This window comes from Podarcis filfolensis, assembly GCF_964270895.1.
Source record: "Podarcis filfolensis genome assembly, chromosome: 10".
NCBI lineage: Eukaryota > Metazoa > Chordata > Lepidosauria > Squamata > Lacertidae > Podarcis > Podarcis filfolensis.
Genome location: NC_139612.1, coordinates 46,033,447 through 46,165,480, shown reverse-complemented (window position 1 = coordinate 46,165,480; position 132,034 = coordinate 46,033,447). Strand labels below are relative to the sequence as shown.

At 45.9% G+C, this 132,034-nt stretch overlaps 1 protein-coding gene across 4 annotated transcripts; it reads right to left on the bottom strand.

The window, feature by feature from the left end:
• Positions 1-34,986: 34,986 nt before the first annotated feature.
• On the bottom strand, positions 34,987-80,408 carry PDGFB (platelet derived growth factor subunit B). 4 transcript variants are annotated; one of them, XM_083573906.1, is made up of 8 exons: positions 80,017-80,408; positions 67,135-68,160; positions 52,035-52,131; positions 43,913-44,002; positions 42,360-42,565; positions 39,785-39,920; positions 39,472-39,604; positions 34,987-37,970 (listed from the first exon to the last, which is right to left on the bottom strand). In XM_083573906.1, exons 2-7 carry the CDS (start codon positions 67,222-67,224, stop codon positions 39,504-39,506), a joined length of 720 nt encoding a protein of 239 aa, XP_083430032.1. In that variant the 5' UTR covers positions 67,225-68,160; positions 80,017-80,408; the 3' UTR covers positions 34,987-37,970; positions 39,472-39,503. The 4 variants fall into 4 exon arrangements, with proteins under 4 accessions (XP_083430032.1, XP_083430030.1, XP_083430031.1 ...); XM_083573904.1 differs by having other exon boundaries at positions 39,472-39,643; positions 80,017-80,401; XM_083573905.1 differs by having other exon boundaries at positions 39,472-39,640; positions 80,017-80,396.
• Between the last annotated feature and the right edge of the window lie 51,626 nt (positions 80,409-132,034).

Genomic DNA, 132,034 nt, shown 5'->3' with positions numbered 1-132,034 from the left:
ATGGGAAGTTGAAGGCATCTTGTACTATTGTGCTGGTGCATTTGGATAGAACGAGATTCAGATTGTTGCAAAGCCACTGTGCAAGCAGATCAGCCAACTCAAGCAATGTGGCACTGTGCCATGGCAGGTAGGCTGAGGCAAAGGAACCAAAGCCCAAGAAAAGGCAAGGCTATGGTCTCATATAAAGGCAAGCATGATGCATACGGTCGATGAAAACTTCAGCTTTAGGTCCCCTTTATATGTGTGTGTAAAATCTTTTTCTTTTGTTTTTGAGAAGCAAACTCTACACATGCTCAGGAGAACTCAGCCTGAGCTGCCAGAATTTTTGTAACACATGGCAATTCCAGCCATGACATCTACTCAGCAGATCAATTTGAGCGCAATGCAACATAGGATGCAGACGGTGCCCACCTCCGCTCAGGTGTCCAGTTGCAGCCACATTCAGAATAGAAAACAGCTCCTGGAGAACGCAGCGAGTCTTTGTGAAGACCTGTAGCTTTGCAGAGCCCCAAGAAATGGCCTTGCTATGTTGTTGTTGTTGTTTAGTCATTTAGTTGTGTCCGACTCTTCGTGACCCCATGGACCAGAGCACGCCGGGCACTCCTGCCTCCTGCAGTTTGGTCAAACTCATGCTGGTAGCTTCGAGAACACTGTCCAACCATCTCGTCCTCTGTCGTCCCCTTCTCCTTGTGCCCTCTATCTTTCCCAACATCAGGGTCTTTTCCAGGGAGTCTTCTCTTCTCATGAGGTGGCCAAAGTATTGGAGTCTCAGCTTCACGACCTGTCCTTCCAGTGAGCACTCATAGGTTTGATCTTCTTGCAGTCCATGGGACTCTCAAGAGTCTCCTCCAGCACCATAATTCAAAAGCATCAAATCTTCGGCGATCTGCCTTCTTTATGGTCCAGCTCTCACTTCCGTACATCACTACTGGGAAAAGCATAGCTTTTACTATACGGACCTTTGTTGGCAAGGTGATGTCTCTGCTGTTTAAGGTGCTGTCTAGGTTTGTCATTGCTTTTCTCCCAAGAAGCAGGCATCTTTTAATTTCGTGGCTGCTGTCACCATCTGCAGTGATCATGGAGCCCAAGAAAGTAAAATCTCTCACACAAAAGCTGCCATTATTTCCTTAATGTCGCAAGAGCTGGCATCTGTTCAGGGCTGATCTCCAGAAGCCATTAGCAGCGAACAACTGCAACGTCCTTGACTGTCCAAGCTTCTGAGCAAAGCCTGTGGATTCCCGAGCTGGCAGCAGATGGCACCCTCTACACTCACAATGAATGTGTGCTTGTCTTGGGAGGGAACATGATTCCCTCTCCACATAAGCGGCTGCACCACTTCGGAGCCGTGATGACTTCATGCATGGCCGCCCATAATGATATAAATTGCTTCCCATCATGTGGAGAATTTATATACTTGTGCTACTTGCTGCTAGGGGAGGCTCAGCAGGTTTCAAAGTACATGCTTTTGCCTGCTGAAGATCCTAGGTTCAATTCCTGTTTACTGTTAAAAGGATCGGGTAGCAAAGCCTTCATCAACTTGGTGCCTTCCAGCAGTTTTGCACCACAACTCCCATCAGCCATTGACAGCACTGCGCCTCAGTCAAAATACTGGTTTTTTGTTTGTTTGTTTTTAATCCCTCTACAGGCATCAATTCATTTACCAGTGTCAGGATGTTTGTTTTATCATTAACACACAGTCAGTGAAATTACCTTTACATTTAATGTAATTATCATAGTCTGTATTCCTTGCGTTTCATATCCCTCTGACTTCATGGCTAACATTTCCCCATCCTTCCCATGTGTATTTCATGACATTAATCCCCAAACTACAGGAATATAATTTTAAAATAGACAAACATTTGCACAGCATGTATCTCTGATGTTTTCACTGAGACTGTACGTTACAGTGTTCAGCTCTGCATTATTGCTGTTTGACTTTAATTTTGCATCATTAATGACACAGACGTGAGACAGTTCCTGCCCAGAGGGTTTAGTTAGTATTTAAATTGGATTGACAGCTTTTACCAAAGATAGTCCTTGCTTTACAAAAACCTCTGGCAGGCTGCATCCTGTCCTCTGCTTGTTACCCTTTAAAGTGTCGTTTGCACAGGATCATCAGGGAGAGGGGTTTTTGCAGTCGGGTTTCCTTCCTCATTGTAAAGGGTAGGCCCAGTTAACCTCCTTCAGAATGATTCTCATCCATCAACTCATTGAGCCTGCTGAGGGAGGCCTTCAAAGAAGGAGCCCACAGCACACCTGCCTGCCGCAGGGGGCCTCACACTTCCTGGGCTGGTCACTGTCGGAGACACATTACAGGGTCAAATGAAGCATAGAGCTGATGGGGATTGGCAGGCCCTGGTGCTCCCGAAATTCCATTGCGAGGAGGAGTTGCTCCCAGCTGCTGCTCAGGTTCGACAGGATGGGCACAGGAGGGCATAGCAAGTGGCTCCCATCAGGCATGGCCAGGAAAGAGGATACTTGGAGGAATAAACAACCAAGAGTTTTGCAGCACCTTGAAAACTAAAAAAAAAAAAGACAGTTGTGAAAAAACATCTATTGACTTGTGTCTCCGTCATCAGATGCATTCTCAGAGGAGGTTACATGGGAGGCTGTATTCCTTCTTTTTCTTTCTTTAGAGGAAGCAGTTAGAAACAGGCTGAACCCTGGTGTTGACCCCTGATGGGGAACATTCCTAGCCTCACCTGCAGATTGCCAAGGATTGAACCTAGCCAAAGGAGATGTTCAACCATTGTGCTATGGCCTTTTCACCTATTCAGGTAGCTCCTATAGCTTTAATAGTTTAGAAAGTGGCATTTTGAAATGTGCTGCTTTTGCAGGTTGGCATCTGTCTGCCTACAGAGACAATGGAGTGCGCCTCTGGGGATGAAGTCAACCTGCTATGTTATCAGCATTGAAGTGACCACCCCCGGCCAGTGGGTATTGAGTTCTTGGGCTGCCCAGATGACAAGACCCTCCGCCCTCAGTCCTGCTAATGTGGTCAAAAGGAAAGGAGAGCAATACATTTAGTACCAACGTGGCTGCAGGAGTTGCCGGAAGGAGGCGTACCAGGCGCCATCCAACAGTCTTAGGGACTCCACCTTTGTGTAAGGTTTACTCCTTAGCCTTTTCTTCTCCCCAAGATATGCTGCAAGGCAGAAGAAGTTTTCCTTCTCCTAGATAGACTAACTTCCCAGGTTGACGAGCCCCATCTGCCCCTTACTTTCCTCTACAGCTCATGCAGAAACCACCTTATTGGTCACTGGACCCACTATTAGTCTGGTTTGCTCAATCCAACGGATATTGTCTTCACATGCAGAGGCAATCCCTAAATCACAGAGAGTTTGAGACCGACTGGCTACCTCACCTGGTTTAGCCAGCCAGTTGAAGTCATTTCCTGGGCTGTGGATGCTGTCACATGCTGACAGCTTCTAGGAGCTGCAAGTGAGTGCTGAGTGCATGGTGAGGACAGAAAGTAGACAAACTACCCCAGAAGGTGCACAACCTGTCCCCTACCAGAGGTACTCCTCCTCCCCACATACCCCATACACCCAAGTACTGTGTCAAGAAAAGCTCCATTTGCTGAAGTTTCTCTAACCTATGGGATGTACAGTAAGGTACAGGATAACTGAAATGCTGATCCATCTCCACTATAAGAAAGGAAGAAGTGCCCCAGTGAATCAGGCCAAAGGCTCAGAAAATTCAGCATCCTGTTCTTACAGTGGCTAACCAGGTGCTTGAGGGATGCCTGCAAACAGGACCTGAGTTCAATTTGAGATTGATTTTTTTTCTGTATCTATCTCAACACTCCCAAAATCTGAGAGCCACAGATGTGATGGTGTGGTGATCTGTTTTGAAACAACCCCATTGAAGAAGGTAACGGTGGTTACTCAAACCTCACTGCCGATTGCAAAGGGACTCCCATGACGGTTCGAGCTTCAGGGTCCCCAAAATGTAGTTTCACTACTGCTTGTTCCTGTTTCTGTACCTTCATTTCTCATATGCTGGTTTCTAGGCACTGAACAACATGTAGGTAGAAAAGGTGTGTTCATGGCTCAGCATGCACCCACATGGTTACCCAAGTGCCATTTTAGGAGGCCACTCAACAGTTTCAAAAGTGAGTTGGCAGTGGCGTGATAAATAAGGTTGGACTATCTATATAAATACTTCCACACACAGTCAGCTGCAACATGGGACCATTCCTACCATATCACTGGCTATAGAAACCAGCACTCATGGGCTTATTCTTGACTTGAACATGCAGAGTTTTGTTTTTCCCCCTTTCCCACTAGATGGCACTTTGGACCTCTGGTTGCCGGGGAAATGCACAGTTTATTATGTTTAGTAGTAGTTGCTTCAGACAATATTCCAGAGGGGGCACCATTTCTCTCTATCCCTGCATGATATTAAAAAATGAGAAGAGGGTCATTAGAAAATAAGCAAGGGAAGCATGTCATTTTGACTTTACACATCAGGTGTGAAAAAGTCTGTGAGTGGAAGTGTTGGCAGCTCTGAAAAGGTGTGAATTTGTTTGTGATGGAAGACACTTGGCGCTTACCCAGACACTGAGCAACTGCATGTCCCAGTTCCTAGCAAACCTTTGCATTATCTTTCCATACTAGACCAAGGATGGAGACCCTGGTTGTCCTTCAAATGTTGTTGGAGTCCAGTTCTCGTCATCCCTGGCCATTGTTCATTCTGGCTGGGGCTGATGGAAGATGGAAACCAACAACATCTGGAGAACCCCATCTCTGGGCTATAGTGTGATTATTATACTCCTTGATATTGCACCATATTATATAGTCTCCATGTAACAGAGGGATAGTTTTGCTGTAAGCCATCCTACTATTGTGCCTGGCCCCTTTGAAAACCCACAAAAATGACATTGAGAAAGATGAGTGTGAAACTTAAAAAAACCAAAACCCTAACGGAATAAAAACACAAAGAAATTCTCATATTCATTGCTAGGGGTAGGTTAAGTTTGTCTGAGTTTGCCATTGTTTTAAAGGCTAGCTAAGTGCTCCTGAGATAGAACGGTGTAGCTAGGGATCACTCAGCTACAAAAGGATTTTAAAAATAAAGCAAGACTTTTAAAAGTTGTAAAACAGGACAGGATTTGCACAGGAATTGTGTCATTGCTTCCCTAACTGGTGCCGATGACAGTCATGTTATACACAACACTTGGAATAACAATGGAGGCCAAAATAATAACATCTCCCCAGCAAAATAAATTTTAAAAATTGCTGCTTGATAGCAAGGGAAAAGCAATTTCCCTGCATCACAGCCCAACTGTACAATATATCTGCAACAAATGAATAATAAACATGCGTTTCGTGAGCTGAGCAGTGATTGGGTGGGAAAGCTTCTGATTACGCTGGAGAACAAATTCTTGTCTTTTGTCATGAGACAAAACGCTGCAATGAGCTGTTTTGCTTATACCACAGTTTTGCAAAGCTTGTGCGACAAGTTCCCCTTTAGAGATCATCTTCTTATGATTTTATCTATCAGACGTTTTACTCTGTTCTTCCAGAGCAGTTTCCATGCAATTTTGCATCCAAGTGCTGACCGGGCCAGGCTGCCTTAGCTTCCGCAGTAGAACTGACCCATGTGGATTCTCTATAACATCCTCACTTCCAGCATCTTCCCTTGCATTGTGTTGTAAACTGGACATTCCATCTTGTAGTACATGCTACAGTGTGGCCAAGATTTATGTTCCCCACCCTGGCCACATGTACTGCACATTCAACAGCTTCATAACCGTCAGAAATGTAGCTAGTGGTGGTTTTCCTTTCATGTAGATAACTGTTTTGAGCTGGGAGGGAACTTTTATTGCCAAATTTCTGTTAATGAAGTCGATTTTTTTTTAAAAAAATGGTTTTTTATTAAAGATTTTATTGTTACGAAACAAATAAGTGGATAAAAGTACAATTGGGGGACGGAGAGGGGAGGGAGAGATATGGGGGGCTGTTGTTCTTTCATTTTATTGCCTAGAATAAGTGTAGGGGTTGAGACAGAATCGTGTTTATATAGGTTGACATTGTGACAGGTTCGGGGGTCCAGAACTAATGAAGCCCTACTGGGAAAATGCTGGCAACTTCAGACAGATACTCCCCCTTCCTTACTGGGTTCTGGGGGGAAACCAGATGCAGGTTACAAACAGTGGGTAGGGATGTGTTGATGTGGAATAGCTCCCACTTGGTTGGTTTCAGGCTGTGGGAACCCGCCCCCCTTTTTTTAAAAAAGAAAAGAAAATCATGGCTCATAATGTGGGATTGTTCCCATGTCTTTTGCCTTTAGAAGTAGTGAAACCACAGTGACTGTTTCTAATATGTCTTGTGGTAGATAATAATAGTCACATACCAAATGTTCTAGTTTTCATGAAATATTCTCACATTCCTCTTTCTCTTTCCCCGTCAAACTCAACGTTGCATGATATTATCCCAAGGGGCTCTTTCTGTTTGGCTTCCAGTTGAAGCCATACTGCAGACAGGACTCTTGTGAGAAGGAATCTCTCTTGGGAAGCAGTATGATGTCCGGTGGAAGTCAATTCTCCAAATGTGGAACCTGCTCAGTCTACATTTAGCACTCCCCCACAGGAATAGAAAGATTCTGAGAAGGAACTTAATCCACAGGCTGGCATCCTCTTTCTACATCCAGGGTATATAGGAGTTGGAGTCCAACAGCATCTGAAAGACACCATGTTGGCTAAGCCTGTTCTACATGGTTTCCTGTATGGCAGAGCCCACAATACATTTACCTGAACTACCCAGCACCCTACCCATCTTGGTCCCCATATCTTCGTTAAATTGCCTAAAGCATGATGTTTCAGGCTAGGAAAGAGTCATATGGCAGCTTCCCCTTCTCTCTGGGGGGAATATGTGCCCCAGTCTTCTCCACACTCATGAGATGTAGGAGGACTCATTATGGGGTAGCCAGCTGGGGATTACAATGCGCTTAGTTTCAGACCGTGGTTGTCTTCATATGTTTGCAGAAGAGGATGTTGTGGGAGGCTGTATGGAGAAGATGCACACGTGTGTCAGTGTGTGGCTAGGAAGGGTGAATACACAAAGAGGCTAGGTGGGTGGACCAGAAGCCTGACTTAGCAGAAGTCCCCACTACCCCCACTAGTCCTTTCATCTGACCCTGTTCTGTCTCAGAGTCATTAGCCCTGGCTCACACCTCATAAATATGCACATGACTCTTCAAACCCTACATCTGATCTTTCTTCTTTGGCAGCCCTCCCTACTGATCTTGATCTGGCTTCCATTTGCTCCTGTTTATTGGATCAGGTTTTCTCCTATTAACCCCATTCTGAGTCACTTGACCTCAAGTCCTCTGAACGCATAGAAAGATGGCTTGAGCTATACCCAAGTAAAACAAAGATTGCTTACCGTGGAATTTGATCCCACTTCTCCTTGCCTAATGAATGGTGGTGTCAGAATATTCCCTTTTCATGCATGGCACATGGGGTGTTTGTTTGTTTGTTTGTTTGTGTGTGTGTATAGGAAGCAGCTGGTCTGGAGACTTCGCCAAATTCTTAAGTTATGTGTGTATGTGTGCTAGGTATAAAACTGGATCCCCCACCCCCATATTTTATCGCAATTTGACAGGTTAAATCCATCTCTTTTCACTCCCCTCCATGTCTTGACATGTCTTAGCCGGGAGATGCCTGACTGCATCCCATAGCCTTCAAACAAAACTGCAGGTGTCTATTGAAGAAGAGATGGGATGGGGTGAAATTGAGTGGGGAAGACAAGGAAGAGTCAGGGTTGGGAAGCACAAGGAGGGGAGGGGAGTCTCTCATCATAAAGAAACATGGGGTTGAGTGCCAAATAGATCTGTGGATAGACATTCATATCAGGCAAGAGATTAGGAAGCTTCATGACCTCTTTGTAACATGGCAACACTCTTATTAAGGGGGCTGAGGTTTCAGTCTAGTTAGCTTTGGCATGGGGTTGCTGAAGAAGCCGTTTGAGCTTCCAGAAAGACTAGGGAAAGGAAAATGTAATAAATAAACACAAAAAAATCAGCCCAATAAATACCTTCAGGATTCCGGCAGGGCCACAATCCATCAACAGTAACTGAGAATGTGGGGGCAGTGTAAGCCCTTCTAGTTGGCAACCCTAACCACATCCTCATGTAGAGAAGGGATGGGGATCCTGTGGCTCTCCAGTTGTTGCTGATCTATGGGCTGTTACTCCAAATATTGTTCAACTATGGGCTCTTCCACATCACAGTTTATTGTACACTTAGCGCTGCTCATGCATGCAAGTGTTGTGCCTCACAACATCATTCTCATGAAAATGCAGCCCTACATTGTTTTTCCTTTTTATCTGAATTCATCATTTATGTGGAAAATCTGATGAGCAGAAAAAAAGAAAAGAAATGGTAAATGTGGATTCAATAGGGGTGATGAGATGGCATTTTGATGGCGGCATCAAATGGGCACTGTGCAAAACTTAAACAGATGAGCAGCTTCAAGCCCACAATAAATTGCCATGTGGAAGCGCTGGGCAACACCTACCTATCCCTGTCCATTGGCCATGCTGGCTGGGGCTGATGGGAGCTGGAGTCCAATAACATCTGGAGGACCACATATATCATCATGCAATAGGTACAGTTGCAGTGGCTGAATTTGGAGCTGTTGTAGATTTATCAGGAGACTTACTAGGTTTCACTAGAACTGAAATCTGAGTATAAACTGGATGGATGTGTGTGTGTGTGGTGGGGGTGGGGATGATACAATCTGGATTTGCCCAGGTCAAATCTTGACATCTGGAAAGTATTACTCTACAAGGCGAGTCAAATGGCACACTCATTCCTAGTTTTCTCCACATGTAGGTGGCCTCCATAGTCTAAAATTTCCCACAGAGTTTTTACACAGAGTCTGATATTTAGATCTCACTTTTTCCTTTGTATTCTTGCCACAAATTTTAAATAGTAGATTTAATGCTTCTTTTCTCCTCCCATACAGCATTCCAAAATAGCCCACCTACAGAACAATCTTTCAGCCCTCTGAACTTGTTCTTGTTTTAACCCTTTTGTTCAGAGGCTTCATTTTTGTAAACCCAGCTGCAATTTCCCAGCCCAGGAATTGCCAAAGGATTGCCATCTCTTTGGTTCTGATTTCCCTTTTGTTGTTATTGTTGTTGTTGTTAATATTATGACTATCATCATCATCAAAATCATCATCATCCTAAGATTTATATACCAGTTAAAATACAAAATCCCTAACTGGTTTACATAAAATATAATCTAATCATTTTAAAAAAGAGAGAAAATCCATATACTGTACAACATTATAATAAAAAATACAGAGAAGTGTGTCAGTACACCCTCCACCCACCTCAGCCCCAGCGTCTCATCCCCAGTCTAGAGACAGGTCACAACTGGAGGTCCATTTCTGTCAAAGGAAGAACATATTAGTGAAACTCTTATGGTTGCTTCACTTACTAAAACAAACAAAATTTACCCAAGCAATCTTAGTTCAAATTCCTACATTTCTAATTTGGATACAAACCAGCTGAAGGTTGAAATCTCAACATTTAAGCTTGAAATTTAGATTTGGAAATCTATTTTCAGTATAGTACTGTATATCTTCAGCTTTTGGTGTGTGTATACATTTTAGTTTATTGCATTAGTCAATGGACACACCATTTTACAACCAAGCAAAAATATAACATGCAGCCTAATACCTTACTCAGGATGAATAATACAGCAATCCTAATATGCTCAGGGGGGACGCGGGAGGCGCTGTGGGTAAAACCTCAGCGCCTAGGACTTGCCGATCGCATGGTCGGCGGTTCGAATCCCTGCGGCAGGGTGCGCTCCCGTCGTTCGGTCCCAGCGCCTGCCAACCTAGCAGTTCGAAAGCACCTCCAGGTGCAAGTAGGGACCGCTTACCAGCAGGAAGGTAAACGGCGTTCAATGTGCTGTGCTGGCTCGCCAGATGCAGCTTGTCACGCTGGCCACGTGACCCGGAAGTGTCTGCGGACAGCGCTGGCTCCCGGCCTATAGAGTGAGATAAGCGCGCAACCCTAGAGTCTGGCAAGACTGGCCCAAACGGGCAGGGGTACCTTTACCTTTAATATGCTCAGGATAAAGGAAGCAACACCCCCTGAATAAATTCAGCTCTAGCTCTTGCAGTGGCAGCAACCTTTATAGAATTTTTTACATTCTTATCTTCAAGAGTAAAATAAAATGTCTATATCACAGTTAAACCTCCTTTCCTATCTAATCTACAATTCTGCTAAAGGACAATTAAGCACCTAGTGCACCTGGGACAATATATAGAGTCACGTAGTTCACAACTAGTTTGTTTGCATAATATTTATATGGTGGCTGTATGGGTGCATTGCAAAAAAAAAAAAAAATCCCGTTGTGAACTATGTGACTATATGCTGTATCACATTAGCTGAACCCTCAGTGACACAAATACTTTCCTCTGCTGGAAATTAGTCAAATTATTCAGAATAGTTTTGTAGCACGAAGCAGCTGTTGGGTCAATGAGTTTTTTTTCTTTAAAAAAATTAATCATGTGAGAATCTAGTGTTGCTAATCTTACTAGGTTGCCATATTTTTATCTTCTGCTTCCCTGCAACTATCATTTCGAACTACCATGGCCAAGTTGCAAATGTACAATAGTAACAGCATTTATTCAAGACCCCCATGATGACTAACTCATATATTGTCACGTTTAGGAGAGGTTCAGAAGAGGGGAAATCTATCACAAAGTCAGTAACGTCTCCTTGCCATTACTGACCTGGAAGCTTGTGTTGAAGTTAAGCAGTACTGTACAGTTGTTGCTGTTATACATTAAGTATTAATAAATAAATATTATAATTGATAAATAACATATGTATTGTTAATAATAAAAGTGTAATAGCAGATGTAGTGGTATGAAACTCTTCATATTATTGTTATTAAGAGACTTTGTTGCTTCTTTATAGTCTCTTCTTTTGGCTAGAGTTGGTGGTCCCCTTCAGTTTTTCTGCTCTTGTTCACCCACACTGATGTTCAGCCATCTCCCTAGTTATGTTTTCAGAAAATTGAGTAAATAGTTGACAAACACATCTATGTCTTCTTCTGAATGGACTGTATCCCATCTCTGCCTTCAACGATGTTGTATGTGTGGGTCTGTGAATGCAGATGGCCAGATATTTGATGACAGTGTTCAAAACTGAGCTCAAAAAAAAGTTCTTTTAAATTCAAATGTTAGGTTTTTGCCAAGCAGTGTAAGAGCTTTGGTTTAAACCACCTGTTTGGCATTCCATTTGTCAGTTTGTAATGTAATAACTCCACTGAAAATCGAGGCATCGGAAATGAAATTTGACACATGTGTTCAGGGCACAATCTAATGCTTCAAGTTTGTTGAACAGCCGCTCATTCGTCACATCCATTTTCAAAGTGGGGAGGAAAATGAAAAATAGAGTGCAAATAGAGTGATTTCTCCCTTGAAACGTGAGGCATCACAATGAATGCAGGTACATTTCACTTCCACCCTGCTTTTTAAGGGGATGGAAGTAAGATGCATGGTAGATTGGCATAATACAGTATCTGAAGACTTTCTACACTATGTTTTACTAGTTAATTTTGTACCTGTCAATTTTTAAGTTTAAACAAGATTTCATTGAGAGACAAAGAGAGAGATTCTGGAGAGATTCATTACAAGAAGGGGGAGGGAGATAGAATATGCAACCCCCTTGGCTTCTCTCTGTTTGAAGGAAATACTCGTTAATATTCATTGTGCTAACAAACGAAAACAGAAGGTCCTTGGCCTTTCTCCAGTCATTTGACTCTCTCCCCCCCTCCCCGCTTTTGTTTTCTGCAATTGTCCTTCTAAGCCTTTGTGTGTGTGTGTTTTGAAAGAATTGACAATGGTCAGGAGTAAGGTCTCAACACACTTCCTGTGTTTTGGCGTACAGAAAGCCTGGTCACTAGGCCTCACTTCCTGTTGCAGAGACAATTGCCAAGGCAATAGAAGAAAGAGCTGTCTCTGTTTGGAGTGATGAAGCATCAGTTACATCACCAGAATGCCAGGAGGTTCTTGTTTAACCTTGACTGTTTTCTGGATGGGGGGGGGGAGCCGGGGGGGGGAGCTGGTATTAGGGGGAGTATAACAGGAGTGACTCAGTATCAAAAGAGCAGCACATTTCTGAGCTCTGACTCACCCGCTCTTAGGAAAAAATTCCAATCACATTTTTTCCCAGGGAGGTAAACAAGGTCACTATGTCCAGCAAGATCCTGTTTACCTGAGAATGGACATGTTTTTAGAAGTGATAGTGGTACTCACATATGCTGTTGTGAGTCAGTGCTGTGGGCGTACAGATGCTGTTATTTCACCAGGGGCAGAAACTTCAAATATCAGCCAAGAAGATATTCACCTTTACATAGATACTGTCTAGATTTAGGCATAAGGTGTCTCTCCCTCCCACCCACAGGGATCTTTTTTTTAAAGTCTGATTCAAAATGTAAATGTGTCCAGAGTGCTCATTTTCATTACAACCATCTCTCCTCCCCACAAACACACCAAGGGTGGGTGGGACTTGAATTTAAATGCCATCAGAGACAGTAAGCCTCACTTGTGAAAATGCCCTGGCTATGCAAATTAGAACTTACTCCTTAGGGCCAAACTAGACAAAACTATAGGAAGCTGGGATTATTATTATTTATTAAATTTATATACCGCTCTTCATCAAAAGATCTCAGGGCGGTTCACAGGATCTTCTTCTTTGGCAATCACTTGTAGCCGAGTGAGATTGTCTTCCATAAACACTGTCTTAACAGTAAATCCGTAAGTGACTGTGGAGGCCAATTCTGGATCCACACGTCCTTCCGCAGTGGGGACATAGGTTTCCCGGTGGGAGCTGATCATGGTGAGGGTTTGCTGAATGTGACTTCCTCTTAGCACGTTTCTCCCTTTTGTACTGTGTTCAAGTGTCTTCAAAGTCCATGACACCTTTGGTAAAGGCTGTTCTCCAATTGGAACACTCGCAGGCCAGTGTTTCCCAATTATTGGTGTTCATACTACATTTTTTTAGATTTGCCTTGAGAGAGTCTTTAAACCTCTTTTGTTGACCACAAGCATCACACTTTCCATTTTTAAATTCAGAATAGAGTAGTTGCTTTGGAAGATGATAATCAGGTATCCAAACATTGATGTTGAAGAATCATTGCTTCAACACTGGTGGTTTTTGTGTAGGATCATGGCAATGAAAATAATAGAGTTGGGGTGATAACACACCCCTCTTTAACACCTGATCCCACTGTGAATGGTTCACTTTGATAACCTTTACCTTCTATTCTATTCTATTCTATTCTATTCATTAAATGCCTATACCACCCTTCATTAGAGGATCACAGGGCAGTTTACAATATAAAAACACAAAAATACATAACGTAGCAACAAACAAAATAACCCCCCGCTGGAACCAACTTTGCTCTGCTCACCCACCCAGGTCTCAGCAATACAAACCAGATCTGTATATTCTAGATAATGTTCTGGATATTGCCAACCTGTTTTAAAAAGGAATGATGACTATCTTGACTTTCTGGTAAAACAACTTTTTCAGGGATTAACTTATTAAGAGTTTCTATGCTGCCCAAAAGTACCTGACCGTTTTGCCGATGTGGTTGTGGTTTAAAAAACAATCCCCTAGGCTCACCCACTAATGACAAGCTCCACTGTTACATTCCCCTGCATAAGTATTGCATGACTCCCATTCATTTGTGTCCTATGATTGTTTTCTTGTTGGCATTGTAGTTTGGGTGGCAGCATGTTATTCTCACATTGTTTTTATACTCTAGCTCAGAACTTTCCAAACTTTTCATGTTGGTGACACCCTTTTAAACATGCATCATTTCACAACACAGTAATTCAATTTTAGTAGCAAACCGGTTAAACTAACCCCTTTCCAGCCCCGGGGGGAGCACAGGGAGAATTTGCATGACATACGTACTCACTGCAGTTGACACATCAGTGTGTTGTGACACACAGTTTAGAAAGCTCTGCTCTAGCTTTTATGGCAAGAGGCAATTGCCCAGTCCATACCAGATGCCCTTCCAAAATATTCTAATAACTAAGTCTAGATTGCCACGTGATTCATCAGCACCTATTCCAGACGCTGACTATGTGTTTTTTCCTGATAACAAGATGTGTCTCTCTCATGACCCCAGCCACCACCACCCACCTCTTGGTGTGTATCCTGTTCTTGCCCTTCGGCTGTAGCAGGAGCGGGAAAGCACGGAATGACTTCACATTCCTGGAATTCTTGGCAGGCAGGCAGGGACCTTGCTGCAGCTAAGTGGCTTTGTGGGGGACAGCTTGGCGCATTGCAAAGCTAACTAGATGTACCTGGAAATACCCACTTGCCCTTTCACTTGATCTGCAGAACAGACATAGTGTCCATTTGTTGGCTTATCAGAAATGCGTCAGCCAAAGAAGCAAGAACTCTGGCCCTATCTGAATGTGCCCTGTAGAGTTGTCAGTGCTGCATAAAAATTACATACTGTTATTCCTAACTGTTTATATAGCACTTTCAACATGCAAAGCACTCAACAGTGTACAACTTACGATTACAATTGGAATCATTTTGAGCAGGAAGGTTGTTGCAATTCTCATTTTGCAGAGGAGATGCATGTCCATGTTCAGCTAGTGGGTTTCCAGCTTGATACTTCAAACCTCCTCATGTATCACAGATCCTACACCCAACTGATTCTGTGTCACGCTGAATAAGTACCCCTTATCTCAGGAGTCCTCAGCTCCATATTTGTTACTTTATACCAGGCATGGCCAAACTTGGCCGTCCAGATGTTTTGGGACTACAATTCCCATCATCCCTGACCACTGGTCCTGTAGTCCCAAAACATCTGGAGGGTCAAGTCTGGGGATGCCTGCTCTATACTGTATAGATTCAGCATCTATAGAACCAAATCAAGTATTCTAGAGAAAATGTTCTAAGACCATAAAAAGCAATTCAGCAACTAATAATAATAATAATAATAATAATAATAATAATAATAATAATAATTTATATCCCATCCATCTGGGGGGACATATAAAAACAATTATTCTTAATTCACTTTAGTGGTGCTTTCTGGAATTGAGGTGCATGGAACTGGGAGCCTGTTCCAAGTCTAGCAATGTCTAGTTCTAAAACTACGTCTTTCCAATAAAAGCGAGGGGTACAGAGCTTGTTAAGCAAGCCATGCTCAAGAATGCATTTGATCACAACTGCTCCTCCTACAGAGGGGGATCCATCAGGGATTTGGCTAATGGTCTAATTAAGTACCCAATATAATAAAGATGGTATGCAGATGTGCAAGTGACTATTTGTGGGGCTCTAAATTGCATGTGTTCATAGTGTTCTGTCTTGAAAGAAATCTTTTGGATGTGGCCGGGGAAATGGCTGTCTCAACAATTGAACACAGATGGCACAGTGATGACAAGGCAGGTGAAATAAGTAATGGCTCTGCTTAGTTTTGAGGATGCTGAATAATGCAGAATAATTATTTCTATAATTCGTTCATTAATTGTTAAGACTTTTGAGTACTGTACTTTCCTTTGCCTTTGTATGTTTATGTGCTGTGTTCAGTCTTAATATAATTCCAGTTACAGATAGGTAGCCGTGTTGGTCTGCCATAGTCAAAACAAAAAAAATTTTTTCCTTCCAGTAGCACCTTAAAGACCAACTAAGTTGGTCTTTAAGGTGCTACTGGAAGGAAAAAATTTTTTTTGTCTTAATATAATTGTTTAAGATTGCATTAAAGTCTGAACTGTGAAAATTCTTGTGAAAAGTCTTTTCAACATGCTTGGTAAGAGGCTTAATATTGGTATTTTCAATACAGGTTATAGTCAAGAAATCTATATATAGCAACACTTATGGATACAGACTATCCATTGATTTATAGATCCATATTGTCCAATTGAGGCAATGGATTCAATGGATTCATATTTACTGTAAGAAAAGCATGCTTGTACCTATAGTCCAGGTTCACAAAAAAACCCAGTGATTCGTTCCTAGTCCATGAAGTATCCAGTGGATTTGGATGACAATTACAAAGCCTTGAATTTTTGTAATATTTCTGTAATACTGCATTGCGACATAAGATAAACTGGTGTAAGAGGACGTCAGAAGGTTAAACACTCTCTGTAGTTGCTAGGTAACAATGTTTTGCCCTCAGGCTCACAGATTGGCCAATAAGATTGGTTATGATGATGCAATGCTGAGGATTTGGGTATTGGTTGAGTATGTGGTCATTCAGTTTTCTTGCATGGGTACGTTTGCTTTTAAACAGAATTGTCCAGAATAGCAGTGTTTGCTTTTATTATGACTTTTTTCTCTGGCTGGGTATGTCTGTGGCAGAACATTTTCACACACGACACAAACTGGCCTTTGATCGCTGTCCCATCCTGCAGCTTGAGGAGTGCAAGGATATTGCATTTGGATTTGGCTGTTAAAAGTCCTGCTGTTTCTTTTTTTATATTTTTTTAAATTAATTTTCAGAAAAAACAAAATCATTACGTTAAAGAAAAATAAAAAAGATATAAAAGATAAAATAAAACATTCAAAGCAACTGTATACATGCTTAATATTAAATCCATATTATGGGATTACTTGAATCCCCCGACTTTCCTCTACTCCTCCCCTGGTTCCTTTGTATTATCTTCCTTTATGCATGTCAATACAATCTTTTTCTCTAATTACCTCCAAATTTAAACATTATCCACAACATTACAAGTGTTTTTAAAATCCTGCTAATGTATTCATTTCGGTTTGTAAATATGCAATAAACATTTCCCTTTTTTTTTAATATTTGTTATCGTCTTGATTTCTGAGTCTCGCAGTTAGTTCAGCCATTTCTGCATATTCCATTAACTTAATTTGCCAATCTTCCTTAGTGAGGACTTTTTCCCTCTTTGCAGTGTTGGGCTAGCAATATTCCAGCAGCCGTTGCTGCATACATAAACGAGTTCTTGTATTCTTTAGGTAGATCAGTTCCTGTAATTTCTAACAGAAAAGCTTCTGGTTTTTTAACAATGGCTATTTTAAACATTTTTTCACTTCGTTTTACAGTGGTACCTCAGGTTAAGAACTTAATTCGTTCTGGAGGTCCGTTCTTAACCTGAAACTGTTCTTAACCTGAGGTACCACTTTAGCTAATGGGGCCTCCCGCTGCCACCGGAGCATGATTTCTTTTCTCATCCTGAAGAAAGTTCTTAACCCAAGGTAATATTTCTGGGTTAGCGGAGTCTGTAACCTGAAGCATCTGTAACCTGAAGCGCCTGTAACCTGAGGTACCACTGTATATATATGTGTGTGTGTGTGTGTGTGTGTGTGTGTGTGTGTGTGTGTGTGAGAGAGAGAGAGAGAGAGAGAGAGAGAGAGAGAGAATGATATACAGTGGTACCTCGGGTTAAGTACTTAATTCGTTCCGGAGGTCCGTTCTCAACCTGAAACTGTTCTTAACCTGAAGCACCACTTTAGCTAATGGGGCCTCCTGCTGCCGCCACACCACCAGAGCACGATTTCTGTTCTCATCCTGAAGCAAAGTTCTTAACCTGGAGCACTATTTCTGGGTTAGCAGAGTCTGTAACCTGAAGCGTCTGTAACCCGAGGTACCACTGTATAAAAGTCCTGCTGTTTCAACCATGGCAATTCGGACACTGCTACTACCTCTTGTGCTGAGATAGCAGCAAGATGTTGACAGGCAAGTATGGCAAAGCAGCCCAGCAGCATTATAACTAAAAAAAGGAAGAAAATGCAAGCAACAGCGATCCTAATGAAATCATCTTAAGCAGTGCTCTTGGAATGGGTAATGGACATGATCTGTAAAGGAAAATAAATCTTCCTCTTTCAGATAGGCCTGCTTCCTCTCTCTCCCATCTGTGGTTTCAGTAACATTTTGAATGAAACCCACACGCCTGAAACCTTACTATTTTTAAGGCAAGCAAACAAACAAATAAAATAAACACCCCCCAAAGCAGACAGTCTTTAATCACCAGCTGCAAGCGTGTGTGCTTGGGAAGAGGAAGAAACATGGCAGAAAAGGAGCGGGATGTCGTACAGTCATGTGGGAAACGTGATTAATGAGGAACTGAAAGTGTGTTTGTTTTTGTTAGACCTTCAGCTCACAAAATGTTTTGAAAAGGAGCCATAAGTGTGCAGAGCCTTGGGATTGACTTCATTGTTAGGCCTTTTGTCTCCCCAAGAGAAACACTTTTAAATGCAAATCAGATGACCTTGGTGCACCAAAACCCCATGTAAACCCATTAGATTTAAGTGCTTAGTTAAAATGTTCAAGCACCATTGATATCTATGGGGTGTAGGGGTGCTTAACTTTTTCTGAACTCAGCCTTTAATTTTTACATTATATAATTTAAAAGGTACACAAACTGGTGAAGACATGGGGTTGTGGTGATGACTTTGGCACTATCCAATAGATGCCTGTAACATGTGAAACCGTAGGATTCCTAGCACTCAGGAATGACTATATGGAGGTGGTAGCTGCAGGGTATTATCAATCGTTAGTATATACTGTATGTGTGTGTGTGTGTGTGTGTGTGTGTGTTTTAAACCAACCTCAAATGCAAAACCAAGGAGCTCAGGACAGCCCCCCTATTTTCTCCTCACAACAACCCTGGAAGGTAGATTAGGAGGGGAGATGGTGACTGGCCCAAAGCTCCCAGTGAAGCATAAATCATGATGCCCACAGAGTCACTGGACTGAACTGTTTCCTTTTATGGTATAAATATAGTCCTATTACAGCAGGTTTCCTCTTTCCTCTGAACTGTGTTTTTCTTTCTTCTAAATCACTAATCCCTCTCATGCTGCTAAAATTAAATATTACAAAGCACACATATGCCACGGCAATGTTGCAATCTCTGTAGATTTACTTATTTGTCTTTCGGCGGTGCAAAGACAATAGAGAATGGAAATCGCTTGGGTTGAAATTTCCCCTTTCAGTTGTGCAATTGTTTCTTTTGCTGGTTCAGGCCTGAACCAAACAGAAGCAATACTTCTACAAGCTGGTGGGTTTTAATAATAATAATAATAATAATAATAATAATAATAATAATAATAATAATTGTAGTAGTAGGAATAGTAGTTGTTGTTGTTGTTAATTTATACCCCACCCATTTGGCTGGGTTTCTCTAACCACAAGTGCTTTCATCTTCTTGTTTTTTACAAGCAGAAGGGTATCCTGCTTTTGTAGGAAGACAGAGAAGCAATAAAGGCATGCAGGAATGCATGTGATATGTGTACCACTGGAAGTTGAGCCAGAGATGAGAAGCTATGGTTCCAAGCACCCCTAACAAACTATAGTTTGTTATTCCCCCGCAGCTAAGATCCACTTGCATTGCCCATTCCTTCGTGACTGGGAAATGTGCTTCTGCTTCAAACTGCGTATGAGGTTAATGACATATCATTCGACTTCTCTGCAGCTGTTAGTCAATTGGGAGGCAGAAATTAGCACAGATTTCCCACACATTCGTTGATTTCCCGTGAGTGACTGCAGCTCAAGGAGCTGCTCCAAACAGAAAAATGAAACATGGGTGTGGGAGAACCACTCATGATTAACATAATGCACAGTTTGAGGTTGCATGTACACCATTTAAAACATTTAAGGGAGCTGGGATTGTAGTTCTGTGAGGGGTAAACCAGAGTTCCCAGGATTCTGTGGGCGCAGGTGGGGTGTGTGTGGATATGCTTGAAATGCGCTTTTAAATGTATGCTGTGTATGCAACCTGAGCCTATGCCACCTGGTAATGGGGCCAAATCATTCCTCTCCCAGCCTTGGCCGCAGGGCCAGATCTGCACGATTAATATATGCAAATAAATTCACCAGCATGAGAGGTGATAACTTTGTCTGAAGGGAAAGGCAGTATTGTGCTCACCTCTTCTCCTAACGATGTATTTACCATTTCTTGGAAAAAATGAATGTATGCACACAGTGGTTATATGTACAGCAATCCCCAATGGAAATAACAGTGGGGAGGAGGGGAAATAAGAGAAACGGGTTGTCAAGGGGGAAATGGCTAAATCTCTTCAGCTGCTCCTTTCTGTTTCTTGAAGGACAATGGAAAGCACATAATTAGGCTACTGTACAGTTCCCACCCATTGTAGTTGAGCCAAAGGAGGGGTGGGGAATCTGTGCCAAAATTGAGGAGGGCCAATTCCCATTCCAACCTCTGAGAAAATACTCGGTCCATCATATAGATGCGATGCCTCCAAATTATTTCTTTAGACAATCAGTTAAAATTAATTCTTGAAAACAGAAAACATAGTTGAAATGTGTTCAGAAACTGAAGGGTCTTTGCCAAGTGCCTGAAGTTAAATAGGCACAATTGTCATACTGCTAAATATTTTTTCACAGGATGGCTTTTACGGAGGTAATGTGCAAGTAGTCCCTTTGAATGCTCTACAATGCTGTAGTGTATAAATATTATTGTTAAAATTACATAACATAATAACATTATTATTATTATTATTATTATTAAAAAGGAAATTTATAAACCACTTGCACTCTCTTTCTCGATCTAGAAAACATCTCAAAATACACAAAACAATTAAATAATATGCATAAAATCATGGTTTTAACAAAAAGATGAAATCAGTAACATTTTAAAAACCCACAAATGTTACTAAAATCAGGCATCTGCATAGACTTGGTGAAACAGAAGTGTTTTCAGAAGGCATCTCAAAACAGTTAGTGAAGGCATTCCTAAGCATAGGTGCTGCCACACTCAGGGAAGGATTCCTCGCAAACACAGAACAACCTTGGTGTGGCATTTGTAGAAGTGTACACATTTGGCATAAGGAAATCATAGAATTGGACGGGACCCTGAGGATCATCTAGTCCAACCCCCTCCAATGCAGGAATATGCAGCTGCCCCATTCAGGGATCAAACCTGTGACCTTGGCATCGTCAGTGCCACACACTAACCAACTGAGCCATCCAGGCTGCATCTGTTAAGCAAACTGGTTCCAAGCTGTTAAGGGCTTTATATACCAACAGTAACACTTTGACCTTGGGCCCGTATTTATTCATTTTTATTTCACTGCATTTGTGTCCCATCTTTTTATCCAAGGTGCTCAAAGGTGATGTACGTGGTTCCCCAGCTCCTCATTTAATCCCATAACAACCCTGTGATGTATGTTAGGCTGAGAAGCAAGGTCACCCAGTGGGCTTTGTGGCTCAGTGGGGATTTGAACCCTGGCCTCCCAGGTCTTAGCCTGGCACTGTAACCACTGCACCACCCTGGCTGGATCGGCAGCTAGTGCAGATCTCTTGAGCAGAGGTGTAATATGCTGACAGACTCTTGATCTCCTGTCAGTGTAATAAATGGAAATCTGCCATTATTCCCTTATGGGGTACATGGAAATCTGTTCTTATTCCCTTATGGGGTACACAAGAGCCCTTGTAGAGTCCTTTGCAGGTTCTCCATTGGTCGGAGAAAAATAACAGAGGCCAACCAGAGAATATTGAGAAGCAAAGCAGCTAGTAAGCCTGATCTTTATTGAACTGTTGCAACAGGGTGCCCCTTTCATACGCAGGAGAAGGAGGAGGACCTCGAACAATGGTGCGCAAGGCCTTACATAGACATTTAAAATTCCCTGCCCTGGAGTTCAAGACCACCCCTCCATACATCATACATACATCACAGAAGGGGTGTAACCCAAGACCACCCCCCACAAACGTCATACCTACATCACAGAAAAGGTGTTGTTTTTCCTGTCTGTCAGGGTATCTGATAATGCCTTATCTGATTGCCTTTCTTGGTAGTCTGTCACCCTTTGAGATGGTGATTTCCCAATTCCTGAGACAATGGGAAGGTTCCCTGACCCCCTCCCTCCTTGCAGAGAAAACATTTGGTCAGTTTGGGAATCAAAAATGGTTTCAGGTCGGTCTTCCTGTGCTGATCTATGTACGTGCTTGGTTGGTACATTTATGAACATTTCTTATATATCTAAGACTCTAAAATTCTTATCACATCAGCAATCGTGCCGCAGCATCCCGCAGTTTCAAGATTGCTCTGTGCTGCTCCGGAGGGCAGGGTCCAAACTAGTGGGTTAAAGTTACAAGAAAGGGGATTCCTGCACATCAGGAAGAGCTGTTTAACAGTGGAACAGACTCCCTCAGAAGATGGTGGACACTCCTTCACCAGGGGTTTTAAAACAGAGGCTGGATTGCCATCTGTCAGGGATTCTTCAGCTGCAATTTATGCATTGCAAGGGGCTGGGAAGGCTCTGTGGCTGTCCTGCGTTGAGCAGGTGGTTGAAGCAGAAATCCTGCAGGACTCTCGTCCAACTCCGTGACTCTTTGAAATTTGGTGTGTTTTTTTATGGCCCCTTAGATCACAGTTATCTTTGATGGCTCCACCCCTCTGTCTCCACAAGTCTGAGAATCAATCAATCTTAGCCTGGGAGCAGCGATGATGAGAACTATGCCAAAATATTCATTACTGTGGGAGGCATTGCATAGAAGTTATAATTCACTATTGTTGCTAACGATGCCTCAGGCTTTCCAGTCCAGCATTTGCTTAGGTTAAAATGTTTTTGCCTACGGGCATCGGGTTAATGGGGCACTAGGGATTCCTCACTTTTCCTCTCCTCCCCCTCACTACACAGAGGTCTTTTTTGTTTTATTTTGTTTTTTCTTCTTGATTAATGGGAAAAAATTATGGATATGTAAGAGGGAAGGAAGGTCTTCTATCTCTCTCCCACTCTCCTAAATCAATTAGAAAAACAAACACCTTCCATTATAACAAGGAAGCACACTCTTTCCATGTAAACCATGCTTCCCCCAACTTTAAAGGGACAGCACACACATACATATATTTTGGAGTGTCACTACACTCTCCCCATCTCTGCCTCTGAACTTGCCTACCCTGTGGCCAACAGCAGTGCTCACCCACATTCTCACAGTTCATTAGATTTCCTTCTGCTGTGGGTGTGTTGGCCATTGAACACATCTGCCGGTGGAGGCTGGTCCATATGGACCAATGGTTTGACTCAGTAAAAGGCAACTTCCTATGATCACAGAGTATAGCCTTCTTCACTCTGAAGAGCCTAACGTCACATGTCAGCAATCCTCATGGGAATCTCCTTAGGTGGATCTCAGTGAGGAAGCAGCAGTGTGTATGTGTATGTCCCCTCCACTCCACTTCACTCAGCAGATTTATTTATTATGTTGCCACTCCACAATATTAAGATGATTTATTATGAAATATTGTTGTGTTTAATTTATACAGCAGGAAGGAGGAGTGTGTACCCAAAACACCTGGAGCAAAATACAGTAATTATGACCTACCATTTTATCCAGTCTTATTAGAGCCAAGGCATATATCTTGTTAATTCTAGTTCCATGGGACTTTTACCTTGCTAACGGGCAGATACCTTGATGTCTCAATTTTCACTGGCACCCTGTGCCAATCCAAAATCTGGCTTCCCTTGGACATAATGGTGGTACCTGCTGCAGCATCCCAGAAGCTCCTTGCCTAGTGCAACCACACCAGTTGCACTCCCCTAGAGCCACTTCTGTTGCTAACAAATAAGATTGCAGCCTCAGACCAAGGATCTTATCAACTCCAGTACTCTCTCTTTCAACTAGCGGTGCCTTTTCAGGGTCTTCTACAGAGGCCTTTCCAGCTTAGCTATTTTAACTGGAGAGCCAAGGGATTGAACCTGAGACCTTATACACACCAGGCACATGGCCTTGGTAGGAACATCCTTTGAGCCCAAGACAATGCTCTGGTGATGGCTCCTGAACATAGGGAGGGAACTCAGATATATTCCTCTCCATTCTAGCACAGTTCCCTCCATAATAATTGTTTTGGCTCCTGGTAATGATGCTTTGAGGCTCATTCACATGAGGTAGAGGTAAAGGTAAAGGACCCCTGATAGTTATGTCCAGTTGCGAACGACTCTGGGGTTGCGGCGCTCATCTTGCTTTACTGGCCGAAGGAGCCGATGTTTGTCCGCAGACAGTTTTTCTGAGTTATGTGGCCAGCATGACTAAGCCACTTCTGGCGAAACCAGAGCAGTGCACGGAAACGCTGTTTACCTTCCCATTGGAGCGGTACCTATTTATCTACTTGCACTTTGACGTGCTTTCGAACTGCTAAGTTGGCATCACCGACCTTCTGATCGGCAAGCCCTAGGCTCAGTGGTTTAGACCACAGCGCCGCCGGCCACTCACATGAAAGAGCCTGTAAATACAGTTTTACCTGAGGATGGGTGATCATATATAACAAAAGGGCTTTAATGGTTTCTAATGGCCTGTAAATCTCTCTACTTTTTGGAATGTGACACCATTAGAATAGGGGGAAGGGCAGAGAGACAGCTGGAAGCCTTTGCAGTCTGAACTTGGGCGCTGATGAGCCAGAGAAGGGAGAGCTTTTAGCTGGAGTTAGCAAAAACCAAACTATCCTTGGGGTGCGGATACTCAATTTTGGAATCCAAGGCAGCATTAGTGGTTGTTTATTTGGTCCCAAAGCACACTGCTTGTATACTTGTAAATAAACAAATATGGCAAATTCCAGAGGGATGCCAACCGTGTAAGTCTGTTGCATGAAAGATTAACTGATACATGATTGCATAAACTTTTATGGACTGGAGTCCACTGCATCAGAAGTCTTGAAGCTTGAAGTAACATGAGAAACAGCCCTGAGGTTCTCAGGCATTCACATTCTCGGTCAGGCCCCAGATTCCATATAGTGTTTGAACAGATGGACTACGCTGGATGGAATTTACTCTACTGTATCGTATTGACAGTATTGGATGGAATGTTGTCTGGCCAAAGTAGCATGTCTAATCTAATGTATAGAAAGATGTGTGGATTCATTTAGCACAATGTCTTGAGGATGGCTGGTGCTGAATTGGAAGGTGCAAAGTTGTAAAAAGCTTTTTATACATTGCATTGCCCAAGTGAGAGTTCGATTCGCCCTTTTGAAACTGAACAGTAGCCAGGTGTAGAAAGAAGAAAACATATGCAGTAGTGTTCATTGTGAATGTCGCAAAAGCATTTAAATAAATACATAGGAAGCTATGCTATATGGTTCAACTAGTTCAGTGCTGTCTATACTGCTGCTCTTCAAATGGTAGATTGTGGCTCACTACTGTTGGGTTGCAGACAGACCTAACATCAGTCAGAATGGCAACACTGCCACCATTTAAGTATGTTTAAAAATTTAAGAAGTAAGTCTTCTAATTATTATTATTGTTATTTCATTATTTACAGTCAAACCTCGGTCCCCGAACGCCTCTGTTTTGGAATGTTTTGGCTCCCAAACGCCAAAAACTCGGAAATAAATGCTCTGGTTTTTGAAAGTTTTTTTGGAAGCTGAACGTCCAATGCAGTTTCCGCTTGAGTGCAAGAAGCTCCTGCAGCCAATCGGAAGTTGCGCCTCGGTTGTCAAACATTTTGGAAGCCGAACGGGCTTCTGGAACAGATTACGTTCGACAACCGAGGTTTGACTGTATATGCTACCCATCTGGCTGGGTTGCCCCAGCCACTCTGAATGGCTTCTAACAATATATATGTATGCGTGTGCATATGTATGGGTTATAGGTAGGTCCTGGGTGGGGAAAAGTTTGAAGATCACTCATCTTCACTGATGGCAGCAGCTCTCCAGGGTTTCAGACAGGAGTCTTTTTCAGAGGTGTGCCTAGGCTCCATTGTGCATCAGTGTCAGGAGAGACAATGGACCAGAAGCTCGGAAAGTCTGCTTTTTGTCACCTTTTGTGCTCCACTAGTGACTTCCTCCACAGTCTTTGGGGCTGGATGTGCTCTGCTCCACCTCCCTTCCTCCTCCTACATCAGTCTGTTTCCCCAAACGGACTAGTTTTTCTGCCCAGAAGTGTTGATTAGGAACAGGCTAGGCTCCAATGTCCCCTCTGCTTATTGTGTCCCCCATCCAATCCATGGCTTTACATCAGTCCAGCTGAGTTCAATGGGGTTTACTCCCAAGAGTATGCATAGGACTGCAGCCTTAAATGAGAATATAAGAAGAGCCTTCTGGATCAGGCCAATAGCCCATCTAGTCCAGCATCCTGTTCTCACAGTGGCCAATCAGATGCCAATAAGAAGCCCACAAGCAGGATCTAAGCACTAGAGCTCTCTCTCTCTCTGCAGTTTCCACAACTGGTATCCACAAGCATTACTGCCTCCAACCATTGTGTCTTCTAGCCATTGATAGCCTTTTCCTCCATGAATTTGTTTTATCCTCTTTTAAAGCCATCCACATGCCACACTATCCACAACAGACAGCACTGTGAGAATAATTTTGTTGTTTAATTAAACTGATTATAAACTTTTGCATGCTTTCCAAAGCTAAAGTGTTCCTCAGCCTTTGCATGAGACGTACAGTGCACGGAATCTACTCACGCAGATTTATGTGTGACATTAATCTCAATCTGGCTGTTTCTGTTTATTGCATTTGTTATTTCCAAAAACCAAGTAAACATAATGCTAAAGAAATGCATAAAAGTCTCTACATAAGGAATCCCAGAAGAATGGCGTGACTTAAAGGAGGCCATTTGGCAAAGCCAGAGGAAGAATCTACAGAAAGGTTTTTCACATGTGTTTGTTTGCTTGTGATGCTACCAGGGTAAATTGGCCACATCCCAGTTTTTTGGAGCAGCGCAGCCTGGTCAAACATTGGTGTCATTCTGAATTGTCTTTTTTTTTAATGCAGCTGCAGCTGTAAAAATGGATTAGGAATACTCCTGCATAGTCCAAATTTCAGCACTGGGTGCTGCAGATGCTTCTGCCAGTCAGGGTGGAGTTGCAAGGGTGGAATTAACAGGCTGGGCGGGATATCAGGCATGGTTTGCAACAGCTCAAAGTGACTGGTGAATTTTCCCTAGGAAGGTCTGCATCTTTCCACTCACCTCCAGAAGCCTTGAGTCTGTTTGCCTTTCGTTCTCACAAGCGTTCCCAAAACCACAGCAGGCACTTGAAATTAAATAGCTGACTGTCAAAGCCATAAAACTTTGTGCTGCCAGCTACCTGCGTTTAATTGCTTCCAAACTGTTTGTTTAACTGTCTTGAGTTCTTTCCCAGAGGGATGTTTACAGGAGGGCAGGCTGCTCCCTCTAGGGTTGCCAGACACCCACATATGGCCTGCTCCAGGTTACCTAGAGCCCAGCATAAGCTTTGTCTTGGACCTGCAGTGCCCAGAATTAAATCACTGTACAATGCCATGTAGGGACACAGGTGGTGCTGTGGTCTAAACCACTGAGCCTAGGGCTTGCCGATCAGAAGGTCGGCGGTTCGAATCCCCGCGACTGGGTGAGCTCCTGTTGCTCAGTCCCTGCTCCTGCCAACCTAGCAGTTCGAAAGCACCAAAGCACAAGCAGATAAATAGGTACCGCTCCTGCAGGAAGGTAAACGGTGTTTCCGTGCACTGCTCTGGTTTCGCCAGAAGCGGCTTAGTCATGCTGGCCACGTGACCTGGAAAAACTGTCTGTGGACAAACGCCGGCTCCCTCGGCCAGTAAAGTGAGATGAGCGCCACAACCCCAGAGTTGTTCATGACTGGACCTAACGAACAGGGGTCCCTTTACCTTCAGAGTTGAAAAGGACCACAAGGGTCTTCTAGTCTAGCCCCTAGCAATGCAGGAATCTTTTGCCCAATGTGGGGCTCATACCCTGTCTCTATTCCTTGGGAGGAGAACAGTACCCTTGCTAGGAGATGGAAAGGGCTGTTCCGCTGCCGCCACTGCAGCTCCTTCTGCACCTCTGCAGCTTGCCTCTCTCCACCTCCTCTCAGGCCAACAGGAAGAGGCGGGAGAAGGAGCTGCATCAGTGCAGTGGTCAGGTCAGAGCACACCTGCACACCTTGGGCTCATGTGCAGCACCTGTAATGTTGGTGGCAGCACATGCATGGCCAGATGCTATATATCGGCTGTCTGCATTGCCAGTGCCCAGGATCACCTGAACTGTACAGGTAGAGTAGGCAGCTGCCTTTGGTGGAAGAATTAAAGGGACGCACTGTCCTGCCAGCCCGGGAGTCATACTTGAGTCCCTGCTGTTGAACTGCTTCTAAGATGGTCAGCTCAGCTCTGCACACAAACCAAACTTGTGAGAACTTGGAGACCTGGATTTTGAACCTCCCTGGTCCTCGTCTGATGTTCTCTGACCACTACATCCAGGGTTCCCAAGCTGTGGTCCGCAGACCCCCAGCACTCCACGAGATTCATTTGGGTAGTCTGTGGTATGCCCGCAGTAAATATTCAGATTGTATTTTTTATTGCTTCTTTTAGTTCTTCTATTGCATTTTACTGTATCCTAATTTGAATTCTGTGAAATGCAATAGAAGAAATAAAAGAAGCAATATAAATACAAATTTTAAAAAATCTGGCATCAAGCACAGCACATTACAGTGGCTCCAATGGGCAGGAAAATCATTAAGTAGTCCTCCACAATTTTCAAGGGGTCCATGAAGAAAGAGGTTTCGGAACTGCTGCATTATTATAGTTTTTTTTGGGGGGGGGAGTGATGGGGAGAGGAAGCACAGGTGAGGGAGAAGAGATGAGCTCCTTTCCCCCCAACATGCAATGCTTTGAAAGTCCCCCCTCCCACCCCAGCCCCTGTTTTGCAGTGGTCCAAGGGATGTCCCGATCCATTCCTAGCACAGAGCTCTGCTGCTCTCTCAGCTCGCTTGGCCCCAAGACGCGATTTAAAAACCAGGACATATTTGCAGCTGTTCGCTCCTTATCCTCACACAACCCACAGGCAAATTTGATTGCTTTCTTGAGCACTGCCCCTAATCTTCCCATGACTAAGTGGACATAGCTTATGGCCTCAACGTTTCCCTTCTTTTAAAGGACTGTCTATGGTCATCAGCAATCTTCAGATTTCACATTTCAGGGTAGAAACTAATCCATCCTCTAGACTAGAATGTGGAGTGGGGTGAAACCCACTCACTCAGTGAAAAGTGAAGCTCCGGCAGCTGGCCTGTACTTTATTGCCAAACAGCTGGCAAACTACTTTAACACATCTAGGGTAGCATAGCAGCTGAGCTATGAACCCCAGAGCCCTTGTTCAAGTCTCACCTCTGCCTTGAATTGATCTACGTTGAAGGGTTGTTTGATTCCAGATAGATAGACAGACAGACAGACAGACAGACAGACAGACAGACAGATAGATAGATAGATAGATAGATATGGATAGTATTTTTATATTGTGAACCCCCCTGAGATCTTTTGATGAAGAGCGGTATATAAATCTAATACAGTGGTACCTCGGGTTAAGTACTTAATTTGTTCCGGAGGTCCATTCTTAACCTGAAACTGTTCTTAACCTGAAGCACCACTTTAGCTAATGGGGCCTCCTGCTGCTGCTGCGCTGCCGGAGCACGATTTCTGTTCTCACCCTGAAGCAAAGTTCTTAACCTGAGGTAATATTTCTGGGTTAGCGGAGTCTGTAACCTGAAGCGTATGTAACCTGAAGCGTATGTAACCCGAGGTACCACTGTAAACAGAATAATAATAACAGAATAATAAAGAGTGTGTGTGCGTGTGTGTGTATAGGCCTCTTTCCCACTCAAAGACCTTCAAAAGTGGTTTATGAAGTAAAAGATGACCACAACATTAAAACATGAAATATAAATTAATACCACACAAAGCAGCCACAGCAGAAGAGAACAGATGATGCCCTCGTTATAGTTCTTCAACACGGGCAGTGAGATTGTGTCCTTCACTGCATTTTAGGGCAGCAGACTAGCTTTAGGTCGCATGGCATGGCATGGCAGGCCTTGTGGCGCACAGAGCTCTGTCCTCCAACAGCTCACTGCTACTCCCAGCATTCTTCACCAGAGTGGACTGCCTCACTCTGCCTAGCAAGAGGGGCAGCAGCCACCCTAGTGCTGCAGAGGTGGGAAATTCTGCATGTGGTGAAATTCCAAAATCTCCTACCCAACTGTTCAGGCATCTGAGCTCTCTCCTCCATTACATCTGGTCATCCAAAGAGATACATTATGCTTTGCTCTGCAGTGAGTTTGGGTTATTTTCCTGGTTGCAAATAAGACAGCGGTGGGCCATTAGCACTGGTAAAGTCCATTGCCTTCACCTATTTGCTTCTGAGAGACTCTCAAAGACAGGATGGTTAAGGAAAACAATGCAGTGCAGCTCCAGACAACATTACAAGCTCACTGACAAAGTACTTCATTCAGATGTATATTCATTATGATTTTAAACAGTTATTCCTGATGTTCTGTGGGTTATTTTGCCAAGGGTGACTTTAGCAACTGGGCTCCTCCCTACCAGGAATGCATGAAAGGTCAGGATATTAAATTCCTTTGATATGAGGGGCAGAAGCAAAAATAGCAGCGATTGTGGCCTGATGATCCCATTAGCTCCAAAGGCTACTGGCAGATTTCATCTGTGTTCTCTCCGTCACAGAGACTGTTGATATGACTGATTGGGAAAACAAAATATTGGTAGACTTTGCAGAATGGAAAACCCAGCCCTGGGTATTCCCTTGCTAGCTAGCTGGAATTAAGCTGTAATAAGAATAACATAGCAGGTATGTGTATTTGTGCTTCTTCCACATGCTCAAAGTGTTTCTAACATTCACCCTCCCTCCCCAATAATCTTTACAACAACCCTCTAAAATATGCCCAATGAAGATAATGGTTGCCTAAGGCAGGGAACCTGGTTTTGTTGTTGTTGAGGCCACATGGACAGACAAAGCTCTCGCACACTGCAGGGCTGTCCAGCTCCAACGGCCTGAGATCCTCCCATTCCTCCTCTGGATCTGCCCATCCATCCCATGACATCTCCACAGGACTCATGGCAGCTAGGAGACGTGTTCAATGGAAGACAGGACATTGCGCAAGAATAGCACACTCGCCTTTAACAATTGTTTATGACAAGATTGTTTTACAAAATGTGGATTTAGGCAATGATCTATGTCATCCATGCACCATTTCCTAGAACTCTCTTGCTGGGCATTCAAATTGCTGGTAGATGCGCAGAGTTACATAGTTGTTGTTTTTAATTTAACTTCATTTTTAGTTTGATGGGTATACATCTTTTAAAAAGAAAGAAAGAAAGAAAAATACACAACAGATCCCACAGCAGCTCTTGGTATTTGGCCAGGTGTGGGGAAAACTTTGGCCCTCAAAATGTTTCTGAACCACAGTTCGCATCAGCCCCAGCAACATCTGAAGAGCCAAACATTCCCTAGATGGTGGCAGGTGAATGAACTACTTGTAAATTATGCTTAAAGTTACCGGGGATTGGCAGGGGAACTGTGAGCGCAACCAGTGCTATTTTTCCTAGAAAAGGAGGAGCCAGAACTCACCGTGAACACCTCCCTCGTACTCTTAGAATGGCACCCACCTGAGAGATGCCAGAACTGAGTTCTGGTGAGTTCCAGCTGGGGAAAAAAACCCTGGGTGCAACTTACATTTATTTCATTTGTTTAGTCATTAATAATGTTTTTATGTGGAATTTTTATTGCATTTCTATATCTGATTTTTATTTGTACTGTTTTCTCTTTTTTAATGTTTAAGAGTACATTTGGTTTTCCTGTTAATTATGCTGCTTTATACGTGGTTCATTATTGTCTCTGATTCTTATTTGTAAAGTTTTAGTTTGATATTCTGTAATCTTCTCTTTGCTTATTGGAAATGCAAAGGGGTATAGAAATGATTTAAATTGCATTACAATAAATGGATAGTTAGTCCTTTTATAGGGAGAAAAGGAGATTCCGGCAACTACTGGTTAAATAGGCAAGTTGCAGAAGACATTGTTTATACCCATCCATGCCCTAACTGCATTGTGGCATTGGCTGGCATGCAGGTGCCAGTGTGTGCAACCACTTCCCTTACTCATAGGAAGGAAAACAATGTGCCCTTCTGAACTCTGAGCTGCAGCTGTCTAGACAATGACTAAGGGAGGAATACGTTCACTTTTGCAAAGCTTTGAAGGGTGTAAAGAGCGAAGGGGGAGAGGAATTTTCGGAACAGTACGAAGTGCATTAAAATTAAGGGCAAGATGAAAAAGTTGTCCTCTGGGAATGCTAGACTGAGATCTGAGATGAGAAAGAATTTGCCAGCAGTGACATTTTGATTAGACTGAGAAATCCCCATGATTTATTCACAGTGCGTTCCAGGTAATCTTGTGGTTCCTTGCAAATTTATCGGGGTTCCTAGATTAAATGTTTAGGGACAGGAGACAGATTTCCCTAAAATACAACATGCACATCAGTGACTGGTGTTCCTCTTTGACACACAGTTGGTGTGTTTTAGGGCAGACACAGTTTGTGAAGGCTTGTAGTGAAGCTCCTAGCGGCCGTGCCCTGGTGAATGGAATTTGATCCCCAGAGGATGACCCAGAATCCTTTGCAATGTGCAAGTGTTCCATAGCATACAGTTGTCATTTAAGTCACAATCACTTAAGTCAAGGTTGGAAAGAGGGCAAATTGGGATTTACTGGCAAGTCTTTTGGGTGATTTGCATTAGATTTAGGAAGGGTTCCCAACTCCCACTTGTTTAATAACAACAACATGGCTTTCCTCACATATATTAGGCTGTTGAAATGAGGAAAACTAACCAGGTGTGGACTTCTGTGAGACTCAGTTCACTTCTACAACTGAAAACATATTCCTAGGCTCAGACTAACCTTGATGGTTATGTTCTTTCTACCTCTGCTGTTGAAGGCAGTGTGTTTCTGAATAACAGTTGCTAGAAATTGTAAGAGAGGAGAGTGCTGTTGCACTCATGATCATAGAATTGGTCATAGAATTATAGAGTTGGAAGGGACAGTAAGAGTCATCTAGTCCAACCCCTTCAATGTAGGAATCTTTTGCCCAGTGTGGGGCTTGAAGCTACAGCTGAGATGCTTTACCGATTGAGCTTCCCACAGTCATGTTTGGCCACTGTGAGCACTGGATGCTTGGACCATATGGGCCACTGGCCTGATCCAGCAGGCTCTTCTTATGCATATGATTGTGCTCAGAGGCGTCTTGTTCTTTTCCATTCCATATCTGTAATTTGCCATTTGCATCTGCCTCTGGTTTGTTGGGTCTTGAGGTTCTAATAAAGAAATTGAATTGGACCTGAGAAGTCTGCCCACCTGTGATTTAAGTCTTAATCAGCAGCTTTCGCCTTGTTCCCGGGACTGTGAATTGCAGTTCTGAGGATTTCACCTTCCTCCACTGAAGTTATTTATAGACAAAAGGTTTGCAGAGCCACTGGTCTAGATTGCAGTAAGCCTAGGAATACCCATTGTTTGCTGGCTTTCATCACCTTGTGAGCAGTGGTTGGTACAAAGTGAGGATATTTTTCTCTGGAGTAACGAAGGCTATACATTCCCTGAGAGGGAGCTGCATTAGTCTGTTACAGCAAAAACTAAAAGACACAGGACTGTTTGAAAAACTATAAATGTATGATCTCAATTTATGTTAGGGTAAATACCTTGGATAATAAAGCAGTTTGCTGCCTACAGTAAGCACAATCTCAGTGCCACATCCATAAAACAGAACAATGATCCTACTTCCTAGAGACACTGCAATTTTAACAGTGACTGCAAAGCACATAAAGGTCCAGTTCATGGGTAACTCCAAACCAAACCATGGCTAAGTGTGAATGTGCAAGCTTTAGGGTACTCACAGAAAATATTGTGGCCACTTCACTTCTCCCCAGTCATCCTGCCACTGTGCTATTTGGAACTAAGTAATGGTTTGCCTTAGCATTAGGTTTATCTGCTTCAAACAAACCACAAGCGGTTAGGCAAGAACAAACCACATGCTGCAGCAATGGTTTGTTCTTAGCTTACTTCTTTTGGTTTGTCTGGGGGAGACCATTCATGAGCCCAGGTATGGATGTAACATGAAACTCAACCATAGTCTAGCTCTGGGTAGGGTGGCAATAGGACAAGCACAGGGGAGCGAAGATAAGTGGCTGTGATCTTTATTGTGAGTACCCACACACTACTCACACTTAGCCATGGTTTGGCTTGTTGTGAACTGAGCTTCTACATGCTTCGAAACCACTATTAACACTATGTAGTCCTTACAAAGTAGGAAGATCATTGTTATTACTTCCGTTTTATGGATGTGGCACTGAGAGTGTGCGTTTAACAACAGAGTTTGAGATTTACCTTTCCTGCCTACTAATAACAAGGCTGAGACGCTGCCCGCTGGGCTGTACCAGTTTTAACAAGATGCCAGGCCCTGAACACTCGAGAGCAAATTGCCATTCCACCCACCACGATAGGATGTTGTTGCCTTTGCTCATGAAACCTTTGGGGCACACAGCAAACAGTGAGTCATCCCAGTTACAAGCGGAGTGACTCATCTTGTCTGAGCAAAGCTTGTCTACATTCAGCTGTGCGATGTACCTGTTTAAAATAGGGCAATGCTTAAGTTCTCATAATGCATCTAGAATTTGAGTTTTATATAACATTACTAGCCATAACCATGTCTTACATGAGATCACTAACCATATCTGTCTGGTACAATATTATCTGGCATTTCTGCTCTCGGAATGTTGTTGGGCAATCCCTGCATTTTGAACATGTGATTACTTTGGGGGAATGGGTGAGAATAAATACAGGCAAATTTATTACGTCTGGATTTATGACTTCTAAAAAGTGTTTCTTTCTTCCAGGTTGTAGAGTCGGCCTTTTGGAAACTCCTCTCCCCACCCCTGTCAAATTCACGCCACCCTGCTTTTAGCTGCTTTAAAACAAGAGACACAAAACCGCAGAATTTTTGAATTTAAGGTTTTTTTAAAACAACTTTAAATACAGTACTGAGTATAAATTAATTTTTACATAAAATGGGTGTGGAGAGAGAGACCTTGCCCTCCTTACAAATGAAAAAGATGCAGGAAAACAAATGGTCTTTTAAAGACAACGAGAAGTAAGATTGAATAGCAAGAAGTGTTCTTTAATGTCAGAGAGCAAGCTTTGGGTGTAAGGCGGGTAGACAGGCAGGAAATCTCTGTTGTTTCCATCAGCCTTAAAAAAAAAAAAAAAAATTCCTGCTACTGGCCTCCTCCATGAAACTAGATTGAGAGACCACAGCCGTTGCTGTAAGCTTACTTCTTTTATTCGCCAGTAGTGCCTGACCATAGTGCCAACTGATCGTTTTGCAAGGTTTGATCGGCCCATAGTCTTGGTTTGCAAGGAGAAAAGTGGACCTACCCAATACAGCAGATCAGGGAGGGGAAAACCCATGGCCCTCCAGATGGTTTTGTCCTACAACTCCTATGTTCCCTAACCATTGGCCATGTTGGCAGAACTGGTGGGAACTGGAGTGTTTCTCATTCCAGCATTAGGCAGTACAGGAACCTGCCTCTAGCACCTGACTCCAAGTACTCCATACAAATGCAATTCAAGGGGGAAACAGTCCCCCACCCCCTTGGACCCTTTGGATAACAGGATCTGAGGTATGGGGGCAATTGTGTGAGCCACAAGTTTTCTCTCTCCTCCCCCCCCCACCTCCTACAACTGAAGAGAGTGGAAGTACCAGACCCAGTTTGTCCCACGAGTTTGCAGTCAGTGTGCCTACCTTCCTACCAGCGTCCCAGTTTGTAGCCTTTTCCTCTTGTTCCATACAAATGAATGGAGCAAAACAGCTTAAGCCAGCCTTGCAGGAAAAGGAGGAAAACCTGGATTTTCAATCCAACCTGGTCATCAGGCAAATGTTGCGTTTCACATGCTTCCTATAAAAGTGACTCCAGGGGCAGGTTATTCCTTCTCTTTCCTTGTGCCAAACATTTGCACAGATATGTACATCTTTTAGGTAGAGTTGTGTGATGTGTCTGTCTCTTTCTAACAAACGCACATGACTGCCATGCTTCAACTCTTCATCTGGTCTACCTGAGACATGGCAGGAAATCTTTCCAAGCATTAAGGTCTATCCAAGGTGCCTTTTGCTGGGCTTAATCCAGCACAAAGACCAGAGAAATGGCAGAGGCAGAGAGCAGGGGAGAAGGAGGGACTTACCTTGCAAAATTTTATTCACACTCTATCCCAGCCTTTGCCAACCTGATGCCCTCCAGATGGGGCTGATGGGAGTTGTAGTCCAAAACATCTGGAGGGCACCAGGTTGGCAAAGGCAGCTCTACCCATTTCCCCACTCATTATGTGTTTTTTTGCCCTTCTTTTGCAAGAGAATACAGAGAGGTAGGTGGAAAGTAGAAGTTATGAAGTCTTGTCTGTGCAATCCTTCTTTACTCTTTCCTCCAACACTTTAAAGATAAACAGCTGAGTGATCCTTTCTCTGACTCGGGAAAAGTGAACGTCTTTCCTTCTTATTTTACCTCCCCACAGGCCCCTGCAATCGTTCCTGAAGATAGGCCACTGTTTCTCACACACACAAAACCTTCAGAGGTTATTATTCTTTGGTGATCTGGAATGGCTTGTGAACCTTTAAAGAGATAACCGTTCCCAGCTTTGAAGAGACAAAATATAGGACAGCTGAGAAAAACAGAGAAGATTAAAAATAGCCAGTGGTTAAAGAGAGCCAGTTATCTCTGCTCAGCTTCTTTGCCTCCCCCACATACATCGGATGCTACTGACTGGCTCCTTGTCCAGGGACTCTGGTTGAACAGCACTGGAAACAGAGGATGAGGTGCAAAGCACCACTTGGCACACAGGCGCGACTACGCAATGCATCGTGCGATCTTTTATGGCTGTTGCAAGGCTTGGCACAGCTCCGTTTTCGTCCGATCAGATGATGTTCACCTGAGGTTATTAAGACGAGTTAGCATCTGCATATTCGTTGCTGTATCATAGGAGGGATGGTAATAACACAGCCTTGGAAATAAAGTCGCCCACAAGGGACCTGTGATATGGGCTGGGCTGGTGGTAATCACAGAGTCATACCCATGATCTGCGCAACCCGTTGCTGTTTGACCCCTGATGAGCAGCAGCTCTCCAAAATACCAAGCAAAGGTCTCTTTCTCGGTCTACACTGCTACTTGAGATCGCTTAAACAGAGGTGGCATTGATTGTCATTCGAAGAACATGCTCTAATACGGCTATTATGACTAACCCACCCACCCCGTCCCATTAAATTATAAAGCCTCTCTCATGGAAACGGGGACTGCAAGTTGGGTTGGGGCTCCAGTTTATCCAGTGGTGGTAATCCTCACTTGATGCAAATCCATTAAGAAAACCTCATAGCGAGTCATTCAAAAAAAGGGGGGGTTCAAATTCCAGCTGCAATAGGAGAGTAGCAACAGGATAAGTCAAGCCCTCCATAATCATGTGCAAAGAAGGCCTCTTTAACCCAAGCAGCTCCCTGGATGGATGTGGGGAGGACCAGCAGTTCCCTATAGCACAGCTGCTCCATTCCTGTTCACTGTCCCCACCCCCAGCTGGCAGCAGAAAGCGCCGTTGGACAAATGAATTTTGCTTTCATTGTTTCCATTCCCAGAGCATGGCATGTTTTAGTGGTTTTAAAAAATAAAACATATATGTATATATATAGATATATACACACACACATACACACACACATTAAAGATATCTAGTCAGACATCACAATAGAAGTCCTTAGTGCATTTGCTGTCACTGGTTGCCACTCTGACTGCCTTGACTTGCATCTGTTGCGCTGTAAGCTGCCTGAGCCCAGCTAACAGTCTGGGTGGGAGCAAGGAGGAAGAAAGAGGGTGGTGGTGGGGAAATCAAGCCTCCTCCTTCAAAAGGAGATCGGGGCCACAAGTCTTTGCCCGTTTCCAGTGCGTTTGCTCCAGCAGGCAGTATATTGTCCATCCAAATGGCTGTGTTTTCTTTCTTCCATTTATTTCCCACCCCAGTTTCTTCCTTTCGGGACAATGCTGAAATGCAATTAGGTGAGAAGTCGAAGGGTAAACTTTGGTGGGAGAACGTCCAGCGAGCAAGGGATCAGGAAGCACCATTGGCCGTCCAAAAGTAGCATTGAGGCGGATGGACGGAGAGAAACTCTGAGGACCCCATGGGGGCAATACAGCAAATATATTAAATAATAAACCTGGAAGATAAGCAAACAGAAAAAGAAGGTTAAGAGTCCACCATGTGCTCAGTTCATCCTAGTTATTCTTTATGATGATGTGCTATTCCCTGCCTACAAGAAGGGTCATAGCTGACAGGCTGCTACTCTATACAAATATACTTATCATCCAGTTTGCTTACTTTAGTCTCAATCTAAAGTTTTGGTTTCAATAGAATTTGGGGGTTTTGCTTTTTGGAGGGGAAAACTGTGGTGGTAGGAAGAGTAGCTAGGGGCGGTGGATGGAGTGCCATAGAATCATATAACTGTAGAACTGGAATGGACCCAAGGGTCATCTAGTCCAACCCCCTGCAATGCAGGAATCTCAGTTAAAGCATCCATGACAGATGGCCATCCAACCTCTGCTTAAAAACCTCCAAGGAAAAGAGTCCACAACCTCCCTAGGGAGACTGTTCTAGGGCACAAAGGGGCATGCTTTTATTACACTCTGTTTAATCTTAGAAAAGCCATTTTTGCTACACTTAAAGCCATTTTTCTGTTCAGTCTTTCTCAACCTGGTGTCCTCCAGATAATTTGCACAACAACTCTCTCATCAGTCTCAGTCGGCATGGCCAATGGAAACATCTGGAGGGCAGCCGATTCAGGAAGTGGTCTATCCCATCTCAAGAAGCAAGCTGCCAGCCTGACAGACCAGTCCGTTTGTTCCTTGCCTTTGCTTAGGTCTTCCCAATCAGCAGAACTATGCGTCTGCTACACCTATTACACCTTCCTTCCTGGACAGGTGACAGACCACTAAGCCTAATCAAAGCTGTGCACAGTCACAGTGCTCCTTGATAAGACAAATCCCAGTGGAGGAAATATTTATTCCTTGTCTCTTCCTCTCATTCTTTGGCTTCCTAACATGAATGGCAAATTAAGTTTGATTTCCATGTGACTCACAATGGAACGTTTTTAATGATTCTGAGCTACATGGGCTTGATGAGCCCAACCGTCTCCAACTGCTTGACAACGTTTGTTGTAAGAGGCAGATTTGCAAAGCTACTTGGGCACCTTCCATTGGTAAACATGCTGCCTGCTGGATAGTCTCACACTGAGACTACCACACTGTGCGCCTGAATGAAACTTACGCAGCAAAGTGGGTGGGTGAGTAAGCAGCGACAGGCATGGAAGCTGCAAGGAGGAAACTTCCAATGGGTACATTAGCTGAAGTAGGCTTCCTCATGAGTAAACATTGTAGAAGGAGCTTTGCTACGGGACACGCAGGAAGTTGCCTTATACTAAGTCAGACCATTGACTCAGTTGTCAACACTGTCTATTGGCTCTTCAGGATCTTTGGCCTACAAAGATGCGCTCTGTTGCTGTGCCATGGCCTCCCCTTGTGACAGAGCACAACTAATTTCTGTGTGAAACTGTCATTTTAATTCTGCTTCCAGGCGATTGCCTGTGCAAAAGCACAAGTGGTGTTCTTGCGATAGAGGTTCCTGTGCATTCACAACATGGCAGCTGTGTTTGTCGCAGTTACCTGACATTTGCACTTTTGCCGGCCGGCATCTTCTATGCTGGGAAGATTTCTTTCAGGGCCTTCTTATCGTGCACATGCTTGAACTTCCGATGCTTCCTCTTTTGTGGTGGCAACCGGTGCGCTCGTGCCCTTGCTGGAAGAGAAGCCCGAGTGCTCAGTGGCGGCCCACCTGCTAGGAAAGGAAGGCGCATGAAATACACACTGGCAGGCAGCAGCTCATGGAGATTGCTAATCAAATTCTTCTCTTCCCAAACGCCTTCCCTGACGTTACTTCTGACTCTTACCCACCCATCCAACCCTCTGCAATGCTCACCTCTATGCTCTCGTGAGTTTGGCCGGCTGAACGCTCTGGGTGATACTGCTTCACATCGACATTCCAGGTGGTCTTCCAAGGCCACAATGGCTTTATTAAAGACTGGTTTCTTTCGGACAATTTCAATCTTATTTACCTATTGGAAGAAATTAAAAACAACACAAATCTGTTGTTTGTGTATATATAAAACATTAACTTCAGATCAACCAGCACCATTGATGTTATATATTTATATACATTTTGAAGCCCTTTGCAGCTTTTAGGTCAAATGTGGATACGGCAAAGTTCTTAATAAGTACCAAAATCACTTGCTTGGGCCTTCAGGATCATTTTTCTGAAACTAACCCAGTAATCATGAAAGTGCATTGTGAGATGCACCATGATCTAGGAATTGTCAAGCTTGCCATGTTGGATCCTATAATCGGGATAAGTTGGGTCCATAGGAATGGAAGAGACGGAGAGTGCATTCAGCCCAACAACGGTCTCCCATCCATCTCTGAAACAACGGTCACCCATCCATCTGTGCCTGCCCACCTGCCACATTGTGTTTCACAAGTGCAGAGCAGGTGCATTTCAAAATGATATCTGCACAGCGAATAGGTCCATGTCACTCCAGATAGCTGTAGCATTGCTGCTGCTTGCTAGGAGCAGAATGGGGCAGGGCGGCAGCAGTGTGCACAAGTGCAGGGGCATTTACACCTGCAGCCGGCAACATGATACTTCCCTGCCCTTGCTGCCCCTCTGCAGTACTCCATCACAGTCCTGGTGCATGGCAGCACCACTGCAGACAGGAAGGTGGCACAGTGGTGGTACTCGTACTTTTTTCCTAGAAAAATAGGTGCCGGTACTCACCATGAAGTTGTTATAGTAAGTGCCAAACTTTTTAACAACAACAACAACAAAAGAGGTGCCGGTACTGCGTGCCCTTGAGTGCCCCCTAAAAAACACCCAAGCACTGGTGGCACTCAATTCATGTGCCACAACTGATTATAGGACCAGGAAGTCCATGTAATAACTGCTGCTTACATCTGGAAGAGATGGTAACTCTGCTGAAAGCAATTGGAAGTTACCACTGAGCATAGAGCTGTTTCCTGCCCAAAGGCTTCACCACGACCATTTTTTCTCTTAATGCATCGCTCTGCACACGTCAGGACACATGCTTCTGGCTAGACAAACATTTCCAACCAAACAATGCAGGCACCTCTATTTTCAGAGGAAGCATTTCCAGGTCACATTTTCTTGGCGGCCCTTTGACCTCTTGTTTGCTTTTTTTCCCACGAAAACAACTCCCTCTGCTGCTCTCTTCTCCCTCCCACGGCCCCATTTCATTCTCTCTATTCAGTGTGACTTTCTAGGGAAAGGAATTTCCTGGCAAATGGATGGTGTAATATCTTCCCACCCCTGTGCCTTCTTACTTTGGAAGACCCCTGGAGTCCTCCCTCGTTCATGGGTCAACCAAGGGGATTTGCATTGTATTTTTAAATGATTTTTAAAGTCATTTGTCTGGGAGGAAGTGCAGAGATCACTTATTGGCTGGATATTTAGCAGGATCAGAATGAGAGGTCAGCTGGCAGGTATCCGCTTACAGCACATCTAGACAAGAGAATGAGGAGAAGCTGCTGGCTTAATGGAGTATTTGCTGGGAGAGCAAGTGCACTGGCATGGTAAAGAAGAACAAGTCAGCATCTTCAGATCTCCCAGTGCTACCCTTAAAGGGTAAAGGTAAAGGGACCCCTGACCATTAGGTCCAGTCGTGACCGACTCTGGGGTTGCGGCGCTCATCTCGCTTTACTGGCCGAGGGAGTCGGCGTACAGCTTCTGGGTCATGTGGCCAGCATGACTAAGCCGCTTCTGGCAAACCAGAGCAGCGCATGGAAACGCTGTTTACCTTCCCGCCAGAGTGGTACCTATTTATCTACTTGCACTTTGATGTGCTTTCGAACTGCTAGGTGGGCAGGAGCAGGGACCAAGCAACGGGAGCTCACCCCATCGCGGGGATTCGAACCGCCAACCTTCTGATCGGCAAGTCCTAGGCTCTGTGGTTTAACCCACAGCACCACCCACGTTCCAGTGCTACCCTTAGCTGTGAGTTTAAAGGTTTTTTTCCAATAGTCCTATTAAGTCGTTCCCCCTCACGTGTATCAAATGATTAAAAACAAAAGCATGCAGTGCAATTCTACATGTGCTGCTTACTCGGTAGGTAAGTTCCACTTACTAACTCACAAAGTAAGTTCCATTGTGTCAAATGGTACCTTCTCCCTAGTAAGTGTGCTCTAAGGTGGCAGCCTTAAAATCTACACTTCTGCCTTGATATAAAGGCCGTAGGAAGGAGCCTTTTGCAGTATTACAAAGATGCATCATGTTACACATTTTCCCTCTTCGTGGGATGAAAAGTTCGAGGGCCAGTGCTACTGGATTTAGTTTCCTTTAGCACTGGAGACTCACTTTAGTAAGAAATATGCAAGCAGAGCATAATGAAAGTACGGAGACAACACTTTCAGCAGGCTGTTGCTTCCCCATATAAATTTCACTCCCCCGCCCCCGACTCCCAAAGCAGGCCTTTGTCTTTGTCTACCTGGATGTGGCGCTCACGGACCCGCGTGGCGCGGCACTGCATGTTTCGGGTATTGCAGCAGCCTGTGCACCGCTGCACTTCCACGCATGGCGGCCACACCAGGAAGTTGGCGTTGGTGGGATCCACCATGGTCCGGGAGATTTCAAAGACTTCTGTCCGTGTCTTGCACTCTGCAATTACTGCTGGCTCCACAGGTTCTCCTCCAACTGGAAAGATCCAAGAAGAAAAGCCATTGGCTTAATCAACAAGGACTATATTCTTCCCTATTCCATTCAACTGCCTGCCCAGTTTTAATGGGTATCTCATATTACCCACATCATCATCTGCGGAATCAAGAGCACTGTTGCATTGACATATTGGCCTTGTGTGAGATGGCAGGGCTATAGACAGATGAAAATCCAAATTCATGTTTATGGAGAAAAGTGTGGGGAAACTGGGGGTAATTTCTCACACATCCTTAGAAGCTACTAGGAGCCTTGGTAAGTCTCTTGCAATTGTCAAAGAGTGGGGGTTATTTCAGGCAACACAGAACTGTGTCGTTCTTCAAGCCCCTGATATTTGCCCCTCTGCACTGAACACCTGGATTGCTCAGTTGGTTAGAGCATGGTGCTAATAACACCAAGGTTGCAAGTTCAGTCCCCATATGGGACAGCTGCATATTCCTGCATTGCAGGGGGTTAGACTAGATGATCCTCGGGGCCCTTTCCAACTCTACAATTCTATGAAAACTCCTTAAAAACACAATCACCAATACCCTGTTTCATTCCAACTGCAGAACTTAAGGTTTTTCCATTGCAGAATCTGAGTGTTGAGCTTTCTTTTATGGAATTAGAATCTCGAGGGTTGTATCCAACTCAGTTGCACTCAGAGCAGACCCACTGAAATTACAGGACTTAAGTTCATAATGCCCATTATTTATTATATTTCTTTCCTGCACTGCCTCCCAAAGCAGTTCAGAGCAACAAACAGTGTGTCTGCTCTGAGTGTGATGAATGCTGGACACCACCCCATATCTCTCAGCTAAATTCCCAAGGTCAGAGAAACAGAGTGGTAGTCAGCTAAGTTTTACTCAGAGTAGACACATGGAAATGAATGGGCCTAACCCGGCCATGTCCATCAATTTCAATGGGTCTACTCTGAGTAAAGCTTTGTTGGCCCTCACCCACAACTTTAGGAGTTGAACTCAAGCATGTAGCCTTATGTCTCTGGAAATGCAACACCAAATGAATACTATCCCGTGTAAAAGGTATCTGTTTTATCTAACCACATTTGTAACCCTGTCCTTCTTCACAACAACCCTGTGAAGTAGGTGAGGCAGAAACAGACTGAGAAGGGACTGGGACTCAACTTTTCCAGCTCCTAGTGCAACATAATCTACTACACCAAGCTGGCTTTGATGGGATGGCACCTAAAGTTATAAGAAAGCTCACAAAGCTGTCATATTACCTGAAGAGAAAGACACAGTGATACACATCTGGTTCATGGTCTCTACAGGGCCAGCCTTGTGCTTAAATTCCCTCACATAGATTAGATATGTCATGCCTGCAACTTACCTAGACTCCGTCTCCCTCGGAGAAAAGAAACAGGATTTTGACCAGGATGTATTCTGGTAGTATTCAGGTATGAAGTGGAGTTATCTTCTTCTGCAAAAGAAAACACACACACATAAACTGTAATTGACAGTAATGCAGTGGAAAGGTTATATTATCAAAGTATGTACATGGAGATAAACATAATTTAAAAGGAGGAGACAGGAGAGACGCTAGTTCAGATAAATTACTACTGTGTCTCCTTAGGGTAATCATTAGGAAGGTCAATGAGGGTTAATTGCAATGAGTGTAGTTCTGGGAGTGTGTAGGATAGTTCATACGCTTTCCAGTAAAACCTCCATAAACTGCAGCCTCTCTCCCAACCAACCAAATGGATATAAATTGGTTTATTTTCCAGGGACTTGCTCAGTCTCCATGCTTTATTCTGTATATTTGCCAATCACACACAGAGAGAAAGAGCGTGAAAGTGCAAGGAGCAACGATAAATCTTAGAAAGGCAATAGAAATGTAAAGGAGCTTGATCAGGGGCCACAAGGAAGATGCACAGTCATGCCAAGCAAGGAATCTCTACGTCTTCCATAATGAGATCCTTTTATAAACATAACCCTGCAAATGTACCTCACAATTGTCAGAAAGACAAGAAACATAGCTTTAAAAAATAAATAAAAGTAAAGGCAAAACTAGCTGTTGGATAGCTCATTTGGGAGAGCACTAGACTCTTAATCTCAGAGTTGTGGGGTTCAGAGTTGTGGGCAAAAGATTGCAGGGGGTTGGGCTGGATCATCATCATAGTGCCTTCCAACTCTACTATTCTATGATTTTGTTATTCTATTAGGAATCCACATTCTGTACCAGATGCCAACTTTCACAAAATTGGGATTGTGGCAAATAAACAGCTTTAAGCGTATGCATATCTCAGCAGCATACCCTTGAATGGTTGAAATGGAAAATGCTACTCATTTCATGTGAACATGGTGTAATTCACAGAGCAGCAGTGAGCAAGCCCCGAACCACTTCCATGGAATTAAGTAACAAGCAGTGTGCCAAAGACGTTAACTTTAAAATATATTTCTCTACATTCCAGGAAACATGTTTTTAAAATATTTGGAGATGTTATCGGCTAGCAGAATTTTAATGTTACACCATATCTACCTCCCAAATTACTAAGATTTTTTCCTCCAGCATTCCAAAATACCATGCATGTTACTTGTTTTGTAAATTGTTCTACAGCAATTCCCCCAGTCTTTCTCTGCCTGGGAAAAAAAGGCTTTTGCGCAAAATGGAGAGTGGAGAGTAGCTGGAGAGCAACCTGCAGACTGAATCGCAACAAAGACCAGTCAAATATTGCAGCCTCTAAATAAGGAAGCACCTATTGTGCCATCTGAAAGAGCAACACAAAAACTTCAACAAACCTGTAACATATAGTGGAAAAACCATATTCTGTACCTACTGTACAGGTGCAGCTGGGACTATGCAAAGTACAGCACAACCCAGAATGGGTTGACTGGCAGCAACTCTCAGACTCTTAGGCACTGGTGCAGATCTTTTACATCATCTGCTATTTTATTCTTTTGAGTGGAGGGGCTAGGGTCTGAACCTGGGATCCTTTGCATGCTAAGCATGTGCTCCACAAATGAGGTATGCAGTTCCTCCCATCTCACTGGCTCACAGAGTAACAAAACCATATGTTAGTTTTTTAAAAAAAATATCACAAAATATAGAACTGAAGAATAAAAGAAAAAAGGAAAGAAACAGAAGAATAAAAGGGGGGAGGATAGATACATTACATCGATCCATAATTCTATTCCATCTATTTCCTGTCCATCCTTCCATGACTCCCTAAAGTTTCCCATTCCTGCTGCATATTTTTCCTAACTATTTAAACATTCAAATTCTTCTCATTATAAACTATAACTGCTGAGTTTACTCCAAACTGACTAAAGTTCTAACATTTTCACAATGTTTTTAAGGTAGTCTACAAATGGCTTCCATTCCTCTTTAAAACTTTTCTCTTCTTGCTCTCTAATTTTGGTGGTTAAGCTTGCTAATTCTGGATATTCCATTCATTTCATCTGCTGCTCCTTCTTTGTAGGTACTAATCTCTTTGTGCGTATAGGATTCTCGCTGCTGTAGTGGTATACATGAATAAACTTACTAGTTTACTTGGTACCTCGAACCTCATTATTCCTAACACAAGCATATATTAAATTTTAGGCACTGAGGGTAGCCTGCAAGAGATGGAAAGGCCTCCCAGCTTTCAATTCAGTTCCCTATGAGCACACCCATGTGTTTTCCCACAGGAAATGCTGGATAGAGCAATTCCCGTCACACCTCCTAGACTTTCCCTGGAGCTACCAGTCCCTCTAGAGTCTAGAACAATGGCAATTTTTGATGATAGATCCTGCTCAGCTGCAGGTCTTTCCTTGTTTGAACTACTCACTTTGTAAGGGGAATCAGGACAGGTGCCAATATTATGGGATTCATGCGGATTGTGAGGCTCAGGGAACTGATGGCCTGTGTTTGTCTATGGAACACAGAATGAAAACAAGCTTTCCACACACACACACACACCAGCAGCAGACATCTTTATGGCCAAACGAACCACAGCCACAAATTTTCTACATGGGATTCAACATCAGTATCCCAGGGGATGGCGTGAAGGGGCGTGAGATTAACCACCTTGCGGAAGCTAAGCAGGTCAGGGTCTGGTGAGTGCTTGAATGAGAAATCTCCTGGGAACTACATGCATACGGCTTTGGGTTATGTGACGTAAGAAAGGCAGGGGATATAAATAAAACAAATATTTCTCTCCCTCTCTCGCAACACTAGAGGACAGCCAATGAAATTAAATGTTGGGAGATGCAGGACAGACAAAAGAAAGTACTTTCACACAGCACATCCTTAAACTATGGAACTCGCTCCCTCAAGAAATTTGGATGACTTTAAAAGAGGGTTATAGGGACGCGGGTGGCGCTGTGGGTTAAACCACAGAGCCTAGGACTTGCCGGTCAGAAGGACGGCGGTTCGAATCCCCGTGACGGGGTGAGCTCCTGTTGCTCAGTCCCTGCTCCTGCCAACCTAGCAGTTTGAAAGCACGTCAAAGTGCAAGTAGATAAATAGGTACCACTCCGTCAGGAAGGTAAACGGCATTTCCGTGCGCTGCTCTGGTTCGCCAGAAGCGGCTTAGTCATGCTGGCCACATGACCCGGAAGCTCTACGCCTGCTCCCTTGGCCAATAAAGCGAGATGAGCGCCGCAACAGCAGAGTCGGCCACGACTAGACCTAATGGTCAGGGGTCCCTTTACCTTTACCTAAAAGAGGGTTGGACAAATGCATGAAGGAGACAAATGCATAGGTTCTACTGCACTGTCAGAGGCAGTGCGAATCACAAGTGGGGCAAGTGCTGATGTGCTTTCGGGCTTCCCACAGGCAACACCCCACGTCCCAAGGGAATGTGAAAGATTAGTCACTGGAACAAAACTGTATCTCTTATTCATGCGTTAGGGCCTGCTAGGCTCTTCCCTGACCCTCTTTCATCCCCCGTTCTCTGGAATTTTATCAGGCTAGGGTGGGGGTTGCATTTTCGCAAAGGTTAAACAGACAAGGAAAAAATAGCCGCGCTGTTGACTTGAAACAAATCTTCTATTGAAAAACAGAGTTCTCCCCTCGACCCCACCCCCCTTTCCCCCAAGGGTACCCTTCGCCTCAATGTATGGGCAGTGCAGCTACTACTGATGGGGAGAGCACGCCCAGCCTTGGAAAAGCCACTGCTGCTAATTTTGGAAGCCATGCTATTGTACGGCTTTGTGGAATCCAAGGGGGGGGAGAGACTAGCCGCTTTTCTCTAAGGGAAACAATAGCAGAGCACAGCTGGTGCCCTCCCTCTGCCTTTCCCTCCTCCACTCTCGGGCATTTTTGAAAGGGAGCGGGAATGCTTTTGAGAGCGCGCCAGTGGTCCGACTGGCATAGGAAACAAAAGCAGGAAATTCTGTTCCCCCGTAGATAGTGTCTCGGCAAAGATTACAAAGCTACAAACAGTCAAACACAAGAGAGAAGGCCGGGGGCTGGGAGGGGGGCAGGTGGCGGGCAGGGAGGACAGGCGGGAGCAAAAAGGCTATAGTAGAATGGAATTCACTCTGAAGAAAACGTTTATAAATACATTCCTGGGCCAACCCGGTGGCCATGACGTGTGCTCACATTCCTGCACGTGCCAAAAACCTCCTCGGTCCAGCCGCTGCTGGGTGACCTCAGTCATGTGGGCAGGTATCCCCAGAGCCCCACCACAAAGCCAGAAAAAAAATCCATTATCCAAGCACCAGGATAAAGCAGCAAATCTGCTCCCCTCCAGCAGCCTTACGTTGCTCATTTCTTCCTTTCCACAGGGGAGAAAAGAGCAGGATTCTATAAACGAGACAGGGCAGCTCTAACTGCACTATGAATCATGGAAGGCTATAGGTTTTTCTAGTGCAGAAACTGATGCAGTTCCCAGACTCCTGGAGACCTTTGCCCTAATCTAAAAGAAATACAGTGTGGGGTTTGTTTGTGTGTGTGTTGTTATTTTTAAGTGCTAATAATAATTCTGGAGGGAAAGGAGAAATCTTGTTAAAAATAAAAACAGAGCTATTCATTAGCTAGTTGAGCCTTGAGGGTATTTCTTAATGTTCCTTTGCACCTCCTGTATCCACTTCACGCCTGCCACACCCTTGCAGTCACATCCCAGCTTGCGTGTGAGTCCAGGTTTAAACTACGGTAGCCTTAAATGCATTTTGACCTAAGAGCGGTGCCTACTTATGCAGAATTGAAAGTAATCATAATGCATGTGGAGCTATACTAACCACGTCTACTCAGACTTAACAGAATTCAATGAGACTTGCTCCCAAATAAGTGAGGTTAAGACAACAAACTTATTCAGAAGTGAATGCCTCCGAGTTCAGTAGGGCTCTCCCCTCCACATCAGAGTGCTTAGAACTGCAGCCTTCTCTGCCTGTATGCCAGATAGCACTTCATTAATCCTAGCAGTTACCTTTTGTGGAAGCCCAGCTTTATAATTCACAGATTACTGATTAGAAAAGTGAGGCAGGTCACATCCGCACCATGCATATAAAACACATGGCTTCCCCCAAAGAATCATGGGAACTGTAGTTTGTTGGGGTGCTGGGAATTGCAGCTGTGCGAGGGGCACACTACAGGTCCCGGGGTTCTTTGGGGGAAGCCACTTGCTTTAAATGTGTGGTATGGATATGATCGTGATCAGGAGCAGTTGCTGGAAACTGAAGGAGTGGGTGAGGGCTCTTGCACTTGGCTCTTGTTTGTGGGCTTCTCATAGGTTGGCCACTGTGAGAACAGGCTGCTAGACTAGATGGGTCAGTGACCTGATCCAGTAGGCTCTTCTTACATTCTGCTAAATACTTGGGTTTCCTAAGGCCCTTCTAGCAAGTCCACAGCTGAGGCTAATTTTAAATTTAAGGTTTCTTGGCTCACAGCTCATGCTCTTGGCTGCTCTCCTACAGCAGCTATGAAGGCATGGAAGAGGAAGAGACAGGCAATGAAAAGAAAGAAAGAAAGAAAGAAAGAAAGAAAGAAAGAAAGAAAGAAAGAGGGAGCATGCCGGGTGGAGGTGGCATCTGTGCGGCATTTGTTCAAAGGAGCCATATAGCAACAGCTATATTTGTTAAGTCTGCATGAGCCATATTTTATTCAATAGGTTACATGTTAAGCTGTGTTTCAAAATGTTTATCTCTAAGAGAGGTATGTTTTATTACACTTGCCGCCCTATTAAACGTTTCCTTCATCTAGATTTGCCTTTGGCAATTCCTAGTGAATACTGTTGAGCTAAAGTTTCTCAGAAAACAGAAGGAGGGGGGAGGGAGAGAAGAGTTCAGCAGCTAGGAGCCAGGACTCCTCTGCTGTTACATGCCACAATATTTCCATGTATACAGTCATCATGCAAAGTAAGTTCCCAGAGGATTTTTCTTTCTTTCTTTCCTTTTTTATTTTTTGCAACTGTGCTAATCCTTTAGCAAAGGGCAGCTTCAAACATTACATAATTTACAGGTACGCTGCATTGGCACCATACATATGTGAGAGCTTCATGCATTTTTACTGCCAAGCGCACATGTGGGAGGGAGCTGTGATGGGTCCCCACTCCCCACCTCTCATACACTGGGAGTACCTTGGGCAGGTAGCCATCTCACATGATACATTGTACATGAGGTATAATGGGCTGAAAAGGGCATATATCCCATAGCGCCCTGGGTCCGGTTCCACCTCCTGCTCAGACTTGTCTGCCAGCAGTGGAGCTGTCTCCTCTTCTGCTTTCCATATAGATTGTGCTGTAACTAGCATAATCTTCCTAGAGTTCCCAGGCTTCTTGCAGGACTTCCAGCTGGCAGAATTACATTCCTGCCACTATGGCAAGGGGGCTGCAGCTCATCCTCACTTGTGGCTCTGGACTGGAGGAATGCATGGCTCTATGAAAGGGCCACACATGTATTCCTGTTTGATTTCTTTCACCGCTTGAGATGATGGACAAGCAGGATGAGGAAGCAGTGTCTGGATCAGTTGCATGGAAGGTAAGACTATGATTCCAGACATTTATTTGCCCATACACTCAACCTTTCCATTTTTTGGCCCATACACCCAACCTTAGGGGAAGGGCTGTAGCTCAGTGGTAGAGAACATGCCTTGCATGCAGAAGTTCCCAAATTCAATCACCAAGCATCTCCAAATAGGGCTGGGAGATCTTCCTGCCTGAAACCCTGGGAGCCACTGCCAATCAGTGTATACAATGCTGAGCTAGATGAACTAACGACCTGAGTCATAAGCCAGCTTCCTATGTCCCCCATTTTTGTTATTTCCATCATGCACATTTCCTAGGAGATCCACTGGGCATAGATCAGATGCCCAGGACAGAGATGTAAGCAGGGTACCCGACTGTCCTGTGGATACCGTATTTTTCGCTCTATAGGACGCACTTTTTCCCCTCCAAAAATGAAGGGGAAATGTTTGTGCGTCCTATGGAGGGAATGCAGGCTCCTTGGCTTCGCCACAACGCGCCTGTCCTGAAAGCCGGAGGAGGAACAGAAGGGTCTCCTGTTCCTTCTCCAGCTTCGTTGAAGGGCGCTGCGCCTTCTCCCTCTCTGCGCAGCGCCTCTCCTGTGAAGGAGAGGCGCTGCGCAGAGAGAGAGAAGGCGCAGCGCCCCTTGAGCAATGCGCCTATCCAGCGAAGCCGGAGGAGGAACAGAAGGGTCTCCTGTTCCTCCTCCTGCTTCGCAGCGACGCGCCTGTCCAGCGAAGCCCGAGGAGGAACAGAAGGGTCTTCTTCTGTTCCTTCTCCAGCTTTGCTAAAGGGCACTGCCCCTTCTCCCTCTCTGCGCAGCACCTCTCCTGTGAAGGAGGGGCGTTGCGCAGAGAGAGAGAAGGCGCAGTACCCCTTCAGCGACGCGTCTGTCCTGGCTTCTGCTTTAGCCCTGCGCAGCCTCTTTGGGCAGGGGGAGCCTTCATCCCGCTGCCCTGAAGAGGCTTGGCACGGTTACCCCAGAAGCCAGAACAGCCACACGGTATCCCAGAAGCCAAATCCCTCTTGCTGTTCTGGCTTCTGGGGTTCAGAATAATTTTTTCTTGTTTTCCGCCTCCCAAAACTAGGTGCGCCCTATGGTCCGGTGCGCCCTATGGTGCGAAAAATACGGTAAGTTGTCACATGCTCACTTTGTGAGCTGTGTGAAAAGGGATTCAACAACCCAGATGGAGTTAGCAGTCTTATATTAAGGTAGTGTAAATGATCCACAGACACACTGGAAAAAAAATGTGAGCAGGAATTGGAAAGATGCATGGGATAGTCTTGTCCTCCCGTACACCGACACATTTTGCAGTCCATTCACCCTCATACATTTGGTGGGCATGGGAAGGGGCTCAGACTGTGGCCACAACAGATGTGAGCAGGATGGCTTGATCTGAATGCCCTTCTTTGTATACAAAACAATATTCTACAACACAACGTATTTCTTATCTGGAGTGAGTACCCGCAGTGGCATCTTGTTGGGTGATATATACATTTGTTCTTGTCTTACTGTTGCTTTTGACTGGGGTTTAAGGAAAAGAAGCATTCAGTGTTGAGGAGATTTACCTACGGAGTCTATCCGAAGAACCTGCTGAAGGTCTCTGATGGAGCGCAATGAGCTGTCACTCAGCAATTCATATATCTCTTCAGGGATGGGGTCTCCCTGCCAAAGAATAAAGAGAAAGAGAAAGAATAGCTGTTAGGGTACTATAGGTGCCATGTGCCAGTTTTGTACCAGCTACTTCACATGTATCACATGTATCACATGTATCACAGAGAGAGGGACGGTGAGACAAAATGTGCACAAGATTGTTCTAAATGGTGGAATCAGAAACCTCAGAGGGTCCAGCATCCATGAAAAAAATCCCTCTCTTTCTACAGTGTGACACTTGATGACTTGTACAATCACATGCCAATGAATTCTGAGCAGTCTGTTAACAGGCAAATCATCTGGAAAAGCTTTTTGCAGTGCCATCCTATGCATGTAACATGAAAGTCCACATGTGTTCAGGGGAGCTTACTCTCTTGTCAGTAAGTTCCATTTTCCAGCCTTAATGTACACCTTTCTAGTGTCTTTCAAAGGAAAAACCTTATTATACGCCCCCTTGCTATCAAGTTAACTGTTTGAAAATGTTCTCCAGGTGCTTTTTTTCAACCCTTGCTGATTTTATAGTGTTGACCCAGTATATGGAGGCTATGAGAACTGTTAAAACTTAAAGCGCAGAAACGGATGTTGACTTTTCTTTGACAGCTTGATTTCTTCTTTTTGCTTCAAACAAACCATGAGTTTATAACCAAGGTTTGCTCTTGGTTTGCCACTCATTGTTTGCCTGGGAGGAACAAAACAGATGCCCAGGTTTGTAACACCAAATGAAACCATAGCTCAATGTAGCACGGGAGGAGTGCAGTCGCCACAATCTTTGACCTTGAAACTTGCATTTTGTTTGTTCATGCTAAGCCATAGTTTGGTTTAGCATTAGATATGAACTGGGCAATTATTCTCACGTGCAACAGCCTGTAGGTGTTTCTATATATTGGATCTCCATATAGAACAGATATGTTCTGTAGAACAAATGTTATGTGTGGGGCAGACACCAAAAGCATATGGGTCACATTCACAACTTGAGATAGTTCACATAGCACAAAACGGAAATCCGCATGAGGCCAACATGAGATATGCTAATTCTGTACTTTGTGTATTCAGTAACTTTGCAGCAGGGATTAGGCAAGAAGGAGATTAAGCAGGGGATGGACACGGGTAATTGATCTAGGTTTTCAAGGAGAGATTACCTACATCGATCCAGTATTCAGTTACAATTGTGCCAAGTGTTTGCCAAGATGTTGTTACACACACATAAGCACACAAAAATCTCCAGGGCAGACTTTTGGAACCCGTGAGTTGAAACACAAGTAAAGTTATGATGAATGGGGGGCAAGTCAGTCCCTCCCCCAACATCTGTGTGCACATGTAGCCTCTTCAAATACACTGGACACAATTCACCATGCGGTTCTCCTGCACAAGCTCAAACTGAAATGAACAGGAGTTATGCAAGAACATGGAAGTGCTTTTCACTGGGTCCCATTAATTTCAGTTAGGGCTTGTACTGGTGGATTGTGGCCATTGTGAAATAAAACGCTCTGGGTTGTATCTGATTTAAGCCATATTCAGAGTGGACCCATTGAAATGAATAGATTTTTGTTATGACTAGCTTATCCCAGTGTTTCTACGCTATCATTCAGTCAGATATAACACTCTGTATCCATAGAAACTTTCCTTATGTAGAGCCAGACCATTAATTGCTCAGGTCTGTACATTGACTGGCAGCAGCTATCCAAAGTTTCAGACAGGTGTCTTTTTGGGACTTGATCCCAAGACCTTTTGCACGAGATGCCTGTGCTTTTCCATTGAACTGCACTCTTTTCTTTTTGCTATCAAAGTAACAGTTTTTCATTAAAATATGCAGAAAATTAATTGCAACCTTTTATTAAATGATAGGGTCATCCATGCGTCGCCCCCCCCGCTTTTCAATATATAATCCCCCTAAAGTTAAAAGCCCAACCCTGGCTGCCTAATATTGCATCAGCTCTAGTTAAAGCCTAACTGCAGAAACAATAAGGAAAAATACTGCTCCATAAATGTTTCTTCATGGCTCATTGTGCTCCCTATTGTCTTTTGTGACGGGGGGGGGGGGGGATCGTGCTACAACTGTTGAACTGGGATGTGAATTGCAAGGATTTGTTGCTGCAGCCTGGAGGGACATACCATGTGGATTAAACAGATTTTGCACAGTACTTTGCGGTTCAAAATTGAACTCCACAGAATCATGAAATACAACAATTGTATGGTGTTTATTTGGATACAACCATATTCCCAGCCCAAGACTACTTTCCCATGGCTTGCCTGTATGATCAGGGATACATATAACATCAGGTCTGGAAGAGAACAGAAATCAGGTATATCAGGCATGATCCTTCACAGACCTGTTCCAACTTCACAGAGACCAGAAGTATTCCAAATAACAAGCCTGGATCAACAAACACTTGTTTGCATGTGCAAAATACCTCAGGGTCTTTCACAAACATAGAACTTTACACTTTTCTATGCTACACAAGCGTGCACACGCGTGCGCACACACACAACTTATGACTACATTCAAGTCAAGGTTGGATTGCCAAGCATTTGAGACTGCATATTCTTTTATGTACCAGAGTTATGCAGACTGCACTATTTTGCAGCTTTAAGGTGCAACAGAAGTATGTTAAGGGCTTCACATTAGCTGGAAGGGGGTGGGGTTCCCTCTTTTCAGTGGGATCAGGGGTCGTTTGGTCAACAGTGACAGCAGACTCTCCAGAAAAGGGAACTTTTTAAAAAAGCAATGAGTACTATTGAGATACTATCAAGACCAGTGTGGTGTAGCAGTTCGAAAGCAGACTAGTGCAAGTAGATAAATAGGTACTGTTGCAGCGGGAAGGTAAACAACGCTTCCATGTGCTCTGGTTTCTGCTGCAGTGTCCCATTGCACCAGAAGCGGTTTAGTCATGCTGGCCACATGACACAGAAAGCTGCCTGTGGACAAACACCGGCTCCCTCGGCCTGAAAAGCGAGATGAGCATCGCACCCCATAGTCGCCTTTGACTGGACTTAACCGTCCAAGGGTCATTTACCTTTTATTTACCTAGCAGAGTGTTGAACTAGGGCCTGGGAGATCAGGGATCAAATCCCCACACAACCATGAAAAATGACACCACACACACACAACAACAACAACAAGTATATGGCAGGCTGACAAACAAGGTTATGGCGGACGACCATCGCCTGAACAACTTAGGAGATATTTTGACCCTAGGATTAGGAAGCTTTGTAATGATGAGGAGATAATGAACATGTATATATTTTTTGGATTATGCTAGTAAGTCAGACAATTTGCAGCAGATTTGTGGGTTTGTTTGTGTTATCTATATCTGCAAGTGGGTCATGGCAATGAAGAGCCAGCCCTCACTTACGAGCAAGTTAAACCATCCTGGCATCCCACAAAAGAACCCAGGGAGTAAGGTACTGAGAATTTTCTGTAGGAAATCTCTGGTCCTGCAGAAAAGCCCACAGTTCCTAAGATTCCCCAGGGAAAAGAGAATAACTGTTAAGCCAGTTGGCAGTGGGGCAGATATGTCCAGAGAACACACATCTCCCTCCGGAATCAGTAGCTGGGGGAAATAGCATGAGTGATATCATGGTGAAATACTGCATATCCTGCTCTCAATACCCCAAGAACTGTATTGGTGTGCTTAACCAGGGAAAACAGATAAACAGAAACATATAGAAAGTGTTGCACCTGCCAGGAAAAGCAGTTGTGACTTAATAGAGCAATTACTTGGATGACTCTGGCGCTTCCTGATACTTAATACATGGAATATAGAACTTTATTTTAAACTCAGGAACCTCCGAGACATGAGCAAATGCTGAAGGGCTACTGAGAAGTGCAATACGCTCCTGTGAGAACAGGGGAGGAAGGAAAATTGGATGGATGTTTATGGATCAAAGCTCTACTGGAGGAATTGCAAAAGAAGATCATGAGAGGCCAACATGCAAAAGAACTGATTACATGAATTAGAGCTCCACTCCCTGTTCAGAGAGGTGGGTTTAGGTGCCAAGTTTTTCTTGTCAGAGATGTTATCAGTAGGACCAAAGCATGTCAACACACCCAGCTTGTAAAGTACATTATCCTCTGTCTCACAGAGGGGCTTGGGCCACAAAGACTCTTTATTCTCTCTTTGGATCAGTTCTGAAGGCTGAAGCTCTATGAACACTTGTTTAGCAAAAAGTACCATTGAGCTCAGGTGTACTCTCCCAGTAAACATGATTCGGATTGGGCTGCAAGAGTGTGCGTCTGCACAGAAGGGCTCCACGTGTGAATTAAGGTGCTTCTTTTACTGCTTTCTACACTTACCAACAGGAAACTGGTTTATTTCAAACTGTCCCAGTAAGCTGATGACACAGAGCCCAGTTTAGAAGAGGCACTGTGGGCAGGCAATTATACATACAGACAAGCAGACATTCATAAGCCTGATAAGGAAAGGTGCCCAGTGCAAACAATGAACAATCCACTCATGCACATGAGTCTGTGAATTAGCTGGGAGAAAGGTGGAATGGCAACAAGGAGGCAGAGCCTGTCCATGGGCCAATCAGGATAGCTGGAGTTACTTTCTTCTCTGCTTTTGGAAAGGTATATGCCCAGAACAGGTTAATGATCTCCTTTTAACTGCTCTGTGGATCAAAGAAGACTCTTGCCTGGCTGGCTATCAAGTGCCTCAGGGCTGGCCTTGCATTGCTGCAAGGCTGCAAATTCCCAGCCCAGCGATTTTTATATCTCTTTGTCTGCCTTGCCTTCCCTTCTTACGGTTTCCCCAGTGGACAGTATGTACTGGCAGGCACAGCCTTATTATGGTCGCTAGTCACAAGGCAGCAGCCACACAGCCAGTACAAGAGCACACACGCACACACACTTTTTCAACAGCGGCTCATGGACTTTGCTTGTGAGGGCTGGGCTGGGTGGAAGACAATGCCAGGAACCAGATGCGGAGCGTGTGTTCTACAACCCAAGGTAGTTCCTGCAGTAAACTTCTTGATCTGAGCATTTGAGCCAGGGATGAAGTCTTGAAAGAGGGTTTCTGTTCTGCTGCCCTGGTTAGAGCATCAGGCAGTGCTGGTCCAAGCCATTCTGCTGTCTGAAGCAAAGCCCACATGCCCCCAAGCCATGCTGAAGGCAACACTTTGAAAAGTCTTACTGCACCATTTGGACACCAGTTCCCGCCTTCATCTATCTCTCCTTTCTCCCTCTCCCTTCCACGTCAGTGCTTGGCCTCCCTAAGCCACCCCCTAACAACATTCCAAATTCAGACTTTAAAATATTATAAAGTCTGCATTGGGGGTGTTGTCAGCGGGTGGCTCAGGGAGGCTGAGCACTGGGTCTTTTGGATCTGGACCCCAGCTCTTCTGCCTCTACCCTTCCCTTAAAAAACAACCACCATGGGCCTGCCTAGGATTATGCTGCCTATACTTTCACCAACCCACATCTTCTATCCACTGCCCCCTCCCAAAGCATATCTGTTTCCCTTGAAGCCTGCCAGAGACACTTGCCTGTCCTGATGCCTGCCATTCTGCTTTCCCATTGCAAGCACCATTCATCAGCCTGCTTAAATTCAGCGACCGTGTGGCTGCTGCTGCCTGCATCACCTCACCTAGCACAAGAGAACAGTGGCACAGGAAGTTTTAGGAGTGCATCTCAAGTGTTTTTCCTGGTCTTACCTGGAGCTGTTTGGGATTGAACCTTAGACCTTCTGCATGCAAAACAAATGCTGTACCACTGAGCTGTTGCCTTGCCTCTGCAACCCTTGACAATGGTGCTTACCAGAAGTAGATCACTTCACGCTCCTTCATGGCAAGACCAGCCCTTACAGCAGGCCAGACTCTTAGTATTGATCCTTATCCAGGTCAATCCAAAAGTTTGCAATGACTGCCAATCACAGGGGACACATTGCATATTCCCCTCTGTTTCTCAAGAGGACTCTGGAGCCATGCGCTTTTGGACTGCTTAGCAGCTAAGTTCCAAATTTGGACTATTTTCCTTCCCTCTTTGTTGCCAACTAAACTGTGCAATTCAGTCCTATCTAAAATCATAATCAGAGATTATCTTGGTTTCCCAAGTTCTAAAAAAGTCACATAGCTTTGGATTATTTCAACCACTTCTGTTCTACAACATCTACTGGCCTTTTAGCCTTAAGAGTAGTCCCCCCCCCCCAAGGTAACTAGTACCCAAGGCCACCCAAAATATTTTGGCACTCAAGGCAGAAAATCTTCCAAGCATCTCCCTTCCTGGCAGTAAAATACAGCAATAATACATTAAATTTGCTGCCTTTTCATGACATCCGAAATCAGCTGCCCAAGGCAGCTGCTTCATTCTGTCAAACAGTAGGGCCAGCACAGAATCATTCCCCCCCCCCTGACATTTTTAGTGTCATGGACCATATATAATGAAGTCTGTGAAGGTAGGAATGGAACAGGCAGCCAGTTTAGTACCCTGCAGGCATGATATAATAGACTGTGATCAAGGGAAGGCTTAGGAGCCACACCTTTTTGCCAAATCCATATGAATGTGGGAGTGCTGCAAAGTCCTGGGAAGTTCCCATGAAAAAAGGCAGGCATGAGCTATGCAACTCTACAACGTTCCCCATAGCAGCCCCATTACAGCTCAGTAGTTCCTCGTGGTTATTCTGAGGTTCCGGCCGGAAATATATTTCATCCTGACATCATGGCCCCAAGGAAACAAAGATTGTGAAACTGGAGTCTGGGGGTGGTAGCAGAAGGAAGAACTTCTCAAGGCTCAGAGAGGAACACCAAGTGCATATCTGCGTTCCGTTTTATTTGAAAAGTCATTCTGAGTATCTAGAGTGTCAGGCCAGTCTCATGGAAGATGAGATTGAAAAGGACGCCTTCTGGTTTGCAAACTGCAGGGAAAAGCTCTAACACTTTCCCTTGCTCCCAGTTTGTTTCTTTTGTTCCATGAAATAAGAGCAATTCAAGGAACTCCTCCTGGCCCACCTCATTAAGGAACTGAAAGAGAGACAAAAGCCATACATGCCCTCTTGGCATGGGCTCCTCTCCTCCCTTAAGGCAGTTTAGTTCACCTCTAAACAGATCCAAGCTCCCAGCTTTGTAGTTCAACCTGTCCCTTGAGCTACTATATCTTCCTGCTATATTTTGGAAAGGAGTGGATTCTGTTTAAGCCAAAACATTTCCTTTCCTCATAGGAAACAAAATGATAGCGTGAAGTGAGTGGGAGGGGGAACCCTAAACTGACAATCTGGAAAATGTGATCCAGGCAATGCCAGGTTGATACCCTCACTTTTGCCAACCTGACAGCCCACCCACAAGGTCCCAGCCGAGCTTTTGGAAACCTGTGCCTTACAAGTGATTAACTGCTGCAGCTCTGTGCTATACCAGGGTGGGGTGCATTCTGCACACCTGGAGGACTGGAAGAGCAAAGCAGCTTTTTAACTTTTTTTGAAGATGTTATTTCTCAAAATTGTGCTTGGGGTGGTGGTGGGGAAGCACCGTGACATTCCTCAGCATGGAGCAACATCAACGAGTCCCAGCAGAACCTAGCAAGAGATACACAAGATGACTTAACCCCCAAAGGCCACGGCTTCCGCATTTGGGGAAAATGCCTTTTAACCCTTCTGTTGCCACGCCCAGCAATGGGTGGTCACCTCTGCGAACCTGGCAAACTATCTCCCTTTCATATGTCAGTGAAATCCTCTCTCTGAAGAAGTCTGTTCTTCATGAAGAGAGAAATGCCATTTTAACGATGGCCTTGTAAAATAAGAATTCTTCCCTTTGGATTTTCTTTCTCTCTTGGTTCACCTTTGACATTTTAACCCTCGGTCCTCACCAACCAAGATGACCAGAGGACCTTTACTCCCAGCTATCCTTCATACAATGGCAGGTCTCCAGATAAATGCAAACTGGAGGGATTTCCCCCATCAGCATGATGCACTTTTGGTGAGTCTTGGAAACGTCATTCTCTCCTAGTCCCACACATCAGCTGATGGAGAGGAAGACAGAGGAAGACACACGTACACTCTGCTTTGCTGTTTCGGGTGCCGCCTCATCTGAGCAACCTTCTCACACTCTTAATTGCTCTGGTACTTTGTCTGCTCCTCTAGCATACAGGGATTTCCTAGCAGGCAGGTGCTGTCCTCTGCAAGGGGATACATGTCTTGTCAGGGGATGGAATTTCTGCAACCTAATCCCAGATCCAAGTGACAATGCGTATGTGCGAGCATGTGCCTGTACGTGCCGAGGGATGAGTACGCCAAGTAGGATTGGGCCAAATGGCACGGGGACACGTTTCCTTTCAATCCTAGATTACATGATCCATCAAGGAAAGACAAATGTTTACTGCTTTGGGAAGAAATACAACATATACAACCGCAGTGCAGCCCACATCTCCAACCGCTTCCCTTTATGGCCCGGATAACAATGGGACAGCTAGGGAAAGGAAGGCTTCACACCCACTCACTCCCTTTCCATCACATGGAGGCTGACTCTAATGAAGAAGGAGGATTTGTATCAGTTTGGTGGGAGTTTTAAAGAGATGGGCTTTCCCACATCCACTACCTCACTTGAATCTATCCCACCAGACTCCTACTGAGGAGTCACTGGGTAAATTCTAAAGATTTTTGCATCCCCTCCTATCTTTGCAGGATTGTCAGTTGCTGTTTGTGCCATAGATGCAAAAACAGGGTGTGTTCTTAGGATTTATTGAGCCCAGTGCAAGGGAGTGGAGGAAAGCATCCAAAACTGAACACTGAGCTGGCACAGACCTAGTCCCAGCACACCAGGAGTGGGGAACCTCAGGCCTGGGGTCAACTGCAGCCCTCCAGGCCTTGCTATTTGACCACACCTTTCACTAGCCTTTCACTGCATCTTCCTCCAGTTCTTTTGCTTGGCTGGAATGTGTCTTTGAACTGTAATCATGCCCCTTGCTTGCCTGGATGAGGAGTTATACATGCAGATACCTCTGACTTTTGCATGACTGGATTGTAGCCTACTGTACAGAGCTAAGAGTCACAGGAAACTAGGCAGAGGGCCTTCTCAGTAGTGGCACCCAACCCGGGCAATGCCCTCACATCAAATGCAAACAGATAAACAACTACACAACTCTCCAAAGTCATTTCTATATGGGGAAGTTTTTAATGTTCAACATTTTACTGTTTTTATTATGTTCGAAGCTGCCGAGAGTGGCTGGGGCAGCCCAGGCAGATGGGCAGGCTAATAATAAAAATAATAATTTGTTGCCACAGCCACCACTGACATGCACCTCCGAGAAGGTTGCCCATGAGAAAATGTGGCCTTCAGGCTGAAAAATGTTCTCTACCCCACTATTCCCTGCAGAGCACTGAGTCAAATAAAAAAGTAGGGAATGTGGGTGGCTAAGGTGTCACAGAAATAATTGGCTGGTAAGTGAATGGATGGGAATTGGGCTACATTGGGAAAGGAGAGGTGCCGTGTTGGGGCTCTACAACCAATGTGCTGCCCCAGGATAGCTTGCAAAAGAAGTGTGGTAGATTGCAGGACATGCAGAGAAGCTGAAATAATGTAAAGTTGTTCTGTGATAGTAACGCTCCAGATGAGGACAGCAAGGGAATGGGGCCTGCAGCATGCACTTGGTTCTGTGCAAGTTCACTTCATGGACTTCTCCAAGTAAGTCTATGACGCAGCAACCCAACTTTACCTTGTAGATGGAGCTAACCTGGTGCCCTACATATTTTGTTGGACTCCTGTTCTCATAATCCCTAGAGAGCATGGCAAAGGTCAGGGATAATGGGAGTCATTGTCCAATAACTTAGAGGACACCAAGTTGCGGAAGGCTGCCATTTGTTTAATTTAGAGGACAGCTTTTGAGTCATTCAGATATGGTGGTGGTCAAACCAATCCTAGATCATGTATATATAAATTGTCCATTTGGAAATAATGTGAAACAGATCTGAACATATTTGAGCTCTTGTCACATGATTGAAGCAACTGTGGCTATCTCTGCTCCAAGAAGCTGACTTGTGTACAAATTGTTTTATTAAATTTATATCCCACATCTTCCTCTAAAGGAGACCACAATTTGTGTGTCTGAGCAAATGTGTTCTCCCTGAAGATTACCTGCAGGCATGTCTATGGGTTGCTCAGAGATCCATGTCTCGCCTTAATTTAGGTGAACCCTTGAAGTGAGTGTGCATCACACTATGCAAGCTTACAGTGTCAATGGTGTACTGATGATGTATCAAAGACTTATTCTGCTCCATAGCAGACCCCATTCTGTTGGTGTATTCATTGCTATACCATGTTTCAATGACAACTGTATGCTCCTCAGGGGCAGAGACTGTGCCTTTACTTGCCTTCATTAACCATCCTGCATACTTTTGGATGCTTAAAGACAATATATTCATGGTGTTCGCTTGCAGGTGTTTTGTCAGTTCATACATGTTTGCTTGAATAGGACGGGAATAGCCATGAAGCTTAATGAATGGTTCACACAGTGATTGTAAACAATAGTAGTATATGTATTGGCATAAAAAGGGAAGGCAACATTTGAAAGGTTTATTCTTCCCATTACTCTTTAGCCACAGTGGGACAAATTATCTCTTGCCATTAACTAACCTGGACATTTTACTTAGATACCAACCTATAAAGCAAATAAATGAATAGCACTTATTATGTTTGTATTCAGATACAGAACTCTTTGGAATATATGCAATAGGAACTGGCCTCAGCTCACATTTTTTAAAGGAGAATTTATATCCACCATAGTTCACTGATAATGCAACATGTACATGTCATGCACTTTGATATCTATAACCTGAGATGAAAGTAGACTGCAAGAAGTAGCCTGGTTTACAGCAGACTATCCCCAAGCCAGAGAAGCAGATCTCTGCATGGTTTGAGAAAAAAAGTATAAAGGCAACTCTCCATTTATGCAGGAGTTACGTTCCAAGGCACCGCACGTTTAAGTGAAATTGGTATATTTGAAACACCATGGGGGGAAACTTGCAAGCACCCTCTAAACTTCTAGAAACCCTTGAAAACCCCTTTAAAAAACCAATAGCACTTATCAGACACCAAATTTCACCACAATCGCTCCCTCCAAACCTCCTTGCTGAAACACCAACTCTCCCCAGGTCTCAACAATTGGTGCAAGGGCTTCTGGGGTGGGATTGCTATGTGCTGTTTTTGTGCCCTTTGGGGACTCTTTTAGGGCCATTTTTAAAGTCACTTCCAGGTTCGGGTGCATAAATTGGTTGTTGCCTGTACTATAGAACTGTCTAAATTACATCGTCTCTTCATCGGTAGGATACAAAGGAAAGCTAACATTCTAACGAAGAAAATAAGGTAGCTTAAAACCCAATCCTATTCCATGGAACCCAATGGAGCTCCTCCTTTCTAAGTGTGGTCAGAATTGCAATTTTGGTGTAGTATATTATATCATTTTAAAAAATGTAATTACAACAAAATAAAATATACTGCACTAAACAAATGTTTATGATGGGTGTACAAAAAGATGCTGTAGGTTGGGGCTGTAAACTTGAAGCCACTCTTATTGCAGGGATACTTCCCTGGAGTTACAGGTATAACTATACCAGTGCAATAATGCTGAAGCACTGTGTAGGTGTGTGAAGATTGACTTATTAATATACCATCCTTCCTCACTGGAGTTCAAGCCAGGATACATGGAGTTCACCCTTGCTGCTACTTTGTGACGAGGATAAATACTGACTAGCCCAAGGTCACTTAAAAGAACATCATGGCTCAACGGGAACTTAACTTAGACCTTCTCAAATTTGAGCTCAAACCTTCTCAAATCCAAACCCAACTCTCTCCAGTACTGGCCTCCATTTATTTTTGCAGGTGCACCAAAGGCAAAACCATCTTGCCAGGTAGAACCTTTTCCTACCCCTGCACTTTCAAGCTGAGAAAAGCTACACCAGTTGAATTTCTTCCATGACACTGTTGGAGTGCTGGAGCTTCTTTGGTGGGGTAGGGAAAGAACTAAAAACCACCCAGATGGGCCTGCAAAGAAAAAATGAAAACACCCACAAGCAGCAGGAGAGCAAGGAGAGGCAGGCTCACCCCTACCATTGCACAGAGGACTCTACCTGTTCCCTGTCATGAAAAGGCAGCAAATTCTTAGTTATTATTGCTTGCTTGCTTGCTTGCTTTCTCCTAAGAAATGCTGTTGGGGCATTTCCCCTTCTTGAGTATAATTTGGGTGCCTATTTATGTCACTATTTGCTGTGCCACCTTAGGCAATTGCCAGCGCCAATTTTGCACCCTGGGCAAGTCTTACCACTTCCACACGTAAACACCCCCGAAAATGCTAATTGCAATGTCACAGGGAGATGTCGAAATAGAAAACCAAAATGTATAAAACTCTGCACCTCCAAAGGTCAGCACTGCGCTCCTGTGAGGTCTGTGCAAAAAAAGGCCTAGCTGGACTCAGGATAGCACCAGCCCCATTGGCCTCAGGCAACAAAACGCCTTCGAGCCGAGGACAGCGGGAGAGCAAGGAGCGTGCAGGACACACGGGCCGCCCCGGCTACCGTTGCCTTGCGAAGACCTCCCCGTGCAGGGAAAGCCCTTCCCCTCCCGCCGGCGTGTTGCTTTGGGTCGGGAAAGCGAGAAGGAGCCTGGCGTAGCAGGAGCGGGGCGCGCGCCGCCCTCCTCAGACAAAGGTGAGCTGCCGGCGGGCGCTGCGCCCGGGGAGGGGGGGCGGGCGCGCTCCTGATCCCCCTGCTTCTCGCCACCCCCTCGGGGCGGGATTGGCAGGCCCGGACGGCGGGGGGGGGGAGCGCGTGACGCGCCTCCTCCTCCTCCTCCTCCCTCCCTCCCTCGCGCGCTCTCCCAGAGAGAACAAAAGGAGAATTCTTCGCGCAGGTTTGTGGGCACAACAACCTGAGGCTTGGCTGCTTCCCAAGCCTTGGCTCCCAAACGCCACACTCCTCCCCCCCCCACCTCCAGAGGAGCAGGCACTTAATGTTATTTACTTAAAATATAAAATGAGCGGCGCTGATAAGCCAAGCCCATCTGGGGTGGGAAGTCGAGGCTGCAGCCCTGAAACGAAGAGGCGCGCCGGGGTGGCTTAGGGGGGAAGGCAACTCTGCCCATGCTCAGAGCTGCTTTTGTTTTCTGGTGTGTGTGTTTCTTTTGGAAGCTCTCAGGCGCTGCCTTCCTCGGCTGGTGAGCCGTGGCACAAATTAATCCCTGGTATGACCCCCTAACCCCTTGGACAACACCCCCCCCCCCCACTTTCCTGCTTCCTATTTGGAAAGGGCGGCGTGGAACCGCGTCGAGTTTGCTGATGCTTGCCTGTGCCATGCTCCGGCTACCTCTGCAAATAACATGACTGCAGGATTAGGACGCCCCCTGCTCCGAGTTCCTGCTGTTTCCTTCTCTGGCTCCAGATCGAAGCAGTCCTGCCTCCCGGCAAGCGATGCATTCCCCTAACAACCTGCTGCGTGTTTCCAGACCCCTCTGGATATATTACTCTGCACATGCTCGCTTAAACAAGGACCTTAAGTTACCTCGGTAGGTTGACTAACGAGCGCAACAGCCTTGTGCCCTGCATTAATTAACCTGGAATATTTTACCGCGCCGGATTCTTTCGTATTCACAACCGGAAACCTCACTTTGCCATTTATCCCGGAGTGTGAAACTGTTGAGAAAATCGAAGCCCTTTTCTCTCTTGAGCTGTCCGGGTTGTGAGAGATAACTAACCAGTGCTAAATGAGCCATACACCACCTCCAGGTGGTGGCCCTCAAAACAAAGGACTTGGGGTCCCACCTGGTGTAAAGCTGGTGTTTGTTCTGCAGTGTCCAATGCATGGAATGTAGATCTGGTAGGCGTCTCTTCAAAGTGAAAATGAACTAAAGCAGCACTGGCCCTTTAAGAACCGCTCCCTAGCTCAAGTCTCTGCATTCCCTCTCTTTCCTCTTGGGCATTTCTTTGGAACTGATACAGGATCCCTCCTGAGGCAGTTTCCAACTTGGAACAGCTGGAAAACTGTGCCCTCCGCTAGTAAACCCCAGTTGGAATTCAGCTGCCAGCCAAAACTGCAATATCCAACTCCCTTTGGTCTGACCTCTTATCCTGGGAGAGAAATTCTCTGCGCTTTCCAATAAAGTCTGACTCCCCCAGGCAGTATGATAATATTCTGCAGACTCCTATAAACTACCAGAGACTTTCCCACCCTCACTGCAGCAGCAGGTACCTGGGCAGAATTCCCAGGTAGAAATGCCTAATTTCATCAAAGGCCTATCTCACTGATCCTCTGGGGCAATCTGATATGGTTTCTTTGTGGAAGAGCTGCTTTACCTTTGAGGAGCCTGTAAAAATCCCTAAGATGCCAATTCATGAGCCACCAAGGCAGAGGGGCTGGTACAGTGCACTGCAAATAAGAGCTCTTACTCCCTAAAACTATTGGAGGGACTATCAAAACATTGGAACGATGATAAGTATTTATAGATGTGTGTTATCTTACATGGTAATATCAGTGTTGGGACATAGAATGAACGGGATAATCTGAAGATTTGGTCTGCATAATCAGGGCTCTACAATACCTAAACACCAGAGGGAAGGCAGTGAAGAGCAAGTTAGCTTTTCAAGCAGGTTGCTCAAGTAATTAAAAGTTTGCATGGAATGAAACCCACAAGCCTCCTTCAATAATACACTTTCTGTTTGTCTACTGATTAGATTAAGGCTGCAATTTAATTCACATCTGCTGAGGCATATATCAAACTGAATTTGTGGGAACTTTCAGGTAAACAGGCATAGGATTGTGCTGCAATGCTGTAATCCTAAACATTGCTTTCAACAATGTATTTCTTAGCAAATAGGATTTCTTCCAATGAGGCTTTCTTTCAAGTAAAAGGAAGTTAGTTTCCTTGATTTGGAGGGGGGGGGAACCCCTCCATGCGTTAAACACTTTTGTACACATACATTGCTGATAATCACCTATGCAGAGTGTTCTCCCTCATTTGCTTTCACACACTTATCACAAGTCTGAAGTTCACCAGGTAGGTGTTCCTTTCTCATTTCTTAAGGAAATACAATAAATTACTCACCTCGCTGCTGACGAGTGGCAGGTAGCAGAAACACACGAAGAGCACTCCGAAATTCATGCCGACTCCAATTCCCAGAAGTTCCAGACACATTGAAGGAGAGGTGGGTTATTTTTTAAGAAAAGAAAAGAAATAAGGTTCCTAGAGTTCAGGCACAGAGGTGAGAAAGGGATACAGTCTGTGGTATCATACACAGGGGGTCTTGCGCTTTCTCATTTCTCCTGTGCAAACGTTTGTTCTCCAAAAAAATAACATGCACTCTTACTTAGGTAAGATATCTCTGAAAGCCTCTGAGGAAAAAAATAATTACTGGTTACCTTTCTGCCTCCTCCTTAGGGGAGAGAAAGCATAGGTATGAACGTAGAAGGAATAAAATGGGGGGAAATGTCCCCATCAAAACTTGCGCTTCCAGAGTTGGTCTCTTGCATACCCCGTAATTTTTCTACAAGAAGTCTCTCAACATTTCCCTTGATTTAGCAGTCCGCATGAAATCAGGGTCTTCTTTTAAGGACAAAAGTGTCTGCTGGCAAAAGCAAAATTATTTGCAGTATTCCTTCAAAATCTTTTAAGCTTCGAAAGGTTAAAAACTTCCCTCATTCTTTCTTGTTTGACTTCTTGAAACAGTTCCCGCTCCCTTCGGTTTGAATCTCCTCTTCGCTGTTAAATTTCTGCTGGAGGCTTCTTTCCAAAGAGCATTGGTAGCTTTGGTCTGGTGAGAGTTTGAGGCTTGAGTTGTTATGTTTGCAGACAGGTGAAGAAATAGCTCTGGAGAAGCAGCCTCTGTGTGTGTTAAGTCTTGCTAAGTCTCCAGACTGGAATTGCTGCTGCTGATCTCTTGTATTCTTGTTGCAGCAAGAAAGAAAAAGGTAAGCTCTGGTGGGAGGAGAGACAGCACCAGGGAGAGAGCTAGCATGAATCTGGATTTTAGCCTGTGAGAAAATAAGGTGCTAGCAGTTCAGTTGTTCCTTCTTTTATAAGAGAAGAGCAAGAAAGGGGTGGAGACGGGTCTTGCAGGAACTCCTCTCTTGGCTGTGAATCAAAGAGAGAGGGGTGTGGAAATTCAGCACTCCAGATTTTTAAAAGATCTTCAATAACAAACACAGCAAATGTAGAACACCGTTGTTTTCAAAGAGGTGAATCTGACCTGGGAAAATTGTGATTAAGAGAGGGTGGGTAGCTCTCATCAGAACATGGTTGTGTTAAATGCTCTTGGCACCTAGTATTCTCTCTTGAAGCTCCTACTTTTAAAAAAAAGACAAGATTAATTTGTGTTCTTTCAGCCCTGCCACCTCAGTGGTTCTGAAGGAAGAGAGAATTTTTAATATCTTTGATCTGCATACTAATGGAGAAGAGAGCCAAAGAAATCTTTAAAAGTTGTTACAACAAGATCTCTGCAAAGGTTGGCACTTGGCATTACTTTCAGTGCTGGAAGGCAGTTTGTTGCATAGTAATTTCCACAATGTAATAAACATCCAAGCTTTGGAAAGTTGAGCCAGCAGATATTTGCTGAGGGAAGTAGGGGCAATTAGTTAATAGGTGAGAGCAAGACAGAGTCATCATTTTCTTTTGAAATAATAACACCATTTCCCCCACTTAAACCAGGGCATGTTTATCGTTATATTTTCTCTACTCCAGTTGTGCATCCATGTATAGAAAAGTCGTACCAGTCACATCTCTTTAAATCTATACCCCATTTGGCAAAGCTTCAAGACCCTGCTCTGCTAATCCTGCGTCTCAGGCAAATGAAGTTTCCTTTTTACTGAGTCAGACCATTGGTCCATCTAGCTGAGCATTCTGTGCTCTGATTGGCAGTTGCTTCTCAAGCAAAGGTCTTTCCTAGCCCTACTGTTTAGAATCCTTGCCCACAGGAAAGGCTGAAGTGATGGTATTTGTGAGCACACAAGAACGAGATTATGGGGCAGGTCTGGTTCTTTCCACCAAGAGATGACCCCACAAGGAAATGCAGCCCCCAACAGGTTGCCTAAAGTGCTCGTCTAGATTTTTCCACCCAGACGTGCGCATGCGAGACCTAGAGTGGTGATGGCTATTTTATGACACCTGTTTGAAACCAACTGTTTTCAGAGCAGACCTCATCTACACATAACTTTGATGATTACAGTATAATGACTACTGTATATTAGATGGTCAAGGTAGGAATTCAGAGTGGGAAAGTCAAAGGCTGATTAAGGTCAAGGAGAGTAAGGACATTGGAGAGACAGAAGAGGAATATACGGTGGCGAAATCAGATGTAGATCACCCACAGTCAGATGCACTAGTCTGAACACTTTCTGCATGTTCAGCCACCCCCAACTCAGCACACTTGAGCAAATGCAATCACATAGCTTCTGACTGAGCCAGGGGTTTCCTGCAGGTTATTGCCATTTCAGGGGTGGTCTAGTGCACGTCCCATATGTGGAATATGCACTATGTTGTGCATGCATAGACACAAAGACACAAAGCATCTCGCAGCTGGGGAGGGGCACAATGTCAGTGCTGCAGGGGATCAGTTGGAAGCCGCATGCATCTGTGGTGGTTGCTGCCAGCCACTTCATTTCTCTTTTAAAGCAGAATCATTCCTTGCCCTGCCATTCCCCCCCTTCTAAGGACCACCTCTTGAGTCTTTAACATGCCTTGCCTTGCAGAAGTTTTCTAGGCTTTGCACAAATGGCCCATGAGACTGAGTGATGGGGAACCTGTGGTGCTCCAGATGTTTGACCACAACACCCCTCACTCCTGGCCACAAGTTCTCCATTCCTGATGTAAAGCCACCTTGTGGCTCTTTGGGGTGATCCTTTGCCCTGGTGTTGAGTTGTGTACACATTACTGGCTCAAAACACAGTGAAGTCATTACCCCTGCCCTCCGTGCTTCAAATCACATTTCCACATCATCATATGGAACAGTACGACTGGATGAGTTTCCAAGTCGCTGTCTGTGCACACCAGTGAGTAGAGGGGGTGTGTGGATGTCTACAAATGGCTTATGTTTTCAAACTGAATCAAAGCTGGGGGGGGTGTGCATCAGAAAGCAGTATTTCTCAAGACACTACAGGATTGATGTGGATTGGGGCTCAAGTCTGTGCACATGGCTTCAGAAACCAGCAACTGGAGCGCACTGGGTGCAGAGTAATCAGGAGTGTGTGCACAGCCTTAGTGTTTGAGTGCTTTTTTGCAGAAAAAGTTGGGTAAGATGCTATCTTGACACAGGTGCAGGAGACAAGGGGTCATGATTACAGCTGCCCTTGCTTTGAGGAAACCTCACTGTAAGCGTAGGGGTTGCTCCCACACTTCCCTTTGTCCCTTGAGTCATTTCACTGTTATCATTTCTTCACCCCTGTTGGGGTTGATGTAATCAAGGATTCAACAAGGAAGTATTTTTTGCTGGGAGGAAATGGGTTATGTGGTGGTTGCAGGGAGGGTTGTGGGGGGGGGGGTTAGTCCAAGAGTGCCTCCTCAGTTCTGTTTTAAATAAAAGCACCATAAAGCTATATAGATGTACCAACATCCTCTTAGCCAGAAAAGCCCACACGTACCCTATCCAGACAGCTCACACATGTTATAGAATGACACAGCTACCTCATTCTCTTTTTCTGTCACAGAGATATAGTCAGACACATGTTGGATTATAGAGCATGGTCTAATTTCAGCTTTATACCTCTGGGATTTAGAAATACTTTACAGTGCAAAAATTAAGCAGAGCACAGACATCTCATGCTAAAGCTGACAGCCTGCCTCTGTATCAGCTGTGACAGGCACTCAACCACCAAGACCAGAATTTCATTACAGTCAGAACATTGAGTCTGCTATCTGTGTGGTGCCCCAAGACCCATCAAGGCATCCCCTGAGGCTCTGCCATTGTCTGGCAGACTGGCTTAGCCATTCATTTCCTTAAAGGCTCCATTGTGATTCCACGTAATCCAGTACAGCCTCAGGATTCAAAGATTTACATTACCATGCGTAGCTGAACTGGATACATGCATCCCCAGGCCCTCTTTTATATGGATTATCTAACAGAGCCATGGCTCAGCAGTGCAGCACTTGCTGTTGCATGAAGAAGGTCCCAGGTTCAATACCCAGGGAGACCTAGAGAGACTCCTGCCTGAAACCCTGGAGAACTACTGCCAGCCGATGTAGAGAAATGCTCGGCTCAATGGTCCAATGATGTGACTCAGTGCAAGGTCGCTTCCTGTGTTCCTAGTCGTGCTGGAGAACTATGTCACAAGAAAATGCAGAAGTGACAGGAGACAGTGATGGCCACTACCCTAGATGGACTTAAAAGAGGGTTGGCCAAATTCATGGAGGAGAGGGCTATTTATGGCTACTAGCCTTCAAGGCTATGTTCTGCCTCCACAGTTGGAGGCAGCAATGCTACTGAATACCAGTTGTGGGAAACCACAGGCAGGAAGAGGGCTCTTGAGCCTAAATCTTGCTTGCTGGTTCCCCACTGGACTAGATGGGCCATTGCCCTGATCAGCAGGCTCTTCTTGTGTTCTTAGATGCTTGGGAAAGGCTAGAGGGGTAAGGGTTAATGAGTGCTTTTTCCTTGAACACATGAAGCCAACTTTCATGGAGTCAGACCATTGGTTTGTCCAGCCCATTGCTGCCTATTCTGACTAGCTGTGGCTCTCCAAGGCCTTGATAAGTCTTAACCCTGCTGTCATTAAGATCCCCCAGCTGGGTTCTTGAAGAGGTACCTAATCCACCAAGTCCTCTTGTGGGATAAAACCATCCAGCTCTTGATTCTATCATTCTGTCCTGCTCATTGTCACCTTCTGACAAGTTAACCCAACTTGGGAGAGGAGGATTGCTAGGGAATCATTAGCTGCAGTCCTTAGCATACTTCCCTAACAAGTTCTGAAGGCCAAATTACACAGACTGCAGCCCTCCAGGCCCCTCTAGACGGCCTGTTTGTTCAGCATTCATCCCAATATGCTTGCAGAAGGCTTATGTGCAAGTTAGGTTATGTCTGGTCTATGTTTTTTTAAGATCATCATTATATTTTATTTTCCAAATAAATCATAATCCATAGAATTTACATAAATAATTAATTGCCAAAATAAATGTCTCTGAAGCCGGTTATATCCCAAATTCATGTGGCAATGATTTACAAAACATGTATATCTCTCACCAAATTTTGCATTATAGCCAGTTATATTATATCCAGTCTTCACTGAGCATTTGTTCTGATTTGTTTGTAAACCAGGTTTACGACAATGAGCATTCTTCTGTAAGAACACAAGAAGAGCCTGCTGGGTCAGGCCACTGGCCCCTCTAGTCCAGCATCCTGTTCTCACAGTGGCCAACCAAATGCCTGTGGGCAGTCTGCAAGCTGGGCATGAGTACAACAGTACTCTACCCATCAGATATTGCCTCTGACATAGGTATCCTGATCTGCTTGTCACTTACCATTGCAGTGGTACCTTGGTTCTCGAATTTAATCCGTTCTGGGAGTCTGTTCGACTCCCGAAACCATTCAAAAACCAAGGCACGACTTCCGATTGGCCGCAGGAGCTTCCTGCACTCAATCTGAAGCCGTGTTAGACATTCGGCTTCTGAAAAACTTTCGCAAACCGGAACACTTGCTTCTGGGTTTGCGGAATTTGGGAGCCGATTTATTCGACAACTAAGCCCTTCGGGAACCAGGGTACCACTGTATTCATTCACCCCACACTTTTCAATTCATTTCCCCATTATTTTCCAAAACTCAAAAAGCCTGTGGTTTGTTTGTTTTTTTTAAAGTGGTTTTGTTTCACTAGGGAAATGGAGCACCTTAATCCACTTTAAATGTGGAAACTTAAATTTTGAATACATGCTTGAATCCCTCCAGCAAAATACTGATAGTTTGAAGAAGCTTTTATGTATCTTTTAACACTAGTATAACAGGGTCTCTGGATCTGAAACATACTTTACATATTAGAGATGAGAAGAAACATTAAATTTGAACGCCTGTGCGAGCAACTATGGTAGGTGTTTTCTTTTTGGAGATTTTAGTAATGCTGTTTGTATTGTACTGTTTTATTACATGTTTACTGGCTGGTTTTCTGTAAGCAGTGTTCATTATATATTTTACAGAAAAGGGATGATAAAATTAAATTACAGTTTTGAGGAATGTAAAAATGAGTGTACATGCCAATTCTTTTTATATGGACTTTGAAAAATAAACCTGTGGACTTGGGTGTTTTTATTATAGATTATTTATTTATTATTATTATTATACTGCTTTGAGCATTCTGAAGGAAAAGTAGTATATTGTGCAGTGCTTTTCCCCCCCTAAAAAAATGTTTAGGGGTACTCTCATTTTGACTCAAATCACCATTTTATAGTTCAAAATGGGAAAAATAAATACAGTAAATGGACAAAAGTACAAAGATTCACCAATTGTTTAGGGGTATGAGTACCCCTGCGTACCCCCCGAAAAATAGCACTGATATTGTGTATATTTTAATAATCCACTGTGTGATTGCTTGGACGTTCCATTGAAATCAGTGGGAGCACTGCCTAAAGAGCCTAACCCTTATTAATATGTGCTAATGACGCATGTAGCTGAAAGTCAAGGCAATATGCCTTTCACATGTATGTACAATTGGTATATTTTGTTCATTTGGTAAGTTTCTGGGCCAAATCAATTATCATAGTGGCTACATTACTTGTACTGTAACAGGTGCTAATAACCCTACCATTTTAGACTAGGGCCCCTTTGACTGGACCTAACCATCTAGGGGTCATTTACCTATACCTTTACTGTTCCTTTAGGCTGCAGCTCCATGTGCACTTGCCACTGAGTAAACCCTGTTGAATTTAGTGGGACTTACTAGGTATGCATAGCTTTGTGCTGTTGGATCATCAACTGTTGGCATCCGTCTGTCTTGAGAGACAATGGAGTGCGCTTCTGAGAGTGAAACCAAACCACTGTGTTAGCAGCACTGAAGTGACCTCTCTGGGTCGCAAGCCTGGGCAGTGTGTGGTATAGAGGTCCTGGGCTGCTCAGACGACAAGACCCCCTTTCGGCCTCACTGATGTGGTCCAAAAGAAAGCAGAGCAATACATTTGGCACCAGCTTGGCTTGTAGCAGTTGCTGGAAGGAGGCGTACAAGGCGCCATCCAACAGTCTTAGGGACTCCACTCTGGATTTGTGTAAGGTTTACTCCTTAGTCTTTTCTTCTCCCAAAGATATCCTGCAAGGCAGCTGAGGTTAAGGACCAGAGTCTTCCTTCTTCTAGAAGGAGACTGCCCCATCTGCCCCTCACTTCCCTCTACAGCTTGTGCAGAAACCTCCTAACCCCCAATCCTGTTTTTGCACATGGGGGAAGTCCCTAACTCACCGAGGGGTTGAGACCCATCCACTACCATCACCTCATTTAGCTGGCCAGACGAAGCCGTTTCTAAGAGCCACAGGTGAGAACTGAGTGCATGCTGGGGACCAAAGGTGGACAAACTACCCCAAAAGAATAATGATGTATGTCCCCCACCAGATGTACTACCCCTCCCCAACACCCATACACCCTTGGATCATCTAGGCATGTTTTTTCAACTATCATTAGTTCACAATTGGCCATCTCCTTATCCTGGGGTTAGGGAACTTGTATCCCTCCATACTTGGTTGAACTACAACTCCTATCATCCCTGGCCAATGATCATGCTAACTAGAGCTGTTGGGGGCTGAAGTCCAACAACACATGGAGGCCCTCAGGCTCCGCACCAGTCTTATCCCTAAGGAAAAAGTATGTTCTGTGGTGGGACGTCCTCTGAAGTTCCTTTTATCTATGTATCACATGGAGCATGTGTAGAGTCCAGGACAAATTTAAAAGTGGCACTTGTGACACAAGAATATAGGAAATCTCAGGTTACATTTTTGAGCCCTTGGCACACTGTCTTCTCCAAATCCGGTTTAATTACGTGGGAGCTGAGATGGGAAGAAGGTTATTTATTTACACGTGGATGATGCTGAGAGGAATTTTTAGAAGCATGGCTGTAGAGAAGCTGATTTTTCAGACAATGAGGAAAAGGATGTTTGGAAACAAGACTATCCACCTATAGCACTGGATGAGGCCAGAAGTAAATAATATTCAAAGGCTTTTAAGGATTTCAGTAACTACTGTATTTATTTAACATGGGAAGAGAATGGATTGTCTTTCCCTGAGAAATCTTTAGAAGGTTTCCAGGCCAGATTTGGACAAGGTGGAGGGAGGGAGGCAGCCAGATAATGTCTAGTAGTGGCTCTCTTGGAGGGTACCTTGTAGAGTGCCACAGAGCTGGGCTTTGAATGGGAAGACCAAGTTCAAATCCTTGCTCAGCTGCCATCTCATTGGGTGTCCTTAGACAGGTCAGTGCCTTTCACTATCTCCTATTTTGCAGGGTTATTGAGACCAAAACATCAGCTTGAGTTGTTCTTAAGTAAGTGTGCAAATGACATGGATAGACGCTATGCAAGGAGGTTCCCAGACCTCCCTACTCACATACATTCTCCTCACTGAACCAGGAGAAATGGCGCCAAACTACTGGACACTCGCCTGGTTCTCCCCCATCATCATTCTCCAACTAAGGTTGGTTTTCATTAACACCTTAAAATGTTCTTGCATGCTTGTTTTGATCTACTTTTTTCCAAACTAAAAGTGAATACTTCAAGCTGCTTGAACTTGTGTGCAGAGCATGTTTGCTGCCAGAACAGAACATTTATTTAGTGTGTGTGTTTTTAATGGTGCTGCTTTACATTCAGTAAACATTACACTGAGAGCCAGTGTGGTGTAGTGGTTAAGAGCGGTGGACTCGTAATCTGGTGAACCGGGTTCGCGTCCCCGCTCCTCCACATGCAGCTGCTGGGTGACCTTGGGCTAGTCACACTTCTCTGAAGTCTCTCAGCCTCACTCACCTCACAGAGTGTTTGTTGTGGGGGAGGAAGGGAAAGGAGAATGTTAGCCGCTTAAGAGACTCCTTAGGGTAGTGATAAAGCGGGATATCAAATCCAAACTGTTCTCCTCCTCCTCAGTAATCCTTACAATGGGGGTAGGGAACCTGGGGCTCTCTAGATGCTGTTGGACTATGACCCCATCTCCCCAGGCCATTGGCCCTGTTGACTGGGGCTACTGGGAGCTGGGGTCCAACAACGTATGGAGGACTACATCCCTGTATTGCAGATTGAGAGATGAGGTGGAGAAAGAGGGACTTGCTTGTGCATGAATGGTTGTTTTAAGTACTTTGCTATAAAGCCAGTTCTTATGAATGCAGTCCTACTGCATCCTCTTCTTACAGTGGCCAACCAGATGCCCATGGGAAACCTGCAAGCAGGACATGAGCACAACAGCACACTGCCTAGCTGGGATTCCCAGCAGCTGGGATTCAGAGACATACCGGCTCTGAAGGTGGAGGTAGAACATAGCCATTGTGTGGCTTGTTGATATCCTTATCCTCCTTGAATTTGTCTTCTCTTTTAAAGCCATCCATTTTAAAGCCTAATCCTCTTTTTGAAGCTAATGGCACCATAAGCTGCAGTGGCTTCCTCTGCCTTTCAATTAGGAGAGAACCACAGCTCCTCTGCCAGAAAGTAAAATTTAAGAAATCCATAGAACTTGGCTTGCATGCTTTGTTTGAGCTACTTGATGTCTCATAAGGCATCAAGAGAGGGACTGGAGGTCAGCGGTTTGAACACTGTGTGAAACAGGATGCTAGACTAGGTTATGGTTACCCGATGTACCCGTTTTCCGGGGACAGTCCCTGGATTCACAAATCTGTCCCCAGACAAATTCCGTCCCTGGAATGTCCCCAGATTTCATTTAATGTCCCCGGATTTATATTTTAAGTGTTGTGGATTTATTAGTAGGGAATGAATGTTGCGTGATTGGTTCAACGGCACAAGACACATCATATGGGGACTTCTGGCGAGGCAAAATGGCGGGTGCCATGGCAATGAGCAGCTCCTGAAGCCAGCCAGAGCCAACTGCACTACCAGGCTGGCTACGGGCTGCTGAGACTGCCGCCTCCACTGCCGAGGGGGAACCGGGGACGCCCGGAGCGTCAACTGGGGGAACTGCTGACACACACCCCCGTGACCTAAATCGAGCCGGGAGCAAGAGCGCCTGGCCACCCAGCCGACTGCCCAGCAGCTCTCCAGGGCCAGGAAAACCCCGGAGCCGACACAGGGAGAAGGAGGAGAGGAGAAGGAGAAGGAACAGAGAGAAAGAGGAAGGAGAAAAAAGAGGGGAGCCCTGACCTTGCCACGCGGCTGCCGCCGCTGAGGAAGAGAGGTAGGAAAGCACTGGGAGCAGTGGCGTAGCGTGGGGGGTGCAGGGGGGGCCGGCCGCACCGGGCGCAACATCTGGGGGTTAGGGTTAGGGGGCGCAAATCCACGGGTTAGGGGGCGCAAATCCCCGGGTTAGGGGGTGCAAATTACTTGCCTTGCCCCGGGTGCCGACAACCCACGCTACGCCACTGACTGGGAGGGCAAGGACACGAGGCTGAGCCCAGGCCCAACCTGAGCCTACTCCATGGCAGCTAGCGCTCCAAGAGAGCAGGCCAGGCCCAGAGGAAAGCCACACAACAGAGGAGACCACAGAAGAGAAGATATTACTTCTTGATATTTTTTTAAAATAACTTTTTTCTCTCTTTTTAAAAAAAGTGTCCCCGGATTCTTTGAAAAAAATCTGGTAACCTTAGACTAGGTAGGCCTTTGGCTTAATCTAGGTGGGTTCTTCCAGTGGCTTTGGGAGCAAGTCCTATAGTTCCACATCTATGGCTCATAGAGTGCCATTATAGCAGAGTGGCTAAGAGACTGATCTACAAATCAGGAAGATCCTGCTGCTTTGAATTTCCCCTCTGTAATAAACTCATTAGGTGGCTGTATAGGCAAGCCAATCTCTTGCAGCTTCAGCCCTTTGCAACATATGAAGAATTGCAGGATTGTTGCAAGAATTATACCCAAATGATGCATGGCAAACCATTTTTCATGGAAATGATTGCTCCATTAGCCTAGGCCAGGGTGACCGTGTTTGGGAAATTGTAGCCCAAAGGCAGCATTTTAGGCATAAAGCAGGGGTGTGTTGACATAGTGGATTAGAGAATTAAAGGGTGCTTTGCATTTGAATAGACTATGCTGAATTCTAGGAACTGGAAGCATAAAAAAAGACTTTTGAGCTCAGTCTTTACAGGTATCAAAGGATTATAAAGCTACTGAGCAAGATGCCACCTAGGTGGAGATTTGCTGCAGAAGAACATGGGAAGAGCCCTGGCCAATGACCTATCTAGCCCAGCTTCCTGTTATCAGTGGCTGACCAGATGCCTATGGAAAGCCCAAAAGCAGGATCTGAGTGCATGACATGCCACCAGCAGAGTTGGCACACCTCCGAACTCTGCATTTATTGACCTAGAAATACCACCCTCTGGTTGCATACAGTAACTAAAGTGGATGAGAATCCCTGCTTTATCATTGGAATGCATTGGAAGTAATGAAAAGGTGCACTCTTTAGCAGCTTTGATTACTAGACCCCTTGGATGGCTGAAGAGTTCTCTAAGGAGCACCTGATCCATGATGGGTCAACTTGACTCTTCTGCCTTACCATGCAGTCTTATGAATAGCTACTCAGAGGGTAGCCCTATTAAGTCTAATGAGACTTTCAGATAGGTGTGTATAGGGTTGCAACCTAAGGACATAATATTCGAGTTATTCCAGCTGAGGGAGGGACAGGACATCAGGTTAGGTGGCAGCCCTGTGACTCCCACAGAACTGCCACCAGCACAACAGATAAAGCCTGTAGGTTTGCCTATCACTCTGGCAGAATGATCAAAACAGGTTATGTTGACCCCAACCTGCAAAGCCAGACTCCAAAATTAAATCGGGTAGGATTTTTTTGAAGTTTCTTTTTTAAAAAAAAACAACACTTCTAAATATTATAGGAAAATAAAGTACAACTTTAATCCAAAGCAAAAATAGAAATGTGGTCAAAACAGATCAAAATAGATCAAATTACAAAGATAATGCAACAAAAAATTGACTTGTTATTTGAATCAAGGCCTGACCAAAATAATTATATGACAACAGATAACAAAATGTGTTGAAGACACATGCGTTTCAACCCAATTGGTCATTATGAAGATCATTATGGAGGTGACAGTGGGGGCATTGTTTTGTGATGCCATGGCGTGCAGGGGGTGTGTCCCCTTGCCCTGATGGCGGGCTTTGGCGGTGTTTCAAGGTGGGGGTGCCTGCTCTTTCTGTGCCCTTGGGGGGGGTTAGTGGTGCGTTTTCCCCTTCTTTTCCAAGCTGAGCATGCATAGGAGATGGCGGTCATTCCACGGGCAAAACAGTAACGTATTTCCCCACCCCCCTTCGACAAAACTGGAACGCAGGATTGCTTCGTAAGTCTCCTTCCTAAGTGAAAGCATAGGGGAAATTAAGGCTGTCACTGGAGGGGTGTGGGGTGAGCTGATGTGCGCTGATGCCTGTGTATTTTTATGAGCTGGGGATTAAAAACCCTTCCCCTGTACGAAGACACACATGCACATCACTCCATTCATTTCTCTCTCTCTCTGGCTTCAGGACATTATGGAACTCTTTTCCTGCATTTGATGATGGGTACACCCCCCTTCTCCCCCCTCCATCACCTCTTTCCTGTTTTGATGGGGGGGATGTCCTGTTTTCCCTTCTTTATTTTTCCAAAGTACCAAATAGCACTGGAAAAGGAATATCTCCCCCTACCCTCTTTCATGCTACCACCAATATAACAATATATATGTCTATTTATGATATATAACACATCACACCCTGTTCTTTGGGGATAATAAACATATTTCCCTCCCTAATTTGAGGAGGGTGGGAAACACCTTCAGCTCTCCCCCCCCCTTTCCACCCATCACCCAACCCCATCTCTTATAACCCGCCCGTTTCCCCCAACTCACCATTCTCCTGTCCTTCACCTCTTCACGCAGCAGCCGCTGAGGAAAGGAAGCCTGCTGAACAAGAGTAAAAATAGACCCGGCAGTTACTCAGCGCCTGAGAACATGATGACATGACTCATGAGGTAAAATAAAGAGATGTGAAAATCAAAAGCCCGTTGCATTCCCACCACCATCCATCCATCCATCCTTGCACGTAGCGAACCCCACTTCACTCCAGGCCTGTCTTGCATCTCAGATCTAAGGAAGGGGGGGGGGAAATAAATTGCTCTTGAATTTTGGAAATCGCCAAGCACTCAGGTAAATACTCAGGTAAAAGGGAACTAACAGGCTGCCTCCCCCCAAGCTGATTTTTGACCAGGCACCAGTTTGCATATGACATCTGATGGGGTCACTTTCCAGGGTTCTTCTCCCCCCCCCCCACACTTTTCAGGGGGTTCTTCAGGGTTTTCACCACCGGCTGGCAAGGGAGGGCTGTGCATTTGCTGGGGGCCCAGGATCGTTCATGGGCCTCACTTAGCCAGCACTGCGTTCTTTGTTTCTGTTCTGCAGGGGGCAGGGGGATGTCAGAAGAAGAAGGAGTTTGGATTTGATATCACACTTTATCACTACCCGAAGGAGTCTCAAAGCGGCTAACATTCTCCTTTCCCTTCCTCCCCCACAACAAACACCCTGTGAGGTGAGTGGGGCTGAGAGACTTCAGAGAAGTGTGACTAGGCCAAGGTCACCCAGCAGCTGCATGTGGAAGAGCGGAGACGCGAACCCGGTTCCCCAGATTACGAGGCTCTGCTCTTAACCACTATACCACACTGGCACCATGTACGGCCTCTGGTCCACGAAGGCTTTGCACTGCCTTCGTGTGCACTTCTGCAGGCTGAAGCACTCTCAGATTGCACATCCCATGCCACACCACACCACATGTAGCTTATGCTGTAACAAGCCTTTTAGTGCTTCAAGTGTCGCAACATGATTGATCTTGCTCCTTTCACTTTTAGCTCTCGCCACGTACTGGGGGCCAGCGTTGAATCATTTAGGGCCAGTTTTATACATCATCACTGCCGCCATTAAACCAAGGTAGTTTCAAATATATCAGCAGGGGGACTGGCCATCAGGTGAGCCATTCATCTACATCAGACTGGGTGGTTTTCAGCATCTTGTTATGAGCAAACATTGGGCCACGGGGGAAATCATCTAATTCATGTAATGAGCCATTGCACATCAACAGCTTGCTACATAGAGCATTTCATGTGATTTTCATATGGTGGTCATAATGTGTAAGGTAAAAGGTAAAGGACCCCTGGATGGTTAAGTCCAGTCAAAGGTGACTATGGGGTGCGGTGCTCATCTCGCTTTTCAGGTCGAGGGAGTCAGCATTTGCCACAGACAGCTTTCTGGATCCTGTGGCCAGCATGACTAAACTGGTTGTGGTGCAACAGGACACCATGACGGAAATGAGATCACATGGAAACACTGTTTCCCACAGCAGCGGTACCTATTTATCTACTTGCACTGGTGTGCTTTCAAACTGCTAGGTCCGCAGGAGCTGGGACAGAGCAACAGGAGCTCACCCAGTCGTGGGGATTTGAACCGCCAACCTTCTGATCAGCAAGCCCAAGAGGCTCAATGGTGTAGACCACAGTGTCACCCGCATCCCACATAATGTGTAAACCTGTGGTAAGAGGGAGGCTGGAGCAGGGGGTGGGGTGTCAGGCAGCAGAGGAAGAGCCCAGTTTGAGAGTGTTTGAACCGAGCTACACAGAACGGTGTGGTGCAGCTCTTGCTGAACTTTACCAGTATGGAATCACTTGGGGATTGTTTGAATGCTTCCCCATATTTTAAAACTGGGAGGGAAGCACGCTTCCTGCAACATAACAAATCAGTGTGATAGAAGAGCAAAATCTGGTGCTCACCCACCAAGAAAGATGGTTTGCAAGTTTGTATGGGTCAGGCCAGAGGCAGATTCAGCACTTTCTACCATTGCAGTAATTTCACCTCTGTTTCCTTTAGTGAGAAGTCTGGTAAGAACTGCACTGGGCATTCTCCAGTGTTGGTATAATAGCTGCATATAAGCTGGAGGGTGGGATATGCTGAAATTATGCTTGGCCATATACTCTGTATTGGCGAGCCATGTCTTTTACCATCCTGGCATTAAAGTCCTCATACTTTGATAAGGTCATTTTGGGAGAGTGGCTCTGCATGCAGTTAGCCCAATATTGTCACTGCTCTGTATAATAGCATAGGGCAGGGGGTAGGAGTGGAGAATGGCTATTGACTTCTTAGGATTTAGTCCTGCCTACGAATCCTGAAGCTGGAATGATACCCACAAATCCCTCTGCACCAGCTTATTGAGTGCTACACAGGTGCAGCCCATGCTCATGCAATACACACCACTCTCCCACAATCCCTACTCCAACCATGCGCCTGAAATCTATATGGGCAAACAGAGACAGGAGTCAGGCAAGCTGTCACAATGACTTGTACCCATTGAGAGCCATCTGGCTCCAGCTATGAAGTGGGCCTCTCTCTGGAAGAAGGGCAGCCTCTTCAACAACCTGGTGCCTGCCAGCTATTTTGGACTACAATTTCCTGGCTGGGGCTGATGGGAATTGCAGTCTAAAACAGCTGGACAGCACTAGGCTGATGAAAGCTGTGCTGGGGCATTTGTGGTTTTCCACTGACCCTTCTCAGCACCATTTTCTGTGCAGCCTTTTGCTCCCTTCCCTTGAGTTGAGAGAGATCCTGTTGCTCCGCCTTCTGTTTTTCATGGTGTTTGAATTTTCCAGCTTGCATTTTGCATGCCATGAGCTGAGGTGGCCACCGGCCACACAGTTCCTGTGGCTTTTCCTGAGAGTTCCCCCCATTTCCCCCATCTTTTAAAGGCATGCTTTTTATTTGGCGGCATTTTGGCCCTATATAACCCATGTTGCAATGATTATATTACATGGTTGAATGAGCTGTCATAGGCTGCATCTCCTGGAGCAAAATATTAAATGAATAAATAAACATCCAATTAAGAATTGTCTAGTGGTGATGAGCATAGTGCCTACAAATTGGTCCACGTGATAACATTTTTGCTGTGAGATATTACACGCGGGTGGCGCTGTGGATGAAACCACAGAGCCTAGGGCTTGCTGATCAGAAGGTTGGCGGTTTGAATCTCTGTGACGAGGTGAGTTCCCATTGTTCGGTCCCTGCTTCTGCCAACCTAGCAGTTCAAAAGCACGTCAAAGTGCAAGTAGATAAATAGGTACCACCCCGGCGGGAAGGTAAACGGCTGCTCTGGTTCGCCAGAAGCGGCTTAGTCATACTGGCCACATGACCCGGAAGCTGTCTGCAGACAAACACCGGCTTCCTCAGCCAGTAAAGCGAGATGAGCGCTGCAACCCCAAAGTCGTCCGCTACTGGACCTGTGGAGCGCTATTGCCTGTGGAAAATCCCAGTGACTGGGACTTTTCTTCTATTTGCTTCCAGACATCCTTGCACAATGCCATAACTCCAGCAGCATTTGTCATGCTGTATTCAGCCTACAGCTGAACACCTCTGCTGATGCCCGCCCCCCCCCCCCCGCTGAAAGGTAATAACAATTAACCTTAGCCATATAAGTGACAGGAGGTGGTTCTTAATTGATTCCGCACTTGAAAATGGAGAGCAGTATGTCAGCTGTCTCCAGACAGGTACCACATCACTATCACCCACGCAATATTCCTCTGCCCCTCCGGCACCCAGACTAGGACATCTTCTCTAACAAAACAAAACAAAAGCTCCCGCGTCTGAGCAGGTTAACAAGTCCCCCCCCGCCCCCCCTCAACGGACCCAGACAAAGTGGCATCTCTGAAGACAAAGGGTTTCAATAGCGCTCTTGCCCTCTGCCCTCTCCTAAACAATGTGAAATCAAGGAATATTGTCCTCAGCTGAATAAAAGCCTCTAAATATAGTGCGTCTGATGTGTTCTTGGTTTCCTGCCCGTCATTCCCCTCCCCTCCCCCTCCAGCGGCCCACTTTGCCACTAATCCAACACATTAACACAAAAGAGGGTGAGATCACACTAGGAAGACCACCTCCTCCCCGCATGATGAGGCAGAGGGGATTTCCAGTGTTTTGTGCCTCTTGTTTGCAAGCTGGAGGTGGGCTGGCTTGGAGGGGGTGGGTAAATGTCAGGAGGCACCAGTGCTGCATGTGGGGTAGGTTGCTGTCAAACAAACAGAGAGCCTTTCACTCCAGCTTCCGCCTGCGCCCACTTCTAATTCTGGACCATGCGCATGACCCTGCCAGTGCACACTAGCCTCTAATATCACAGTCCTGGGTTGTCTGTGAAGCTATGTTTGCCCCTGTGCATTTCTACACATTGGCTTTTTGCATGATGCAAGTGCGTCAGACTTGCATGACCGATGCATTGAACTGCTCCCGCAATATTGTTTTTCCCCAGGACCAAAGCAGGGTCTTCTGTGTGTGGTATCAGATGGTGGACCACCTTTGCCGTGATGAAGGGGATGGAGCAACTCTATGAGGAAAAGTGGCAGCATTAAGGACCTTTTAGTATAGAGAAAGGGCAAGTCAAAGGGGACATGACAGAGATCTGCAAAACAATGCATGTTATGGAGAAAGCGGGTGGATAGAGGTTTGTCTCCCTCCCTTATAGTATTTGAACTCTGGGATGTAATTTACTATCTGGTCTCATTTTGGCATCACTCTTTTTGCTGCAAATTGTGAAATCCCCTCAGACCTTCCTCTTGAAGGATTGAAATAAGAGTTCTTTAATTAGGGACACTTCTCCAGGTTCATATTTCCTCCTTGGCTATGAAAATAAATTACAGGTCAATTAAAGAACCTGTCAATTAAAGGACCTGCAACCTCTATAAGCAAATCCCCAAGTGAAGATACTTTGTGTGAAGCTATGCAATGGCTGGGAGTTTCTCACCAGCCCAGGTTCCTCCCTGAAAAGTAAAAAAAGCAAGTCCACTAACTCAGAGATTTGGCAAAGGGCAACTGAGACCACCACATTCCTTCTTCCTCTTCCCTTCTATACCATTTTTAATGCTGTGGCCAAGTAAGTTTTCCTATGCCTTCTCGTGTCCTTCCTTTAATATTCTTTAATTGATTCCATATTTTTTTGGGCCAATTATCTGGGGGCAGCTTCTGTGGAATGTTGTCTTTATTTGCCATGGCTGATGTGCCAAAAGCGGCAGAGGCGTGGGGGGAAAACACCGAATCCCCACAAGGAGCGGGGGAGGAAGCAGGAGAACAGCAGCTACAATCTGAATCACAGACAGAGAAGCAAGGAAGGGTGAGGAGAAGTGGGGAGGAGGGTGCTTTTTCTCCCTCTCTCTCTAGTCACAAAAAGTCTTTGTCAGCAGGTAAGAGATGAAGGGTGAACTGTGGAAGCCTCTTGTCCTGTGAGTCACTTGCTTCTAATCTCATCCCAGACAGGGAGGGATGGGGATGCCCAGGAAAGCAGCGATAGGGAATGACTGATGGCACAGTGATGGATAATAAAACAATTGTTTTCTAAAGTGTGGTAGGTCTCCAAGAGCGGAGCCAGCATCGTATCAGAGATGAACAGGATCCCAAGGCAGGGTGGTATCTTCCACTCATACCAGCAAGCGTTACTTGTCCCCTGGCATGGGACGTCACTGATTCACGCTGGATTTGTGGGCATGGCTGAACCCATGGTGCTCCATCATCCCAATCATATGGATCAATAATGGCAAGGAAACCTGCTTCACTCTGCTGTGACATGGTTGGAATGGCCTCACACGCAATGCGGTAATGCCAGTGTTGCTTGTTACGCCATTCTGCGAAGACTCCAAACTCAGCATCAGGACAAAGCACACGGAATAAAGCATCCCAATTCATTGCAGAGTCAACACATTCTTGCTGTGCACAATCCCTACCATTAAAGCACATTTAAAGCACTTGACTTCCCCAAGGAATCCTGGGCACCATAGTTCACTGCCACAGACTTACAGTTCCCAGCACCGTTAACTACAGTTCCCAGAATTCTTTGCGGCAAGCCATATGCTTAAACATGTTTTGAATGCATGGTGCCTAGACAGCCATGCATCCATAAATATATTTTGCATACAGTTTGCGTGCAGAGTATGGACCTTCTGGAGCACCCCTCTTCCCTACATTTACATGGTTTGATTGGTCACACCCACACCATACATTTAAAGCACTCTTAATGGCCATGGTTTCCCCCCCAAGAGCCCTGGGAACTGTAGTTTGTTAAAGGGCGCTGGGAATTACAGCTCTGTGAGAGGTGCCCTAAGCACTCTCAGCACCCTTTGCAAACTACGGTTCCCCAGGATTCTTTGGGGGAAGCCAAGGCCATTGAAGTGGTCTAAGAGTGCTTTGAATGTGCTGTGTGGGTGTCTGCTCTGTCTTGCCAGCAAAGTGCCTGCTCAGTTTTTTGAGAACTGGAAATGAAAATGCATGAATGCAAAGACCCAGCTATGAACATGTACTTGAATTAGCTGCTTTCTTGCCGTGCTTTCCTACCTCTTAGCAGGATGCTGGGCTGTCTCCACCTCCCAGACCCCATGCCAAGAAGCCTTTATTTTTAAAATCGCAAACAATGAATGAGCAGATGTTATGATCCTGGAGGAAAATTATATATACATTTTAATTAGCTGCTTTGAGTCAATTTCCCTTCCCATCATTCATTAGCAAGGGCAGGTGCCAAAATGACCCCCTAACCCCTTATCTATAAGGTGGAGAACCTTATTTATTCCCTGGCACACCTGGCATTTATTTTTGGTATTGACTATTTAGGGGGCCCAAGCCTACCCTCTAAAACAGACCCCACCCCTTTGGCCTTGCTGTGATCCTGCACAGCAGTATGATAAACACATCAGGGATTTGATATGTGTGTGTGTCCAAGGAACACAATCCCAACACCATACTTGTGACATGTCCTCTTTTGGATGCATGTGCTATTTCTTTGGGCACATCTACACTACAGATTGGAACTGGCTTGCTTGTCATTCTCCCCTTGGGAAGATTAACTGAAGTTAATTGGGCGTGGCTACTGATACGTAGGAGAATGTTTGCACCCTCATTGTTATATAATCCCCATGATTCTTTTGGAGGAAGACATGGGAGTTAAAATGGTATAAGAATGATATTGGAAAGATTGTTGCATGTAGATATGCCACTTGGTTTTCCCCAACCAACAGAGTTAAAAAGAGCTACAGCGGTACCTTGGGTTACAGATGCTTCAGGTTACAGACGCTTCAGGTTACAGACTCCTCTAACCCAGAAATAGTACCTCGGGTTAAGAACTTTGCTTCAGAATGAGAACAGAAATTGCGTGGTGGTAGCGGGAGGCCCCATTAGCTAATGTGGTCTTCAGGTTAAGAACAGTTTCAGGTTAAGAACGGACCTCCAGAATGAATTAAGTTCTTAACCTGAGGTACCACTGTAATGACACATGCTGGCCAGGTACAAAAGAAAGTCCAACCTTTAGTAGTTGTCTTTGAAGAGGGAATTTCAGCAAATCCCCTCCTCTACAGAACTATGAAAGGTGCAGCAGCCCAGCCCCCTTTTACACAGAAGAGGCAAGGTGAAACACACCAGGTACTAGGAATGCACAACAACACGGTGTATAGACAGATCTGTAGACTTGAAATGGGATGCTGGGTTGTGACAGACGTCCTTCCATCCACCCCACCTTGGAATCCCACCTTGGAATTCATGATCCTTCAGTTTTCCTGTTGATTAACATAAGAAGATCCTGCTGGATCAGCCAATGGCCCATTCGGCCCAGCATCCTGTTCTCACAGTGGCCAACCAGAGGCCTGTGGGAAACCTACAAGCAGGATCCAAGCACAAGACCCCTCTCCCCTCATGCAGTTTCCCGCAACTGGTATTCAGAAGCATAGCTGTCTCCAACTGTGGAAGCAGAATATAATTATCATGGGTGCACATGCTGGAGTCAGCTTTGCCGAGGATTTGATGCCCTATGGCAGCAGCAACTTTTCAGGTGTTGTGATTGCATATGGAAAGCTGGCCCATCTGCATTTCAGTGCATGGTGCAGGTGTAATCTACACCTGCTATGTCCATGGTACAGTGGTACCTCGGGTTACAGACGCTTCAAGTTACAGATTCTGCTCACCCAGAAATAGTACCTCAAGTTAAGAACTTTGCTTCAGGATGAGAACAGAAATCGCGTGGCAGCAGCGGGAGGCCCCATTAACTAAAGTGGTGCTTCAGGTTAAGAACAGTTTCAGGTTGAGAACGGACCTCCAGAACAAATTAAGTTCTTAACCCGAGGTACCACTGTATTGCTAAATTGCAGGACATGGATAAAGAACTGCTGCTGACTCACACTTTGCTCTGGGGGGCTCCAGATTACCAAGTCTGGAGGACTCCAGAGTCAAACCAGCAGTGAATGTTGTCTGGCACACAAGGAGGCCAACAGGCTTCAAGGGTTTGCTGCCAACTGGCCTGGATGCTCCTTTGCTTCCATTCTGCAGGAAGATCCAGGACATGTACCGAACTTAAACAAAGCAGTGTGTCCACCCTGAAACTTCCACAGAGAAAGCTGGATCACATAGACCCATCCTTTTAACCATCATGAGCACAAATCATCACGAATGCACAATTTTTTATAGTAAAAGATGTCTTGGGGGGGTGTCGCTTTGAGAGAGGTTATGGGGAGCTGTTGTGGGAAAGGCTGGATCACTGCACTCCATCGTCTGCTAGCGTCACCAAGCTACAATGGAAGGTCAAGTCAGACGCAAAGTTTCGGCTGCTGCCTCAGCTATGGAGCGAGCGTGAATAGGTCGCCCTTATCTCAAGAAAACACTGCCATAGCCAAGGCATGGCGTCTGGCCCCCTGTGCCCTCAGCTTGCCAGCCCTTCCAGCCTTCCTCTCCGCCTGTGCTCTTGGAGGTTCCCTTCTCCTGCAGCTCTTGCCACGTTGCCAAGCCCACTGGAATGTCAGCAATGCCACTGAGATGAAACACTTCCACGTCCCTCAGAGTCTGGCCTCTGCCACTCAGAGGCATGGGGAAGTTTGGCTCTCCAAGGGTCCCCTTACCAAAATTTCTTCCACTCCCATGCTTGTGTTGCCGTTTGGGACAAGGGTGGAAGGCTAGCTGATGAGGTAATGCAAATGAACGTGCTTTTGCACCCCTGTTGAGCAAACATGTATACACTGTAGGCATGTTAGGACCTTCCTGTGATTGTCTGGCTCTGCATTCCTGCCAGTGCCCTTGTGAGGATGTTCTTCCTAACTGTGTGTCTGCGTTTGCTGTTATTGTTCATCTTGTTTATTTCAGCTACCTCTTCTCCAGGGGCGGCAGGGAGGGAGAGGTACTCATTAACACTGCATGTTAATTTTTTTTTGAACCTATGCAAGCCTTCAAACCTCCACCCTGTCAGAAACAAAAAAAATCCAGGTAAATAAGGGCCAGCCAAGGCAGGGCAGTAGTGATGTGTCTCCCAAAACACTTCTGTGACTGCGGATAAAAGGTTTTGATTGTAGTTTTCTTAGAACGGGGACTATACCCATTGCTTCTTTGGTAAAGCGCCATGTCTGTTAATGGTATTGTGCTGCTGCTACCAGTAGTAATGGTAGCATTATATTTTTCAAGGCTTTGTAATGTTTTGCCAGTACTGTATGCTTATGCCTGCCACTGTCACCAACCTTATGCATTTAGCTCCACTGGATAGGAGTCTGGTTCTAAACCTGCATGGTCTGCGCATCTGTTCTTATTTTCACATAGTGAGCCTGATGTAAAGGGACCCCTGACTGTTAGGTCCAGTCGCAGACGACTCTGGGGTTGCAGTGCTCATCTCGCTTTACTGGCCGAGGGAGCTGGCGTACAGCTTCTGGGTCATGTGGCCAGCATGACTAAACCTCTTCTGGTGCAATGGAACACCGAGACGGAAACCAGAGCACACAGAAACGCCGTTTAACTTCCTGGCACAGTGGTACCTAATTATCTACTTGCACTAGAGTGCTTTCGAACTGCTAGATTGGCAGGTGCTGGGACAGAGCAACGGGAGCTCACCCCGTCACGGGGATTCAAACCACCGACCTTCTGATCAGCAAGTCGAAGAGGCTCAGTGGTTTAGACCACAGTGCCACCCGTGTCCCAGCATATTGCTGGGATCACAACAGCAGAGTGGAAGCAAGATCAGAGGAGTGCCCTTAAACTCCTGCACCCTTTTAACATGTTTTTCCTCCTGTTGAAAACAATGTGAGGGAAATTAATGGGATAGCCTAAGGCCAGCTGCTGAACTAGTTTAAATCACAGAATCATAGAATTGAAAGGGACCCTGAGGGGCCACTGGTCCAACCCACTGCAATGCAGGAAATCTCTCACTGGTTTGGGGGCTGAGGAGGATACAGATCCTTCAGCTCCTTGCACTTTCCTGATCTGCCCTCAGCATGCGGCTGACATGCCATATAGCTGATGTCAGTAAGGCCAGGGCCACAGAAATTGCACCAACAGTGTTGACAAATACTGAGCCAGCCCGGGAGACACTTTAGGGCTCCCTGGATTCCACCATCCCAGAGGTACAGCTCCTGCAGAGAAAGGAGGGTTATGCAACAAGTATCCCTCTAGGCCAGCACAGAGCAATGAAGGGGCGGCAGGGAGAAGAGGAGATAAAGAGATAGGTCATTGACTTCTTAATGGGTGACAGCTTTCCCACATTGCATGCAAAAGGCATTCCCTGCATTCCAGGGCTAGTGACCCCCCAGACCAGCCAAGCTTTTATAGTTCACTGGCATGCTGCAGGGTGGTCTCTCTGTCTGCCTCTGCAGAAGCCCTTGAACACTGGGAAGAAATGCATCTCTCTCCCAATGAGAGCCTTTTGCTTAATTGCTCCTCAAGCTGTAGCTGGTGGGCCACCTGCTGCCAGCAGAGCCTTTTGATGTGGTTACCAGACTCTTAGATTAAGAGGAGTCAGGGCTCAGAGGAGACCAGCAGTGTATGAAGGAACTTTCACCCGCCTCCCCTGAGCTCCGGCTGGAAAGGGCAGCGCTGCTTCTCCTGCAGGAAGTGGTGCACTGGAGGCTGGAGTGGGCAATCCTGCAATCCTTTGCACGCTTATAGCACAATTCCATTCATCATGCCTATTCAGAAGACCAATGCAACTCCCACTGAGTTCAATGGGGCTCACTCCCGGATAAGGGTATAGGAATAGGATAAGGGTTTAGGCACAGGAATTTCATGCAGGGGGTGCTTCCTAAAATCTTCTGTTCACAACTTGTGAAGGTGCAGGAGCCCAGTATGTGAAGTGATTTGAACACTTGAACCACACTTTAATACTCAGACCCATCATTTCGTTTCTGAGATATGCATTTTTGGTTCCCATCAGTTTGACGGGACTTTCAAAGAACAGCGCTGCCTTCAAGAACTTATATGGGGGCTGCTTGGCTGCACAATCCTATGCGTTTTTACTCAGAAATTAGGCTGCGATCCTAACCCCCACTTACCTGGGAGTATGCCCCATTGAATTCAAGAGGACTTCTGCGTAGTCATGGTTAGGTAACTGTGTAATGCATGTCAGAATGCCAAGACATCCATCCTTGCTATGGCTAACTATCCATGTGGAGAGCTGCTAAATATTTACTGGACGCGGTATGTACTCTTGTGAATCCCTTGGCACAATGAAGCTCAGCCCTGAGATGGCAGAGTCCAGAGAGAGAGGAGGAGGTTGGAACAGATGGGAGCCCCCCACCCCTCATTCTGTCAGGTTCTGTTCTGGATATAGGACTTCTAGCTTCTAGCTCACATCAAAGAAAACTCTAAAAGTCAGTATAGGCCCCACCCATTTTTCATTTCGTACAGAAAAAAGGACCATTCCTTTGTTCCCTTAATGGCCCATCACCCAGGCAATCACCTGGCTCATCTTTGGCTCATCTTTTGTTCCTTAAAAAAACTCTCAACAATTCTGAGGTCTTCCTTTAAGAAGCTCAATAACTTTTGGGGTGTCCTGGTTTTTACTTTTTGAAACCCTAAGTAGATCCAAAACAAAATATCACACTCACACACTTGCTTATACCTTTAGCTGCTGCACAACAGGGAGAAATTTCCCCCGGCACTGTCTCTTAAAGCATAGGAATAGCAGAACCTGCTTACTTCCTGCCCATTGTGGAGAATTGTAAAATGCACAGGTGTATTCCAGAAAATGAGATGGCAGGCTGGAGGGTTTTTCAAAATAACCGTGTTGCTTAACTCCTGCTGCCACTGAGTTCCCTTTCCTTTCCTTAACTTCTTAGTGCATCTTTGCCTCCCACCTTTCTTTCATCCTCTGCTGTTTCCAAGCAACTAACACACATGCCCACCCCAAACACAGCAACAGGCAAAGAAGCTGTGTACACTATGGGTAGGCAAACTAAGGCCTGGTGGGGAGATCCGGCCCAATCACCTTCTAAATCCGGCCTGTGGACGGTCCGGGAATCAGCGTGTTTTTACATGAGTAGAATGTGTCCTTTTATTTAAAATGCATCTCTGGGTGATTTGTGGGGCATAGGAATTCGTTCATTTTCCCCAAAAATATAGTCTGCCCCCCCAAGGTCTGAGGGACAGTGGACCGGCCCCCTGCTGAAAAAGTTTGCTGACCCCTGGTGTACACATTGCCAGCTTAAAACACAGCTAGGTCTTTCCCCCTCTCGATTCAGGTCAAAGCTGATGGGGGCGGAAATGCATCAAAATGCAGTATTTCTTAAGAAACAACAGGATAGGCATTATGTGTACACCATTTCCCAAAACAGCAGTGGGAGCACATTTAATGCAGAGTAAATGAGTGTCTGGTCACCTTAAAGGTAAAGGTTAAGGTACCCCTGACCATTAGGTTCAGTCATGGATGACTCTGGGGTTGCGGCGCTCATCTTGCTCTATAGGCCAAGGGAGCCGGCATTTGTCCGCAGACAGCTTCCGGATCATGTGGCCAGCATGACTAAGCTGCTTCTGATGAACCAGAGCAGTGCATGGAAACACCATTTACCGTATTTTTCGCCCCATAGGGCGCACCGGCCCATAGGGCGCACCTAATTTTTTGGGGGGGAAATCAAGGGGAAAATTTTTATTTACCCCCCGCAGCCATCCCCAAGCTAGAAGAGGGAGACGGAGTGTTCCGTCTCCCTCTTCTGCCTTCAGGGACAGCCTCCCTAGCCTCCGTGGGGCAGCGGCTTGCCCCGTTGTCCCCCGAGCTTGTGGGGCTGGCGGTGGGGAGAAGCAAGCTTGCTTCTCCCCCGCCCGCCAGCCTCCAGACCAGGTCCGGGAATAGCGGGGTGGCGGCGCTCCGCCTCCCCGCTATCCCCCGAGCTTGTGGGGCTGGAGGGGGGGGGGGGAGAAAGCTTGCTTCTCCCCCGCACACCAGCCTCCAGATCAGGTCGGGGAATAGCGGGATGGCGGCGCTCCGCTTCCCCACTGTCCCCTGAGCTTGTGGGGCTAGCGGTGGGGAGAAGCAAGCTTGCTTCTCCCCACCGCCAGCCTCCAAACCAGGTCGGGGAATAGCGGGATGGCGGCGCTCTGCCTCCCCGCTGTCCCCCGAGCTTGTGGGGCTGCCCGATATCTGCCCGAAGCCCGGGGTGCGCTCCGGAGCGTGCCTCGTGCTTCGGGCTGCAGGCTGCCACCTGCAAGCCTTGCGAGCCCGGCGGGAACTCCTGCCGGGCTCGCAAGGCATGCGGATAGCTTCCTGAAGCCTGGAGAGGGAGAGGGGTCGGTGCGCACCGACCCCTCTCGCTCTCCAGGCTTCAGCGAAAGCCTGCATTCGCCCCATAGGACGCACACACATTTCCTCTTCATTTTTGGAGGGGGAAAAGTGCGTCCTATAGGGCGAAAAATACGGTACCTTCCCTCCGGAGCAGTACCCATTTATCTACTTGCACTTTGACGTGCTTTCGAACTGCTAGGTTGGCAGGAGCAGGGACCAAGCAACAGAAGCTCACCCCGTCGCGGGGATTCAAACCGCCAACCTTCTGATCGGCAAGCCCTAGGCTCTGTGGTTTAGACTTACCTGCACGAAATTAGTCTGATGATCATAGATGGGTCCCAAAATTGGTATTCCCCCTACTCTGTCCCATGACTGCTTAGTCCTGCTGAGTCACGGACGGGCAGGGCTCCAAAGAGTGTGTGGCACAAGCAGGGGACCAGAGAAGGGACCCAGGAGAGGGACCAGTGAGTTATGGGATGCCACACCACCCACAAGACAGAAGCCAGGGGAGAAGGGAGAGTCAGGGCAGTATGAGGCAGAGAAAGAAGGTCCGGTTCAGATGAGGGATGGGTCAGTAGATTCCCCACCTTTTCCTGCCCCATTGTCTTGTAGAACCAGGAGAGGTATGAAAAGGGAAGAACAGCTATGCCTTCTGTGCAGGAGAAGTCTCAGTTTACGGGCACGCCACCCGTCAGAAGTGGGTCTATATAAGCCAGAGGAGGGGAGGGCCCCCACTGTTGCTGCAACTGCACCCTAGGGCGCAGACCCATGGACAGCTGCCTAGAGGCTAGAAGCATGTGAACATGTGTATCCGGAGCACCGTGGAAGCTGCTGTGAGTGTTTCTCTTGCCCATCAAGAGTTAAATATCAGACGTGTGCCTTCCTCATCTGGGACAGGCTGTGACATGCTGCTTCTTAAGTTCCCATTTTACACATTCATTTTGTTTATTTAAGAGACTGGTTCTCTGCTTTTTGAGGAAATCCTCCACGAAGTGGTGAACAATATTTTGAAATACAAACCCATTCCATAAAGCCTTTTAAAACACATAGACGGAAACAATAACAACATTGAAATCGTCAGCGTAAAGCAATATTAACTTAACCATTCCCCCATTCGCTGCCCTCATTCATAATCCCCACCAAAAGTTTTTAAGAAAATGGGGCTTGTGAAGCAAGAAAGCTCTGTGACAGGGGTTGCCAGCCTTTTTGAGTCGCTAGGCACATCTGGAATTTTGAGAAAGTGTTTGACAGCTGGAAAATGGCTGCCGCGAGGGCAAGGCATATCACAAAAGGGTTGTCGTGATGTCATAGAATAACACAAAATGGCTGCCCTAAGAGGGTGAGGCATAATGGCTGCCACTTCTAGAAGAGCAGAACAAGCCACAGGGCCACAAAACGATGCAGGTATACTTTCCATCAATGGGGATAAGTCGCTTATATCATCCATTGCCACACTGAGTCACTCACAGAGAAAGCCCTTTGCATCTTTACTCTGCTCAGAATGGAAAGGAGGGAGGGTGTCCAGTCCTGGTACTCAATGAAATGTGGGCAGGAGAAGCTGAGCCAGTGCAAAGTGGAACAGAGCAAAGAGAGGAGATATTGAGTGCAACCATTTGTGGGCAGCATGGGAGCCGCTGGTGGGCACACTGGCATCCATGGGCACCACCTTGGCAACCCCTGCTCCGTTACATGTGATTGCGAGCCTAATTGTGAGCAATCCTTATGGTCTGGGTAGGACTCTATGGGTGTAGGTGGAGCCTTAAGCAACCAGATCACAAGCCGTTCAGGGCTTTAATAACCAGCACATTTTGGGTGGGGGGGGGGTGCCGCTGTCACATCGGTCTCCTATTGACACCCGTCTTAGAAAGGAAACTAAAGACTCACTCAACCATGGGGGCTGAACTCTCCTCCGACCTCTGAAAGTGGTCCCGCTCCAGCAGAGCAGCTCCAGGGTCACATGTTGTAGGAAGAAGGAAGTCTCCTTGCCCTCCATCGCAGCCCATGTTGTTATGGATAAACAGCGACTGGTGCTAAGTTGCTGGGGGAAGGGAGGAAGCAGAACTGAGTGGCGAGACGTCTGTCTGACCCCCAAAAGCCTTTGGCACTCCAGAGGGAGGAGTGGGGGGGAAATGGGTGCAACTGAAACTGCTGCTTCTCCTTCACCGTCCCGCCAACAGCTCCATCCCCCGCTCCAGCTGTGCAAAGTGGAACCTCTTCGTCTTGACATATCCATATCCGAGACCAATGGCTTTGCCTTGGAAGTCACATTTGGCATTCCTGACCAGTTTCAATAGAGGCCATTGTCCTTAGGAAAGGTCACCACCGCCAGACACTTTGCTGCACCCCAGGCTGCAGAGAGAAAGCCCGCCTGAGGACGTAGGAAGGGAACTGGAAATAAATACGTCAAAACAGATCCATTAACTGCAGATGGTGGAGTCCCATGTTGCTGGGTTCTTGTTAGACTCACACTGCACACTGGGCCGGATTTAGGTTTGATGAGGCCCTAAGCTACTGAAGGTAATGGGGCCCTTTATATGTCCAGCTGTCCTTTGTCAACAACAAATTGTTGCTTTTTTTTGCGTTGAATATATGCTATATGGTAATTTATGGAGCTAATAGGTATCCAAAGCCATTTGCACATAACAAAATATGTATTTTATCAAAGTAATTGTTGAACTGAAATACAATTAAGAAGAAGTATATTAATAGTGAAATTTGGGGGGGGCAAGGGAGTGGGGCCCTAAGCTATAGCTTTTTTAGCTTATACGTAAATCTGGCACTGACTGCACAAGTTCGTGACACACATTTGCCTCTGGCAGGTGGCTGGGGTCCTGCTGGCATTGCATTTTGCAGCAATGTAAACAGAGTTAAACACAAATTATGGTTAGAGATCTTAGGCCTGCTGCAAAAGATTTTGAGCTAGCCACTCCCTAACAGCACCCCTGCTGGAGCAAAGCACAGAATCTCACCTGGGATTGGCAAGGTCTGTCGACTCGCCTCTGGGATCGTACAGCAGTTAAAGAAACTCTCAGAAGGTTTAGAATTCCTTCAGCCTTTTTCATCTTCATGACTTAGAAATCTGCCTTCATAACAGGAGAGCATAGGGAAGGGGGCCTAGCTCACCAGCACAGCATTTAAGAACATAAGGAGAGCCTGCTGGATCAGGAATCCTGTAAACAGGATTGAAGCGCAAGAGCCCTCTCCTCTGCTGGATCTGATCGTTAATTTTAAAAATGAAGTGAAAAAAAGGAGAAAGGCAAGGGATTTGGGGGCCACATCTAAAGGGGTGCTGCTCAAGACCTCAGGGACACCCTCGAACACTGCCTCCAAATATTTCTATTAAATAAGAAAGAAGTATTCCTGCAGGCTTGCAATCCCTTTCAGAGGTCTGTGTTTTCTCTACTCTGTGCACTCTGTCTCTCCCCCTATTTCCAGTGATCTGTTTCTTCAATTCCTCCACACAAAATGTATTCATAAAAAGCTATTCACAGCAGTTGCCAAAATTTTTTCCATCTTATCATAGTCCTCCTGCATTCACCCTCCCCGGTTCCCAGTCTGTATTTTGGGAGGGTAGGCCATGGGGTGATCATCTTACTAAGGCTGCTCTTCAGCATCCGAGTTGCCCTCAACTAACTCTCTTCAATTCTCAAAGTCTGGCTTTTTCCTTCTGAATATTTTGAATGACCCAGGTGACCTTGCTTTTTGCTTTTGGGTCAATGCAGACTTGTGCTGGCTATGGGAGACCACCACCCTTCCAGTCACATCAGTCCAGCGACTGGCATCCCAAAAACCTCCCTGGGTTGAATTCTGTAAATGCTGGAGGCTTCACACAACTGGACTAAAAAAAAAAATGCCATCACATCTTTCATTAAAAAAAAATAGCACCAACAAAGGTTTTATCCCCTGGCGGGGGACAGAGTTTCAAAGGGAAGTGCATTTGTTGCTCAAGACCTTCCTTGTGACCCGAATTTGCCAATCTGGGATTAAATCTCATCTGAAAAGAGCAACAGTCTGGAAGCACCCCAGTTCTCCAGAGCAAAGCCCAGCTATGGACTATGATCTACAGCCAGAAAGACTGGTGTTTTATCTTGAGCATTTGCCGTGATAGCTAAATGGAACCACGAGGTTCAAAGGCAATATCCCCGTGAATTCTGGGTGTTTGTGAAGGGTGGGGATAAACAATACATGATGTCTGTTTCTTACACACCCTCTTTGTGGACTTCCAGAAAAATCTGCTTGACTGCTGTGGGAATTTATTTATTTATTACGGTGTGTGTGTTTTATATTATGGCACCTCTCAGAATACCGATCCTTCCAAGGTAGCTTGACTTACAAATAACACCAGTATACATTAAACAACAGGGCTGGCCTGTCTATGAGGCAAACTGAGGCAGACACCTCAGGAATAGGAATCCAAAGAGCATAGGAATAGATCCCTATCAAATCAATTTCTCCCAGATTTATTATGCCAACCAGTTCCTGATGGAGTCCTTCATTACTCTTCTGTCAGCCAACTCAACACCCACCCCAATCTCCTCTCTCTCTTTCTCTCCCAGGATCATAACCAAACACAGAGGAGAGGAAATCACTCTTCACTAGAAGATCACTGCAACCAAGAGCCAAACCAGAGAACCAGCATGTACAATTCGGAGCGGAGCCAAACATTTGGTTTCTGGTCAAGACTGCTTGCACATTCTCACATTTCCCTTGGTCCCCATGAGGGCCAGAAACTTTCTCTTTGAAGTTTGCTTGTTTGCTTTTGTTAAGCTGAAATTCTTAGGAAGTCAGCATCTTCCCAAATACCAGATTCTGCAGGCCCTGTAAATTCACAGACTATACACGTCTCCGACACTGGTAGTAATGCTTTGGCAGGGAGGGGGTTTCTGGGAGGAGGTGGCGCTACTGTAAGCCAGAATGTGGTTTCAGGTGACTACACAGTCGCTGTAGGTGAGAAGAGGGGAGGAGGGAGAGCTCTCTGGGGAACAACAGTGCATTGAGGCCTCTGTATCTCTCTGGAGCAAAGGAAACGGAAAAGAGATAAGGAACCCTTTTGGATCAGGAATTCCTTCTCACTTTCCCCTTTCTGTTTGTCTTTCACTAGAGATAACACGAGACCTTGTACAATTTACCTGTATCCAGGGCTGCCAATAGGCCATGGGACACTTTCTGTTTCCACACAAGCTCCCTGCTTTCTATCCGAGGGATAACAGCGCGTTGGCTCAAGAGGGAAGTGTTTTGAGCTCCCCCTCTGCAGCTGCCCCGTGTTCTCTGCATCACGCAAAGCTGACTTATCTCGAATGGCTGTAACTCGAGGAGCAACTCGGAAAAACAGAAGCAAGATTGCAGACAATGAAATGGAGAGAATTTGAAAGCCAAGGGGCCTGATAAAGAGGGGGGGAGGGACGTGTGTATAGTGTTTCATTCATCACTTCTGCTTCTTGCCGGGGAAAGGATATGGGGGGAGGGAAACCCCTGCTAGAGACCCCTCTTCTTTTGGATATGGATTATTCAATGGAGAGGCCGAAAAGCAAACTGCAGGAGGTATGCTTACAGGACAGGTCTGCACAAGCCAGTGTTCATGCTTTGCATAGAAAAGGTCCCAAGTTCAATCCCTGGCATCTGCAGGCAGGGATGGGAAGAGACCCTGCCTGAAATCCTGCCTGAGAGATGCTGTCATTCAATAGACAATACTGGGCAAGATGGCCCAATGGTCTGGCTCAGTATAAGGCAGCTTCCAGTGTCCACCAGTGATACAGCATGGACCGTGAAGCATTCAGCAACACCGTTCCTGGCTTTTTATAGGTGACCACAGCAGGAGGTTTATCAAGCCATTGGCAGGTCACCCTACGGGCCACTATTGTATAGTGTGCACTCCAGATGTTTTGGATGACAACTCCCATGAGCATGGCCAATGACTAGGGAAGGTGGGAGTTGTACAAAACATCTGGAGGGCACCAGGTGGTTCCTGACCCTAGAATCCAGTAGGGACCAACGCTCTGAGTCAGAGGCTACAGTGTCACTGGTTAAGGACCCAGGCTCAGACTCTGGTTCTGATGGTGGCAATCAGTGGACCACTGAATATGAGGCCAGCAGGCAGGAGCCCACTGAACTGGATGCTACAGCACCAGAGCCTGGAGCCAAGGTTCTTACAGGTGCCTTTCCCTAAGCTTGAATGCCTGCCATACTGGGCTTATGTTTACTGCCTTCCGTGCATCCCGTACACTCCAGCTGCTAGTTTTTGAAGCTCCATACAATCTTAACCACAATCCATACTTATCCTGTAGTTTCTTGACAAATTGCAATGGACTGGTTAGAATGGTGGGAGGGACCAGCTGGGGACCCCCCAAGGGAAGAAGGCTCAAAGTCAGGGGAGTGGAGGTGGGACAATGATGAGTGGGCAGAGAGAGAAGAGGGAGACTGGGAAGGGGAGGTGTCGGAAGCTGAAGGGGTAACAGGACTTAGTGAGCTGGGAGAGCCTGTGGCAGAGAGAAGTCAAGAACCAGAGGCAGAAGCTGAAGCAGGTGAGTGGGAAGAGGGAGGCCAAGAGGCAGAGATGAATTGGGTTGGTGAAGAGTCACAGGTGTCCCCTCTCTCCTGCTGTGACAGGCTCCCCTCCCCCTCTGACTCCCAAAACCAGAAGAGGTATGAAACAGGAGAAGCAAAGACAGGCTACATGCAGGAACAGTCTCTGATTGCTTGGAAGAAGCCTGGAGAGAAGGAGACATAGACAGGTGTAGGTAGGTGGGGACTTTTAGTCTCGGTAACTGGTTTCATAGAGTAGGGTCTACAGAACATGAGCTGCTGTACTCATTAGGCCTGAAACTCAGCCAAGGCCATGAAGAATATATTTTGCTAATACATAGTTAACTCCAGTTTGAACTGTGTGATTTACTGACTGCCTTGCTCTGTGACACAGATACTGTACAGCTCTTTGATGCATTTTCTCTCTCAAGCCATTTCAATCTGACTAGAAAACTAAGGCACATTCACTTCATACTTAAGAATGTTATGAGCCTTTGAGACAGATGAGTCTGCATGAGCAGATGACAGCTTCATGAGCAGGAATTCCAGGGGGGTTGCAGGGGTGGGGAGAGGGCATGCACGCCAGGTGAGAACATAAGAGGGGCACTGCTGGATGAGGCCAATGGCCCATCTAGTCCAGCATCCTGTTCTCACAATGGCCACTCAGATGCCTGTGGGAAGCCTGTAAGTTGGACATAAGTGCAGCAGAATTCAGCCCACCTGCAATTCCTACAAGTGGTTTTCAGAGGCATATTGCCTCTGACAGTGGAGGCAGACCATAGCCATTGTGCCTACTAGCCATTGATGAAGACATATCCTAGCTTGTTCATCCACAGTGGAGTTGTCTTGGAGAGGAAGCGTCTCAAAAGGCTTCCATTCCCTTCCAGCCCTTGTTGGAGCATGTTGCTCACTAGGAGCTATCCCTGGTGCTGAAATAACCAATATGCCTTGCTGCCATGCCCCGTGGTGTACTCTGTGGGATCAGGACAAACTGAGAAAGGCTGGTGCAATGGTTAGTGTTGGACTGTGGTCAGAGTGTTGGACCAAGATTGGAGAGATTCGGGTTCACATCCCCACTCACCCATGAAGCTCTTTGGAAGACCTTCAGATAGTCATTTCCTCTCAACCCAACTCTATTCATAATTGTTTGCTTCATTCCATCTGATCACCACGGTCTGCAGGGTGTCCACTCTCCTTCTGGTCCTGCCATGCCTTCACTGCAGATATTGAGAAATCATAGTGGCAGTCCCTTGAAAGAAATGCAGTCCCTGAGCCCACAGGAGCTCTGGTTCATTCATTTATTACAGCAGACTAATGATTCTCCTGCAGCATACCATTAAGGAATTGCTGGACAACTTCATTTGCTGACTCCTCCTTAATACTGGAGAACATAAATTCGAGCCAATGCCGCATCTGATGCAATAAGAGGAGATGCTAATGAGACGCAGCTCCGCTTTCAGCTCAACAACTTTTGGCAAAGGCCCCTTCCTTTTATTTTTGGCTTGTTTGCCACAGCTCCGGTTGACGTAGAGGATCTAGAAGGTAAGGAACACAGGAAGACAGATGAGTCAGCCCAAGAAGCCAGATGGTGGTTCTAGCTATGGGACACCTGAAGAGCGCTGGAGTGGCAGGAAAGAGATCGGAAGGGTGAACATACCCAAGGGATGGATTTTGGAATTCCAAAATAATAAGGGTTTCCCTGCCTTATTGTTCAGCCGTGCATCTGGGAATCTCATTAGGCAAATGCTCAGGGTGAAGTCATAGGGAAAGAGGCCTATAGGAGGCTTGACACCAAAGCTGAGGATGTCCTGCTATCAACTACCACTAAGGGTGAACATGATCGTGTTTTTCTGCACAGTCAAAGCAGAAGATCATCCTTAGTGTTACCGTGCTTCTCCACCCACCTCCGACTCTGCTCTTGTGCAGTGTGATGCACATAAATTTGGCAGATGAAGCTTTTCCTGGCTTGGACAGAAGCGGCAAGAAAATATACACCAGCTAAATTTCTATGGGGCAGATTACTGTCAAGAAATATAAGATGAGTCTGCTGGATCAAGCCAATGGCCCATCTAGTTCAGCATCCCAGATGCCTGTAGGAAGCCTGCAAAACTGGACATTAGCGTAACAGCACTCTGACTACCTGTAATTCCCGGTAACTGGTATTCAGAGGCACAAAGCCTCTGACAACGGCTCTCCTAACCCATCTCCCGGTGGCCTGATCATCCCCATCTTAGACTGGAGGCAGTAGGCAATGGCTCCCAGACCACCTGGGAGCCTGTGCCCATCCCATATAAAATGGCAAGAAGGGCAGGATGGTAGAACTCAATAGAACAGCAGCAGCATGAAATGTAGGTAGCTAAAAGCAGCAGAGCAGATAAACAATCACCATAGGAACATAGGACCCAATGGGTCCTCCTACACTGTCTACCCTGACTGACAGCGACTGTCCAGGATTTCGGGCAGGAAATCTTTCTCAGTCCTACCTGCAGTTGCCAGGGATTGAACCTGATGTTTTCTGCATGCAAAGCAGATGCTCAACCACTGAGCTATGGTCAACTTTAAATTGTCCAGTAAAATGCATAAGGTTTGACCAGGCATTGAGACAGCTGCAGTGTTGAGGCCAGTGCCACTCTTATGGAGCGGGTACTCCACGGACAGGACACCACCACAGAGAAGTTCCTCCCCTTTGTGATCACATAACAAACGTCCCCTGGTGACAGGACATGGAAAAGAGCCTGATGGCAGGACACCATCCTTCTTTGCCTACTTCCTGTCCTGATTTAATTTTAGGCAGAGTCCTAAAATCTATTTATAAATAATAATCAAAACCCGTCCAGACGGTTTCTTTTTGCAAGGAGGGTTCAATCACATACTTGCCAGCACAATTTGATTAGGTTCTCTTGCTTAACAAACCCAATTTCTTGACTTTTTCTGTAAGGAAAGTGATGGAGAAATGTACTTGAAAGTGTGCAGTAACCGCCGTTTAACATCACGGTCATATAGCCTCCTTGTAATCAAATCAGAATGAATTCTCAGTAAACAGTGGGTTTCATATAACTTCCCCCTCAAGCTTTATGCAAAGAAATCAGGATGAATAGTCAATAAACAGGTCATCTGAAAGCCACCTAAACAAGGCAAGTGCAGGAGGATGTGAAGTGTATGGGAGAATGGATTAAAGAAGGCCACAGATGTTTTTGTGGCTATACACTGCAGGAGCACCTGTTGTCACTTTGCCTGCCAGGGACCCCGTGCTTGTGGGGCTCACAGAGGTATCACCATCACTTCTTGGCTCAAGGAAGAGAGGGGATATCCTTAGCATCTCATCTTTAAGTGTGGCATCCGGCCTCATGCTGCCCTTGCCTGAGTTCCTGTCCCCTGGAATGTGAATGATCTAATACGAGTGGTCTCATCTTTCACAATACCACACTAAGACCCATCTTTAAATCAGGTCCATCCCATTGGCTTGTTTCCTAGGCTAGAAATAAATCTGTTACATCAGAGCATCCTTCCTTTTCTTTGGGTTATTCTCTTCAAGGATCCCCAGTGGCTTCCCCTGTTTGAATTCTGATTGAGCTCTATTTTTATACAGAACCTGGTTAAAAGGTAAAGGTAAAGGGACCCCTGACCATTAGGTCCAGTCATGGACGACTCTGGGGTTGCGGCGCTCATCTCACTTTATTGGCTGAGGGAGCCGGTGTACAGCTTCAGGGTCATGTGGCCAGCATGACTAAGCCATTGGGTGCTGCTGAGATGACCCAGATCACACCAATATGCCTCTCACCCTAACTCCATCTCTCAGCCAGGGCACCTCCATCCGAACTCCCATCCCACCATTCAACATCCAACATAAGCTCATTGCAATGCAAGCCCCAGTTCTCTGCTCTGTATTCCTCTTTATTCCCATTCCATATTTGAGTGTGCACCAGATCTTCACAGAGGACATTCCCCCCCATACAAAGTATAGCCAACATGGTCTCTCTGGAGGCTATTGGATTCCAATTCCCATCGCCCCTGACCATTGGTCCTGCTTCCTGGGGCTGATGGGAGTTGGAGTCTGGGCACTGCCACATACACCCAGTAACACTCTGTACTGTAGATGCCTGCCAACCCCCAGTGCTGATTTCTCTAATGTTTCTCTTGGGTCTTATTACCTCCAATCCACGGGTACCTCCCAGTGCCATTCCTGTCGCATCCTGGCTGCCTTTTTTGCACACCCAAGGCTCCAGCCATGAGGGAGACAGTAGCATATGCAGATTGTTTTTCTCACTAATTGCTTCTCTAATAATGCTAATAGAAGCAAATAACACTTGGCAGACATCGTGTTCAGTAGCAGAAGACTGCTCTGTCATCTCAGGCAGAGAAAGTGAGGCACACAGAGACTGCCAAAGGGGTTTTGTTCCAGCTCAGTGTCTTCGGAGGACAGAGGTGGAGTTCAGGCTCTGGACATCTTGAGCACATAGCCGCTCCACTTGCTAGCCCAAATAATTAAAGGCGCATTCATATTACAGCTTATTCCACATCCAGTGTGCTCCTGTGACTAGTTTTTGAAGCTACATTCACAGAACATGAGCCACGATCCATATCGATCGTGTTCTGCTGTTTGATTTCTCAAACTGGCTTCAATACAACTACAAAACTGGACAAAGAGTAAATGTTAAGGTGAATAGGCCCTAACAGCCATCATGCATGTTCAAACGAGTAAAGGTAAAGGTGACTATGGGGTTGCAGCAGTCATCTTGCTTTCAGGCCAAGGGAGCCAGCATTTGTCCACAGACAACTTTCTGGGTCATGTGGCTTCTGGTGCATGGAGGACCATAACGAGCGCCAGAGTACACGGAAACACCGTTTACCTTCCCACCACAGTGGTACCTATTTATCTACTTGCACTGGGGTGCTTTTGAACTGCTAGATTGGCAGGAGCTGGGACAAAGCAATGGGAGCTTACCCTGTCATGCAGATTCGAACTGCCAACCTTCTGATCAGCAAGCCCAAGAGGCTTGGTGGTTTAGACCACAGCGCCACCCACTCCCCTGTGCAAATGAGTGCACAAGTGTAGATGAATAGGGGTTGGGGGCAGTTCAGGTGCAGAAGGAACAAAAACCTTCATGCCCATCAGATGAAGACATCCCTGCTTCCTCTCTGATGCAATTGCAGCTGGAAATGCAATATGGACAAAATGACCAACTGGAACCCTGTACAGTGCAACATTTTAATGCAGCTCTCACTCATATGACTAAGACGCAAAGCATGTGTGAAGAATATATGAGTGTGAAAACAATGGAGGCAAAATGTTAGTGGCACACGTGCTCTAAGATCTCAGAATAAAGCCTGAGAGAGAACGTGGATTCTCAGGGTAGCAGCAGGAGGTCAGAAAAGCCGGAAGCTGCTCTTTGGGCTAAAGGAAACCAGCTGCGGCTGCTCTTAGTTCCAGGCAGGAGGCTGGGCAACGGAAGGAGCTCTCTTGAAGGAACAGCCCACCAGCTAACAGAGATCTGTTTCGTTAAGGCACAGCCAAGGTGAGGTCAGAGTAGAGCAGCTGGAACTGTTCCAGAGGCCAGGGATCTCCTCATATGGAAATGGCTGGGGCTTCCTTGAGACTGCCAAAGGGAATAGTTCTTTTGGCCATTTTTAATGCTCTTTCCATCAGCTCTTTGTTGGGAAATAGGGAAGTCCAAGGAGCAAAAGCTTCTACCTGGGTTATCCATGGTACCTAGCAGGAGAGTGACCACTGGTTTGCCTCCCCAATGGAACAACCATGTCTGCTGAACATATATGAACCTATGAAGCAGCCTTATACAGAGACACACCATTCTTTCATCTCACTCAATATTGGCTGGCAGCAACTCTCCAGGATTTCAGGCACGAGTCTCTTCCAACCCTACCTGAAAGTGACAGGAAATGAATGTAGGACCTTCTGCTTGCAAGGCATTTGCTCTGCCACTGAGCTATGACGTTAAAGCAAGCTGCCAATGGGTTGAGCTAAAGACAGAGGCGAATTGCTTCAGTGGTGTGGCTGGAAGGAGTCAGCAATGGACTGAGTGGATTTGCTGAAGATGGGAACGTGGTCATTTTGGCAGAGTATTGTGGGACCCAGGGCCGGTTCTAAAACAAATGACACTCAAGGCGTGGACTGTCTTTCTTTATTTTAGCTACTGGCATCATTTGCATATCTCTAAATTTGCAATATCCTCCGGATGGTTAACAATAAAAGATTAAACACATGAATATCAAACAGAATGAAACCACATTACAAGGCTAAGCAAATAAAACCTGCAGCAGCAAAGCATACACTAAACCAGCAGAGCTAAAGAATTACGTCTTCCACACAACTGCTAAAAGTGCAGGAGCCCTGTCCTCTTTTTCACCTGGCCAGCAGGCACCTTACTCTAGTGGCTTCCTGTCATTTGCCTCTTCCAAGCAGCTATTAAAGGTGCAAGAACCCTCTGCAGAGTTTCACTCAACCAGCTTGCACTCAATTGGCTTAACTTTGTACACTAGACATGGCATACGTCATAGGCAGTCATTAGAGAAGCTGCTGCCATGGGGGCGTAGAAGAGGGGGGTGTAGCTCAGTGGCAGAGTGTGTGCATGGTATTCAGAAGGTCCCAAATTGAATCCCTGGCACCTCCAGGTTGGGCTGGGGCAGGTTCCCTTCCTGAAACCCTGGAGAGCCACTGTCAGTCAGTGTTGAAAATACAGTGGTACCTCGGGTTAAAACAAAAAAATATTTTTTTCTTTCCAGTAGCACCTTAAAGACCAACTAAGTTAGTTCTTGGTATGAGCTTTCGTGTGCATGCACACTTCTTCAGATACCAGGTTTTTTTGTTTTGACTATGGCAGACCAACACGGCTACCTATCTGTAACCTCGGGTTAAGTACTTAATTCGTTCTGGAGGTCTGTTTTTAACCTGAAACTGTTCTTAACCTGAAGCACCACTTTAGCTAATGGGGCATCCTGCTGCTGCCACGCCGCCGGAGCACGATTTCTGTTCTCATCCTGAAGCAAAGTTCTTAACCCGAGGTAATATTTCTGGGGTAGCGGAGTCTGTAACCTGAAGCATATGTAACCCGAGGTACCACTGTACTGAGCTAGATGTAGCTAGCTTCATAGGTTCATCTATATTCTGCTGACATTGTTGATGAGCAGGGATGCAGCACTTAGGCAGACCTATCTCATACCCTCTAACAAGCCACAGAGGAAAATTGGGACGCACATCTTTCGGGGCCGCGATCTTGCGGGAGCCAGAATGGCACATCCTGGGATACAGTCAGAAGCCAAGATGCCTTTAAGAAATTATATGCGTTTACATGTTTGTTTGTTCATGTGTTATGTTGTTAATTGTTAGTTGTTTTGTGTTTTAATATATGTTGTAAAACCAATAAAAATGTATTATAAAAAAAAGAAGAAGCCAAGATGCCTTCTATAATTCTGGGATGTCCTGCTTAAATCAGGACCGTTAAGGGGCATGCCACCTGCATCCTGGCCTCCTACCCCTGTGTTGTGAAATGCAGGCAGAAATCAACATGCCCACTAATTCTCCCACTGCTGCATTTCCAGACCAATAAAAGCTTTGTCTTGTATGTATATGGATGGACAGAGTTATGAAGCACATATGTGGCCCGAGAGAGAGAGAGGAGGAGCTGCCAGCCACTGAAGTCACACTGCACTCTACCTTCACCTGATGATGCGACATCGCATGTGTGATGCAATGCCAGCCCCCCTCAATCTTCAGCGCTAGTTGGCGCCTTTGATCCCCAGTATCTTCTGGTAGGGCTGGGAGAGACTCCTGCCTGAGATTCTGCAGAGCTGGATTGCCAGTCAGTGTAGACAATACTCAGCAAGATCAGGGCCGGATTTAGGTTTGGGGAGGCCCTAAGCTACTGAACGTAATGGGGCCCTTTATATGTGATATTTTAGGGAGCAGGCTAGCAGGTGAGGCCCATTACTTACATCATAAGAGCCTACGCAACACAAAACACTGTTGCTGTATGTAGGTTTTAGTTTATTTGTTTTTTATCTTATATTTTGGAAATTTCCACCCAGATTTTTTTACCTTTAATTTTTTTGGGGGGGGCCCAAGCAAGTGGGGCCCTAAGCTATAGCTTGTTTAGCTTATACGTAAATCCGGCACTGGGCAAGATGGACCGATGGTTTGACTTCATGTAAGGCAGCTTCCTCTGTTCCTATGGAAACCCTGTTGAGTGGCAGAAGCAATACATAATGGGGAGGAGCCTACGGTGGACAAGCGTTATCTGTTTGGGAAGGGATATCATGACATCGTAACTGTTTGTGCCCCTTCAGGCTGGCCCTGAAAATGGATAGCTGGGAGTGTGTGCCAGAGAGACAGACATGCTGGTGTTTCCTTCTCCGTTTCTTGTGAGAAAGTTAGTTGGACCTTCTCCGTGGCCTTTCTCTCTCAAAGTTTCCTTTTGTGCTTGCTGGACACAGAGCTCCTTGTGCGAGCGAGACTTGCATGGAAGACAGCTGTCTTGGCATTGTGGAGTGGAAAGCAGAACCCTTGGAAATGGCCAAGAGACCCACACGCCCACACCCTGAAAACAGCATGAGGGGATGGTATTCCCATCCCAAACCTAAAAGTGCAACAGGCCAGCCAAGGCTTTTTAAGAGCAGTTCTCTCCAGGTTAGAGGGAAGCCCCTGGAGCAGCCTTACCCATTCCTCCTGGCAGCAATTGATCCCTTTGCAGAAATGCCTCGATTACTTTCTCTCCCAAGAGTTGGAGAAAGGGCAAGAAGGGGCTTAAGAAGTCATCTAGCACCACGTCAGCAGCTGCTACAGAGCCACTTTTTGTCTGTGTTCTTCATTTTTGTCTCCCTCTTCATTAATGGATGTCCTTGCTCCTGGGTTCTTCCTCATCACACAGATTCAGGGAATGATCAAGGATAAGGAGAGAAAACAGAGGCAGAGGGTGGGGGAAAAGAGAGATAGATCAGAAGAGGGCTGTTGAATGGGGAGGCTGAGATTTAGGGGAAATGTATCCATTCTGAAGGAAATCAGCCCTGAGTGCTCACTGGAAGGACAGATCCTGAAGCTGAGGAGCCAGTACTTTGGCCACCTCATGAGAAGACTCCCTGGAAAAGACCCTGATGTTGGGAAAGATGGAGGGCACAAGGAGAAGGGGACGGCAGAGGACAAGATGGTTGGACAGTGTTCTCGAAGCTACCTACATGAGTTTGACCAAACTGCGGGAGGAAGTGGAAGACAGGAGTGCCTGGCGTGCTCTGGTCCATGGGGCACGAAGAGTCGGACACGACTAAACAACTAAACAACAACAGAAACTGAATTCAAGTCTGTAAGAATGAGGAACTGAGAGAAACCAAAACTTACAAATGGAGCCATTCCTAGTGGACAGCAAAAGAATAGGAAACAGATTCAGGTAGCAGATTTCAGAGGAGATGGTGCTTTCTTGCCTTCAACCCTCTTTTGCTGTGTCATTTTTTAAAAGCGAGGATTCAACGTTGATTTGTTGCTTCACACATGAAAACGTCTTGGAGAACATCTGCCTAGAAAGGGGAGGCAGCTGCTGTACAAACATGCCCTAAAATGGAAGGGGAGCCATCAATATCTCCACAAAGTGATGGGTCTGACTCAAGGCCATCGGGTAAGCCTGGACTTCCTGCATCTCTTTGTTTCTGGGAGAAGCGCCTGCTGCTTCCTATGTTTCCCCTTCTTCCCCATCTCTTCCAGCACAGGCAGTAGCACAAAAACAGGATCTGAGTTTCTTGAGAAGCCTCCTGCTGCTAATCCACAGCCTCAAGGTCGCCAGTGTCTGTGATATCACACAGCCACCTTCATGGCAGGAGGCCAGCCAGACGGGTGAGGATGCTGACGCACTCGGTGAGAATTTTTGTGCAGGAAGAAGTGGTCCATGTATCAAGAACGTCCGGAGACTACTTTGCTCAGCAGCACAATGCCGGTGTCCTATCCTCACTATGGGAAGAACCATGCCTGGGGAGCCCTGGTTTCTAATACATCTTCCTTTTCCTTCCAGAACCAAACCCAGCAATTATGGAGCAGAACAGGAATGGGGGAAACCAAAATATTTCCCACTAATGAAATTTGATTTAACTGCCTAGTCAGCACTGAGATTTTATTTTCTAACTGCTAGGGGTGGGGTTTTCGGGGGAGAGGGTTGCAAATCAAAGTGTGTCTTGAACCCTGGAGATATAGAATAGTGCTTCCAAACTGCACCTGAACAAACAGAACATTCTCAATAAATACTGCTTTGAACAGCAACAGAATTGATATTTTGCAAACTCTCTCTGTTTGAGAAAACCATTTGTTTTCCTAGCACTGTTATTATGTTATGTTTATCTGATAAAGCTCAACAAAAATGTTTCTTAAAGTGTTTCTAAATTCAGTAGTAGATAGAACTTCTGAAGTTTTTAAAAGCTGGACATCAACGAGAATTTCAGCAATTGCAGCTTCTCCTATCAGTAAAGTACTGCAGTAGGAAAAGCTGTTGCTGCTGAGCAGTTAAAGGTACACAAGTATCCTATCCTGCTTTGAATTTAGCAAGCCCTAGTGGGAAGATTGCATTCATGAGAGGTGATCGCAACACGTTTCTCTTGATAGCGAGACCAGCTCCAAACTGATGCTTTAAAAACTGAGACCTGGGCCACTGAAAATGGAGACTGCATGAGGACTGCTGCCAGGATTACAGGTCGCTGGAGTTTCTGTTCTTCCAGCATTGGCACAGCTGTTGTCAGCAGCGAGCTTGTGCTAACAAGGCTAATTTATCTTTTCCTTTAAAGTCAATATACAATGCACATATCTCAGGTTTGCACTCTCCCCACCCCCCACCCCCAGTGCACATGCAGCTGAAACTTGCCACATTCAGGAGAAGCTCTGAGTGCTTTTAATAATCATAAAGGCAGGAGAGTTGCAATAGATGCTGTTTCTTCCACCACTGGGAGAAAATGCATGTCTTTCACCCCTCCTTTTCATGCAGGGTGACTGCTTGAAAGAAAAAGAAAAAAGACAGGGCCCCTATGCCTTTAATAGTTGGGATTTCAGCAGCGATAGCTTGTCATGAAACTATTGAAGGTGCAGTTGTCCTATTCTCTTTTGCTCCTGGGTCACCCTGCTGCTATGCTGCTATTAAAGTCCTACTCTTTAGTCAATAGGGTTGCCCTACCTTGAGGTTCTGTGGCTGATTGTCTGTCAGCTTTAAAAGCCATGTTACAAACAAACAATTTGCCCATGTGTGTAGTGCCTTTGTTGCTCCCAAGTGGTAGTAAAACCAGGAAGTCTCTAGGCACAGCTTAAGAGTCAGAAGTCGGAAGCAGCAGCAAACCGGGATTACCAGCTTTAGAACAAGCCAAGGAACTTAAACCACACTTGGAAAGTGGTTTTGGGTCCTCGCTTGTTCTGAAGCTGATAAACAGGGCCGTCCCACCCATGAGGCAAGGTGAGACGGCCGCCTCAGGTGGCAGGATCCACAGGGGCAGCAGATCCTACCTTCAAGGAATGTCTCACCTGCTGCCACCGTGGCAGCGATAGTTTCCCAGTTGAGTTGAAATGGGAAACTGTGGTTAGTTAGAGAGTTCCTGGTTTAATTTTGGTTCATGCTGCTTTTCATTAACAAAACCATTCACTCATTTAAAATAACACACTTTGAGCCCCCCCCCCTTTACAAGCAAGTGGTGTATAATTTTTTTGGAAAAAAAGAAAATACTGTAAATCTTAAGGAGGAAATCTGTGTGGGTTCAAACCGCAGCGTGAAGCTTTTCTGTGGTTGAAAGAGTGGGTGGGGAATCTTCAGGAGAGAACAGCTTCAGATGTGAGCTTGACAGGAAGAAGCAGCGGACCACTCACTTCAGCTCCTGTGAAGAAGCATTCGGAAGGCAGAAGCTTCATTGCCACACTGGCAGGTATGCAGGGATGGAATAGGGCTAAAGTGCTTGGTTAAAGCGCTGAACTAGGAAGGGGGCGAGACTCAGGTTCAACTCTCCACTCGGCCACAAAGCTCAGTGGCACTATCATCCAGATGAATCTGCCACACAGGGATGTTGTGAAGAAAAAGTGGGTGGCGGATAGAAACACGTTCGCTGCGCTGAGCTCCTTAATAATAATAATAATAATAATTTATTATTTACGCCCCGCCCATCTGGCTGAGTTTCCCCAGCCACTCTGGGCGGCTCCCAATCAAATGTTAAAAACAGTACAGCATTAAACATTAAAAACTTTCCTAAACAGGGCTGCCCTCAGATGTCTTTTAAAGATAGGATAGCTGCTTATTTCCTTCACATCTGAAGGGAGGGTGTTCCACAGGGTGGGCACCACTACTACCGAGAAGGCCCTCTGTCTGGTTCCCTGTAACCTCACTTCTTGCAATGAGGGAACCACCAGAAGGCCCTCAGCGCTGGATCTCAGTGTCCGGGCTGAATGATGGGGGTGGAGATGCTCCTTCAGGTATACAGGACCGAGGCCGTTTAGGGCTTTAAAGGTCAGCACCAACACTTTGAATTGTGCTCAGAAATGTACTGGGAGCCAATGCAGGCAGATCTCTCAGAACCGGTGTTATGTGGTCCCAGCGGCCAGTCCCAGTCACCATTCTAGCTGCCGCATTCTGGATTAATTACAGTTTCCAGGTCACCTTCAAAGGTAGCCCCACGTAGAGCGCATTGCAGTAGTACAAGCGGGAGATAACTACAGGGAAGGGAAGGAGGGAAGGCAGGATAGACATGCAATCAGTAAAGCATGAGGATGGCTTTGTGAGCCCTACCCTCTCTGCTACTGCACCTCAGTGACGTCACCTAGCACTGCCTGCTCTGTGTTTATTCATCTGCAATAAACCTCTCCTCCACTAGTGTAGAAGATGAGGGCTCCCTTCATAGATTCACAGAATCGTAGAGTTGGAAGGGTCCCTGAAGATCATCCAGCCCAACCCTCTGCAATGCAGGATATGCAGCTGTCCCATATGGTTGAACCTGCAACCTTGGCATTATCAGCACCACACTCTAGCACTTGGGTAGACAGGATAGAAACAGGATAGAAAGTAGTTGTCTTAGAATGTTTTTATCAGCTGTTCGTAATATACCTCAGCAGCCACAGGGTGCGAATGGCAGGCCACGCACAGGGGCACAGGAAGATGCCTTCTAGCAAGTCAGACCATTGCTCCAACTAGCTCAGTGCTGTCAACACTGGCTGGCAGCAACGCATTCTGTGTGATGTACATGTCCAGAGCGCAGCACTGTTAGGCAGCCTCTGAGATTGCCAAATAGCGACGCTGCCTAGAACATTGCAAATTGTATTATGGCACGCTAGAAGGAAGTCTGGTGCTGGGACAAGCTGCTGGCTTTCTTCCCTACAGCGCCTCCTGCAGGGCGTGTCTGGGACTGAGGAACCTTCAGACTTCAACCCCATAAGGTCCTTTGTTGCCTAATCGCTGCTGTTATTTTTCCCCTGTGGATTTTCTCATTCTTTTCCTTTGGGGAAGAGGCCCCGCTCCCCAGACGAGCCCATTTGCACAGCCAAGAGGGGGAGAAAGAATGGTGACACATGCATCAGGTGTGTGAGAGATAACAAGGCCTGCCTGAGGTCATTGGTATATTTAATTAGCAATGAAGCCTCGTTTAAATATTAACCTGGGGGATCTTGGGGGAGGGGGAAAAACACGATGCAGATGAATGCAACAAGAAGTTTAACCCTGTGCATAGTAGAAGGGAAACAGAAGAAAAATCCGAGAAAAGCCACCTTTGTAGAGCAGCACGCGAGTCCTGGAACAGTGATTGCCAAAAAGGAGGGCAGATCTGTATCTGAAATATGAATTTCAAGCATATTTAAAGCACAAGACTTCCCCCAAAGAATCCTGGGAACTGTAGTTTGTTGAGGGTGCTGCAAATGGCAGCTTTGAGGGAGAAGCTACAGTTCCCAGGGGAAGTCATGTGCTTTCAGTGTGTATTGACTGCACTTTAAATGTATAGTATGATCTGCTCAGAGTCGTTCCAAAGCCATCAACTGAAGACCAGTGTGCTAGATCATCCTTCAGCTTTGAATAAGATTATTGCCTACAAAAGCAGGTGTCACACACGCAACATTGTGTTACTCTGTAATACGCCCACCCAAAACTATTGTTTTTTGTGGGCAGAGTGTCAACATGAGTTCACACATGTGGTGCTCAGCATTTGATGTCTGCAACATCAAGTGATGAACTGCAAGCGTGAATTCATCCAGTGGCGTAGTGTGGGGGGTGCAGGGGGGGCCGGCCGCACCGGGCGCAACATCTGGGGGGGCGCGCTCGCCGCCTCCGGAGTCGCCGAAGAGCCTCGGGCGCAGGCTGTAGCAGAGCCCCATGTCTCGCGGAACCGACGAGCTGTGCGCGTGTCCAGGCTGAAGGCGTCCGACAGGCAGCGGCTCTCAGCGCTCGCCGCGGTCCCCGCACGTCAGGGCCGCGGAGGGCGCGCTAGGCAGCCCCTCCTCACAGCCCCGCCACCACCGCTGCTGCTGCAGCTGCTGGGCCATGTTGCATTTTCCTCGCCTCTCTGCCCTCCTCCTCCGGGCAAGCGGCGTCGTTTTGGCGGCGGCGCCAGCGGCAACTCGCCTCAGATCACCTGACACGGACCCGCCGCCGCCGCCATGGCTACCTTACCGTAAATACCCCAGCCCAGGCAGCAGCAAGAAGAAGCTGGCAGCGGCGGCAGGTTAGGGGTTAGGGGCGCAAATTACTTGCCTTGCCCCGGGTTAGGGGGCGCAAATTACTTGCCTTGCCCCGGGCGCGGACAACCCACGCTACGCCGCTGAATTCATCATCACGTACTAGACATTGGATGGGACTTCCATATCTCAAAAATAAGGCAATATTTTCCAATGATTTCAGCTTAGATGCCCAATTGCGCGTCATCAGGTGTTCAGTCACCAACAGGTGAGATGGTGAGTGATAGAGCTGGGTGAACCTACTTTTTGAGCATTCAAAACATACTGGCAGCTACATGGGTTTTGAACTGGGAGCTAGTGCGCTGAATTGGAAGCAGGAGAAAGTGGGAAACTTAGCAGTATAGACACGTTTTTTGTCACTCTCATAGTGCGATCCCTGCTGGGCACATTACTTGGCACACATTAGCCCTCATTTGTCGGCGCCGACAGGGTCAAAAGAAATGAACAGCCCCACAGGCATCTGACAATGAAGCTGGATGATGATGATGATAAAAATTATTATTATTTATACCCTGCCCATCTGGCTGGGTTTCCCCAGCCACTCTGGGCAGCTCCCAACAGGATATTAATACTACTAATAAAAAAGCAACAAAACACCGTTCAACTTCCAAAACGTTTGGAAACCAAAGCGTGGCTTCTGATTGGCTGTAGGAAGCTCCTGCAGCCAATCGGAAGCCACAGAAGCCCCGCCAGATGTTCAGGTTCCAAAGAAAGTTTGCAAACCTGAACACTCACTTCAAGGTTTGCAGCGTTCGGGAGCCAAAAGGTCTGAATACCAAGGCGTTCGGGATCCAAGATACAACTGTAGTTGTTTATTTCCTTGAAATCTGGTGGAAGGGTGTTCCACAGGGCAGGCACCACTACCAAGAAGGCCCTCTGCCTGGTTCCCTGCAACTTCTCTTCTTGCAGTGAGGGAACTGCCCGGAGGCCCTTGGAGCTAGACCTCAGTGTCTTGGCTGAATGATGGGGGTGGAGACACTGCTTCAGGTATACTGAGCCGAGGCCGTTTAGGGCTTTAAAGGTAAGCACCGACACTTTGAATTGTGCTCAGAAACGTGGATGGGATGTACCAAAAGAGGCCACTTTTCCACGCCTTTCTTCTGGCACACCCACCCACCCACCCAATAACGCCTCTTCCTTTCTAACCCAACCCATAACTGTCAGTGGGAGGCAGCAGGAAAACTATAGCTTGGCAGGCCATATGAAGGGAAAACTGCAAGGACTTCTCCACCAAGGGCTGCCTTGTGATGGAGCCACTGCTAGGTGGTTGAACACGCCCTCCCCAGGCTGTGTCTGGTGGAAAGATGCACTTTCTCCCTTGCCTGAGTCACTCCTCCCTTACCTCCCTGACTCACACCTGGGCAGCAGGGAGCAGGACCGCCTCCTGCAGACACCTCTTCACCTTAGGCCCTGGAATTGTCTCCCCAGCTTCCTCTTGCAGAGTGACCAAACTTGTCCCTCCTCCCCTATGCATCCACCCACCTGGAAATTCCTAGACTAGAGGGACCATTTTAGGAGTAAGCCATCAAGGGGTATTGCTTGGTAGTGCTTTAAAAGGACACTGTGTTCGTCTTATTTCAGTATTTCTCTCATCTTTAAAACTCGGTTCCTTTTTCCAAACATAACTTTCTGGGACAGCCCTATGTGGAGGCATGATTCTGCATGGACAGCAGATGTTCTGCTACTGAGATGCAGCCCTTCCCTCAGACCTTCTGCATGAGCTGAGTATGCTGGAATCGCCTACTTCCCGCCCGCCCCCCAAACAAAAAACCAAGTGCTGAAACAAAATTGCATTCTTAGCACGAATTTAAAACCCATTTAAAACCTATGCTGCCCAAATGGGATGCACAGATACATTGCCGCTTCACCCACCCACACAACTGTGTTACTCCTGCAATTGTAGGCAGAACGTATTGAAATATAGACACTTTCTCAAAGCATGGAAAGTCACTGGGATTATTTTCATGTGGAATAATATAATGACCAGGAGCTGCAAAATACCCATCGTCTGGAAGCACACCTTGGCTTCCAGCAGCAATCTCATCATCACTCACCACTTGGAATCCCTTCCAGTCAATGGTTTGAGAACCTAAGTAGCCTTTACCATTTCTGGACCTGGGACCCACCTTTAACCCAAACATGCCTTAAATTTAAAAAAATCCATATGGTGGTAGTGCTGCTGTTATGATCAGTGCTTATTTTCGAGAAAAATAGATGCTGGTACTCACCATGAAGTTGCTACAGTAAGTGCCACACTTTTTAACAAAAAGAAGAGTCGTCGGTCCTGTGTACCCTTTAGGTAAAGGGACCCCTGACTGTTAGGTCCAGTCGCAGACGACTCTGGGGTTGCGGTGCTCATCTCACTTTATTGGCCGAGGGAGCAGGCAGACAGCTTCCAGGTCATGTGGCCAGCATGACTAAGCAGCGCACGGAAATGCCGTTTACCTTCCCACCGGAGCGGTACCTATTTATCTACTTGCACTTTGACGTGCTTTCGAACAGCTAGGTTGGCAGGAGCTGGGACCGAGCAACGGGAGCTCACCCTGTTGCGGGGATTCAAACAGCCAACCTTCTTATTGGCAAGTCCTAGGCTCTGTGGTTTAACCCACAGTGCAACCCGCATCCCTGTGTACCCTTTAGTGCCCCCTGAAAAAAAGCACTGGTTGTGATCAACCTTGGACCAGACTTTAAACCAGCAGAGGTTCCTGACCCACCAGCTGAGACCAGTGGCTTAGTTAAGGTTTGGGTTGGACCCCTATTAGGAAAACTCTGAAGTGGCTTTAAGCAGAAAGTATATTATTTTCTCTGAGTCAGCTGTGAATTCTCCTAACCTGGGGTGGGCAACCTCAGGCCCAGTGGCTTAAAAGAGCCACCCAAGTCTCCCTTTCATGCCTTTGGGATTCTCACTATGTCATGCACCTTTCCCAGCCAGATCTCCTTTGCCCTTGCAGTGCCTGTCAAAGGCTGTGCTACACGCCATCCTTGCCTGTCTTTGCCTGGCTGGAATGTGCCCTTGACTTCTGACGGTGGCTCTTGCTTGTCCAGAGGGAGGGCAGAGAGGGTTGTGGAAGTGTTGGTAGAAACTAGCCTAACTCTGAAATGTGTTGTTTTTTTTGCTCCGCCCACTTTTGCGCCTGGCGCCACCCACCATGGGCATGTGCTGCCGCACCCCCCAAATAGCCCAGAAGGAAACATGGCCTTTCTTTGGGCTGGGGAAAAAGTTCCCCACTCCCTAACAAAATGGTGAAGGCCTTATTTGCTGTCAGTCAGTTGAAACTTGAGACCTGATGATCCAGATCACTTTCCGCCAAGCAGAGAATGGGGGTGTCACCACGCTCCAAATCCTGGCCCAATTCCAGGATCGTTTTGAGTATTTACTTTAATGCACGTGGGACGGAGCTTGCTGCTGATGTGTGTATAATTTTAGGAGAGCAGGCCCAAAGCCAGGCTGTTCTCTTCCCTGGAGGGAAGAGTGGAGAGCGACGCAAGTGTATTTTTAGTGAAGTGGGATCGGGCCCAGGCTTGCCTGGTGTCTCTGTGCTAGCATGGAACAGCTGCAGGCAGTAGAAGAGGATGCACCGTAGCAATGATGTCACCTAGGCAAGTCCCATGTTGTCATGTTATGTGGGAGAGAGAGCAAAGGCAAGGAGAACATTCCCCAGGAATTATCACATTCAGCACATCCACACCTTTGTTGAAAATAGAAACATAGGGGCTCCTTTATACAGAGAAAAGACCACTGGTGCATCTAGCTCACCAGGGTCTACACTGACTGGCAATGACTGCCCTGAGTTTCTAACAGGACTAGGGCTAGGAATATCTCCCGTCGGAAACCCTAGAGAGCTGCTGCCCATTTGTGTGGTAGACATTTGCTGAGCTAGACAGCCCAATGGACTGACTCTCTATTAGGCAACTTCCTATGAGGTGAAATTGGGAAGCTAATGAATTTCAAGCTCTTGGGGAGCCAGATGAGCATGGATAGCTCAGTTGGCAGAGCGTGAGACTCTTAATGCCAGGGCCGTGGGTTTGAGCCCCACGTTGGGTACAAGATTCCTGCATTGCAGGGAACTGGACTAGATGAGTCCCCTTCCAATTCCACAATGCTATGATTCTATGTGTCTGCTGGAGCCACTTCAGTGGGAGATTGGAAGCGAAGGTGTCTCTTATAGAGAGTGCCAAGAAATAGATGCACAAAGTTCTTATAACATCCCCTTTTCAGTTGTTTCGTTGCCCTCATTTCCTCAGCTGGTAAGAAGTTTTGGAGAAATGCTTCTAAGCAGTTCTTTCTGGGAAGAGCATACTGAGAATGCATTAAGGGCCACAAGCTTGAGGAGTCATAGTGGTCCCCCTTGGTCAAGCAGAGAAAATAGGAAGAGGTTTGGAATTGTAACTATGGAGGTATGTATTAGGAAATGTTTGTGCCCAGTACTTGCTTACTGAGTAAGCCCAACCATTCTGACTTCCCTGCTTTTCTGAAGGAGGGCAGAAGCAGACATTAATATATGCTGAGTCACAGCAGCCTCAGCTGGCCATTGTGTGTGCACAGTGTATAGTGTGCAGGGGGGTGCATTTTAGATATTCTGAAATCATGAATCAGCATCAATCAGCATGGAAGGAAAGCATGGTGCAAATTTTAATTCAGACTACAATGGGAGCTGTTTGAAAAGGGGTGAGCCAGCCAGCCAGCCCTTGGAAGAAGGGTATTTCCTTTCCATTGCATATTATATCTCATGTCATTCATCTGGAAAAATGTACGGAGACGTCTGGGAATGTGAACTCGCTCTCCTCCTGGGCATATCTCCTCTCTCCTTCCTCCCTCTTGGGACAGTTGCTTCATTCTCATGCCCCCAGGGGCATTCTGAGATTAAGTAAAGGTTGCTCTCAGCCTTCAGAATCTCAGAGGTGTTCCTTCACCTTGCTGTTCTCCATATTCCCCCAGAGAAAATTAACTCCTGTTCATATTTCTTGACTCTTGCTTCCTTGTATCTGCAGATCTCTTGAAATTGGACAAAAAGCTTTCTCAGTTCTGGGAAGACACCGAGAGAGAAGCCCATTTGACATTATAGCCCAGATCCCAAAGCCTGTGGTTGTTGTTTTTTAAATTCCTCTGCAGTTTTTATTATTCAGCAGTGATGATGGTTCAGTGCCCAAATGGTGGTCAGTACCAGGAACATCATTTAGGGAGGATGCTTTTAGTTGGCTGGTGTTCCTATTGTGTTTTATAATTGTTTTAAAAATTATGTTCAAGGTCTTATTTTATGTAAGCTGCTTTTCTGCCCTGCCCAAGCTTCTTCCTTTAAGATTATCCAGTTTCTCTGGTCCTCCATCATATAGACGTAGTGAGGACACGTCCCTCCTCTGCCAGCCTGAGTACATAGGATGCAGATTGCTGTCTAGCAAGGAACCTGGATCACTCCAGCCGTGGTTAGTACTCTGACAGCTCCCATCTCCCTGATATGGACACCTGGATTGCTTAATGCTCTAGCTTCCATAAGGTGTTGTGCCCTATATGTGACTCCTGGGATTGGCTGCTCAGAAGAACTACAGTGGTACCTTGGGTTAAGAACTTAATTTGTTCCGGAGGTCCATTCTTCACCTGAAACTGTTCTTAACCTGAGGTACCACTTTAGCTAATGGGGCCTCCCGCTGCCGCCGCACGATTTCTGTTCTCATCCTGAAGCAAAGTTCTTAACCCGAGGTGCTATTTCTGGGTTAGCAGAGTCTGTAACCTGAAGTGCCTATAACCTGAAGCGTCTGTAACCTGAGGTATCACTGTACCTGCAAGCAAATTTTATGCAAACGCTGTCCTCTTTTGCCCTCCATTTTTGGTGATGCATATCCTCCCCTTTTTATTTTATTTATTACAATTATATACCACCTTTTTCTTCCAAGCAGCTCAATGCGGTGTACGTGGTTCTTCTCCACAGTTCATCATCACAACAACCCTGTGAGGTAGGCTAGGCTAAGAGATGTTGACTGGCCCAAGGTCACCCAGTGAGCATCATGGCTGAGTGGGGATTCGAGTCTTGGTCTCCCAGGTCCTAACCACTCTAAACATTATGCTATACTAGCAATAATTCATGGGTTTTTCAGCAATGAATAATTGGCCAACCTACTGTTGGGGCAGAAAGGCCTTTTTAGTCTGGGCCTTTTAAGTCTGGTTATGCTGTTTTTCTGCTCTACAATGTTGATTGCTTCAAAATCTGTTTTGTTGTATTTTCTCTTGAGATTATGAAATATTCATGCCCTCCATCCTTCTGATATCCATAAGAATAAAGGGATGCTTTAAAACATTTAAATTAATTCATTTTCTTCTTTCTGCAATGCTATGAATTCCTTACTGCCCTCCTGGATTTAGGATGTGGCAATGCTGATACCCTCCAGTGTCTGGGGCTTATGGGAATTATAGTCCAAAACATCTAGAGGGCACCAGGTGGGTTGGTAAAGGCTGATGTAGGCCATCCTTTTTCTGTGGCTCTCAAAGAACCTCTGTTCCTTTGTCCCAGGTCAAAGCTTCTCCCCCACCCCCTTTTTCGTTCCCCTGTCCTTTGGGGCCTGTTGGGAATGGGTGTGAAGAATTTCTGGCCCCACTTCAGAGGAGAGAAGCCTGTTCAGGCAACAGCAGCAGTCAACACACGCCAGGGCTGCTCTGAATTCCACTTCCAAGAGGCAGAAACGGGACCGGAGCCAAATGGGACCGACTGGAGAGGGACTCGCCAGCTGAAGAGGGAGGACCCAGCCACCTGGCTGCTTCGGCATGTGTGCGCACATTAGTCTCTCCTCTCCTCTCGGTGAACGAGGTTAAAGGGTGAGATGGGGGGAAGAAACACCATGTGATCTATTTTGTAAATGAGGGCAGAAGCTGAGATGGAAAGGCAGAGAAGAACTGGAGAAAGAAGAAGACTCTGGCCAGGATGTTTCCTGCTGTGCATCCGGAGTGTGAGACAGGTGTGAAAGGATGACATCAGCCATTTGGATTTGTGCAAGGATTTATTTATGACCAGGCCCTGAATATGTGCCAGCTGATAGATGTCAGAAATTACATAACTCTGGGCCAGGAAGGAATCTCAAAGGCACTCAGTCCAGCTCTTTGCAGGATACTTGCATGCTTCACTAAAGGGCAGTAATAATTTTATGCCATCCCCCAACCTCCTTTACACAGGTGCAGTGATCCAGAGCAGCGTGCTTAGTGGTCTGCTCTGAATAGTCACATCTATTCAGGATCTGCACTTTTGTAAAATTACAAGGCAGTTGTGCAACAATGACAGCAACAATAAAACATCCATAAAAACAGGTCAATAAAAATAAAATTTGCATTTCAAAGCCCTGTCTAGGATTTCTAGGAAAAGAAGGGAGGGGATGATACCTGCCAAACCTCTAGTGGCAAGGAGTTCCATAGGGCACATCCTGCCACACTAAAGGCTCAGTCCCTAGTAACTTCCAACCGAACCTCAAGGACATGGGAAACCACAAGGAGTGCCCCGTCAGATAATCTCAGTGATTGAGGTGGAGCATAAGGGATCAGTTAGTCCCTAAATTACTTAGCTGCTTAGGGCTTTGTGAATTAATACAGTGGCCCTGAACCTGACCTTGAAGCAGAATGGCAACCAGCACATCTCTCTCAGCAGTGGGATAGCATGTTGCCAGTAACCTACTCCTGCGAGCTGTTTGGCTGCTCTGCTAACTGCAGCTTCTGAGCCAGATACAAAGGTAGCTTCACATTATAAGCACATTGCAGCAATCAGGTCTTGAGGTTGCCAATGCATGGAACATTGTGGTCAGGCTAGCATGGTCCAGAAATGGTCTCAGCAGGGATGTCAGCTGGAGCTAGTAGAAAGCACTCCCAAAGGGCTCTTTGGCTTCTAATGCAAGTCCCTCCAGAACAGATGATGGGCCTGTGTCCTGGACATGGGAACCACCCACCCACAAGGATTCCAGCTAAGTTTTTCAGCCTTCCTCCTCCAGTCCATCACTGCATCCAGGCATCAGTCCAGGGCCTGTGAAGCCTCTCTTGAGAGAAATAGAGCTAGGCATCGTCAGCATACTGCCTCATGACCACTCCAAACAGTTTCATATAGGTAGTTGCTGAATAACAGTGGGGACAGGATAGTGCGCTGGGGCACCCCATAGCATAAACACCAGGGGGCTGAAGTGCACACACATGCACACCCATGGACCTACCCACACCCATGCTACTTTCTGGAAACAACCCTACAGGTGGAATTGAATTTCCATAGCAAAATGTCACCAACACCCACCTTGTAGAGTCAGTCTAGGAGGAGACAATGGTGGATGGTGTCAAAAGCGTCATTAACAGGAAGATCAAAATGCTTACGATAGTTTCAGAGTGGGAAAGCTGGACCTGAGTGCAAACAGATCCCCCTCAGCCACATTCTGATTACTTTAAAATGTATTAATAATAATAATAAATTTTATTTATACCCTGCCCTCCCCCGGCCAGAGCCGGGCTCAGGGCGGCTAACACCAGTAAAATTACAGTAAAAACATAATAGGAAAAGGGGGGGGATTAAAATACAGGTTAAAATGCAATTTAAAATGCAGCCTTATTTTAAAAGTAGCCCATAGATCAAAACCATAAGGGGAAGGAAACATAAGGGTCAGACTGAGTCCAAAACAAACGCCAGACGGAACAGCTCTGTCTTGCAGGCCCTGCAGAAAGATGTCAAGTCCCGCAGGGCCTTAGTCTCTTGTGATAGAGCGTTCCACCAAGTCGGGGCCAGTACTGAAAAGGCCCTGGCCCTAGTTGAGACTAATCTAACCACCTTGTGACCTGGGACCTCCAAAATGTTGTCATTAAAATGTTGTCAATAAAACTTTGTTTCATTATCTTGCACCAGCCATCTGTACAGAATGGGTTAATAAGAATTCTTCGGAAAAGAGCATTCTGCTGTTGCTGATGAGTTTATATTTTGTCTTCTATCTTTATCTCTTTGAAGGAGGAAGGCATCCATTTTCAGCTTTCCCTCGTGGTCTCCAGCCACCCACATGCAACCTTCCTCAATGGAATGGAAAATAGGAATTACCCACCCATGTTACAAAAAAAAATCCAGCAAGAAGAAAACGACAGCAATCGCCAAGTTTGGGAAATTCCCATTTTGGGCGAGAATCAGGGGCAACTCCTTCCTCTTCTCAAAACTTTAAAAAGCCAACGCATAAGAAAACTGCCAACTCATAAGAAAAGCATCATGGCAGTGTACAATAAAATCATTAAATTATCACAAGGATTATAAAATCATCAGATACAAGACAAATTACCAACACTGAAGCTGTATACACACCATACATTAAAGCACATTCCATTCGCCTGAATCCTGGGTACTTAGTTTACCCCTCACAGAACTACAACTCCCAGTACCCTTAACAAACTACAGATCCCAGGATTCTTTCATGTTGTGGATGTGTGTGCTTTAAATGCATGGTGTGCTTGCAGCCTCAATCACATGAATTCTCTACAAATTCTTGGCAGAAAGAAACCTTTTCAGCAGGCAACAAAATCACGGTACCGTTTTTGGGGAAGTCCAACCAACAAAAGAGAGAGAGAGATGCTATATTTAGTGCTCCCTGAAATTTGTCAATGACAGCAATGAAACTCATGACTCCCCTAAAAGAGGGGGAACAAGAACAACTTCCGCATAAATATCACACGAGCAGCCTTTTCTAGGAAGCAGAAAACATTTCCAAGGAAATCAGAAATGAAAAGCTGTTGATACTGTCCTCTGAGTTCAAGGGGAGGTATTTGAGCATTTGGGGCTCCAGAGCCAGTCCTACCATTAGACAGAGTGAGGCAGGCAGCAGACAGAGGCGTAGTGTGAGCAGGGCAGGAGGAGCCATCGCCCCAGGTGCAGTTTTTTTGGGGGGCACATTCCTCATGATGCCCACGTCGCAAGCTACTGCATCCTTTTCATGCCACCCTCCACCTGAAGGGCAGCATGAGAAGGACACAACAGGGCATTCGCCCTGCCAGTCCTGTGCCGCTTTTGCAAGTCTCACAAAGTGGCGCTGAGCTTGCAGGGAGCCGTGAGTGCAGCCTTCAAAGCATTTCTGATTGGACTGATGTGAAGGCACACTCACGCCACAGCCTGATTTGCAACCAGCCAGGCTTCCCACTATGCGACTGGGCCCTAGAGGGCATAGCATGGCCCTACTGGGCTCCAGTGGGTTGGGCTCATTCCACACACACCCACAGCGCACCCTGCCCCCACGGCATGCGCATGCCTAGCCCAGGCATCAGCAAGAAATGCTCCGCCGCTGGCAGCAGATGATGGGGACTGGCAGGGAGATAATAATAATAATAATAATAATAATAATAATAATAATAATAATAATTTTATTTGTATCCCGCCCTCCCCAGCCGAAGCCGGGCTCAGTAGCAGCAGCCCCCTGGCCTTTCCCTCAGAGTCACCTAAGTTGGGACAGAGCTGTAGGCCATCGTTCTTCAACCTTGAGTCCACAGATGTTGCTGACCTAAAATGCCTATCATCCTGGATATATGTCTAAAGTGGCAGGACATGATGGGAGTTGGAGTCCAAAGATGGCAAGGAATCAAGGCTGAAAAACAGTGCACTAGGCCATCTTGTCCTTTGCAAAAAGGTAGCAATGGAAGAATTCGGTTTAGATACACACACACACACACACACACACGCTTCATTTCAGTAGAGAGAGAAGAAGGATCACAGCTTAGCTGCTGGCCTTGACAGAGCTGACTGCTGTCATGGTGGCTGCTTGTTGCTATGGATGCGGCTGATCGCATATGCATCAGTTAATGTTACTACAGCAAGGAAGGGGGGAGGGAATCAGCAGAAGTCACCAAAAAAAGCAGATGACACTCTGGGTAGTATGCAGCTATGTCCTAGTCAGAGTAGACCCATTGAAATTAATGAGCATCACTAAGTTGTTGTTGTTGTTGTTTAGTCGTTTAGTCGTGTCCGACTCTTTGTGACCCCATGGACCAGAGCACGCCAGGCACTCCTGTCTTCCACTGCCTCCCGCTGTTTGGTCAAACTCATGCTGGTAGCTTCAAGAACACTGTCCAACCATCTCATCCTCTGTCGTCCCCTTCTCCTTGTGCCCTCCATGTTTCCCAACATCAGGGTCTTTTCCAGGGACTCTTCTCTTCTCATGAGGTGGCCAAAGTATTGGATCCTCAACTTCAGGATCTATCCTTCCAGTGAGCACTCGGGGCTGATTTCCTTCAGAATGGAGAGGTTTGATCTTCTTGCAGTCCATGGGACTCTCAAGAGTCTCCTCCAGCACCATAATTCAAAAGCATCAATTTTTTGGTGATCAAGTTAGGTCTATGAATTCCAACAGGTTTACGGCTCTCTTATTCCAAGCAAGCAGTTCCTATCTATTGCCATGCACTAGCCTGGAGATCAGTGCCTTTAAATGGCTTTGTGGTGGAATGGAGCTGGTTTGGCAGGTGTAGCTTCTCCCACCATCAGAGCAGGATGACATGAGATTTTGCATCTGTGGAATTTCTCCTAACTTCAAAACACTAAAAGGAAAAAAGAGCTTTATCCAGGGTGCCATTTGGTAATTAGATTCAGACCAAGCCTGACGAAGACGACCAGGGAGGTGGCAATACTGTTTTATCTCTGTTCTCCTTTGCATGGCAATGACTCAAAAAGTACAGTATTGCATTTATTATGTTCACAGGGGAAGTACATAGTTTCGGTCAAAAGGGTACTAGGGATCCAGCTATGCCAACTCCCCATTCAGTCATGCAGCTCACAGGGTGATTGTGGGCCGGTCACCACCTCTCAGTCTAACCTGCCTCACAGGCATAGCTGCCAACTTTTCCCTTTTCTTGCGAAGAATCCTATTTGGAATAAGGGAATTTCCCTTTAAAAAGGGAAATGTTGACAGCTAGGCTCACAGGGTTGTTGTGGGGATCATATGAGGAAGGGAAAACCCATATACACCACCTTTGTTTCATGGAGAAAATGGTGGGATATACATGCAATAAATAAAATAAAACATAGTCTAGCCAGCCTTTCTCAACCTGTGGGTCCCCAGATGTTGTTGAACTACAACTCCCATCACCCCTAGCTAGCAAGGCCAGAGCTCAGGGATGATGGGAGTTGTAGTCCAACAACATCTGGGGCCCTACAGGTTGGGAACTGCTGGTAGCCTAACCTCTATTAAAGCACTCCTTGCTACATATAGGAAAATATTCTGAATTATGGTGAATACAAATGGCAATTGTTAATCCAGATTAAATCCCCTTTGTGGATGCTGGGTTTGGATAGAAACAGTTCCAAATGCATCAGACATCTTCACATCCTACTCACGTACAGAAAAGATAAGACTATTCAATGCAGAATTGGCTGCTCTTACCATGAAATGATTCTAGTAGGAGCTCCATTTTCTTACAAACAATATTTGTGTGTGTGTGTGTGTCATTTCAAAAACAATGAGGAGGCATCATCCTGCACCCACAAAGGAGCAGACATTTCCCCAGAGACTCCGTGTCCCCCGCAACACATCTTGACACTTCCTTCCCCACCCACAGTGTCTGGAAAGAAGCCTAAGGGTGGCTTTTTAAAATGGGGAGGCAGAGAAATGGCAAAGAACTCAGGGAAGGAAGGAGGCATACATTTAAAGCAGCTATACCACTTTAAGAGTCATGACAGTCCCCAAAGAATCCTGGGAACTGCAGTTTGTAAAGGGTGATGAGATTCCCTGCACAAAACTACAATCCCCAGAATGCTATGGGACGAAGGATTGATGGTTATTCTACTCTGAGAATTGTACCTCTGTGAGGGGAATAAAGGTATCCTAAATACTCTGAGGACCCTTAACAAACTACAGTTCCCAGGATTCTTTGGTGATTCTCTGGGGTAACCATAACTATTTTCTTCTTCTTCTTCTTTGGTGATCACTTGTAGCCGAGTAAGATTGTCTTCCATAAACACAGTCCGTAAGTGACTGTGGAGGCCAATTCTGGAACCACACGTCCTTCCACAGTGGGGACATTGGTTTCCGGGCAGAAGTTGATCATGGTGTGGATTTGCCAAGCGTGCCTTCCTCTTAGCACGTTTCTCCCTTGTGCCCTGAGTTCGAGTTAGCTTTAAATGAAAGGTGCCGGTTGGGCAAACATAATATAGACATGCCCTGTGTCTTGGCAACCAGGTTAGGACTACGGAGGATAGGCACTGCATTTCCTAGCTTGCCCACAAAGAGCTACATAGTTTGAAACTACACACACACACACACACACACACACACACACACACACAGCCTCGAGCAAAATTATTCAAGCACTTTGCCATATAAAAGGAGGATCGTAACTCCAGCTTGTCAGTTTACTGTTCAGGGTAAGGAATATCTCAATATTACACAGTTTTTACATCAACTTGGTTGAGGCCTCAAGGTGCTTCTGTCATAGAGCAATAAATAACAATTAAGGAGACAGCGAGGCAGCAGTTTTAAACTTGCCTGATTGCATGTCAAACGAAGTTACTAAAACTTAAAAAAAAATTGGATGAAATACACACTTTCAAGTTAGATGTGCAGCATCAAAACAGCACAGCGCAGAATGGGGTGGGGTGGGGGTAATAATAATACATCGTTCAGGGGGTCTGGCGGGGGGGGGGGCAGTGAGCCAAGGCACCAGCAAAGAGCCACAAGCTGTTGAATGAGCCTTGCTTCATCCCCCTTGGGCGCATTAATAAGCTCCTCTGCCATGTTAAGCATACTTAGTGTGCTCCACCTGTCGTTCTGATCAAAGCTGGAGGTCGGCTTCAATGCAAGAGTGTCAGATGGGCCAGTTGTGAAGCTAATTGTGGGAACAGAGAACGCAAAACCCAAAGCTCCCCACCTCCTTGTGTGCCTGAGGCAGCCTTGGAACACCAGTTAACGTCTTCACTAGCAAGTCGCAGCTGCTTTTCACTGCAGCTCCAAAGTGGGAGAGGAGACTGGGAACAGAGGCAGAGTGAAGAATCGCACTCAACCATCCTGCCCACAGACACAGGACTCAAATCAAGGTGCCTAGCCTTGAAGACCAGCCACGTTAGTTTGGTACCTGAGGCGGAAAATCCCACAAGCGGTATAAACAGGGCCGGTTCTACCATTAGGCAAAGTGAAGTGACCACCTCAAGCAGCAGGTGTTGGGGGACAGCAGCAGCCCCCCCTTTGTTAATGAGCTCCCAGCCATCTTGCTCTGCTGTCACATCACCTGTCCTGGGTCCTCTAATCTGACTGCTGTTTCAGGTGTGGTAAAGGATACTATCCTGTCATCAGCAGTGAAGTAAAATTCAGCAGCCAACTCAGTCTGCTGCTCTACAATGGAACAGGGAGTGGGCAGCCACTTATTTTATTTAAATTTATATACCGCCCTTCATCAGAAGGCTTCAGGGCGGTTCACTTGTCATTCACCATAGGTAGTAAAATGTCTCTGGACAGCTCTGTGTAAAAAGACAGCTGTCACAAAATAAATGAATAAAGAGCAATTTGGTTTCCCTTCCTGACACCCAAGTCAACTGCCTGGAGGTGGCTGCCTCTCACTACCTAATGACAGAACCGGCCCACAAGATCTCATTCCTGAAGCAGGCTGGGAAACTATGGGGTTTTTTTGAGAGAGAGGCTATTTGCAAAATAGCCACCTGGATCTAGTGTTACCAGGTTCAGTGGTGAACCCGTGTCTGAGATCCTTCATGGATGAGCCAAATAGAAAATGGCAAGGAGAGCTTCTCAGGTCAGAAACTTGTAGTGGAGGGAAAAGTTGCGCGTGTGGGGATTATGTCTTATATAGCTAATAAAGCCGCAGGTGCCTGGTTGCCCGTGAACAAAAATCCCAATACTATTTATAGTTCCAGAGCAGTCCATGAAAATTGACAAACAGGCTGGGGTGGGGACAAAAATGGATACTTCTTGGGGTTCTAAAAAATAATGTGAGGGAACCATTCTCCTCAGAGGAAAACTGTTTTTGTTTCTTAATTAAGCTTTGGAACGTCAAGCCCTACCCAGCCACACAGAGGTGTGAGGCAGATGGACATGGTGTGAGGAAAACAGCCTTGTGGGCCAGATCAGGACCCTGTGCCAGCGCACATTGGGGCCACAGGCCAGATACTCCTTACCCCTGAGCCAAAGTAACAGCCAATCAGTGCTTATTTTCAAAGATTAAAAGTGCTGGGGTTCTAAACACACCATCCTAAAGTCTCACTTTTGACCCCTTAAGCTCTTAGCTCCCTCCGCACATGTCAGGAGAGCAGCTTACAAAAATGGCTTACAATCTAAAAGGCAGAACACAACAGGGATTGGTTGGGAGAAGGGGGGAAAAGCAAAAAAACCTCAGGGGCCAGTTTTTTGTTTCTAAGTTCTCATACCATCCAGCTAGAATGGAAACCATTGAAGTTACCTAACTGCACTACTGCATCCATAACAAAATAAATCACATGAGAAACCAAGTTACCAAAGGTGTATTTAAGTGCACAACTATTTGCTCTTTGTCCTTGTTCCCAAATCTCTGATCTTGAGAACGAAACCTCTTGCCCACAGCAAAGTCCTGGTCTGTGACCTCACTTGATTGTTACCTGTTGCTGTGGCGACTGTGTCCTAAACATGGGATGCAGAAACTGAATAGCTGGTTGGCAGAGAACACAGGCAGTTCAGCAAGAGCAGAGACCACCACCTACTGGTCCATTCAATTATCACTTGAGTGGCTATTTTCAAGGACATTTCCTATATGCAAGGCAATCAGTCACATTTGAGTTCCCTGAGCTATTTTATATTGAAGCTTGATCACTGTGGAAAACAGGAGATGCATTGATGAGGGCATTGGCATACATACCCCTTAATGATTTTTCTTGCTGCTGTTTCACCAATGTAATGTGCTGTACTAGATGCTAAAGTCGTTCATTTTTAATTAAAACTTTCTGCCATGCCCAACCTGAATATTCAGGACCACTGGTGGTCCACAGACCACACTGGTCTATAGCAAACCTGATTCAAATGAGATCCAGTTTAGGACTCAAATGAGAATCCTTTATGTTCTTACACATTCCCACATTCCTGGGAGAATGCCCATAAGCTGTGCATTACAGGAACTAATACTTGGCTACCTCCTCACAGCGTTGTGAGGATAAAGTGGGAATGAAGAGAAACAAGGATGCCACCTTGAGGTGCTTGGAGGAAAGGGGGGGATATAAATATAAATATAAATATAGTAATGCTTTCCTAAAAATGCAGAGTCCACTGGTGGTATTATTAAATTTGATAGCATTTTGTCCTCGCTTTCTTTGAAGGCTGCAGCCAGAGGTTTTGTCAGACATTCTAAATGTCTCTTGGATGCTATTCAGATTGGCAGCGCAGACCAAACCTGGAGAGAAATTGAGATATACTGGAATCTGAGCTGGTCCATCATCTCACACCTCCTGCACCAAGCCTCATCTTCAATTATAATCTCACTCAAATCCTGTGGTTCAAGTGAACTGCAGACTCTGGAAACACAGACTAGGGAACAAGGAATGGTACAGGTGCAAGGCTTTTATGTATACAAAGCAGCAAAGAAACATGAACCAGGCTATTTCTGTTTGTGACCCTCCCTGTACATCTGGGTTAGAAATGCAGGTAGGTTCTCCTTCAAGAGTCCTGTGTATTAAGGAGCTAGAGTTGCTTAGCACAGGTGTGGGGAACATCGGGCATACAGGTCAGTCTTATCCAGGGGATCATCCATAGGGCCAAGGAGGTTGGGTACTGAATCCCGTCAATAAGTGCTGGCAAAGCAACCCTATGCAGCTGGTAGCATTGCACTCTCCGCTCATCACCTGGAAATGGGAAGATTCAATCCTGCTGGGTGCTGCTTTGCTGGTGAAGGAGACCCCCCCCCCTACTGCATGTCAGATGATATAGGTGGGGCCACCAACATTGCATAAGGAAAATGTCACCTAATACTTCACAGCAGTGATGTTCCCAAAATTAGTGCACCATCATGCAGACAAAGCATTTTGGTTTAAACCAGATTCCTTTATGTTGTATACCTGTTCAACCGAAATTTCCTTCCAAGCAACCTTGGAACAGAGTGTACTGGACAACCTACCTTGCCTCGTTTTGGAGCAGTCCTAGTGTGTGGCATTACTAAAGGAATGTACCAGTCCTGACAGGAAAGATTTGTGGTTGCTGTAAAG

Coding starts and splice junctions, on each gene's coding strand:
- PDGFB (XM_083573904.1), bottom strand. CDS start 67,224: ATGTGTCTGGAACTTCTGGGAATTGGAGTCGGCATGAATTTCGGAGTG. Junction 52,132..67,134: donor TGCCACTCGTCAGCAGCGAG/GTGAGTAATTTA, acceptor ATTCTTTGGCAG/GGAGACCCCATCCCTGAAGA. Junction 39,921..42,359: donor TCCGTGAGCGCCACATCCAG/GTAGACAAAGAC, acceptor TTCTTCCAATAG/GTAAATAAGATTGAAATTGT.